Raw genomic sequence first — 132612 nt, 5'->3', positions numbered from 1 at the left:
GGGTGGTGGTGGAGGTGGGGAGGGTTGAGGTGCTCCACAATTTGCACTGACACATGTGATCTCTTTTTAATTTTCCCGGCAGTGTGAAATATGGGAGATGACTTGATTAAATTTCTGCCTCGGCTGGATTCAGATGCAAAGCGGCACTCAGAGACTGACTGACTGCACACAAACCGCCGCTGCATTTGGAAGTTCCAGTGCGTTAAAGGGAGAAAGTGCTCCTTCAGACTGTTTTTATTGCATCGATTTGTGGCTTTTGCAGGAATGGCTTGTAGCCGTTCTGGTTTCACGGCTCAGTTTGGTGGTTGTATCAGTCTGACGGCTGGTTCCCCGCTTTATCCTGGACTCTGTGATTTGTTTAATGGTCGGGACCTTTTGACTTTGCCTACAGCAGCACAATGAGGTTGATGTTTTTGGAATAATTCCCTCTCCGGTCATTGATCAATCATTAAATCCTTTAAAAAAAAAATCTCTGTGCATCAAAATTGAAGGTTAGCTGTAAATTCTCTACCTTGGTGCCATTTTTTCCCTAATTTTCTATTGTTTTTAAAGAATTTTATAAAGTTTTATGTTGTTGCACAGCCTCAAGAACAGTCACTTTCACTGCATTTACTGTATGAGCATGTGACGAAAATTCTTCAATCAAGGTTACATATTGAAGCATTTCTTATTTTTTTGTGAAAATAATCTCTTCTTGCTTGAAAATGGCTTCCATTGAGCTCTAGTGTTGTTTTTGTTACAATATGCAGCTCTGCCTCTCTTACATCATAGAATATGTCAATTTGCACTCTCAAGTGAATAATTTACACATTTTTGTACACTATAAGAACTTCTCTAGTAATTAAAATGCAATAGATTTGCCACACTCACTGTTTATTAGACTTTCAACCACTGTTCCCTCTAAGCTGCACGCGTGCGCAATTGCGCACTGCTGACGGTCTCCGCGCACAGAAAATCTGCGCTACGCACAAAAAAACCCTAAATTGTAAATAAAATAAACACGTAACAATTCATTCTGTGCTATTTTTCAATGTGAGACAGTGAGTGACCGGTGACTGGCTGCTGCAGCCAATGATGCGATTCACATACGTATTTACCATAGACTGTATATAATGGTATTTACGCAGCTAATTAACGTCAGGCGTCCTTATGTGCAGCCACTGTTGTTCTCATAGATATGAATGAGTAGATAGGACACGCCCCTTTGAGCTGCGTGCTACAGCGAGGCTAAGCTAGTGGGAGCAAAGTTTCAGTGCATTCCATGTAGACAGCGTGAAAACGGAAACAAGTATGCCGGCTCACTGTGCTGCATACAGTTACACACTGCGTCGTACGATTGAGACAAGGAAACTTGGAATGACTTTTCATAGGTAAGAATAGTTTTTGGCTCTTTTTTCATTATGAAATCTTGTTGAGAGCTTCCAGTCTATGAGAGCTAACTAGTTAGCCACTAGCAAAACGCTAAGGCGAGCTAGCAGCTTGACAAGCAAATACCAGACGATTAATAGTAGCTGTAGTATAGTTGTACAAGCAGTAGTAGTAATACTAAAAGTACAAGCAGCAGTAGTAGTATAAACAGCTGTTAGAGTCGTAGAAGTAGTATCAGCATTTGTAATAGTATTACAAGTTGTAGTAGCAGTGCCAGTATCAGCAGGAGTAGTGTGTACTACCACTACTACTAGTAGTAGTCAGATTGCTATTACTACCACCAATACTACCAATAGTAGTTATAAAGCCTAACTCATGTATATCCAGATTACCATCTATGTTCTTCCTCCAAACCCATTTTATGATTGGGATTACAGGCAGCTCTTTAGGACTGCTCTCAAATAATTGAAATGTTACTAAACAAGGTTATACTTATCAAATTAAATAGCTCTGGTCTCCAGTATATTGGCGAATTCGGTTATTTGTACTTAATTTATTAGCATGATTTCTTTTTAATATGTTGTGTACAGACTTAATCTCTGTCTACTTTTCTTACTCCATGCAGGTTTCCCAGAGACTATGGGTTGAGGAGGAAATGGAAGTTTGTCGGCTTAGACCTGGTGTCATTCCATCAGTGTTAAACTTCCCGGCTCATCTTGGAAGAGTACGTGCCAGAAAGACCACGACCAAGCAGCCTTGAGATCTTAGGCAGCGTCTCCCTCAGGTGGGTGTCGACGGTGTTCACAGTCAGGTCTGTGGTAATCCCGTCAAAAAACAAAACAGAAAAAAATCTAGATTATAAATCAACATGTAACCAAAGCACTCTGTGTATAACGCCATAGTATTGGATGTAGTTCAGAAAATGTCAAAGTATAGTATACTTTACTCAAGAATAACATAGTATGGCCTGTAGTTCATAGTATAACATGTTGGCAAGAAAAACCCATAGATTATTATGTGGTTCAAAAAGCGCAAAATGATAGGATGTTGCCTAAAATTGTCATGTATGATATGTGGTTCAAAAAATGTCATAGTGCAATATATTGTCAAAATAGTATCTAATTGAAGAAAACATCCATCCATCCATTATCTATACACCGCTTAATCCTCACTAGGGTCGCAGGGGGGCTGGAGTCTATCCCAGCTGACTCAGGTGAAGGCAGGGGACACCCTAGACAGGTCACCAGTCTGTCACAGGGCTACATATAGAGACAAACAATCACTCTCACATTCACCCCTACGGGCAATTTAGAATGATCAATTAACCTCAGCATATTTTTGGACTGTGGGAGGAAGCCGGAGTACCCGGAGAAAACCCACGCATGCACAGGGAGAACATGCAAACTCCATGCAGAAAGATCCCGGGAAAGCCGGGACGCGAACCAGGGATCTTCTCGCTGCAAGGCGAAAGTGCTAACCACTACACCACTGTGCAGCCCTTGAAGAAAACATCAGTGTATAATATGTCGTCTAAAAAATGTCATAGAATAATAATTTCATTGCACAAGTAAAAGTATAGTAACTTTTAAAACTGTTCAAATTCTTATATGTTGCTAAAAAAAACAAAACTAAAACAAAAAAAACGTCACAGTAATATGTCAATTAAAAAAGCCTATAGTATAGTGTGTCATCCAACAAACATCATAGTATAGCATGTCGCTCTAAAAACGTCACAGTAGAGCCTTTAGTCCACAGCTGTCAGTAGGTGAGGAGCAACACAAAAACAGTCCAAACGCTGGTTTCCAGAGGGTTAGACGAGAATTTATTTGAAAGAGTAAGTTTACAACAACACAACATGTGAGGGGGTTAAAAGCAAATGGGTATTAGTAAAATAAAAATAAATCAACAGAACTAAAAGTGAACTTCATGTTGACATTGATGGGCATTCCAACCAGGAACAAAGTAAAAGATCATCAATACTAAAAAAACTCTTCCTGTTCACCTCTTAAAACCCAAAAACACACCGCAGTAGCACCCTAAACTAAAACTACCAATGGGTTCCCTGTTTTCCTTTCTGAACAATTCAAAGGTCCCTCTCTATCTCCCCACACATCCACCAACCACTGGAACACATCTCCAAAGTTCTGCAGGGCCAGCTCAGCTTCCCCTCAGAAGAAGTGCTGCCACCTGCCAGATGAAGGAGCCTTTTGAGAGGCAGCTGGCATCGTGATTGGACTGTACTTTGGTCTGTTCCAATCCAGCTTCAGCTCCAGAGACGGCAGGCGGGACGAGTCAACGGAGGCCTGGTGGATGAAGACATGCAGCTGAGTACAATCCAGAAAACAACAGAGGAGGAGTGCAGTGACTCAGAGCCAGAATAAACAGAGAAGCATCATATGTCTCTTAGAAAACATCATAGTATAGCCTTTGGTATGAAAAAACGCCATCATATACATTGTATATTGTACAAATAACAAGTCAAAGGAAAGAGACATACATTGTAGAATTGTAGTAATTGTGGGCTGACTGATTTACTGATTATCAGTATTTTATTTTTTACTGATTTACGGTAATAAATACATTTAAAAATGGCGCTACTTTGGCTCTGAACCTTTATCTACCTGTGGTCGCTCTGTCTTCTGGAGTGATTTGATTGGTTACATCACGAATAAAACTCCTTTAACTTAACATCTGTAAACAAAACAAAAACATAACAACGTTTTCTTGGAGTTTGTGTTCTTCTAAGTTTAACTCAAGATTTTAAATACTTTCATTTACTGCAAATGAATATCTACTCCAAATGTCTCACTAATAATCATTATCAGCCTTAAAAACCCACAAAACACCCCTCTACACTCCACCACACTTAGTACAGTCCGGTTCCCCCTTCTATCAATCTGCTTGGAATCTTCCACTTCCTGTTTGTCAAAGTGGCCTTCTACCTGGACAGGTTTTGTTGGAGCTCATGCATCAAACATTTTGGGTAACTGCACTTTAATATGGATGGATGAAACTGAATTAGAGCCTGTTTTAATGAGACTGAGTTGAGATGTGTAGCTCTGTCATTAAATAGGAAATTATTTCTCAGAATTCACAGAGAAAAGTCTGAAATGTTTGCTAGGTTAGCGTCCCACATGTTCTTTGGCTCAGCTAAAGCTAACTCTCTCCAACTTCTGGATCTCTTGAGTTGCTTGTTGTTAAAATATCTTGCTGTAGGTGCTGAAGCTCAGAAAGTCTGAGATGTTTGTTCAAAATAAGCTCATTCTCAAGTCTTATCTGAACTGTCCTCTTTTGTTTGAACTTTCCCTAAACTTAGGAGTTAATGACAGAGCAGCACATCCAGACTCAGTCTCATTAATGTAGAGATTAAACTTCGGTGTCATTCATTGATGTTAAAGTGCAGTTTTTCAAATGTTTGTTGCACATGCTCCTGACCAAACCAGTCCAGGTGGAAGACGATGTGAAGAGAAAGCTCCAGAGGATGAATATCACACATTTACGTTGGAAATAAATGTCCTTTAATTAGTCATTGTCATGCAAAAGTTGGATTTCCCTTTAATGATGTTCAAATCTTTGTTGAGTGTTTTGTTGATGTTTGTTTCTAAATGTTTTTTGACACTCGGCCCCAAAGATTAAAACCTTTTATTGCTCACAAGCTGCAACAATTCACACATTATCAACTATCTTTCTGACTAAACTAAGATAAAAAGTGAAAAACTGCCTAATTCCTGCATCATGAATGTAAATCTTTTTGGCTTTTATGACGGTAAACTGAACATATTTGGGTTTGACATTTTATAAACCAAAACAAGAAATGAATTACTGGAGAAAACGATCAACAGATTAATGGACAAAGAAAATGTGTTTTCTAACATATATGGCTGAATTACTCCAACATTACAAGATACATACAATTTTAATTCAATTTTATTTATATAATGCCAATTACAGGTCAAATTGTCTCAAGATGCTTTATTTTTATATTTTTTTTGTCATATTTAAAATATGACAAAGTAAGAAATTTAAACCTCTTGACTAATCCAGTTTATTATTTTGTTTTTAAGAGACTAATTGACAATTCAAACTTTCTCCACTAAAACTAATAAACATGAGGTCAAATAGAAGGAACAGTTTTAAATACTGCAGTCCCACGACGACAAGAATAAAGTTTCTCAACAAAAACTAAATCTGCTGGTGGATTCCATTAAAGTCCTAATAAAGGATAATAAAGTGTGATACTAAAGGATTGTGGTGCTAAAAATGTCAAAGTAAAGATATCAAGTTGAACATCTGGATGGAGGTTGATAAAAGTTGACCTCCCTTCATTTCTCTGGAGTCGACTCCATGGATTTTATGGATGGTGGTTAAAGACCTGCTCTTCTAGTGGTCTTCCTTCTGGTCGCTGTAAAAAGTCAGTCCATCCTGGCCGACTTCAACACCTCTTCATGACAACTTGTTCTGCCTCCGACCTGGTGGAAACTCAAGAAACTCGGGAAAACCCGTGGAGACTTGAAGAACTCATCAAGACTCGAAGAACTCGTTGGGCGGGGGAAGGTGTGGTGGTTGGTGGGGGAGTAGAGGGGGGAGGCCGCCACCCACCTCCCCGCCTACTCTCCGCCCTGACTCCACCTAGACTCCGCCTTGGCCCTGCCCATGTGGTCACTTCAGGAACTACGATGACAAAGGGACGACGAAATCATTTCTTTTTATCTGATCTGTAGCTCAGTGAGTTAAGGATTTGCCTGTGGAGCTGCAGGTCGCTGGTTCAAGACCAGACACTTCTTAAATTTTATCAAAATCCTGACAAAGACAAAGAAAGAAAAGGGCCAGTGGTGGGTCTTGAACCTGCGACCTTCCACTTGGTAGTCCTTTTCTTATCCTCCTGAGCTACTCACTCAGATACTAAATCTTCTTTTTTTTGCGCATTTATCATCTATTTTTTGTCGTGTTTGAGGTTTTTTTTTAACTCGAGTCTCGACTCGACCGTTTGTCTCAGGAGGTTGGACTTCAGCCTTTGTTCTGGAGGGTGGAACCCTCACTACCAAGACTTTCCAAAGCCTCCACACCTCCCAAGTCCTCAGGACCTGAGCTTTCACACAGTCTGAGGGCTGAAATTTTCTAAGTCCCACAGTAGTTCTCTGTTGGATTGAGCTTTCACACAGTCCAAGGACTGATATCTTCCAAGTTCCTCAGTAGTTCTCTGTTAGTTTGAACCTTCAGACAGTCTGATGACTGAAAGCGTAAAAGTTTCTCAGTACGCCTCTGTTAGTTTGAACCTTCAGACAGTCTGAGGACTGAAATCTTAAAAGTTCTTGAGTAGTTCTCTGTTAGTTTGAACCTTCAGGCAGTCTGAGGACTGATATCTTCTCAGTTCCTGAGTAGTTCTCTTTTAGTTTGAACCTTTCGACAGTCTGAGGACTGAAATCGTAAAAGTTTCTCAGTACTTCTCTGTTAGTTTGAACTTTCTGGTTAACAGAAGCCTTAAAACTTGTGACCATGAGTCTTGATTTCACATTTAGACCATCCATCTGAGTTCTTCTCAGACCTTCATCTTTGGGTTTTTTAGAAATCCTCAATAAACTTTGATTCTCTTCATTGAACAGTAAAGTTTGTGGAGATCAGAAGGTAACATTAGTTTGATCGATGCCTTCAACTACTAGTAGACTTTATCTGGAAAGCAGTTTTCTGAAATGAGTTCTTAGTAAATCTGTCCACAATCAAACCAAGAACATAGAAAGAGGAAATGTTTGAAGAAACAACTTGATGTTTTCATTTCAGACTAGAAAACACTTTCAGGCCTTTATCTGTTTTTGCTCTTTTGATCATTTTATTGTTTCTTCTGTTTAATTTGATCTTCTAAAGTTTAACTGGTGTCTTTTCAAATGTTTTGTCTTTAGTTTGATTCTTCTTAAATGTTTAGATTTGCTCATTTCTCACCTTTTATTCTGTTCTAATATCTGATCTGATTTCAAAATGTTTTGTCTTTTTACTGTTAATTGTTGTTTTTTCAAATGTTTTATCGGCTTGTTTGAAAAATTTCCTTTTCTTTCCCAATGTTTAATTTTTCGATTAAATCTTTGTTAAGGTTTTTCTTTTTAAATGTTTTACCATATTTTAATGGTTAATTTTCTTTTTTAATGCTTCATTGTATTTTCTGTTTAATTCCTATTTAGAGTTTTATTGTCTTTAATATTTAATTTTCTAATTAATCATTTAATTTTTAATTAAATGTTTTGACTTTTAAAGGTTTAATAATCTAATTAAATGTTTTGTATTTTTCTAAATGTGTAATATTCTTGTTTAATTGTATTTTTTAAATGTTGAATTATCTAAAATATTTCATCTTTAATGTTTAATATTTTTGTTTAAAAATTTTTATTTAATTTCATAATTACATGCTTTGTATCTTCCGTTTATCTAATTAAATATTTTGTCTAATATAATTTAATTGTATTTAATGTTTAATTTTCTTTTTAAAAGTTTTATTATATTAAATGTTTTTTCCTTTGATTTAATTGCTTTTTTACTGTAGTTTATTTCTTTAATCTTTTTTTCTGTCAAGATTTTAACCCCAACCTTACAAATGAAACAAACCCTTAAATCACAATGAAAATACTTCTGTTGTCACAATCATGAGTTAATCAATTATTCAGTTTATCAATTGAACTTTATTTGTTTTGCACCTTTCACACAGATTACAAAACTAAACAAGCAAAGAGAAAAAACTATGCTAAAACTATGATTAAAACTCAAAAACAAACAAAAAAAAAAGATTTAACATGGTAGTAAAATATGTTGTGTTCAGGGGATGGAGGGAGTTTATTGAAGTCTTCTTGGGCTCACATGGGAAATCATTTAAAATATAAACTTGATATTCAGTCTAAGGAAACTGCAGAGCGACAGAAGAACCAACAATATCTCCTGTTTTCTCCTTTAATGAGTCGATTCTTCTTGTGCTTTCAGACCAAAGAACTACAGACTCTTCACAACCTGCTCAAACTCTTGGTACAGGACCTCACCACACGGGTCAAGAAGGTTTCCATCTCATTTCTACTCTGAAGCTCACCTTCTCCTGCTCAAACTGCTGACAAATGTTTCTGCTGCTCTAAAGTCTGGTCTCCAGAACTTCCTAAAAACTCTCAAAGTCTCTTCTGCTGCAGGTTGCTTTGTAGAACTGTTCCAGAAAACCTCACTAAACCACATGGAGGGGCCTCAAGATAGTCGTCCAAATGAAACCATACAAAAACCAAACTAGTACAACCCAAACACTAAAGTCTCCTGCAGCCTACCAGAGAACCTCTGAGAACAGAGAATCAGGACAGGAACTCTTACCTTCTGGACAACCAACGCTGGTTCACAAACAAGAATACAGAATGTGTCTGACCAAAAACCTCTGAAGACTCACTACAGCCAAGATAAAGACACAACTCAGCTGCACCAAATCCACTAATCACTGCACACATTAGCACCATGTGCTAACTGTGGCTAAAGAACCACATTTACCAAGACAACTATCCAGTACAAAGCCCTAAAACACACCAAGAAACACATTAAAGACGATTTTACTGCTGGAAGCTGCAAACCAACGCCTAAAAAACAAACTAAAGCAACAGAACCAAACCCAGTTCAGTGGTGAAGAGAAGCAGAGGAAATGTTTGGCTGGAGCTAAATAAAGCAGGAAGACACTGAGCTGCTCAGGTGTTCCTGATAACACCAAGCTGCTCAGGTGTTCCTGATAACACCAAGCAGCCACCTGGACAGCCAATAGGAACACAGCTTACTGGAAGTCCAGAGGGCTGGGTTAGTGAAGGAAATTTAGTTTAAAGTTGAGGCAGAAAGTTAACAAAGAAAGTTGAAAACCACCTTCTGATACCTGAAATCTCTGAGTTTTCACACAAAGAACACCTGAACATGTCAAACTGGTTTCATAGTAGAACCATCATTGTAAAAACGTCATAGTATGGTGTGTTGCTCAAAAAACATTAGGACCCGGCTGTCAGGGGACAAACATGTAAGAAACATGAGAACAGAGAGAACCCAACCAGTAGGTCACAGTTTATCATCCCCCAGTCATCTCCTGAAGTCCATATGGTGAGAGACATCAGTATCTGGTTGTTCATTTACCAGAGGATGCTTATAATCATGCTGATGTGGTCTGTACTCTACAGTATTTTAGTGACTCAATAAATGCCTAAGTTGTTTTTTTTTTTTTAATGCTTTTTAGTTTTTAATAAACATTTAAGAGCCTATATGTAATCAATAAATGGCCTTTGCCTATCTTAAGAAAAATTCACTCAGAACTCTGATATGTTAACAGTACTAAATAAATCAATAAATACATGCATACACACAAAAATAAGTTAATACATTAACTGTGTTAAGATAAGATTTAGATTTTTTTTAAAAAAGTTGTTTATGTTTTTGCAGAATCCAGTATTGCTCACTGGTTGGTCATTACATTTTGTTAATTTGATTTCACTGTTTAAAATGATGCCACCTCTTTTCAGACAGAACCTGTGATAATAAAACAATACAAAATTTTTAGTTCCGTGTTAATAAAGCACTTAAAGCTTTTTTCAAAATTAAATATATCACTCCTTAGGTGGTAGTGGCCCCAAGTTCAGTAAAGTTGGAAAGATATTCACAGATTCAGACTTCCAGCATCAATAACTCATTAGATATAGGTTGTCAAAACATAAACGGTGCCTCTTTCCCATTGTTGCAAGGCAGACAATGTGCTACAAGCCCAGTTTTATCAAAAGTAGCTGTCTGTCAAGCTACAGGAATAACATTGGTGTCTATGGAGTGAACAGGGTCCGTCTGCAATTTGCAAAACTGCTGCAACAGTAAAGAGAGACAAATATTCAATAACTTCACTCTTATACATTGTAGTGTCACTAAAATCACTGCAGCCTTCAACTGGCTCCTGTTGACAAAGTGTTTTAACAGAAATGTAAATGCTGTAATTTGATTCTTTTAATGAACCATGTAACTTGAATGGATGTGATGCTGGTGTGACCACAGTGCACACGTCTGATGTTGCTCACAGTGGTCCAAGGGACGCTCAGGGAGTTTGTGTGTTTGCTCAGACTCATGGAAAATTAGAGGGAACATTGCTTTCAACACTTTTTTAAGCTTTTTTTTGTCCATCTTCGAAGAGTTCTCTACTTGTCTCTAGCCTTGATAAAACTGATTCTCTGAAGACTCTGCTCAAACTACTCTAAGCAACACAGTGGTAAGTTGTAATATTGGAGTATTTCAGCCAGACGTATTGGAACCGGAAGTCGATTTGAAGAAAGAATAATGATATGATTGGTTCTTTAGATTTGTTACATGTTAAACCATGGAAGTCTGAATCTGCGTTTTTAAGACTGCCATCAGTTCGCTGCGGTTTCAGGGTAGAAATGCTCCACCATGGTGTTGACGGCATATTTCACTCATGATGTGTCTACCAGCATATGAAAAACACCCTATGGACATGTCAACAAGATAAAACAATAATGATTTTATGTGCAGGTGCAGTTTGTTACAGATGTTCGTGGTGATTCCCAGAGGTTTGCTCCAGTGTCATAATCAGGTCAAAGTGGTCACTCAACCTATTAACCCATTAAATATCTCCCAGAGGATAAATTCTAATCACTTTGAGAGGTCTTTTGATCTTTCCTCTGGAACCACCATATGATTGACATTTATGATCTGGATTGTCATATTGTTAATTTTTACTAATTCAATGTCAGTTTGGTCTTTTTTTAGTCATATTGGACACATTTTAAGTCATTTGGTGTCAGTTTGGTCTTTTGGTCATACTGGACCATTTTTAAGTCATTTCAGACAAACTTTATGTCAGTTTGGTCTTTTTTTGGTCATATTAGACAAATTTTAAGTTAAATTTTTATGTGAACAAAGTAAATATTACACCGTAATAAAATCAGCATATTAACATCGTCAGCATGTTGTAATGCTTAAAAATTATTACTGTTCATTGGTCCAATCCCACAGAGACAATATCATGGCTGTAGACTCTGATTCTGCCTTTGTAAAATGCATACAGTTACATGTGTGTCACATTTTGCGGAGCAAAATCACCTGTTTGTGTGAACTTGTCAACTCAAACAGGTGATTTGACTTCTTCCACTGTGCAGAAGGTTTTGGATCAGAATGTCAGATCAGAAATAAGATAAATACATACATAAATCATGCTGGTTTGCATACTTCAAAATAAGATCAGATGTAGTGGGACATGCTGGTATTTCTGGCATACTGTATTTGACTAAATCCTTTTCTGCCATATTATATATTATAGTAGTGTCATTATTGGGAAACACTCTTAATGTTGTTGAACTAATTTAGACCGAGCAGGTGGAAACAGTGGATCATTCAGCAGGTTAAAAGTCAGATATTTTCCTCAGGAGTTGGGGAAGACAAAGATGAATATTGTAGTTTTACTGTGTATTCGTCAGGTGGACACACACAAGTCTGAATGAATGCTGATGTGCTCTTCTTTTGATGGATGTCTAAATAAGCAACACTTTGGCTCCGCATCATCTCTGTACAGTAAAAATCATCAGTCAGTGTTGTGTCTGCAAAGCACTCATGTACATTTAAAAATATAACGCTTCACTGAAGCTTTTTTGTAAAAATGAGGCACTGGGTGTGTTCTGTGTTATTTATAGCTTGTTAGTCACTCAGACATATTTGGTATTAGAGGCTTTGACATTTGGACTAGAATTTCAGATGAAGTTCTGTGGGCTAAAGGAGGTTTGTCTAGACTGCATGTGTTTGCAGAGACTGACCCCTGGTGGGATAAAGAGGTGAAATCAAATACAACCAAGTGCATGGAGCCACAGAAACTGATTGATACCAGATTCAGATACTAGAATTTCTGTCTAAAATGATTTCCAAGCTCACTTACTGTTTAATTTGTTTGTCTAATTTGTTCCTATAAAATGACCAGTAGAACTGAACTCCGTAACAAATTTGAGAGTGATCTCTGGCAATACTTTTTACTAATAAAAGCATAGATTTGTGAGATTTGAGCCAGCTTCTTTCAGCTTTATGCTCTTTGCAAAGGTCGAGGGTTTTCTCTCCTTCGCTGACTTTGAGAATTTACACCTTCATCTCATGTCGGCTCGACTCTTGCAGTCGTGTTTATTCAGGTGTCAGCAGATCTCTGCTTTCTCTTCTGCAGCTGGTCCAAAATGCTGCCGCTCAGCTCCTAACAGATGATATTTCACTTGTATCAGCTTCTCTGCATTGGCTCCCAGTTAGTTTTGGATTCCATTATTAGGATTTTTGTGTTTGTTTTTAAGTGGTTAAAAGAATTAGTGGCGAATTACCGCTGTGCTCTTTTAATTTTACACAATCCCTCGAGATCACTGAGGTTTGCCGACCAGATGCTGCTCGTCGTCTTGAGGCTCAGATTAAAGCTGAGAAGAGATCCAGACTTTACAGTATCAGAAGCTCACATCAGGAAAACCCATTTTTATTCTTTCAAACCAGACTGAGTTTGTGTTGGGTTTTTTTTTTTAGTTATGCTGTTCTGTTTTCTACTCAGCTTATACATCTCTGTCACCAGTATGTGTCTCAATATGTAATTTAGCATCTTCTAATATACAGCTTGTAGTAGTTTAAAGATAAGAACAATGCTACATGTAAACAAGTGGATATGTCTAACTGCATGCTTCTAGTTGATACATTTAAGTGTTTAAATTGTGGTTTTTTCATTCAAATGTGTTTAATTATAGTTCCTTCAGTATGTCTTATCAATGTAATGAACATTCAGAGACTAGGACCTTATCATCCATCACCTTTCACTCAAAGGTCATCACATAATGAGGTAGAAAGTTTAACTCCAGTTCAGCCCCAATTTCAGTTTGTTCTGTTGTATGCAGAAGTTTGGGTAGTCCTGTGTAAATACCATATTTACTTGACTTTTAAAGTGAACAGAAGTAATTATTACCCCTGCAGCAAATAGAATCATTTCTGAAAATGTTAATGCACTGCACTGGGTTTATTTTATGGACTTAAAGAGTAGAAAAACATTAAAAGTGTTGGCGTTTGTGCAAAAGTTCATGCACTCTTACGTTTATAAAGTTTTGTCAGCAATTAGTTGACTCATTATGACTTCTAAGGCACGCCAAACTCCAAAACTTGATAAATTCTCTGACCCTTCATGCCTGGTGGAAGCACTCAACAATCATCGGTTCAACTCAGAAAGTGTCTGAGATCTGATAATGAACCTAACTGATGCCTATGAAGCAAAAAAGGCTATAAAATACGAAAGTGCTTCAAATTTGCAGTTAGGAGGAACTGTGGAGGTTGAACTGATACAGGACTGGTGGTACATTATTTATTTCAGCAGTTTTGATGCACAAACGGGGTTGATAACCAGGAAACTTTACATATATGCCTACAAAAGTCATGTTGAAATCTGCAAAAGATCTGGAAAAGTCAGAGAGGTTTAGAAAACAAGAGCTATGGACAAACCTGGTTAAAATAGAGCTTTCTGTTCAAAATCACCAAGATGTGTTTGGAGAAAAAAGCAGTATCATATAATGAATAAAATCTTTGCTAACAAGTATTAATTGTGAAATTCTGAAGGCATGAATATTCTGCTTTGGGGTTGATTTACAGCCGGTGACTGAGGAAACATCTTATAGATAGAAGGAGGAATGTATTCCCCTAAATATCTGCAAATTCTGGATGCAAATGTCACAAGTCAGTAAAGAAAGTGAGAGTAAAAATAAGCTGACCTCTAAGGAACACAAGCCGAGTCTCCTCCCGCCTGATCAATACTGGAAATTAATGGAAAAAATCTAAATATATGTCAGAATTTGAAGTGATCTGCAAAAAAGAGTGACTGGAAAAATCATAAATCAAGAATAAAAAGGCTCTTAGTCTTAAAAACTAAAAGTTGGGAGCTTAAAAGTCTTCAGTGAAGCTTGAGGAGCAACACCACACTCACATGATCACAGCACAGACGAGCTTCTTCTCTTACAAAGCTGAAAACTCACCTTAATTAAAATCAAAGCCTGCTGATTAATTTATTCAAGAGGAGGAACCGTGGTACTGGTAGAGTGAAACCTTCTTCATTAAAGGATTGTGGTGCCACCTGCTGGAAGTTTGCAGAAGTGTCAGATGATGTGGATGTTTTTTCTGCAGACACTTAAAGGAGCAAACCAGAAATATTTCACGTATTCAGTGATTATTAAAAATTTTGAATGCATTACTGGTGAATGTTTTCCAAAGAACGGTGCTTTAGACTTCCTGGTGTATTTTTTACTTTTTTACAGGCAGCTGCTGATTTCCATTTGTTTTGATGATGCAAATAAACAACCACTAAGTTGATGGCTGCAAATAGTGATTTCTTGTCAGTGAACCTGAAAACTGTGACAAAAGTACATCATAACTTCCCAGACCCCAAGACAAAACATATCTGCACATGACAACACCTGTAGCACAAACTGGCTTTCTAATTTTATGAAAAAAAAAATGCCACAAAAAGTCCAAAATACACCACAATAAACCCTTTTTAAACTTTACATCTTTTAGAAGAAGAAAGAGTTCTCCCACTCTGTCCTTGTACCTGCATTAAACCTTAAAAAAATGGTTCTTTGACCTTTATCTGGTGAAACTGAGGAACAAATAAAATGTGAGGCAACACTTCCACAGGTGAGAACAATCAGGTACTATGAGCTGTCAAGTCATGAGTCTCTCAGGCTGTGAGCATTTAGTTAATTAGGAGGCACAGGATAACAGATATTGGTAGAATTTTAGTTGAAATATTGCTTCTGTATACCACTTTAGAGCCAAAAATGTGCAGTTAAGTTAAATGTTGCTATATGAACCATTATGGAATATGTGGACTTAAGCAGAGCATCGTTATTTGCAGCAGTAACAGAATCAAGAATTCAGCCACTGCATTGTGGTAAACATGCATCAGCTGCAACACTTGGGACCTGGTGCTCACAAACTCTTCCTATCATATATGAGACATTTATTAAAACTGAATGTTGTTGAATGTGCCTTTCTGTATTTTGGGGGGTTCTTGCATTGTGCATACTAAGTTAATCGACTGCAAGTTCACAGAAAAAAAGGTTAGGTGCTGTATGTGGTCCAGATCTGGAATGAAGATGGGGTTGTAAATGCTCACAGGGTTTAGGAATCAGACTAATTCCTGGGTAGGCTTTCTGTGGGTCAGACGAGGAAGAATCTAGGTTGCCAATGAAATCACAATGTGAGGGATAACCTCCTTAAACAGTGTTCATTTTTGACAGTTTGTTCAATATTATTGCAATACTTCTGTCACTGAAAGAGGAAACGCTCTTTAAGATGCATTTTTACATAGTTTTTTTTTCTGCACAAACTTACTTTTGTAATGTTGAATACAATCTTTTTTTCCCTTGCTTGTTGTCTTCTACACAAGATAAAAATGTTAATTAGATGTGGATGTGACATGCATGTAAAATCTACAGCATGCAGACTACAAAAAGACAAGCTAATGAACCTTTTTCTTTTTAATAATTCTAAAGCAGGGAAAGTTCAGAGTTTAGATCAGTGTAGGTGTTTCTTTATCACACTGTGGATAAGTACTGCTTTGCACTGACAGCATCTTTGTGCACTTGGCTTTGGTTAGCATTCAGTCTTTACAGTCACTTTCATGACTCCAGTGTCTAGACACCTTAAAACATCATGCAAAAAAGTGAGCCAAAACTTAAAATAGAAGTGAATTTATTTGAGAAAATTAGTGAAAAACTTTGTGCTCAACCAAACACAAACAACAAGGTTCACACAACAAAATCAGCAGATGTTTACTTTTATTTCGTCCAATTCATAGACTGTGTAAAAATATGAACTACATGTCATCAGAAGTGAAGCCAAAACCAGAGTCTGTTGTACAGACCGTACATGTGGTTTCATCTCCATCTTTAGTTTTACAGCACTGTAGATATTCAGTCAAATGGACAAAAGGCAACTATGTGCAAACAAATGGTAACAGAGTAAGAACGCATGTGAAATCTGAAAATATTTTACTCTGTTCATAGTCAACAGCTAGATCCTGGCCGTACTATAGAATCATTTCATGGTGAAAACAGTAATCGTCTTGTGTTGCAGCTCTCCCTGCATCGGGCCTGGTGACGCTGCTGGTGCTGATTGAAAACATGCCTCCTCTTTGATTTCAGATGCCACATTAGATTTGCTACCAGGCTCCTCTGCTCAGGAAATGAGAGATCCAATCTCCACATTACAAAAACTCTCCTCCACATGGTGCACATTGTCCTGCTGCCTCTGTTTAAACCTCTTTATAACTTATTTTCTCAGGCTTGGAGCAGTTTTGGATCAGTGAAGTACTGTCACATTTGCTGCCACCTAGAGGACACTGAGCTGCTGTACATGCTGCTAACAGGAACTGAATAATAACAGTAAAAGCTCCTGTGCTCCTCCTTCTTCATAAATCCAAAAATAAGTTGTCAGTTTAATCGGTGAACACAGTATCCCTGCTTGATGAATTTGCTAAAGTTGTTGGCTGTAAATCTAAAAATCAACATCAGTTAAAGAGAAAACAACTGCAGCTGACAGAACTGTAAGGACAACTTCATCTAATTTAGTTTGTAGGAGCAGCAATGATTTCACTGATCAGCTGTGCCTTTATGTGATGAAGCAGTAGAATAAAGTCAGTTCCACATGCTGCAGGATGATTAAGATGATGATGTTAGATATGAACTAAACGAATCAACATGTCTTCAGATGATTTATTCTCCCTCCTCTCTGCAGATGGTTCTCTCATATCTAATCAGGCACTCAGGCGTCACACCTAAAAATGTTTGTCTGTGTCTTCAATGTCTTGTGTTTCTCTGCCTCCGGCTGCTGCTCTCAACTCACAAAACCTGAGGATTGTTGGTTGAACTACCGGCTGAAATGTAAATGAAACAAACTTTGTTAAAGTTACATCAACAATCCCAATAAACCCGACAGATAATATCAGTGTCTGTTTTGATGTTTTTAGTTACACCTGTGCTCTTCCTGATAGGACAAACCAGCATATCTGCTGTATAAAAGTCTATTAAACACCTATATTTCTCACCCGGCTGGCCTCCATTAGTAGCATGATTGTGAACATTGCACAGATTTAGGCAGTTAAAGGGAAGTTAGCAGGCCAGCAGCTCATTTCAACAGGTCAATCCAGTCAAAGAAGAGTCGATTCAATGCTGTGGTCATTTTTGAAGCCACAATTTGTGGTATTTCTAAAATGCAGTGGATTATCAAAAAAAAACAAACACTAAACTGTTCATCTTTGGGAGACCAAAAAGCTCAACAAATTTGCAAAAATGGTGATGATTCTCTAGGGTTGAACTGAAAAATTACAGTGTTTTTTATGGGGTCTTTGTGGTTGTTTGACTATTTATTAAATGCTCCTCTAAAAGCATATAACTAGTTATAGCACTGAAGTCATGGGAGGCAGGTCAAGCTTCTGGATTTCTCAACATGTTGAAGAAGTGTGTCTGCAGCTGCTTTAAGAGTACATGCTGTACAAGCTAAGTAGTTTTAGCAAGTGGTGCCAACACAACACAAAAACAAATGCTTAAAGCTGTTAGAATCAATATTTTATTCAAAAAAAGTCCTTCACAGCTGGATCTACGGCTCCACTCAGCTTTTCAAAGCTGCTAAGTCCAATGAGTGGATCAAATGAGCTCAATTTAAACTGGTTCAGAGGAGTCACCAGCTGTAGTCAATCGTAATCACTTACAAGAAGTTAAACGGTCATGTCACTAAGAAAATGTGATCAACTCAACTGTCTTCATCACCTAAACTGGTCATTTACAATTCTACTATTCTACAATTTCATTTTGCAGACACTTTAGTCTAAAGTGACGTACATCTGAGAGTAGATGCAACACAAGCAGGGATCTAGTCAGGAGAAAACAACCTGGATAAGACCCATAAAACAAGCATTTCATTTATCTTGCTGCTGTATATTTTTGTCCCAGCAGATTTTGTCAGCCTAAATTTCCAACAGCCAAAAGTCAAAGCATTTCATTGTGAGTAAGCTTTAGTTTTCAGAGTCATTTTAATTTAAATGGTTCAAAGGAGTCATCAGCTGTAGTCAATCATAATCACTTACAAGAAGTTAAATGGTCATGTCACTAAGAAAATTTGATCAACTCAACTGTCTACATCACCTAAACTGACCATTTATCTTGCTGTGTATGTTTTGACCCAGCAGATTTTGTCAACTTTAATTTCCAACAGCCAATTAACAGCCAAAGGTCAAAGCATTTCAGTTTGAGTTAGCTTTAGTTTTCAGAGTTATCTTAGCTGAAGCAACTAATGACTATTTCATGGATTAGGAAAATCCTAATCCACCAATTACTGTGTCTGTAGCAGAAAAAGGTGAGAACTTGCCTGTTTTAATAGTACAAAAACTAAAGATAGTCACTTCACTGTTAGATATGACAAAGGAAAGCAACAAATCAACACATTTGTTTTTATAGTGCTTTGAAATGTCCCTAATTTTTCTTAATTTATTTTTACTGCTTATGCTAATTTTGTACCTTCTCATGTGAACATGTGTGCTGGTGTTACAATAAAGAACCTTGAATGTGAGAAGCTGAAGCCACAAAATGTTTTGAAATGTTTTATTGAAAAACGACCAATTGATTGATTATCCCAATGACGTCATTCAGTTTCTGGCGGATCATCGAATCTACTCATTCCTGCAGCTCTATATTAACATTTCACTCACTTTGTCACTTATGTTGCATCATTTGTTTCTAGAACTTGTGAACATGTTGTTGTTGTCGGCAGTGATCACGTCAGTCTCCAGGTCGTTTCCCCTTTAAAAGAATTTAGGGGACCGCTGAGGAGGAGGAGGAGGAGGAGGAGGAAGGGTGAGGAAGGGTGAGGAGGGGGGAGACGTGCATCCACAGCCAGGAGCCTCTGCGGAGCGGACACGCGTGTTTTTCATCATGTAGGAGCAGAAAGACGAACAAACTGCAGCTTCAGCTCCGAACTTCAGCATGAAGCTTCTCTGACACAAACAGCGGCTGACGCACTCGGATTTTTTTTTTCTTTTCTGCAGAGGATTAGAATAAAAACGCAGGTAAGCTCGTCTCGGGCTCCTCTGGAGGTGACTGGATCTGATTTCCTCCCTGCATCAATGTTTCACGCGCGACCCGGAGTCCAGGTTTGTTTTCAGGGATGAACTTTGGTGTGACTGCGTCAGATTACAGCGGTGATGTTTGGTGCATAGCGAGATTAAAGTCTGTCTGTCTGTCTGTGTCTGACCGCTGGAGACAGACAGACGGACAGACAGACAGACAGAAGGACGTGCGGCTGCTGCCTTCAGCACCAAGGACAGATCCGGAGGCTCCGGACGCTGCTGCGCACTTAGAAAGCGGAGGATGAGCCTCACCGCTGCTGCTGTGAATTAAACATAGACTCAGTTCATCAATGTGCACAGATGAGTTGTCAGATTGTTCATACAGCAGCTTCCTTCTGTTTCCTGCTTTCTCAGACACTACAGGGCTTCCTGACAGACACAAACCGGGTTAACTCCTCAACTAGAGCCAGTCTGAATCAAAATGCTGCTTTTTAAAGGGACACGTCAGACCAGGTACAAAAATGAAGAATCCTCGGGCGGGATCCTTCTTCCAGGACAGACAGACATGCAGAAACTGAATGTTATACATTCAAGGTTCTTTATTGTCATACCAGCACAGGTATAGATAAGAGATGGTGCAAAATTAGTGCTTGGTCCTGGTTGGTAAGAAAAATTGAAAAGTAAGGGAAATTAGAAAGCACGATGAAAACATTCTGATTTACTGCTTTCCTTTGTCATATCTAACAGTGAACTGGATATCTTTAGTTTTTGTACTACTAAAACAGAGAAGTTCTGACCTTTGGCTGTTACAGTCAGAATAACTTCTCCTAATGGTGAAACAGTATTAGTTGCTTCAATTAAAATGATTCTGAAAACTAAAACTAACTCAAACTGAAATGCTGGGTTGACAAATATACAGCAGCAAGATAAATTAGGTGCTTGTTTTACGGCTCTTATCCAGGTTGTTTTCTCCTGACTAGATTGCTGCTTGTGTTCTATCTACTCTCACATGTACGTCACTGTGGATAAAAGCGTCTGCTTAGTGAAATAGTAGAATTGTAAATGACCAGTTTAGGTGATGAAGAGAGTTGAGTTGATCAAATTTTCTTTGCGACATGATTGTTTAACTTCTCATAAGGGATTATGATTGACGACTCGATGTTTTGTATTATATTGTGGCTACATCAATCCTATAATTTGCAAGATTGCTTCTAAAATAATCCTTCAAAATCAAAAAGACCTGACGTTAGCAGTTATTCTCCTCTGTCTGTATAAACTGAGAGAGGAGATTGCACTTTGAGGTTATAAATACCATCAGGACTGTATTATTCCCTAAACAACACTGTCGGCAGCCTCTGTTTGGTGTTTTCTTTTTAACTTTTGAAGTAGCTACTCTACTATAATAATGAATCACTAAATGTGTTAAATACATTAGGTTTGATCCCATCTTTGACTGATGGATTGTGACTCTGTTTTACAGGAGCAGAAAATGGCAACCGCAGAGTTCTTCTTCTTCACTTTGTGGATTGCCGCCGTCCTCACCCCTGGACTCAGCTGCCCGGAGCTCTGCACATGCTCAGATAAATACAGCCGCCATTTTGCTGAATGCTCCAACAAAGACTTGGTTGAAGTCCCGGACGGTTTGCCTCCAAATGTTACAACTTTGAGCCTCTCCGCTAATAAGATCAGTTTGATCCCACTGGGGAGCTTCGATAACATCACCCGAGTGACCTCCCTGTGGATGGCCCACAACGAGATCGTCTCCATCGAACACGGGACCCTCTCGCCTTTGGTTCACCTGCGCAACTTTGACATCAGCCACAATAAACTCATAGACTTCCCCTGGGAGGACCTGCAGAACCTCACGGCTCTGGATATGCTGAAGATGAACCACAACGAGATGGTCCACCTGCCGAGGGACGCCTTCGTCAACCTCAATGACCTGAGATCCCTCCGACTCAACAACAACAGGTTCGTGACCATAGTTGAGGGGACGTTTGACAGTTTGGTGGCTTTGTCGTATCTGCAGATTTACAGCAACCCCTTCTCCTGCACCTGCTCCCTGGACTGGTTCAGAGTCTGGATCTCTACAACCACCATCACAGTGCCGGAGCAGAATTTGATCATCTGCGCAACTCCTGACAAACTCAAAGGCAAAGCGATTGGGAATCTGCCGGAGTCAAAGTGTACGAGCCCGAATGTCGTAATACGATCTGAGCCAAACACAAAACTCCACGAGGACAGTAAACTGGTTTTGACTTGTGAGTTCAAAGGAAACCCAAAGCCGCTGGTGATCTGGAACATTCAGAGCAGAAGCCTGAAACAGGAGGTGCCTTTGTTGTTCACTGAGGATGACTCTGCAGAGTCTAAAGAGGAATCCTTAACGTCCCACGATTCTGTTAAAGTCTTCAATAATGGGACTCTTCTCATTTCAAAGCTCAGAAAGGAAGATGGTGGCAACTATAGCTGCTCTGCTACGAATGAGTTCGGCAAAGACGAGGATTTGGTGTTAGTTGAGGTTGTGGCATTGCTAAAACCGACACCTGTTGAAGAAACAACCACAGCAGTGACTTACACTCAAACAAACCCACCTATACTTGAAACAATGGGCAAAATATCCATCTTTGATTCTGTGCGTCTCCCTGATTTAAAGACAAAAGACATCGTGAACGTCGTACCAACTTCTCCTCCGACCCTAGATGTCGAGACCTACGAGGACGTGACAAGATATCCGCCACGTTCGAGCAAATGCAGCTTGACGCCGAACACGAGATACGCTTCAAGCCATGTCTTCAACGGCAGCCTGGACGACATCAAGCAGTACACATTCGACTTTGGTGTCATTGCATTAGGGGTGTCAGAAACTGAGGCGACAGTGCGGCTCAATCCTCTACTCATACCCAGAGACAAGAGCACCAACCAGGCCGCCTCATCTGAGAGCTTCGAGGCTGACAGTGAGGAGGACGACGGCCTCTCAGATGCCTCCGAAGAAATCCATTCAAACGGCTTGTATTTGTGCATCACTGCTGACCGCAAACACTCAGCGGTGCAGTGGTCGAGGATCGAGGAGGGCGTCAACATGTACCTGTTCACTGATTTGCGTCCAGGCACCAACTACTCGCTGTGTCTGACCTACCGAGGGGAAGACTGTGAGGTCCAGGTGCTGTTCACCACCAGGAGGAAGGTGCCCAACCTGCTCATCATCATCTCGGTCAGCATCTGCCTCCTGACCGTCTCCACCGTGCCGCTGCTCGGCGCCACCTGCTTCCACCTGGTGTACAAGTACCGCAGCAAGACCTACAAGCTGATCCTGAAGGCCAAAGACCAGTACCACATGGAGAGGAACCTCGCCGCCAACTTTAACCTCCACGCTCCGCATACCGAGTCCCAGAGGAAGATCAACGGCAGCCAGCTGGACGAGGAGGAGGGCGAGACGGAGAGCGCAGACGAGGAGAAAGAGGCCGATACCGAGGAGAGTGTGGTGACGGAGTCTTTTTCTTTGTCTCAGTGCAGGAATCTAGACGACTGCGAGATGGGATCAGAGTACAGCGACCGGCTGCCTCTGGGAGCTGAAGCAGTGAATATTATAAGCAACTACAAATATCCAAATCAGTAACTGGTGACACATTGTGCAGCTTTTATTTATTTTTTATTTTTTCGCATTTAGTCATAACCAGTATTTTCTTCTGCTTGTGCCAACTCGTTAGGTTCTGTTTAGCTTTGCTGAAATACAGTGATCAGACCAACTATATGTATTCACTTTGAACCACAAGTCGAGCTACAACATTGAGTGACTGAGCTGCAGTCAGCTGTCAGGCGCTATTGATTGTGAGTGGAAATTTTCCAGACAAACAATGTAGTGAGAGCTGAACTAGGCCTTGTTTAAGTCCATATGTTGTTATAGCTGGAAATAATCCAGCTTGATTTCTTCCTTCAAAACGTTTCTTTGTCATTCTTGCTTGTACCATTGGGAAAACAAGCTCACAGAAACTGCACATAAAAGCAAATAAGACAAGACGTGTTTGTTCCAGAGAGAAACTGCATGACCCACCATGAAAGCAGTTAATGTCTGTGCAGCTTCTTGTGTTTTAATAATAGTTTTCTATTTTGGGAAATGTGCTTATTTGATTTCTTGACAAGTAAGAACATCTGCACCATTTTTACTCAGCCACCCCCAGGAGACCATTAGCTTAGCCTAGCAAAGGTAAACAGTCACCTTTTTATTCATCTAGTTGGTTTACTGAAAACATAGAGAGAGCATGCTCTTCTTTTAATAACAGATAATACTACAAATCTTTAAATGTGCATCTGGATCCAGATTTGCATTAAAATACACCTAGTGATAGACAATCAAGGGATGCATGTATCAGATATTTTAAATTGTAACAGAGCAGGGAATTTTTTTCTTCTCATTGTCGCCAAAGTGCTTGCTCAAAGGGAATCTTTTGGATTTGTTGGGTTTCTCTCAACAATATAAGTTCTTAACGTTACTATGTGAAGTGCCCTGAGATGTCAACTGCAATATAGAAATAAAATTGAATTGTATTGAATAAGAAACAAAATCTAACTACATGTTGTAAAAAAAAATCTTGGATCCGGCTGTGCTTTTTGGTCCATGCACCTGCTCAGCAAAATTAGGTTTCAAAATACAGACAAGTGACAAATTAAAGGAAAAGCCAATATAAAATGTCTTGGTCAGGTATTCCCTCATTTGGTGTTTTGATGATGGTGGTAAGGAGTTCTGTCCAACACATTGGATCAAAATCTTCTATATGTGTTCAGTTGGGTTGAGATCTGTTGCCAGTGAAGGTTATAGCATCTAATTCATATCTTTTTCATCAAAGTGACCTCCTGTGTTCTATACATGGAGACATTGTCATTCTGGAAAACACTAGAAATCTGTTTTCACAAGACCCAAGTGATCACTGAGAACAACTTTAAATTGATTTGCAGTGACCCTTTCCTCTAAAGGAACCAAATGGACCCAAACCATGCCAGAAAAATGCCCACAGCAACACCGTAGGGGTCCAAGGTTCTGGTTTTTCCTTTAATTTATCAGCTATGTTTCTCAGCTGATAGAAATAAAGAAAAAGGGGGAAGATATAACTTCTCCAACAAGGCAGTTAACAAGATAATCGTTAGTTTGGGAATCCTTTATACAGTAAAGCAGCAAAATATAGCAACAGCAACAATTTGAAGGCACTCATTGACTCACCAGTACTTCTTTCCTTAAAAAATAGAATAGGTCCTATTTAATTGTTAACATTTTTATTTGAGTCTCACTAGTACTGTTCCTTTCATCAGCACAGATGCCCAGAGGAATAGCTGGAAGTCGATTGCAGAAAATAATTCCAAACTTAATTATCGGCTTCATGTTTAGTTCTTCAGAGCATCTTGTTCGATCTGTCTGAAATATACCTCTCGGAGGTGAAGAGAAGATGAGAGCAAACAGCTAATCGATTGTTTCTGTCTTCTGGCGTCAGGAGAAGAAGAGCAGCTGCAATTGAGTGTTTGAAAACAAAAGGAGTATGTGTTAAAATAAAGGCAGCAAAGCTTGTGTCATGTATGAAATGCAAAAGTGATTAGGAAAATGTCAACTAGATGTAGTCGGCAAATGATAAGACCAATATTCTGCTTCAGTCTATTCAATTTGTGCTGTTGTATTAGAAGTGCTGTAGCTTATGAATACAGAAAAGAAGTTTAAATGTTAATAATAAAAAAAGCTGTGTTGTTTCAAAGGAAAAATAAAATCACTTTGTCCCGCAGCTAAGAACTCGTTGTCCAGTTTTACTGTGAACATTTCCTTTGGAAATCTAAACAAGCGGCTGTTTTAAATGAAATTTATCGTGAAATGTGATTAGTTCACTAACAGTACAAGCTCTTACCAGTGTGTCTATGGAGCTGTTGCTCTGTTGTATCTGGGTCATGTTGTCCAACCTGCTGTATTTCCCAGAGTGTTAGAAGACCTGCATGCTGCCTGTCGTTGTGAGTCGCAGTATGCCACGTCCTAAATATTCAAATAACAACTTCGGGTCTGTGTCTGTTGTTGTATTTTTTTCAGTTTTATAACCCTGTAACAAAGATAATAGTATGTTTTTACCAAAGTGTTTAACTCTCCTAATCCTATGTGCCTCAATAAAGTTTGAACATAAGAAAAAAGGAAGTGTTCATCTGCTCATTAGTTTTTATGTCCAACATTGCACCATATAACACTTTTAATAAACAAACCAATGCATTTATGAATTCAGGAGTTTAGAGGGTGTAAACAATGTGTTAATTGACTACTTGAGTCCTTGGTACAGTATCACTAAAAAGTCAAATGACTCTCAACTGCACCACCTCTCAATTTCTGCATTTCTAAGTTGACATGTAAAGGACTTCCTCTTATGAGCAATCAAAAACAAATACATTAGACAGATTGTATTGAAATTCTGGCCCCACAGTAGAAACTCAGTGCAACAAAACTGAGGATATCTGCAATTTCACATCATTCCAGCAGCATGAACATAATTAGAAAATGGCCTTTCTCAGCTTTAAACCTATGAGCTGTGTCTACCTGCATGTCTACTTCATGGCTCCACATGAATAGGAATTACCAAAGTAACTGCAAAATCTAACTGTGAGACTTCACAAAGATGGAAAAGGATACAGAAAGATCAGTGGCAGAATAAAAAAAAAGAATAATCACAACCAAGTTGCAGCAATAATCAGGAGGCAAACAGAACTACATCATCTGCATATAATAGCATGCAAAAAGTCTGATCATCAACTTCCAAGTTAGAGGCCTTAATCTGAATAGCTAAATCATTGACATAAATTGAAAATAAAATTTAAGCAAAACACAGAGATAACTGTGTACACAGTTATGATCAGGAACATTGCCATTAGCTTTATTTGGAGGTTTAATGCTACTCCAGAGAAGGACAGATTTTGTTTGCTGTGTAATTTAGGGGAAGTTGAGAATAAGGTTCATTTTATGATTTACTGTCCTGTATATGAAGATGTAATTGAGGTACTTTTCAGTAAGATGTCCTCTGTTTATTTTGATTTCTTTTGGTTGGATGACCATGAAAAACTCGGGTTATGTTTTAGAAGGGGAACCCAGAATTTCTTTGCTAGGCCTGGGATAAAAGGTAACATACTTTGTTTGAGAAGTGAGCTGGAGAATAATGTGTGTTTTGGATGTATTGCTGCAATGCTAATATATTGATGTCTTGCAAGGCCATGAGGGTTGGGCAAGAAATCAATCAATCATAATCAGGAGATATAGAAGGAGCCACGGTGCCACTAATCAGAGCTGAGGTAGCTGTCCTACTAAAATGATAATGCCATAGTCAGTCTGCTATTTGCACAATCTAGCTCTGAATGCAGATGGCAGCTGCTTCTGACTTGGTACAGGGGTTATCAATGGAAACCAGTTAATGTGAAGCTTAGGCAGTGTGAATAATGGTTCACAACATCAACCTCTATGAAGTAGAAAACACCCTTGCTTTCTGTTCGGTACAAAAACCCAAGAATAATCTTCTCTAAAGAACACAAAGAGTTTTTGTTCATATGAGACCAAGATATATTTGTTGATCTCAGATGGAGCCCAAAATGTTTAGTGTGAACTTAATCTCGACACACTGGAAGCATAATCCTGACAGTGAAGAACGCAAGTAAGAGTGCGCTGATACAAGGCTGGATGATATGGTAGGATCATTTAAAATCATAACTAAAACAACATATAATAGCAGACTTTCTAATTAGGTCTTTTATTTTTCTTTAGCAGTCACTTGTCACATTTTAGAAAAAAAGTTTATTTGTAAATCCATTAAAACAGCATAAAGGAAATAAATGTAACAGAAAACTGCAATTTGTCATCTAAATATGTAGTAATATGCAATGCCATGTGTATTTAGTCCTTTAAATTATTAGTAATTATCATAAAGCTGAAATACAAGAATAATTTAATCCACATACAAACGTCTAACAGCAGATATTAAGACATCATATTGCAATTTATAGCATCGCAACCAAAGTTTATTCTGCTGTAAGTATGAAATTCTTGCAGCTCCAATTTCAGAGATTTTCGTGTTTTACTATTTATTTATTCTACCAGCTGTTATATTTTTTTAAAAAATCCTCCCAGTATCAGAGCACTGAGAGCAGAGAACATATGAGAATGTGCTGACAGGGCCGCATTAACCCGGGACAAAAATAAACTATGACCTCCAATCGATCTTCTACTCCAGTTCTGATGCTGACATTGATCAGCACCGTCAGTCTGTGCATTGTGAATGTCAGTATGAAAGCCTCTAGACTACTGCACAGCCAGTAACAGACACCAATCTGTGGTTTCTGCTGGAGCCCCAGTCGGCTCTCATTTGTATTTAGATTTGTTAAATGTCAGTGTTTGTTTATGGATGATGCAGGGTTTAGACAAGCAAATTGTAATGGAGGACAAATACATCAGGAACAGATACAAGGGCAACAATCTGTGGCAGATAAAAATCGATGTCTTTACTTTAAATGTTCATGCACCTATCAGAAGGCAATAAATCACATTCAGAGCACAGTTAAAGCCTAAAAAAGTAAGCTTCTTCATCACCATGTACAGTAGTAAAAAAGCACTGGTAAAGATTGTGTATATCATAGCAGTCTTGAGTTTCCAGTGGCTCCTATAATTCTTCATTTTCTATGATGAACACATTGAAACACATGCATCTTTGTCACAATAAACAATTATGAATTTTTAGTCGTTGAAAGATTTATTATGGGCCTTCTGGAAATTTTTTAACTGCTGCGTCAAATACATACATACGGGAACTTAAATTATTGGTTTTGGTGATGTAGAAAGCTGTGGTAATCAAATTTTCTTAGTGGCGTACCTCTTAACGCCTTGTGACTGATTACAATTGACTACAGCTGCTGACTCTTCTTTAAATAAAACTCATTTGATCCAGTCCACTACAAACACCATAGTGGGAAAGTCTGAGTAGTTCAGCAAAGATCTGAAAAAGCACATCATTGACTTGAACAAGTGAAGAAAGTCACTTGCAGCCATTTCAAAGCAGCGGCAGATCCCAAATTCATCTTTGCAAACAAAAAGAAAACACAAACTATCACCTGCTGCTGAGAGACCATTGGTCAGGATGGTCAGACCAAGAATCACCAAAAAGCAGCCCTGGAATGAATTAGAAGCTGCTGGAACACAGCTGTCAGTATCCACAGTGTCTTACATCAACATGAGCTGAGACGCTCAATGAAAAAGGAAGTCCTTCCTCCAAAAACAGCACCTTAAAGCTCTACTGAAGTTTGCTGCTGATCACATGGACAAAGAAAAAGAGCTTCTGGAGAAAGTCCTGTGGTCAGATTTAACAAAAATTTTGCTTTTTGGCCACAATAACCCAAAATATTATGTTTGGAGAAGAGAAGGTGAGGCCTTTAACCCCAAGAACACCAAACCTACCATCAAGCATGGTGGTGGCAGTATAATGCTCTGGGGCTGTTTTGGTGACAGTGGAGCTGATGCTTTACACAAGTAAATGGAATAAAGAAGAAGGAGGATTACCTCCACATTCTTCAGGAAAATCTATAAAGATCATTCAGAAAGTTGGATCTTGGACAGAGTTGGATGTTCCCACAAGATGATGACCCCAAACACACATCAAAATTGGTATAGGAATGTCAGAGTAAGTCCTGACTTAAACTCCATCAATTATCTGTGGACTGTGATGAAGCAACAAGTCTGTGTCAGAAAGCCAACTAATTTAGCTGAACTGCATCACTTCTGCCAATAGAAGTGTTCAAATATACAACCAGAAGCTTGTAGATGGCCACCATAAGTGCTCAGTTGAGGTGAAAATGGCCAAAGGACATTGAACCAAATATTAGCATTTCTGCACATATAGTTTTGAACCAGCAGATTTTGTAATTTTTCCAGAAGACCTTTAACAAATCCATACAGGAACCCAATAACTTCTATAACTTAGTCAAAGTTATGGAAGTTATTGGAAACTCAAGACCGCCATGACATACATGGACTTTATAAGTGTATGTAAACTGTTGCTCCTGACTGTATCTGATATGCCCTTCATTAAAGCTTCTTTGGATAAACCCTAACTGACATTTTAGATTATTCAGGGGCCAACAACACTCCAACCAAGATCACACTGGATCTCACTCAGTTTTTTCCGGGCTTGCTGGGGTCTCGGTGGACTGATGCGGTTCTGCTGCCACCTTGTCGGCATCCTTTTTGCTGCCTTTCTTGGAGCTTCGGTTGGGGGTTCCGTTCAGGACGCTCTCGGAGCTCTGCAGTGTCTGGAAATGCTTCCTGGAGCCCAGCAGTGACGGGTTGTTGACCAGAGTGTAGAGCAGCTGCCAGCGACAGCGAATCCTCCGGCTGCTGGTCGTCTTGCTGGGCCTGTTCTCCTGAATCCCTGAAAGCATGAAGGAGGAGCAGGCTGAGGGCAGAATGAGACAGCAGACTGAGGGTCCATGACATCTATGTTTGTTGTTTGTTTTTTGTTGTGATTCTCCTATCCTTAATACACTGCCCGTCCAAAAAAAAAGCCGCACACTCTAGTATTTCGTTGGACCACCTTTAGCTTTGAAAACGGCACACATTCCCCGTGGCATCATTTCAGCAAACGTCCGCAATGTCATAGCATTTATTTCTGTCCAGAGATGCATTCATTTTCTGCCAAGATCTTATATTGATGATGGGAGAATCGGAGAGTCGCTGCGCAGATTCTTTTCCAACACATCCTGAAGATTCTCAGTTGGGCTGAGGTCTGGACTCTGTGGAGGCCAATCCATGTGTGAAAATAATGCCTCATGCTCCCTGATCCACTCATTCTCAGTGTGAGCCTCATGAATCCTGGCATCGTCATCTTGGAACGTGATCATCAGGGAAGAAAAACTCCACTGATAGAAAGACCTGGTCATTCAGTATATTCAGGTAGTCAGCTGACCTCATTCTTTGGGAACATAACGTTGCTGAACCTGACCAACCCCAGATCATAACCCAAACCCCCACAGGCTGGTAGGAACTAGACATGATGAGTGAATCACTTCATCCGCCTCTCTTCTTACCTTGATACGCCCATCACTTTGGAACAGGGTAAATCTGGACATGCCTGACCACATTTGTTCCTGGAAGATGATGGTTCTCCACTATCCTTCAGGTTTTAATAATGCATTGGACAGTTCTGAACCCGATTTTAGTAGTTTCAGAAATCTCCTTATTTGTTTTCTTTGCTTGATAGAGGCCAATAATTGGACCTTTCTGAGACAGATTAGCATCCGTTCTATGACTACAGGCTATGCTTTCTAACATGGCTGTTTAAGAAATGAGAAACTCCTCACTGCATCAGCCAGGGTTAAGTAAGTTGTTGCAGCTGAAACATATTCATCACTCCAATAAAAGACTCTTACCTATTTAACTACCTGCTTAGTTAAATCCAGATGGCAACGTTTTTTTTGACAGGCAGTGTATCATCTTATTCATGTCCTTTATTCTACTTAATGAACATGTTTTCTTCCTACTACACATTTTTTTTAATGTTAATCGTGCCGTCCTTAACCCTTTGGTAATGTTAAATTGATAGTTAGGCCCAAAAAAAGCATGCTAAGCTTTTCTAAACTTGGAAATATTTTATTGTCATATGACACAAAGATAAATTTGTTCATGTCAGATAGGGTCCAGCATGCTTGGTGTGAACTAGACCCAGACTACCACAGTGAATGCATAGTTCTGACAGTGAAGCACAGAAGTGTGATGGTATGGAGCTACATGAGTGTAAAAAGTAATGCTTTCCTTAAAGGATCTTAAAATTGCTCCCACTCTGCTCATTACTCCATTGATAGATTTACTATCAGTCCAACAGACTGTCACTTTGAGCTTTTCATAATTACAATTTTTCCTGTATATAAACTGCATGTTTTCTGATGTCTGTTTGTTTCCTGAAACCTAAAAGAAACTTTGCAAATCTGAGTAAAACTCCACTTTTGTACATGTTTTTTTCTTCATTATTTTTCATTTTTGGGCCCCTAAATGTCAGTTGTGACATTAGAGATTGAATCCTTAAAAATTTTCCAATCCATTAACTCTCCATATGTAGCAGGAAACTACACTGCTTGTTTTTTTTACCTCTGTTTGCTCCCTGAAACCTAAAAGAAACTGTGCAAATTTAAGTAGAATTCCACTTTTGCATATGGATTTTTTTTCATTATTTTGTGTTTTTTGGTCTCTAAATATCAATTGTGACATAAGAGACTGAATCCTAAAGAATTTTGCAATCTTTTGACTCTTTATCTAGCAGGAAAACTAACAATAAGAACATTTTCACTGACATTCGACTGACAATCGACATGAATGATTTCAACATATTTGACACACATTTTAGCGCTAGTGGCTTCAGGGAGAAAAGGCTGCAGTGGTTCTTTGGATCAGGATCTAAAAATGTCCACCTCTTTTTACCTTTCACCTATGTTTTGCTGGGTTTACATGAGCATTAAAGTGACTATAGATGTTTTGCTCATTGATATTCAGCAACCCCTAATGTTCAGCTACATGTGTGTCTGGATGTTAAAACTTGGTGTATTTGCAGTTTTGGGTTTCTACCTTCTTCTGCGTCTCGTATTTTCTGTCCAGCTCGTCCACCTTCCACCATCATGTCCAGCAGCAGCCCACAGAAAGCCTTCATCACCGGGTGGGACTGACTGACCTCCACCTTCAGGAAGTGGGTGTAGTATTTGTAGGCTGGATGGAGTCAAAGGTCACAGAAATAAAGTCAGACTCTTGGTATCAAATCACTCCAGAGCTACCAATTAAGTCACCTTCCTAACAAATGTATGCACCTAAACCTCCATCTAATGTATTCCTTCATGCTATTGGACTCCGTTTTGGTCCAGATCCTGAGATAACGTTACCTGGATCGTAGGACTCTGCAGTTCGGTGCAGCAGACTGATGTCGATTCGACCCAGATGGACGATGTTGAACAAAGCTGTTATCACCATCCTCCAGATCGCAACAATCAGCCCGACCACAGTGTTGATCAGGAACAGCAGATAGGTCAGGAGGAACAGAGACTCTCTGAAAGTCACCATGGAGAAGGAAGTTCTTACAGGAGACTTTAAAGTGAGATTGTAAAGAATCATTTCTTTAGTGGTGCTGGAGGAGTTTTCTAATCCGTGACTCTGGATGGAATTGGATACCTGATGTTTTTAAATAAAAGACTGATCAAACTGTGGGGGTAAAATTTAAAAAATGCAGGAAAGGAGGCTCTAAGAAAAGATTTTGAGCTGCATTATGAGAAGAATGTTTATCCTTTTTGTGCTTTGTCTGTTTTATCTGCCTTTTCTAACTATTAGAACCTGTATTACTAAATTACGGGGATACTCCTTTAGCTGTTCAATTCTAAACTCTGTAAATGTTATATTCTAGCGAGGTTTGTTTTAGAGCATTTTCTAAACTCGTAACTGAATTTGAATAAAAATTTTTAAGGGAAAATACTGATTTATTTAACATTAATACATTTCAGTATTAATTTGTTGGTCCTAAAGACTTAAAAATATATATTTATACTGAGTCCAGAAATAATAGTTGTAAATTATTTTCTAGTTTTTGAATGCTGTTATATATTACTTTAAAAAAAGAAGATTGTTATTATTCTAAATAATAGCAAAACTTATTATAGATATTTATTACAAGTAATGAAGAAGCAAACTTTTACTTGTATTTTTTTGAAGAACTTGCTGTTTTGTTGAATTACAGTTATCTATTAAAAATCACAGACAAAAATGCATAAATTTTGCCAAACATAAAAAATAAAAACAGGCAAGGATTTAAATGTCCATATTATGAATCTGTATTTTTTATAAATGGCAATTTGTTCTTTTATAGTGCTTTACAGTAAAATTACGATTTTTATTGTTTTTAAATCATAAAAAATATATATTTTTCATATATTTGTCATTATTATTATTATTATTATTATTATTATTATTATTATTATTATTAGCATTAGCATTATTAGCATTATTATTATTAGCATTATTGAGTTATATGTGACTTAAAAAAATTAAAAAGTCACAAATAATGCAGAGATCAGAAATCTTTATATATTTCTTATTATTTCTTTTACAACGTGAATATTAAAATTACACAATTTTGTTGTATTTAAATCAGCTAAAATATTATTATTTGACAAATATTTGCCATTATTTTGATCACTCAGTGTTTTAAAATATGAGTGTTTTTCAAGGTATTTTTTCTGACATCTTTGCTGACAGATTTTTACTTTTTTTTTTTTTTAACAGAATTAGTTCTTTACAGTGTAACTAATGCACGGTGTTTTCTCTTGAGGATTACGTAGTATTAATGTAATTAGCAGCAAATAGAACATCCAGTTACAGGGATTATTCCACTAATAATTAACAGCCTAATCAACACATCATTACATTAAACTCCATTTCTATAAATAAGCTCAAATAAACGAGCATACCTGTTGTTTAAGTCTCTGGTACCAGCTTCCTTCTTGATGAAGGCAAACTTAGCAGCGATGTGCTGCAGGGCTGTGACCAGAATCAGAGTGACCCAAGCCGGCCTGAGACAACACAAACACAGAATATAAAAATATAATCTCTGTTTGGATCAGTAAATAAAACATATGAAAAACTGCTGACTCACCAGGCCTGTCCTGCAAGTTCAAAGACAATAAAGTTCCGGCCGTAAAAAATGGGCACGATGATGAGAAACACCAGAAACAAGAAGCAGATGAAAAACATGACGGTCTGAATCGCCATTCCTGTAAAGACAGAACAGAAACACTTTCATCTTCAATTTAAACACATTTACAAAAGGAATCAGACTCTTTGTTCACAGTATTTTTTATTCTGAGAGAGCAGAACATTAAAAATACTTTGTGATGTGACAAAAAGAATTAATACTAATGATTTATCACATGCTCAACAAGTACAGCAGCAAAATGAAAAGTGACTGTTCAACAAGGCAATGACAAGAAGACATGAAAACATTCCTTAAAAATACAGGAAAAAGTCATAAATAATGAAGAGTAAAGAGATTGTGTGTTATGTTCATGCATCTGAGCATCTGTGCTTACATCTAGATGTTATTTACACGACCGTTCAAAAGTCTGGAGTCACTTAGAAATGTCTTTATTTTTGAAAGAAAAGCATTTTTTCAATGAAGACAACATGAATTTAATCAGAAATACAGTCTAGACATTGTTAATGTGGTAAATGACTATTATAGAATATCTCCATAGGGGTACAGAGGAACATTTCCAGCAACCATCACTCCTGTGTTCTAATTAGAGGTCGACTGATATATCGGCCGGCCAATATTTTGGGCCGATATATGGACTTTTTTCAATATCGGTCATCGGCCGATATTTACAAATAAAAAGCCGATTTGTGATCAGGCACCCGTACGGGCAGCTGCCGCGACCGCTTTTCCCTTAGAAGGACCCCCGGCACTCAGAGAGCGGAGCATGAGCGGAGCGAGTGAGCCAGGCAACAACAAGCCTCGCTCCACACCTGCTTATTTGGTAAAAAAAACAGGTAAGAGATTTGTTTCTTGGTAAGAGAGAAAATGCAGTGTATTTAATTTGTAATATATACATGTATATACTTTTAGTGTTTAAATTGCCTTTTGTAATCAATGTGCTTTAAAAAAAAAAAGGATATCGGCCTTAAAAATCGGCTTCTACAATCGGCTTTAGATATCGGCCATCGGCTGAAAATTTTTTTAAAAAAGCTATCAGCATCGGCCTTTGAAAATCCCGTATCGGTCGACCTCTAGTTCTAATGCTACATTGTGTTAGCTAATGGTGTTGAAAGGCTAACGGATGATTAGAAAACCCTTGTGCAGTTATGTTAGCACATGAATAAAAGTGTGAGTTTTTATGGAAAACATGAAACTGCCTGGGTGACCCCAAACTCTCGAATGGTAGTGTATATATTCACATCATTACATATTTACCATGTGCTGTAACATGAAGATGAGGTGCTATGATTAATATTAATTAAATGAATGAAAACAGCAACTTCAACATCATGTTATTTTGATCTCTTTTCCATCAGCTCTCTGGTTGTAAATCTTTCAAAATTACTCACAAATCAAGTTTTCTGTAAGTTGCACACCTCAAATAGTGCATTTGCAGCTGTGGATTCATTTACAGTAGCTTCTTTACATAAAACACAGTGTATGTGTTTATGCTAATAACAGAACAGTGCTAACAGTATTTGTGCATCAATGGAGCTCTATTACTCAGAAAACTCACATATTTCAGGCTTTGATAAATGATTTCTGTTGTTAATAATGATGAAGAGTTGGTTTTAGTCTTCTCAAACTATAGCAGCCTGTGTCACACTTTAAAATATCTGAATTCATCGATGGTTTTTTAAAGTTTATTTAAAGTTTACCGAGGCAGACGATTGCAGCCTGATAGCCAGTCAGGCCCATCCAACAGACAACTCCAGCTCTGGATGGACGGATCGTCTTCTGGCTGTTATAAACATTGTAAATATCCCCTTTGTACAGTCCTTTCAGGTTGGATCTGAAATAAATCAAAACAGTAATGAATTAGGTTCAGTCTTCTCTATGTCACCAGAACGAATCAATAGAACAGAACAGAACAGAAGCAATATTGAGCTTATAATTAAAACTAAAATGTTAATCTAATTTTTCATAAAGAAAAGCTATTTTGTGTGAACAGAGACTCGTACCTGTGGAGAACCATGGACCTCATGAGCATAATCAGACTGACCAGACAGGACAGAGTCATGGCACACAGGTAGCACACTGACAAACAACAGGAAACAAAAGGAACAACAAATTAGTTGTTTGTTCGTTAATTTGCAGACAGGAAGGTGACTCTGCACAAACCTTCCAGCAACCAAGTGTAGAAAGTGACGATTCTGACGACCTCCATCCTGTCGTCTGATAGGACGATTCCAAAGCCCAGCAAGAGGAAGGCGATGTTCTCATCGATACCAGCTCGAACTATGTGGAGGGTAGGAACCACCAGGACGACTAGTAACAGGGCCGTCTGAGGAGGGAAACACAGAAACAACATCATATATACATAGTACACCAAAGCAAACAGATTTACATTTATTAAAACTGGGTTAAAAGGTGAAATCTTACATGATAAATGGCCACACAGGTGACAAACACTGACACTGCCAGCTTTAGAGGAAAACGGAACACTGAAAAACAAAATGAATCATTATTACTGCCTCACTTTAAAGCTTTAACTGTCAAAAGATAAAGAGTGTTATTCAATGAAAATATACATATATATCTGTATGAGGACTCTCACCTTTCTCAGGTAAATAAATATAACTCTTAGGCACCTCCAATATTCTCTGAAGCAGCGTCGGCTTGTCTGTAGCTGAAGAACTGCAGTAAATAAACACAGTAGTAAGAAAACAGAAATATTTAAACACAGAATAAGATCTGAGGATACTGAGGTCATGAGTCAAAATTCACCAAATTATCTAAGATATTATGGACTAAGCGTCAACCAAACACTGACCCTTATACTTTTCATTTATCAGTTTGAATTAACTTGTTGTAAGAGTTCGTCTTTTGAAGTTTACTCCACAACAGTTGAGGTTATTTTAACTTATGGGAAATGCATGCTCTGAATCTAAGGTTATTTTAGAAATATAATGGAAACCAAGTAAAACAAAAAAAGACTAGTGTCACAAATTTAGGATCAGATCAATCCTAAATATCAATTATGCTCACAATCTCGCCTTTGTTTCTGAGTCAGAGTGTTGAATAAAGATCAGTGAAATGAATATTATGATATCAAAGTAAAACTGACCTTTGAGTTTTCACATATAAAATGTCATCACTTCATTATATTTGCCTTATTAGATATTTCTGTGACATTTTGTCATAATTACGTTATGAATTTTTGAAAATTTATCATCAAAAACATTTTTTCTGGCCTTCTGACCACCAAAATCCAATCGATTCATCCCCAAGTCTGTGAGTCTTTGTGCCAAATTGTAAGAAACTAGCTCAAGGTGACTTGTCGCCTTCACAAGACTGGGATGGATGTGAATTCTAATTAGTTCCTCCTTTAGTTCAAGTTTGAGCCAAATTTGAAGAAATTCCCTGAAGGTGCTCTTGAGAACTGGGACATAATACGCTTTCACTGGTGCACAGACATAAAAAAACAAAAGAGTAAGTAGAAGAAAAAGCACAGATACTCCAGTTGTACACCTATGTTCTAAAACTGCTGTGGAATTTCAGCGAGGTTGAGAGAGGATGAGGAGGCAGACAGAGAGACACACTGGAGACTCAGATGACTTACACTACCATTCAAAAGTTTCAGATCACTTAGAAATGTCCTCATTTTTGAAAGAAAACCTTCTTTTCCAATGAAGATAACATTAAATGAATGATAAATCCAGTCTAGACATTGTTAATATGGTAAATGACTATTCTAGCTGGAAACAGCTGATTTTTAATGGAATATCTCCATAGGGGTACAGAGGAACATTTCCAGCAACCATCACTCCTGTGTTCTAATGCTACATTGTGTTAGCTAATGGTGTTGAAAGGCTCATTGATGATTAGAAAACCCTTGACAACCTTTGAACGGTAGTGTATATTTTGGAAAGTATTTGATATATTAGTCTAAAAAGAGAGTAATTTTTCCTTCACAAAAACTACAAATAGTAGTTTTAAAGCTATGTCCTTTTTAAAAGGAGATTCTGGGACAGATGTGACTGATAATAAAAAATAATCATCACATTTCAAATGGTTTAAGATCAATGGTGATGGACAACAATAATACATGTTTCTCCTTATTTTAACCATCGATACATTTAGTAGGTTGTGTAAATGAATTTCCTGTTGCTCTTGCGTCATGATGATCTTTTACTGAGTACATTAATGTAAATCTTTGTTTTATCTCCACCCACCTGGCAGCTGATGACTTCTTCTTGAGAAGTGACTTCACATAGTTGGTGTAGTAGCTGCTGTCCAGGTCCTGAGGGCAAAAATAGTTAAAAATGTGTCACTTTGTGAGCTTCAATTTCCAAAATGACTACATTATTTCAACCTGCACTTCAATAAATTACTGTCAAAATGCAGCCAAACTCTAACAGTAGTGTTCTGTTGTTGTTTGTCCAAAAATACAGCTACATAATGTAAAATCTGATGGCTTTTGCAGTCAAAAACAAGAATTATCATTAACAGCAGGCTACTGTAAAAAAATGACAGTGTTAAATGCATGAAACATTTTTGCACAACAGTTTATGTGTTACATTACTGATAACTTTCTGTGACACCTACGGATGGTAGGCCACGTTTTACTTTTTTACCATTACATTAAATTATCTTTTCTTAGTTTGTAGAATATATTTAAAAGACTACAATTTGTCAACCATTGCTACCATTTGAATAAATGCCTCAGATCCATAAAATTTAACTTGCATTCTTCTTTATCCTTAATTGTTTTAGATGTTTCAGCGATCTACACATGTTTAAATGTTGGCAAAATCTAAATTTTAGATCACAAATGTGAAAACACGCTGTTATTTATAGTAAATATCTGCAATTCAAAGTAATGTTTATGCATTTTCAAAGGGGAAAGTAATGTGATTTACAGGTAAATGCAGTTAAAATGAATGTTGATTTCAGCATTGTTCTGTTATTCTGTCTATGTCTAGTGAATTATTACTGCACATTCCTGAAAATGACAGTAATTCTCAATGGACGAGCAAAAACTATTATTTTTAAACAAGAAGCTGAAGTTGAAAAGATTAGTGAGTAAATTAGTCCCGCTTTATCTGTTAAGTTCTTTATTTATTGTGACCAAAAAAAGACCAAATCTGTAGACAGATTAAACCTGCTGTAGAAACAAGCTCTCTGCTGTATTAATACGTTAGAAAAAGGGGAAAAAATATCACCTCTCTCATCATAATCTGCTCAGAGACGCTGAGTTAAAGCCGTTCTGCTTGACAAGCTGCTTACTCTAATCACGGTTGTTTTACATAGTTCAAATTCACGTTTCACTTCTTCAGCTGCAGCACAGACGGACGGAGATCAGTTTAAATGCTGCTATTTACACATGAAAAACATGTTGAACTGTGTGTCATCATGAGACAAATTACAGATTTGTAGCTTTCTGCATGTTAGTGTGTGTATTCTGACTCTTTTGTCCTCACCTCGTCATTCGTTGGTCCTTTAACGAACAGTAAAGGAAACTGGACGCAGAGATAAGCGAGGCAGCACAGCTGAGGCAGGCTGGCGAGCAGAGCATAGAACTTATAGAGCTGTGAAGATCAAAGAAATAAACAATATTGAAAATGATCAATTCAGCCAAACTGTTCAGTTTTATGTACTCGGGGTTTGTGTTTTTATGGAGCTTTGCTGTTAAAACATAAAACAAATAATGAAGAAAACAGTTTTTGCTATTTTCTGCCAAAGATCAAAGCTGCAATAATGAAAACTTTCATACAAACTGTGGATTTAATTACTATTATTGAAGTAGAATGGTTTAATAATAGTGACAAATCTAGATGTTTATCACCAGGCAATGATGCCTCACAAGAAAATGTGTCGGTCCACAGCACATAAATGCATCAGTTCCACAATAAATGCAGTAAAATTATGGGATGTTTGTATTCTTTACCATTGGTCTGCATCCCTATCATATGACTTATGAGTTTTATGTCACATGAGCCTTGAATTTCTTTCATTTTGCAAGTCTTTCACAAAGAAGACCAAGGTTTGTGTTCTGTAGGCGACCAATGCTTTGTGGCGTTTTTACTCACTGTTTACTTTCATTTTCAGTCAGTGGACAACTAAGTTGTTAAATTTAAGCACTATAACTGCTTGGTTAGGCTGAGGATGAGATCACGGTTTGAGTTAAAATCCACCCATACAAACATTAAACACAACCAAACCCAAAGACATTCCCCAAAAACATTTAGACATTTCACGATTTTACAGCCTTTTACATGAAAAATCATTCATTTTGCACTGAAAACCACTAGCATTTTTTGGTTGTGTTTTGTGAGACTGGACTTCACCAGACTTTGCAGTTTTCATCTTGTTTTAGTTTTATTATTATTAATTCAGCTTTAGCGTTTAGTTGGGAGGCAGTTTAGAAAAAGCAGGAACGAGCTTCATGAAAAAAAACAACTGTGTACAACAAAACAGACAAAGTGAGCAACAAGCTGGTACAATTTAATTAAATTCAAAATGATTTCACCAATTCACAACATATTTCATTTCAAAATACTTCAAAAGTTGTAACCCTAACCCCGCATTTTGTGTTTTGTACTTTGTATTCTTCTTTTTTCTTTCTTTCTATTTAATTATTAACCTCTCTGTAATTGTGTATATTTCACAAACCTTTGTTTATTGTACTCTGGCGAAACTGTTTCATCCAGGATGAATAAAATTGATCTTATCTTGTCTTGTCTTATCGAGGTAAGGTGAAAACCTTACAAATTTATACAGAGAACTCAATAAAACCAAATTTCTCTTCGGGAGATATCTTCGGAAAATTGGCGACAGTGAGAAAGAAAACAAAACAAAACTTGCATTGAATATTGAAAGACCCAAAAAAGCTGAAAGGAAAATTTATCTTAAATTCACTTTCAACAGGAGGATGCAGGTCTGTGTGTGCTTGGATTTATACAGTGATAAAATATCAGTACTAAGCTCCACTGTTTCCAAAAAATCTGATATTACAGCTTAAAAATTGACCATCAGATGGCACAAAGTCAAACATTTTCAAATTCTGGATGCATCCTTTAATGTAAAATCTGATGTAGAACAGTGGGAGACTATCAGACAATGTAAATTTGCCAACTGTCAGATGTATTTGTTAAACAGTTTGACAGCTATTTACCAGTTTTAGTCCATTTTGTGCAGTGTCTCAAATCAACAAGCAAAGCTTTTTTGCAGCAAAATCAGAATTTTATATGATTTCTTTACATTAATGTGAAGATTTCAGGTATTATTTCACCGGTTTAGCTGAAACTCCAGCGTAGTACCACAAAATATTTTAATATTGTGATTCAAAAAAGGATTTTGCTGATATCATCCCCTCTGAATATTAACATAATGTTGTTTTCTCACCTCTGGAGTCTTTGGACAGTCGAACTTCTGCCAAACAAGAACCCCAAAGTGACTGAAGGAGAGAATCGTCCCGAACACGTAACCGGCTTTGTGCTGCAGAGTCCCACAAACCAACAGAGGGTAGTACAGCAGCGGATAGTAGAAAATAGCAATAATCTTCATGTACTCTGGCAAATGAGAGATAAAAAATGAGAAACTTATGCTTCATGCTCTAACATTTAACCTCAAATTTGCAGTAGTGACAAAACAGAAACAGAAAGCTGCTCTAAAAAGCTTCTCAGAGGGTGTTTTGATCATTTTCTGAAACCAAAGTGCCTTAAAATAGTTAATTTCATGCCTCAGTTTACTCTCCTTTTACAAGTTTAAAGGTACTAAAACTTCAATAACAGCCACTTTGAGTTTATAGTGTTGCCAATTTATAGTTTTGGGGTTTTTTTATATGACCTTTGAGGGAGATAAAATGTTAAAATGTTGTGCATGTATTTAGCATTTATGGCTTCAGTTTGTTCTGTGAGTGATTAAATTCAGCTTTTAAGGCAAAATTTAAGAGATACTGCATTCAAAAATCACCACCACTCCAATCAAACCATGATAATACATATAATTACAGCTAAAATTCAAGAGAAAAATGAACTGTAGACACACTAATGATGAATAAATATGCAGATATCCACCTTTAATCTCAGCCGGAGTGTGTTTGCAGAAAGGCAGAGGGTCTGGACTGATCACCAGCATCACCAGCTTACTGAACACAAGTCCAAAAACCGCCATGACCAGCCCTTTTTTCTGAGTCTGGTCCAGAAAGTTGGCTGGACTGAAGAGCAAACAGGAACATTTATATCACCTGAGACTAAAAATACAGTTTATTATTCTTTAGACTTCCCAAATAAGATAAGCTTTTATTAATCCCACAGAGGGGAAATTTGCAGAGTTTTATGTAGGAAACATCAGTCAAAAGTGAAACTAAACAGAAAATATACATAATAATTGTTAATATTGGACAGATCCTTTCATATGTGGACATTCTGATTTTGCACAGATTCCTGTAGATGTTTGAAATAACAATATTGCACATATCTATATATTGGAAAACTAAAATATTCACCTGAAGATGCTGGAGGATCCTCGCGTGAATCCCTGACAGAACTTGTTCTTCCTGGTGAGAACCGCCAGGATTAACATGATCACCAGCTGCAAAGAAAGAAGAAAGTAATCAGGCCTAAAATCTTAAAGCTTTTCCACTTTTCAGTTTTCAATTTATTCATACAGTACAGTTTTACATACCACACATCAGAAAAAATGGATTTAAGCCTCAATTCAATCCTCCAGAAAGGTTTCAGGCATTTGTTTCTGTCATATCAAGGACAAAAACTGTAATATATGGTTTAACGCTCTGATTCAGAAGCTAGTACGTATGCTTTGAGTTAGAAAGTTTTATTTTACCAAAGTAGATTCTAATCTAGATGTGTTTCATCACTTTAATTTACTGCAAATTCAGTTTTTGTTGGAAACATGTTGGTTTTTGCATTGAAATCTTGAGGGACAATAAACGTAATTATGTTTTTTATGTGCAAAACACAACAAAAAGCACATTTTCTCAACTAACTAGTCATGCATTTAATTAAGTCTTGACTATTTATGCTATTAATAGTGTTTTCAGTTACAGTAGCTCCGAAAGACTTGCAACTTCATGAAAAAGTGCAGCGTTTTAGATAGAACTCAAAGGGATCTGTATGCCAGGAAAACCTGGTTTTGCAGAAAACATTGTTCAGACTACAGTTCCTCGTTACGTCTGATGAGCTGCAGTGATCCGGCTGCCACAGTTTATTTCACTTTATCAACTGAACAAAGAAACTGGGCCACGTCCACTCTGTGTGCTGCATGAGGATAGTCCTGAGTTTTCTTCTCTTGTAAGTGGGTTGAAGGCAAAATGAGAGTAAACATCATTAAAGTGAGTTTCTGCCTGAAGCATAAAAAATGGAGGGATTTGAAAGAAAAAAAATCGTTATATTTAACTTATGTTCTACTTGGAAGGAGTTTAGTTAAATTGTTAAAGCTGCTCCTGCTGTTCAGAAGTTAAGCGTGTTATAATGCAGATGTTTACTGAGTGTATGTTCACACATCAGCACCACACAACCAGCAGAAATCAGCTGTTACTAAATACGAACTCAGATTGTTACATAATAAGCTTTTTTCCATTTCAGGAGCTTGTGGGTTCTTAACAACCTTTAGAACCTCTTTCAGGGCAGAAAAACATTCCTTCTGATGTATAATTACTTCTGAAAGGCCCTGATAAACTGCTGTGTGGGTCTTGATTCAAATAAGTTAAATTAGAGGAGAACAATATTTATTTTTTTACTCTGCCTTCTTAATCTCCTAATCAAATCACAGTCTTATTTGCTCTAATAGCAGCATAATTCCTCGAGCTTCAATAAAATTCAACTGGATTTCTCTTTTGGGTTCTTGAGGACGTTTCATCCTCAACCAAGAAGCTTCTTTAGTGAACTTTAAAGTGCTCAAGAACCTAAAAAATAAGTCCAGTTGCTTTATAGTTCCTAAAATTAACAAAACGTGGATGACTGAGAAGCTACACAACAAACCTTCATTTTTGTATTTCCTGTGTTCTCATAGAAGTGGAGTTAGGTCCAGTTATTACTATTTATTATTGTTTTGTTGTTAAAGTTGTGGTCAAAGCCTAAAATAACTGCATGGAGGCGTCACCAAGATGGTTGCCAAGAGGATAGATTTGCCTGTAACAGTTTCAGACTGTCTCTGACATTCCTTAAGATCCAACCCAACTTAGAAAGGTATTTATCTGGAACTAACTACTTAAGAACTTCACAAACTAGAGCTGTGCCAGAAATGACTCCCTATTTACTATCTAGTGTGGTACACTTAGTGTCCCAACATAAAATCATGTCTTTTTTTCCTTTTAATTAATAGACTTTCTTGTCATTAAGCCAGTAGAACCAACTTTCCAATAGTCTTATCTGAACAAATCCTCCAAATGAAGCAAACTGACACCTACAAGCTTTTTCTAACTGAACCCCACATCAGCAGGACGACATTTCTGTTTCTGCAGCATCCAAAACCACAACAAATCTGTTTTTTGACAATGCTGCTGCTTAGATTTGATTAGGTTTAGGACTGGAACAGCTTCATAAGAAATAACAGTTTGGGGTTGAGGTGCTTTTTTTTTATATGATTAAAAACAAGAAAACAAACCATCGTATCCCATGTTTAGTGCTTGATATGTGGTTGTTAATTCCTCTTTTTGCACTCAACAATACTGAACCTGTTAGATGAACAAGGTTGAATTGAAATGATGTGGGGACCGTTTATCTTCATCTATACCTAACCAATACTTCTTTATAGTTCACATGCACAGTCATTTTTACTGACTTGAAAATACTTACAGATATTGATAGCATACATATGTGGAAGAGTCTGTCATCTGCGGTCGGGCCACATGGTAAAATAACTCTGTGGCAATAAGAAAATGACATTTACAGAACATAACAGGACAACAATCTGGCAAGAATGGTTGGAAAAAATGGAAACTTTATGATTTTTAGAGACTGATAAATGAAGAATTATGATTAATTCTTAATTGAATGAAACCTGATTTCAAAATTTGACTCTCAGGTGGTGCAAATTAAACAAAATCACTGATCAAAACAATAAAAATCCGCACTTTTACACCATTATCAAAGCACCAGCAGCCTACTTGTACAACTAATCAATACTTTAAAAAGCTGAAAACATAATATTTCAGAAAAAGAATCAAGACTTTACAGACTTTTGACCTGATCTGACATCTTTACTGTCTTTATACTCACTCTTTGGGTGGTTTTGTCGGCTCTGCGTTGTACCAGTCTGAATAATCATAGTAGGAATATTCAAAAGGCTCAAATTCAACCTTGCTGTGATTCATCGCAGCGGTTCAGTCGAGTCAGACGGGTAAAAGCGGGACTGATCCAGATCCAGAGGATCCTCCAGAGCCTCCTGCAGTCGATCAGGTAGCTTCAATCAGAGGTCTGCTGGTTCTGCAACGTGTCGGACAGTTTAGCCCAAACACCTCGAAACATTCCAGCCCGACTAAGAGCTCAATGCTACAGATTAACATTGAGGGAGGGAGGAGAGCAGGTTCAACAGCACAGGAAAGAAGAAAAGAACTGTCTGAAATACTGCCTCTTATTCAAGATATTCAAATGTCACTTATTAGAAGAAAACGTTCTTGAAGACAAGGACTCATAAGTGCACTCAGTTACTTAAAAATGTCATGTTACGGAAATAAAAATGCATGCACAAGTGTCAAAATTGCTTGCTTCAATACTGTCATAGTTTTTGGTGGTTTAAAATAATACTAAATCCAGTTGTTCTTTATCTGTCCATCCCATTCAAACATTTTCTTCCACTTATCCAGAGTCGCAGGCAGCAGGTGTTCCTCTCGACAGCAACGTTTTCCAGTTCTTCCAGAGGAATTATCAGTTTTATTGTAAATGTTTGCTCAAAGATGGAACTTTTCCATATTTGTTTGACCTATTTATCCGATATTACAGATTCTTAGTTAACAACATGATGAGAAATAATAGTGAAAATTTCAGGATTTTATCTTTAATAGTGTCTGAGTTACTGTCATTCAAAAAGCCACAAACTTCAATGTGTGAAAAACCTGCTGGAAATGGGCCAATGGACAATTAAAAAACAATATACACTACTATTCAAAAGTTTGAGGTCACTTAGAAATATCCTTTTTTTTTTAAAGAAAAGCATTATTTTCAATGAAGATAACATTAAATGAATGATAAATCCAGTGTAGACATTGTTAATGTGGTAAATGACTATTCTAGCTGGAAACTGCTGATTTTTAATGGAATATCTCCATAGGGATACAGAGGAACATTTCCAGCAACCATCACTCCTGTGTTCTAATGCTGCATTGTGTTAGCTAATGGTGTTGAAAGGCTCATTGATGATTAGAAAACCCTTGTGCAGTTATGTTAGCACATGAATAAAAGTGTGAGTTTTCATGGAAAACATGAAATTGTCTGGGTGACCCCAAACCTTTGAACGGTAGTGTATATTTTGGAAAGTATTTGATATATTAGTCTAAAATTCCATAGATTTTAAGTGTGCAGAGTTAACAATTAAAAAACGTTTCAAGCAAATCAGAGATAGTTGAGCAGGAGACCCCTGATGATTTATGGAAAAACACATTGGAGAGAATCCAAGACACAAAGCTGGGTTTGTACTTCCTATCTATTATTGAATGGTTCCTTTCGTCCCCCAAGTGAAACACTGAAAGTTCAACCTGTCATGTCCTGAAGGGAGTTGAATTTAAAAGACCATCTGACCGGCACTCAAACCCCAGTCACTGCTCATCACCTGCTAACACCATCCTACAGTGAAACGTAGTGGAGATCAAGTTGTGATGAAGGGCTGTTTCTAAGCAAGGGAGGCTGTTCTAAATGAGGTTCTAAACCTGCTTCAGAGTGCAGCAGATGAAGACTGGAGTGACTGCTCACCTTTCACAATGACAGTGAACCAAAACAGCACTGGAGTGGATTCAGGACAAACCTCTGACTGACAGACTTACACTGAATGCAACATCTGTAAAAAGATCTGACAGATTCTTCCCATCCAGTCTGAGAAAACCTGAATGAAGTAATCTGAACTTTCTGTAGCTGCTACAAACTTGAAACTTGTGAATTTAGTTTTTAAGAATATTAGAAGCTGCTTGATTTGTGTATTTGTTACAGCTCTGGGTCAATGCTCTCCTTCACCCCTTTGCTCTGTTTTAATGTCTAACACACCGCAATGTCTTGAGGTTTTCGTATTCCTGCACCACTGTGTTTTGTAATGTCATTTTTTTGCGCTGCAACGTGGCGTTAACCTGTTTGCCTCCCTCTGCCTGTTACTTAAGAGGCTAATCTCATAATAAGATGAAAATCTCTCATTTGAACAGAGGCTACCTTTGTGTGAAACGAGCTTAGCGAAGGTCAGAATGTCGACACGTGAGGAAAGGCCTCGGTTCAGGACCACTTTTCATAATGTGGAAACAAAACGAGAACAAACAGAGCGAGGAGCATCCAGAGCTGAGGATGAACACAGGCTGCAGAGCTTCAGCTTCACTAAACTGGAGCTTAAAGTGCTCGTTTTGTGCATCATAAATGCTATTTAAAGGTGCATTTTCAGCCTCTGTGGACTTTCAAAGCAGCTCTCTGCTGCAGATGAATCTCCTCTGGGAGTTCAAAGTTTCACAATCTGGATCGGTGAGCTCCCTCATATGACAGATCTGATCCCAGGATTTTTCTGAAGTCCGAAGGCCAAACACGAGACCCACACTTTCTGCATAAAAAAGCCCCAGTTAATGCGTTGGATGCTATTCCTGTCTCCCCCAAGAATTACAGCTCAGATTTAGTCCTTAGAATAATAAATAACCTGATTAAAATCAAAGCCGTTCGCTTCCTTTTCTCCCTCTTTTAATCATCTTTTACACTTTGAGTAGCAGCTCTGGATTACGAGGCTGAAGAGTGTGTTTGATGTGTCCATTGGAAGCAGCAGGAGTCCACTTCTTCTCCTCTGTTGTGTCTCTCTGACACCTTCAGCGTGTTTGAATCAAAAGCTAAAGTAAAGCTGAGTGACGTCTCTTATCCAGCTGACATTTAGTTCACATGCAGCAGCTCTCCATTCAACCACAAACATCTGATTTCACATTTCATTTCAAAGCAGAAAGCAATTCATTTCAATCATACTGTAATAAATTAACTGCGCAGGTGTCAGTGTAAAGATAAGAGGTAAGAATGAGCTACTGAAGTGTGCATTTTGTTAAATTAATGCTAATTTTCAAGACATTTACAATAAACAAAATAGAGCATGAAGAGTTGTATACTTTTATCTGAGATTTATGGGCAGAAACTGAGAAGTTCAGCTGTGTTTGTTGTGGAAGAACATCACAAAGCTCCTGTTTCAGGCGGCAAAGAAAACCAGATTTACCTCCAGTTTCCTTTTTATTTCTGCCCTAAGATATATCTAAAAAAAAAAAAGTATTCCTTCACCTTAGAATCCACCTTAATTGTTTTTTAAAAATTTAATCACTGTTAATACAATTTGCTGTTTTTGACTAGAATTTACCAAAAAAAAAGACTTTCTTGCCAAAATGAAGACAGATTTCTTATTCACCCTAATTTTTGCTGTTGTTTTAAATACACTGCGTGAACAGACTTGATTCTGCATTTAGCACAGATTTAAAAGCATCAATAGGAAGTACATTTGGAATTAGTTCTTTAGAATCAAAGCACAAAATCCTTTACAGAACAATAATATAGGAGGGAAACTCATTTTAGAAGGGAAAAGTCTCGACAACAGAAAGAAATAGACTCTGAATCTAACAAAGATTTGGCTTCTCTTTAAGGCAGGGCTACTCAGCTAGCCATTGCTCATGGGCCACATAGAAAAATATCTCTGTTTGTGTGGGCCGCAACCTAAAAGTACTAATTTAATATGTCTGAATTATGTAAAAGATTTAAATAATCAAGGTAATATTCAGTAACAAAATATTTTAAATGCACTACAATAGAAAGACAATTTCATTAGGCTTTTGTAAAAGTAAAATAAGATTTTGTTGAAAATATATTATACTTGGCTTTATAGATCTATTTGTGGCTGTTTTCTGCATTTCCAGCAAAAGCAAAAAGGCCAAATGTCATGACAAAAAAAATTGTCATATATATCAAATTACAAAATGGGGCTTTATTCACAAAATATGAACAAAATACATACTTACTGCATATTAGCACTTTTTTTGTAACAAACAAAAGTACTGTTTCAAAGTTTTAAAATATTTTTCAAGCAATGCTTTTTTGAGAAATTAACTAAATTACATCAAAAAACTAAGTAGGTTTTATTCCAAAAAAAAGTGAATAAATTAAGATATTGCTTATAAAAAATTAATTGGCCTACTACTCCGAAAAATAAAGTAAAAATTAAATCTTGCACATCACAAAAAAGTTCATCTGTGGCCAAAAACCAACCATTGTAAAACATACGAACATAGCTCTTTAGGTGACCTACTTTTTTTTTGCAATGAGGTATTACTAAATGAAATAAAAAACATATAGGTGTGCATTATTCACAGAAACTGTGCATCAATAGGCAGCCCTGACAGAAGAGGTCAAAGCTAAAACAATTACACAGTTTAAATCAGGACATTGTACCACATTTCTTAGCATAGAGAAGCAAAGTCAAATTCACGCAGGATTTAAAATAAGAAAAAAAAAACTTTCTGAAGTGTCTCAGTAACAAAATAGTGGCGGTGTAGATGTTGCCACTGGCAAGTTCACCCAACTACTGAACACAGATAGCAGGTTTAAATAAGACACTGACAACTGACTGACCTGTGAACGTAGGTTTGGGAAGTGTGTGAAGTCATTGTCACCATGGTCTTGATAAAGAGAGAGTTTCTCCATGAATGCAGAAACATCATTCACTAAGGCAGGCAGCAATTTGTTGTTTCCCTGGAGCTTCAAATTTAGGGAGTTCAGGTGCTTGGTTGTGTCCACCAGAAAAGTTGCTTCCAGTGCAAACATCTCATCGTTGACATGATACAGATCGGTATGCTTTCTATGTGCAATGATCGAATCACCATCAGTAAATCCACCAACTTCTCCAGTACAATGCTTCTGCTCAACCATCGCACTGCGGCGTGCAGCGTCAGGTCTTCATATTGTGTCGTATTCTTCTACTAAGGTGCGGAACTGTCTGTGCTTAAGAGCATGGCCTCTAATGTAGTTAACAACTTTCACCACCTTACCCATCGTTGTTTTCACTTCACCACCTTTGAGTTTGCAGCAGAGCTGTTCTTGGTGAAGAATACAGTGGTAGGCAAAAAAAAGTCTGGAAATGCGTCTTCTTTTCTCATTAATGCAACAAGTCCTCTTTCTTTTCCAACCATCGACGGTGCACCATCGGTGGTAATTGACACCAATTTCCCCAAATCAATCTCTCTCCCTGGTCCCTGGAAAAAGTCAGTGAGTGGCAAACAAATGTCCTCTCCTCTTGTTTGGCCAGTCAGTGGCAAAAGAGCAAACATTTCCTCCATGAATGTGTCACCATTAAAAAACTGAGCCCATAAAAAAGGGATTCACTGCAGTCCAGAAAACACTTTTTATCAGCTCTCCCTCAGTGAAAGGCCGCTGACTCCTTGCTACATTCTACGCTACTTTGAATGATGCCTCCGTGATTCTGTCACTTTCTTTACAGCTGAATCTCAAAACAGTTTGTTGACCACGAAGATTTCCAATGAGACTGCATATTCTGTCTTTTCTTATATTACTGCCTGGTGGAAAGTCAGCTTTGAAGTCTTTGTGACAGTCTTTGTGTCGTGGTGGCGCTGGAGATTCGTTCGTTTTGGAATGGACTGTTTCTGGCAAAGAAGACACACTGTTAGGCTTGTTATTTACCTCCACAGAAGCAAATTCTTCCTCCCATGACTGTTGAAATGTCCTGTGTTCATCACATAACTAGCGTCTAACTTTACCGGCGGCAGCCATGAATTCCACTTCCATTAGTCTTCTTTTGAGTCTTTTTGGCGGTTAGCAAACAGCCTATTGCTGCATTACCGCCACCAACTGGTACAGTCCCACAATTGCAACACTTACCTGCCTGTTGTCAGTAGGTCAAACATATTGCCCTCTGGCGTCAGCATATCAGAAACTCTTTTGTCCTCATTGAAAGTAGAAAAAAATATATTTACTGCTTACAGTAAGCCGTGGGCCGCACCATTGCAGCGTGCGGGCCGCATGCGGCCCGCGGGCCGCGGGTTGAGTGCCGCAGCTTTAAGGGTTGTTAATAAAAAGGCTGTCTGAGGAGTGAGCAATGCAAAGTAGTAAAATTTCAATCACAAGTTGAACATGAGTAAGTCCACAGATTAATATGATTAAATGGCATGAATACATTAATGCTTATGTTGGAGGTTGATGTTTATGTAGTGATGTTTATTAGACAGTATGTGACCTAAAAGGTAAAAGATTTCCCCTTTTATTGCTTTCCAACATTGAATCATTGTCAAAATAATTCAGCTTTTTTGATGAGAATTTAGGAAAACAAAGATTCTTTCATGTCAAAGTGAAAACATTTCTTGATAGCCTCTTTTGTGACACCAATAATCTTTGAACATTAGAATAAAAGTTTTTTTCAAACATTATCAGAACTCGTAGGAAATGCTAGCTGATGTTGTAGGAGTAAATATTTCAATTTTATTTGCTTTATTTCTTTATTATATGTAATATTACTTTAGAAGACTATGTATTTCTCTATTCTAGACTTAGTTTAAGTTGCTTATTCTTATTTTTCAATGATGTATCATAGTTACATCTATTGGTGTTCGATTAGGCACTATATTTCTCATGCTATGTAATTTGGTTTATTATTGTTATTATTATTATTATTATTATTATTATTATTATTAGTAGTAGTAGTAGTAGTAGTAGTAGTAGTAGTAGTAGTAGTATTACTACAAAATAATTCCCACCAAAAATCTGTTTTCAGTTTGACAAAAAAGAGTGTTTTTGGTAAATTCTTGTTAAAAAAAAGTCAAATCATATTGACAATAACAACAATAATTACTATTTTTATAACTATTATTATTATTATGTATATGTACATATAATATTATGTACATATACATACATAACTATTATTATGTATATGTACATACGTATTATTATTGCTATTATTACTATTATTGTTGTTATTATTGTTATTATTATTGGCATTATTATTATCATCATCATAAAGTACTTTCCACAAAAAAATTATATTGTTAATAATTGTTATATTGTTTCTTTGACAAGAAAGAGTCTTTTTTGGTAAATTCTTGTTAAATAATACTGACAATAATACTACTACTAATAATAGTACTACTACTACTACTATTACTAGTAGTAGTAGTACTACTAATACTACTACTAATAATAATAACAATGATAATAATAATAATAATAATAATAATAATGGGATAATAAAATTTCATTTTATGAGAACAGATTAAACTTGTTCATTGGAACTGACTGTTGTATTTAATCTTTGCAAACCAGTTTTATATTGCTATTTTTTATTTTACTAATTAAACTCATATTTTAGTCAAGTTTAGGCATCAAAGTTACATAGTTAAGGTTACAGTTAGGAAACCAAAGTGGAAAACAGATGCAGAAAACAGATGTTTCTTATTAAAACTTCCTCATCGTCTTCTATAAACGTCCATCCCTTAACAAGATGTCAGCAGAGCATCGACGGACGAGTTTATTATCTGAAGACATGACTCCAGTTTGATCTAGAAATCTCTTTAACAGGCTCTTAACTCAGCATAATTGGAATAAATCAGTCATCCAAACTGCACCTATTGTTTCTAACAAAGCAAAGAAGAAAACTTACATTGAAAGGACTCAACTTGTAGCTATATTTAATTCTAAAAATGTCGTTTAGAGGTCATGCTGAGGATGCATTTTTGGAGTTAAACCAGACAGAAGAGGGCGCTGCTTTATGGATCCTCTGCAGAACTGAAAGTCTACGTCTCTGAAAACCCCTTTTGATTTTATGTAATGAAATATTTCACACAGAATCTAAAGCTGTTGGAGCATTTTTTTTACTTCATCAAGGCAAGACAACATGAATACAACAGTCACATGAATGACAGCAGGTTATACAGTTCATCTATCACCAAACAAATAAAGATCTGCATGTAGTTTTAAGAAAAAATAACACAAAAATAAAGAAAATCTAAAGGATGAAATGTGATCGAGAGTCTATATATGATACAAATAGACAGCAAGCATGATGACGAGAACTGAACTGCATCTTTTCTTATCTCAGAATGACCTGATGTGGAAACAACAAACAAACAATAATAAAGTGGCCTTTACAAAAATAACAGCACACAGAATCTCTGATATGTATGCAGTAATACAAAGCTAATATCTGTCAGGTTTTTAATCCCATCAGGCTCTGGATGACTGCAGGAGTTTTTTTTGTTTTAGTTTTTGAACATGTCGCAGAGCAGCTTCTCCATGGGAGTGTTTCCGATGGTCCTGTGGAAGAACAGCAGCTCTATTCGCTCCGAGTTCACAAAACGCAGCGACGGGAGGAGGAGAAGCAGCTTTCCGAACCTGAACGCAAACAACAAAACAAGATTAAATCAGCTGCTGGACGCAAAAAGAAAATGATGAAGGACAAAACACTATCAAACTGTTCAAAAAGCTGTTTTGTGTGGTATTTGAATAACTGACCAATAAATAAAATATTGTCAAGAAACTGGAATTTAATTTGTCGTGTAAAACAAATTAAGATGCAACAACAATAATCACCTACAATGAGATTAAAATAATTGAAAACGGTTCATAAACGAATGATTTAAGTCCAAACAAAATACATCATTTACTTTGATCAACTCTAATGGAAAATAAACAGAACTGAGCGTGTTGTTGGCGCCCTCTGCTGGCTGTAATAGCAATTACATCAGATTTTGCATTTCGTTTGAACTTTAAAGCATCGACAAGAAAAAATTTGGGCATTAGTCCTTTATATTTAAAGCACAGGACCCTAAAAATGACATTCATACAACAGTGGAACTCATTTTAGAGGAAAAAAACACCAATTTTAGACATAAACAGAATCTGAACTAACCAAATATGAGGCTCTTTTTTAAGTTTTGTTAGTAAAAACAAATATTCTGGCCACATTCTCTGAAGAAATAATCAAGTCTTAATCCAACTAATGGTGTCTTAGAGGTGGATTATTGCTCTTCTTTGCGGTGATGGGGCTGTTTATTACCTGGCTGGTTGACTTGGATAATGTGAGCGGATGTGTTGACCCAACATGACCTGACTCTGATCCTGCAGGTTCTCCACCTGTTCTGGATCTTTCAAACCACGAGTCTCTGTGGAGGAAAGGAAACTGTGTGAGCCACACAAATACTGCTGTAAACATCTGTAATCTAATATTACACACACGATTACACTCATTCATACTGACAGCTTAAGTATTTATTAAAATGGGCCTTAAATTCATTTGACTGTCAATGATTTGCTGTTCATTTGTGAGTGTTGGAACATGTTTTATGTAAGGTAAAATACATCAGCTTTTTTATTTCTGACTAAATTTCTATGAGAAAGGGCTGACTAAATGTGTTTTATGTTCATTTAAAAATCTGAATGGTTGAAGCAGAAGCAAAAATGTGATTAACAAATATCACAACAACCACATATATTGTTCCAGTGTGAATTTTTGTCATTAATTCTTGCAAATGTTTCATGAATTAGGGTTCATTTCATGTGTAATATGGGAGCCCATTCATGCAAGAATGATGGATAAAACACTGCTGTTAAAAAGTGTAATCAACTAAATATGACCGAAAAACACAAAATTATGGCTAGTTTGCTGAAGTGGGGGATGAATAAAGAATTTGATTTGATGGATGTGCCACAATATACTAGATAACTAAAATAAATATAGACTACACACATACACACACATAAAAATGGAAATTGTGCATTTTTGATTTTTTTTTACTTTGTAGCTATTTTGCCAAAACTATGACACATCATTAGATGATACTTTTAAGAATATGTATTTTCTGTTTTTTTTTTTTTTTTTTTTAATTTAGTGCTCTGACGTGTAACAAATATTTTGAACTGTTCTAATGTGGGGGTTTTTTTGGTGAGGACAGCCCAGACATTTCTAGTATTAATGCTTTTTTTTTTTAACCATTATAGTTCATTTACAACTCGCAAGTTCAAATACAAGTATTACCAATATCAAGGTTTTTGATTATTTCTGTTTTTTGGGTTTTTTTGTATATGCATTGAAGTTTAGTTTTAAATTTTTTAAAAAATGGGGGCATTTTGGCCTCTGGGTGGCGCTAGAGGAGAATGTAAAAGGCTCATCCTCTGAGGAGAATGACTGAGGCCAGTGCAGGTTTAATGATAATCTGTTGACTGACTGACCAGCAGATTATTTCTTCCGTTCCTCACCTGGCTTGAAGAGCACGATGGCCTTGAGGCAGGCGAACTCGGTGGGATCGACGGCGAGCGCCTTGAAGCGGCTGAACACCTCCTGCAGCAGGCGGAGGTCCAGGCTGGTGTAGCTGGTTTTCCCCTGCATGCCGGGACACAGATCAGGCAGAGACAGCAGAGGACAGCTGTCCAGAGGAAGAGACCACTGGATGGCACAGAGCAGGAAGAGCTCACTCCAGGCTTCCTCCAGCAGGATCACCTGGAAAACACAGGAAAAAAGAAAGAAGGTGAAAATCTGATACAGCTGAGACAGAAAGACTTGCTTTTCGATGTTTTAACTGAATATATGGATGCTTGTGTTCAATATTTATGTACCTATTTAATATTGTTTTGTGTATTGACTGTTTAATGTGATGTTGTTGGCACTTGCCATGAATTGAGGTAGAAATAAAAAAATAAAAAATACATTTGATTGATTTGATTGATTGATTCAAAAATTATTAGGGATTTTTGAATTATATTTTCTCGTCAGTGAGAAATTTTTTTATTTGTTATGTGTATATACAGTCCTGGCAGTGGAATGCAAAGTGACTGTTACACAATGTTCAAAATCAGCAAAGCAAATTTAAAAAACATCATTTAAAAGAGAAAAAAAAAAATTTGTCAAAAAATAATCAGTAAGAAAAAAGTAAAACATATGACATATTACAAGTTTATATTGAAAAATGTATGTTTTAAAATATATTATTTTAAAAAACACTTAACAGTATAATATATTGTATTTCCAATGGCCTATGTTGTGCTTGAAGTTATTACTATATAATTATGTAAGTTCATTTAATACTTTGATGATTATATACGTATTGCCAATATCAAGGTTTTTGATTATTTTCTTGTAATTAAATTGCAGAGGGCTGCATTATTATGCAGCAGCACATGATGCTCCTGTGGTGTTTTTGTCTGTGTCTGATGTTTAAATTTCAATATATCATTATCACAATTGAAGTGCATTGAATGTTTAAACAAATCAAACACACAGGTTAGAAAAATAACAGTCTCTTGCAGGTAAACTTAAACTTAAACATCTGCTACAGTACAATAGTGACACCATAATGACCTGAACCTCTAAACCAAGCTGAGCTAAAGTCTCACCTGGTCTCTGAAGGGCAGGTTGGAAAACACCGGCAGGTTCTTGGCCCATTTCACCGACATGAAGAGCAGCCGGGCCGAAGTCTCGTAGACGTTCTCGGAGCTGGATGGGTAAAGAGCCATGTGGTACTCCGAGGACGCTCGCTCCGGCTCGTTGCTCGTCACGTCGATGTTTTCGTCAACTGAAACAGAAAAGATCCAATTAGAATCAAAATGCACAGATAGTTTATGTCTGCTAACAGATCAAACTCAAACTCAGGCTGTTTTTGTTGCGTTTGGGTTTGGTTTGGTGATTCTAAATCTTAAAAACAATTCAGAAGTGTTTAGAAATTTGAACCCTGTTTCTTTCTGACTCATCAAATCGCCTTTCTCTATGCATGTCATTAGCTATAAGTATATTTATGGGATTCCTGATGAAAAGAGCGGGAAAAAAAGAGCGGGATAAAAGAGCTGGATCAAAGTGTGGGAAAAAAAGCCCAACCATTGCATTAGCCTACAGTGCTAATGGTCAGTAATGGATGATATAAAAACCTATATAAAAACTATAAAATCAAACATTAAAAATAAAAAACAAGGGGGTTACTGGAGAGAACATAAACTTTGGCATAGTTTAAATTGAACTACATACAATGTAGAATCACATCAATATAAGGGTGGCAGCTAATGTGTGAAACAGGATTCTAACAGGAGTACAGCGGTCGACTGTTTGTCTGATTATAAGAAACATGATTCCGGTTCCGTCCTGAAAACAGCGTCATCGTGACCTCATTCTGCACCAATAAGGCTGAGCTCAGACTGCAGAAGTTTCAGGCCAATTTAACCCCATTTCACCTCCAGACAATCAGAGGAGAAATCTGGACTGAGATCTTTGGGGGTGAAATAGGGGTAAAGTCCTGTAGTGTCAGTCCAGCTCTAAGAAGAGATAAAACCATCACAGATTTTCAGTTAACTCCACCTCTTTGTCCCTCTAACACTGTCAATTTTGTAAATTTTTTAACAGTTTAAACACTAATTTATTTTAAACAATGTATCATTAATATAATACCATTTTAGATTTTCTTTGTTTTGTTAAATTACAGATAACTCCTAAAAACACACAAAAAGCCCAACCTCAAAAAAATGTCTAATCAATCAAAAATCAGTTTTTTATTGAAATAGTAATTTGTTCATTTACAACATTTCACCTTGACTTTATTATGAAATTACCTAAATTTTTAACTGTATTTAAACAAGTTAGTAATATTTTTATTTTGTAGAAATTTGTTGTCATATGAAAGAAAAAATTTGTATAGCAAGAATTTAAAAATGGTAAATAATTCTGTAAAATGTTATTTTACAAATTGTACCTGTGTCGTTATATTGCAGATAATATGTAGTAAAATCACAGTATTAATTTGCATGTTGACTGTAAAAAAAATACAGGTATTAAATAATAATAAACTATAAATAATTTCCCAATGAAAAATATGTATTTTTATAAATAGTAATTTGTTCTTTTATGTTTGACTGCAAAATTCTTCTATTTTATTTTGTTGATTTAAATCAGCAAAAAAAATTTTAAAAAATAATTATCATTATCTAAAAGAAAAAAATGCTTATATTAAGTAATTAATAATGGTGAATAATGTTTTGAACACTTGTTTTGCATATTTTCCCTATTTTGTTTAATTTACTGACAATATACATAAATGAAATCACAGATTTTTTTAATGTTATGCATAATAATTAATTTCCATGTTGCAGCAAAAAAGTAAAAAAAGACCATAAATTGTAAATATTGTCCACATTATAGTAATTCATTCTTTTACAATGCATGACTGCAAAGTTACACTGTTTAACTGTATACATATCAGCTGAAAATATCTTTATTTTGCAGATATTTTCTAGCATTTTCACAGTTTTTACTTCTTTTTACTTTACATTAAAACTGTTTTTGAATGTATTTTTACTCGCACTCTTACTACCAGGACATTGTTGGGTTTTTTTTACAGATTTTTTTTTTTACAGTGCATCCAACAACGTTGCCTCACTACAATTTTTCTGCACAATGGCACTGTCTAAAGACAAGCCTTCTCAAATATTAACCATTACACTTTTATAATTCTGCTGTGTCCCTGCATGTTTGGATAACACATCTGCTGGGAATGACACATGATGAAGCTCCACATTAAATTCCCAGCAGAACTCTTTGCTCCTCACCGTCTTCGGGCTCCAGCTTGGCGCAGGTCTCGGCCGTCATGAGGCTGGCCATGAAGCGGTGGTTGTTCTGGGGGCTGACGCAGCGCTGGGGGGCCACGGAGGAGGTGATGGACATGGAGGAGGTGATGTGGGGCCATGTGATGACGGAGCCGCTGGAGGAGGAGGATGAGGAGGAGGAGGAAGATGAGGAGGAGGAGGAGGTGGGCTCCCTGGTGGTGGCCAGGTGCTCCTTCTCAGGGTCCACGTCGATGGAGTCCAGACGGACCTGAGCTGTGCTGCGAGGCTGCCGCTCATTCTGCACGGCTGCAAGCAGGACGAGACACGTGAAATAACCCGGATTTTAGATTTCGACCTCACACAGCTTCACGTTCGAATCTCTGAAGCTGAGACTGAATGTTTAACAAACGATCTGAAGCTGTGAAATTCACTCACCGTCTTTGTTCATGCCCGCCTGCAGACACTTCTTCAGCCGACACGCCTGGCACTGGTTCCGATGAGCTTTATCCACTGGACACATGCCAGTACCGGCCTGACACCTGGAGGCCCAGAGTGAAGCTTTTAAAGGGAGAATCCACCCAAAACTAACACATATTTCATCTGTCATCTACATTATATTGAAAAACAGCAAGAGCTTGTAGATAATAACAGAAATATAAATTCCCTGAACATACAGTACTGTTTAAAAGTTTGGGGTCACTTAGAAATGTCCTCATTTTTGAAAAAAAAGCATTTTTTTTCAATAAAGATAACATTAAATGAATCAGAAATTCATTCTAGACATTGTTAATGTGGTAAATGACTATTGTAGCTGGAAACAGCTGATTTTTAATGGAATATCTCCATAGAGGTACAGAGGAACATTTCCAGCAACCATCACTCCTGTGTTCTAATGCTACATTGTGTTAGCTAATGGTGTTGAAAGGCTCATTGATGATTAGAAAACCCTTGTGCAGTTATGTTAGCACATGGATAAAAGTGTGAGTTTTCATGGAAACAGGAAAAGGTCTTGGTGACCCCAAACTTTTGAACGGTAGTGTAGGTTGTGAATAAGGTTTACTGATATCAGATAGAAGTGACACCAACAGAGCAGCAGTACATGCAAGCAATGCCAGCATCAGTTCTGAGGATGCTCTCTGATCTTCGTGTATATATTCAGATTTTGGGCGACCCCAAACTTTTGAACAGTAATGTACATGATTGATTCTGCAATATATGAATGAATCAGTATGAAGAAACTCCTAAACATTAGCATAAAGTTTACAAAAATAACCACATTAAATGCAGATCTTGTGATCTAAGTGAACACAAATAAGAAACGCCATCATGAAAAGTAATAAGACAAGGAATTAGAACCTGATTTTTAACTGAATACCAAGTTTTTGATCATAGAAATCAAATAATGACTAATTATTTGTTGAAATTATTTAATTTCTGGTGCACTGAAATGTTTGTTTTTAATATTATTGTTAATATATGAATGATATTTTCAGTTATTATCAACTGACAAATTCTGTATTTGTATTCATTCAGTATATTGGAAAAAATTCTAGGAAAAATTATAATTTGTGCACTTTAAGGTCCAATTCGTATTTTTTCAGCATTAAACATTGCAGCTATATTCACATATCATCTTAAAAGTGGAAATATAAGTGCAAATTTTTACTGTTTTTTATTATCTCCTAAAGAAAAATAACTTTACATGACCTTTTATGATACCTCTATAAGGACCAGAAACCATAAAAACGTGTAGATTTAGTGTTTAGTGGTAGTTTACTATACTATGAGACATCAGTTAATTTGAGAGCAATGGCAGCTTGAACTTCAGTCAAATTTGGATCATGGATTTTGCATTTAAATTGTCTCAGTCATTTAACTGCACAAGCACAACTTAATACTATTGGTAAACATACATTATCATTTATTACACAATGTTTTTGCAAAATTTGTGTGCTTTAAAAGATAAAACTGACCTAATGTCTGAGAAAATGCACTGGATGAAATCTTTGCCTTCATTTCCCATAATGCAGCTCTTTTACTAACTACATGCTGGATGTTTGAACAGGTGAGTTTCTCTGTGTCACCTGTAGATGAGCCTCCTCCTGACGCTGCGTTTGAAGAAGCCGCTGCAGCCGTTGCAGGCGTAGATGCCGTAGTGTTTCCCGCTGCTGGTGTCTCCACAGACTTTGCAGACCAGAGCAGGACTCAGAGCTTTTCCTGGAGCCGGACTCTTGGCTGCGAGTCAAACAGGGGGACAACAGAGGGGCGGGTCGGTCGGTTAGTTATTGTTTCATGCATGTGCCTGCCATCTGCAGCGGCGGCTCGGCCTGCACGGAGCTCCACGCTCTCGCAAAAGCACACGAGCCAATACTGCAGCAGACGTTCAGGCCTGAAAATCTCATTTAGTGGATGATTATGACATTAAAACAATAAAAAAATAGCTGGAGGCAGATTAAGAGTTAAAATAAACATGGCAGGGTGCTGAAATGAATCCAAATAAACCTATTAATTATAAATAAATTCAACTTGCATGACTTAGAGTTGCATATAAACATAATTTTGACCGTTTTCTGCTTTAATTGAGTGTATTTGTGTGTAAAAATTATAGTTTGGTGAGCCTGGAGCTATTATTTCTTTGCATATTCACAGTTTTGTCATGAACAGATGAGTTTTGTCTCAAATAATCCCTAAAACATAAACCTCTGCATCAGTATTTTCATTGGAAAGCCAAGTTTTAGTCTTCTACTCTCCGGTATCTGCATTTAAAGGGTGTATTTGTGTTTAATAAATGAATGTTGGAGAGCTTGAAAGTACAGTTTCTTTGCATATTCACGATTTTTGTCAGATAGCTCTCAGTTTAAAAAGGCCTCAAACATAAACCTCCATTTATCTTTTTTCATTATAAGGCCAAGTTTTAGTCTTTTCCTCTTCCATATCTCCAAATAAATGGTATATTTGTGTGCAAGAATTGTAATTCTTGAGCATGGAGCTATTGTTTCCTTGTATATTCATGATCTTTTCATTAAACACATCAGTTATGAGTTAAATAAAGCCTCAAACTTGAACCTCCATTTCACTTTTTTGTATTATAAAGCCAAGTTTTAGTCTTCTTCTCTTCAGTAAGTGCATTTAAACTGTATTTTTGTATGTCAGAATTGCAGATGGTAGCTTGGAGCTATTGTTTCCTTGCATATTCATGATTTTTCCCATTGAACTGATGACTTTTTCAGTTAAATAAACCCTCAGACATAAACCTCCAAGTCATTTTTTTTATCATAAAGTCAAATTTTAGTTTTCTTCTCTTCAGTAACTACATTTAAAGGGTATGTTTGTGTGTACATTCATGATCTTTTTATTGAACAGATGCGTTTTGAGTTTTTAAAAAAAGCCTCAAACATGAATTTCCATATGAATTTTTTATTGTAAGGTGAAGTTTTAGTCTCCTTCTCTTCAGTAACTACATTTAAAGGGTATGTTTGTGTGTATATTCATGGTCTTTTCATTGAACAGATGAGTTCTGAGTTAAAAAAAACAAACAAACATGAACCTGCATGCAGTTTTTTTCATTCTAAGGCCAAACTGCTGCTCGTCTTACCTCCTCTGCTGTCATCAGTCCCTCCACTGCCAGACGATTCGGTGGGTGAAGAAGATGGCATCATGGGGATCTTCGACAGGTGATCCTCCATCATTTTTTTTTCTTCCACAAAAAGCCTCCTTGAATGACTGAAGATTGCAGAAGATAAACTTTGCTGTAAAGTATTCGTCCCCTTCTTTGGGTCCAAAATCAACACAAAAATGTTCCTTTTGTGTTTGCTGCAGGGCCTCCTGGTCCCCCGCTGGACAGATGGCAGGTTTCTACTGTACTGAGGGGATGCAGATGGGCTGAGGTCCTGCCATGAGCTGGGAGCTGACACTTGTTGCACTCGGACAGGTTGTTTGGTGTCGTCCTCCCTCCGGTCCGTCACTGTCTGTGGGTCCTTCTGGGCAGCAGGTCCTCAAAAGGGAGGCCTGGGGGGTGGAGGGGGAGGATTAGCCCCAAGCGCTGTGTAAGCAGCATGCTTATTTGTCATCCTCTTAATCTTTACTGTTCATCTACTGGATCAATCAGTCACATTGACAGAACATTGGTCAGATCTTCGCTAAGTCTGCGAAACACAAACGAACGAGGAAAAAAAGAGCAGCGGCGGCTCCTAAAGCTCCTGAAACTCCTGTAACTTTAGACCCATCCAGCTCCTCGTGTCTCCTCCACATCAGCCAACGCTCTTCTTCAGTGTCTGCATTTGAAGGGATGATTACATGAGGCACACATTATTATATTTACCAGCCCTCTTCAATTTGTATTTCCCCTCCTTTTCTATATATATTCTTTTTTTACCTCTGAATTCCAGCTCCATTTCTCCCTGCTGTATATTTGATCTGTGCGATTGCCTCCCATTCATAATGACTCCCAGTGTTTGCTGAGGATCTGCCTATTAACTCCCATTTCCCTCTTTTCTTTTTTTTTTGACTAACTCGAGATCATCCTCATCCCCCCCAGCTGCCAGGAAGAAAAAAAAAAAGGTCACAGAGGGAATAATAGAGTTTTGAATGACTGATGTTTTGGGCGGCACTAATTTAGCTCATTCATGAGGGTCCGACATTTATTATTGAGGAGCTTGAATTATCATACATGTGGCATTTACACAGGCAGAACTGCAGATGAAAACTTAGGGAGAGAAATAAAACTTGCAGCTTTATGAATAAATTAATTAAAATTTTGGACAATTTGAGGTAGAATGAAACCCTGTGTGCATTACTGCTGTGATTAAAACAAGAAAGGGCTGAAAACTAAGTCATAAAAATACTTTTTTCTGTCAATCTTTTAAAAAATCAAGCTGAAAAACAGGCACTGAAGATTCCTGCTAAACATAAAATGTTGTACAATCAACTGTAAAATTCATTTCAGCTGTTAACAACATCATTATTGGTCCAACCTTTACGCAGTTTTCTGCTCATTTCAGCGTTTGTTTCTTGACACAGCTGAGTGGTTGACGATGTGAAAAGGACGTGAGCTGCCATGTTTCTGACATCTGTGCGCTGTGCGGCATCTGCACTGACTCGTTGTTGTTTGTGTATCTGTTTGCTGTTTGTTCTGTGTTTGAAAAGCTGCATTAATTGATTTTTTATGCCACTCTGGAGCAGATGAATGAGCAGAAACCATCTGACATGAAGTTGATCCACATTAATGTTCATATGGAGCCTGCTTTGTCTGTTGCCAGCTGATAAATGTAACGTTGTTCATTCTTTTGGTCGAGTACAAAATGTTCCAGCGTCTTTAACAGCTAGACGCTAAATTTGTCTGCCTTTTGGTGCTGGGCAGGTCATCAACAGTTGGCTTACAGCTGCCTTCTCCAACTAAAAACAAATCATCTAATGAAAACAGATAAACATCTGCAGATTTGATGAGTGATAAGCAGAGTAATGGCCACTGCTAGAGACACAGAGAACATGTTTTTGCTTTTGTTTCTGGGAATTAGTGGGATTTAACAACCTAAAGACAACTTTGCATTCTTCAATTACACTAAAATTTAAACAGTTGCATAAACTATTACTTTAAATGAACGCAAAGATGTGAATAAAGTACAATGTTTAGAGTTTTTGGAGACTTTTTCTGTTGATAAACTGATGTTTTTTGGGGGTAGCTTGAGCTTGTGACTTCAGTATTTCTAAAACTTGAACTAACCTTTTTTATTCCACCTGTGAACACAATAGTAACAAATTATCATCTTACTTTGACTGAAAACTAATTAGAAAGAACAGCCAGCCATTAGAAAGCAACACTAATATTCAATTTGGGTCTAATATTAACTCTCTTGTAGCTCTGGTTTTGGTCTCATCCAGATACTGTTTTTACTCCAGTTATGTACACAATATTAATATAATTTCACCTTTAAATTTAACATATAAATTAATTAGCAAGAACAGCCGGTCATTGGAGAGCAACACTGGCATTTATTTGGATCCACTTTTCACTCTGTTTTAGTTCTCATTTTGGTCTCCAACAAGTACTATGCTTTTTACTCTAGTCATGATCACAGCATTAACATATCCTCACCTATTACTTTAATATAGAGCTTATTAGCAAGAAGTTCCAGCTATTAGAGAGCAACACTGGCATTTATTTGGATCCATCTGATGCTTTTCAGTCCAATTTTTGCTCTCCTTGAGCTCCAGTTTTAGTCTCCACCAAGTACATTTTTTTTATCCAGTTATGAACACAACAGTGGCATAAAGTCACCTTTAAATTCAGCATAAAAACTCATTAGCAAGAACATTCACATGTTATACAGCAATGCTGACGTTTACTTGGATCCATCTGATGAATTCAATATTTTCTTTCTTTCAGCTTCACTTTTGGTCTCATCCAACTGGTATTTTTTTTACTTCAGTTATGATCAAAACGTTGACATATTCTCATCTATTACTTTAATATAGAATTTATTAGCAAGAAGCTCCAGCTGGTAGAAATCAACATTAACCTTCATTTGGATCCATCGGATGCTTCAAAGTCCAACATTTACTCTCTTTGAGATCCGGTTTTGGTCTCCACCAACTACAATTTTCTTTTTAGTCCAGTTATGAACACAGCACCTCTTTAAATTTAACATAAAACTCATTCACAAGAACATCCAACTGTTAGAGAACAACACTGACATTCATCTGGATCCACCTGTTGCCTCTAAGTCCAATATTTACATTCTTTTTGCTCTGGTTTTGGTCTCAATCATCTACTATTTTCTGCTCCAATTAAAAGCACAACCATGACATATCATCACATTTAAATTTAGCATAAATCTTATTAGCAAGATTTCCAGCTGTTAGCGAGCAACACTGACGCTGTTTTGTCAGAAGCTAAGTCTAACATTTTCTTTCTTTTAGCACTGGTTTTGGTCTCAACCATCTACTGAAGGAATATTTGTCTTTTTAGCTCCACTATGTTCATCAGCTAGCTTCTTAGTGTGTCCATTAGCTGTTTGATGCTGAGAAGGTGAATTTTTAGAGCTTTTTGTTCTGAAGACCATGGACGTGACAATGTCTTATTTGTTGTTCAAAAAACATGGCTAATCGCTGCTGCTACTATTTAACTGTATAATCTGTGAAATGCTGGAACACCTGCCCTCTATGCTCTGTTTGCTTCATGTTCGTTAAACTCCAAGTAGAAAATTTGCTTAGAGAGCAAAATTAATGTCGGTGTCAGCATGTTTCGGCAGTACAACAACAAGGCCCAGGCATAATTGGAAAAACAAAGTGGAAAGCAGTTAAGCAGATTAGAGTTGGACCACATTTTGTCTGCCGGGGCACCGGTCTCAGTCACCACAAGACTGGTGGAGGGGGGCCACACAATTAGCTCAAAAGATTAAAAGAGCAGTGAAGACACACTTCTTGTGGGCATCTTTAGCCATATGGTGGCTACTCTCTTCATCCTTGGCCAGCGCACTTGACCTTTGTAAGATTTACCAGTTAATTAGTCGTATGAGGTCAGCGGTCTGCAGGATTTCTGGATAAGTTCACCCAATTACACGCTGATTACTGATGTGGATTCTGACTCATTTATGTTGTACACCGACTTGATTTATGCTAGTTATGTGTACCTGTGCCAGTAAAAATAATGAAAAAAACAAGTTACTCTTGCTAGAAATGGAGATTTTAAGGTTTTTTTTGTTGTAATCCTATCTTGATCTTCTTTCTTATGGGGTGGTGGGGATCTTGACTCATGTATGCAGGTTACTGATTGGGATCATATGATGCTTTCTTGGAAAGGATTTGTCAGAATCTTCATCAGCACATAATGTGATGGTTTTGCTCTCTTAAATGATGCTTTTTCCCCAAAAATCTTTGTTAGGAAATGTTGTAATATACCAGAGTTGTGCTGAATTAAATATTGCTTTTCCATCCTCATATTCACATAAAAGCAGGTGACAGAAAACATTCACTGATTTATATCATATTTTGCAGAAATTTACCTAAAACTTGCACAAAAGATTGTAAATGTTTTAGAATTTTCTGTATTTCTGCATGAATATAACCTAAAACGTCATCATAGTTTCAATCATGTCCTAAAAGTAGATAAAGAGGACCCAGTTACACAAATTAGACCATTCCTTTGTACAGAACAGCTTAGCTCCGGGGTTATTGGTGGGTTTCCTCATGTGAACCATTTAGCTCAGGTCCCTCTTCAACTTTTCTATTGGATTAAGGTCAGGATTTTGACTTTAACTTTGACTATTCTTCTGTGTTCATTCTTTGTAACGTTCTCTCATGAGATTCAACATTTTTCTCTAAACTTTACTTGTATAATTCAGAATTCACTGTTCTGCCAGTGATGAAGAGCTGTTCTAGATTAGACGCAGCAAAACAGGCCCAAACCATGATACTGCCACCACCATGCTTTGCAGGTGAGATAATGTTCTTATCCCGGAGTGCAGAGTTTTCTTTACATCTCAACCAAAAGGTTCTGTTATGGACTAATCAGTCCAGAAAGCATTATTGCAGGAGTCGTCTGGGTTGTAAACATGAAACATGATCTTGAATTAGCATTAACGATCACATGGACTTGTCCATTAAAAAAAAGTAAGAATTTATATATATTTTTTATATATATATATATATATATATATATATATATATATATATATACACACACACACACACACAACTCTTTGCATATGATAAACATATAGCAATGATAATACTTTGAACTAAAACAAACTACAGTCCCATCAGACTGACTGTACTTAGATAGCTTATGAAATTTCTCCTGGTCAAGAGTTGAAAAGCCTCAAAAGCAGCATTTAGACCAGCTGACGTTTTAGACCAAAGTCAACTAACCGACTCATGTTTGATTTGCCTCAACCTCATATATTATGCAGCTTTAATTTACTTATAATGTGCTGCCGGTTCCTTTAAATATCTTATGAGCAAAGAAGCTCATGAGTGATTGCATTATTGCTTTATTATTTATTGAAATCAGTGTGTGCTGTGCACGAAGGTTAGGATTGGCAAAGTTATTATGAACCCCAGTTATAATCACTAGAAACTGGTTAATGGTTGATGGATCTAAACATCTCGAAATATGTGTGCTTCTAAAATGCTCTTTTGCTGATTGTTTTCTCTTGCCTATCTTAGATGGATGAAGCAATTTCCAACCTTCAGCTGCATCAGAAAACGTTAGTGTCTCTGTCACATACCGTATGTGAAGGAAAGTTGCACCCAGTGTTTATTATTTCTAATACAAATCACCTAAAGGGTACACGCAGGACTTCTGCTAAGTTTGCAGATCTTTCTGATTTCATAATCAGAATTTTCTTGCTGTTCTTTAGCCAGAGAAAGATTTTTATAGGCATCACGGTGGTTTAGGGGTCTAAGATGTTAACACCTCCATTTATTTGGGCCCAGCTGGGATTCATTGATGCCATTTCTCCAACAGGTTTCCACTTATTTCATAACATCCTACAATAAACCACCAGTAAAAGACTGAGGTGCTTTCTTAGGCAACGCCATAAAGCTAAACAAACAGATCGGCTCAGTTGTTAGAGTGTTTCTGAGAGAATATTAATTATTTTCTATGAGAGATCAGCAGGTTATCATGCCTGTTTTATTTCATTCAGACTAGACTACTGAAACTCCTGTGCAGGTTTTCATGTGTTATCTATTTCTTGTCTGCAACTGGTTCAGAATCCTGTAAGCAAGTTCTGCTATTTTTGCTGCACTTCACTGGTTTCCTGTTAGTTTCAGAGCTAAATATAAGGTTTCGCTATTTGTTTTAAGTGTTTAAATGGTGTAACTCCAACATATATTAGTCCTGCAGACTTAGGTCCTCTGATTAGATGCTACTGGTGCTTCCAAAAATCCAGGTTCATCTCCATATGTATAGTTATCAAGTCATTTTTAATATTTCTTCATTATTATATGTTATTTTTTTAGCCTTATTGTACTTTTATATGTCTTGTTGTGATTATTTTGTGTCTCATTTGTGTCCAACTGCTGTAACATGTAATACAGTGAGGGATTGATAAAGTTTATCTAATTTTAACTTATTTTAAGCTTATTGCGTATGATTATACTAAAAGCAACCAGGAATAGCACAGTTTCAGTTGCTACACCTAAACTTGGAACACTTCACATCAGATCTGCCCCAATGCTGGCTACTTGTATATCCTTGCTAAAGTCATATTGCTTTGACTTTGCATTCAATCCATCCAGAGTACGGAGACTGATTTAATATTTTCTATTGGTTTATTTCATTCAAATAGTCTGATTGTGTAGTAGATTGTGTAGTGTAGGTTTTTGTTCTTTAAACGTTGGACAGCACTTTGGTCAACATTTGTCGTTTTAAAATGTGCTTTTCAAATAAACTTTGACTTGACTTGGCCCCTGTGACACCCATATGTCATTAAAATTGCCAGTAGAGTTGCATCAAGTGCTGAATAACCATAAAAATACATAAACCTGTAGATTTTTTGTAATTCAAGTAAGCGTTGTGTGGTTCATGCATATATGTAAATACAAAGCCCTGTCTTGTGATAATATAAAATGCTAAATAATACTCCTGGATCTTAAAAAAAACACATTAATTGTTCCTTTGTGCATAGCTTTCCAAAGTAAACTGGTATGTGTTGAAAATTTCTGCCTTATTAATAATCAAAGAACAAGCAGAAAGTACAGAAAATGTTTTTTGTTGTTGTTGTTTTTTAAGACAGAGGAATTAATCCATCAAAGAAACAAAGAGTTACAACATCTTCTGCTGGTCTGTCTGGTAAATAAGATGTTGAGCTGCAGATCACATCTTGTCGCTGTATTTAGAAGAAGACTGTCACAGAGATGACTGGCTGCTGGCCCGGCCAATCGCAGCCTTATAGCAGTTTACATAATGACAATAAGCTGCAGTGACACCATCAAGTTTTAGGTGAAGACTTGCTTACATTAGCAGGTTATAGATTATGCCAAGACAAATAGATTAGCATGGGCGCAGTCTAATATTAGGATTCAAAGAATGATTAGAGGAGCTGTTATGTAATGACATTAATGAGTCTCTGCTTCATGTGAAGACAAGTCTATGAGACAGCATGAATCTCCGTCAACAGACTTCTGTCTGTCTGTAAACTGCAGCTTCCTTATGTTTGTTTATGTTCTGGCTTTAAAGTTTGATTGTCCAGATGTTCACCATCAGTATTCAGTTCATTATGTAGAAACTGCAAATGACAAACACACCAAAATCTGTGAATTTTGTCAAATCAGTCATCAAAACTGTGTTTTATTTTTTGTTTGTAGAATTTTTGACATATCTAACCAATAAACAAGATGCATCCATTGGTTTAAAAGATCAGAAATGCTAATATTAGCTCATTTTTATGTTGTATTTTACATGTAAAATATTTCTTAGGCGAGTTAGCACATTAGAAATCCAATAATGTGCAAATTGTCCATATTTTTTTTGAATTTTTAGACTAAACTAATATTTAATTAAACTTAGATCTCAGTAGATTAATCTTGAAAACTACTTTTCATTTGCAATCATAAACTGATGAAAATCCTGTTGTGCCTCCTCCTGCCAGCTACAAAACATGACTTGCATGAGTTGCAGTCATCTACTTTACAGATCTGACACTTAAACATAAAGAAATAGAATTGAATAGAATAGAATTAAAATGAATAGAATAGAATAGAATAGAATAGAATAGAATAGAATAGAATAGAATAGAATAGAATAGAATAGAATAGAATAGAATAGAATAGAATAGAATAGAATCATTTAATTAATAAATGAAGGGGAATTTGGTTGTTATAGCAGGAAGAGTACAGTTCCTACCACAAAAAATACAGATATATAAGCAAAAAAGAAAACTGTATGAATCCATTACTTCTCACTTTTCCTGAAAATTCTATATTTGAGAACTTGCCCATACTTAAATGAATATTTTCCTTCCAAATTAAAAAATTCAGGGGACCTGTTGCTTCCACTCAACTACATGCACGGCTGCAAGAAAAATTCAAATCTGTTTATTTAGATCAACTTTTAAGTTGCAAACTTTGGTTTTATAAGTTGTGTTTACATGATTATGTTGGTAACTTAATATTATGAGTATTTTAAAGTAAAATGTCTGCATTATTTGATGTAAAACAGCATTTAAGTTGAAGTAAATTAGTTAAATTGGGTTAAAAACATATTTTTTTTCTCCACCTTTGGTTCAGGATTTCAAGTCAAACTAATTACTTCGTAATTACTTAGTAAAAACTAAGTAATTGGTGATTTAAATCAGCATTGATAAAGGAAAGACGAGTTTCCCTAATTCAATAACTGGTTTGTTGAACATAATTGATTAGAAGCTGTTACAACTCAAAAAGCCTATTTGTTTTTTGAGCCGTTCTTCAGCTGAATTTATTTTGTGGCATATAATCGACACCCCAGTACATTTTCAGAGGTTTTAATAAAACTTTGTCTCTGCTGTCGGGTGATTGGTTGATTGAAAAAAGTAGATTTTTTTATTTTTATTTTTATCATACACCTGTCGACCATCTTTGAGAAACAATCTCCGCTTATCACACCTGCTGTTCACACATTACAGCACACACCTGATTACATCACCTCACTAACACTCAGTAACCTCAGTGGCCTGAACAAACCACACATATGAAAGAGGATAACACATACATACACACACACACACACACACACACACACACACACACACACACACACACACACACAGAGGGGTGTAACGAAGGATCACGAAGGAAACTCAAGGAGGCGTGTGGAGATTCAGGGGGTTTAAATCTGATCTGAGCAGTGCTGACGATGGCAGTGTGGCTGCGTCCTCACATCAGGCCTCATCGGTGTGTGTGTGTGTGTGTCTGCATGTGTGTGTGTGTGTGTGTGTGTGTTATATAACAGTGTGATAAAGCTGCCTTTGGGATCTGATTGTGGCGCCTGAGCCTCTTACCTGTGTGTCAGGTGGAAAGCTCTGGCAGCAGATCTTCATCTTCCATCACTCGTCTCGGTGGATGTGGAGTTAAACACACATTAGTCTGTCAACACACAGAGGTACTGATGAGAGAAGTTAAGATTAGTTAAGATTCCTGGCTTGATAAGTAAAAGTAACTAATATTTTTGATTTGTGATAGTCACTCTGACCAACACTTCAGTTCGCAGGTCACATTTGACAATCTACATTGTGCTGAAGTCCTGAAGGAGTGAACCATATAATCATGATTTTCCCAGTTTATTGCCCTATTTTTCTTGTTAGTCTTGATTTACTTTTGCAGGCATTTGATCAAAAACTGATAAATTAGACAAATTAAATTGTGGCTTTAGATGGAAAATGAAGGTCTCACTAGAGGTGGTACAATTCATCCTAAGCAGGAAGAGTGATGTGTTTCAGATTTCATTTAAATCCACCCAAAATTGGTTTAAAACCACAAACATCAAGTTGTTAAGTCTAACTCTGAAAAACCTGTTAGAGGATCTGTAAGTTAAAAAAAAAAAGTACATTTTAATGTGATCTTTTCAATGGCAATATGGTCTATGCTGAAATGTGCAATTACAGTTCAAAATACATTTTTAAAAAAGTAAATTGCTCAACAATTTTTGAATGAATTCATTTTTTAGACGTTACTACATGAATAAAAACTGCAGCAGAAAATCTAACTTTAATTTCAAAATGGTTGTCGATTTAAAACTTTTTCTGCCTACTTGCACACCATCCACACAGTTTTTAGTTTAGTGTATATACATTCTGTATATGATTAGTTCTTTATATATTGTATATCTCTATATCTCCTGTGTGCTCTGCTTTTATCCTTTATTTCTGCATATTCTGTATGTTTAATAAGCTGTTGGTGTCTTGAATTTCAATCAAATCAGGATCAATAAAGTACCTACCTACCTGCCAACATAACTATAACAGTAATAATGTAGGAAGCTTAGAAATTGTTTTTAAATATTGTGGGAAAACTTGTTGTAACTAGCATATTTTTAACAACTAAAAAACTTCTGTTTATAGTGCAAATGAATAGGTCAATGCTATTAAAAATATCTAGTTTTAAGGAAACTGACTCAGTATAGTTCATTGGTTGAATTTAAATTCAGTAAAAGTTTCCAAAATGATTGATTAATTAATTTTCTCTTAATTGAGGCCAAACATTTCTATTTAGAGTGCAGAAAGGTCAAGATCCGACAGTGATGTCAGGAGGAACTCAACAGTTTCCCATCATGTAACCACATGAGGCTCAGCCAGCAGTAAAGTCTGTTTCCTCCCTGTCATGCATCAGGCTTCAGTCCAGCTCCAGGCCTCCATGTTCATCAGTGTAGCTTCCAGCTGCACCGAGGTCCAGCAGTCTGTGTAAACTGTCAGCAGGAGTCCAGCTCTTTCTGTCCATCCTGACCTAGATCTCTGACAGTAAACAGCTGCTTCCTAAAGCGACGTCGTGCTGCCATCAGCAGAACGGCCGCGAGAGATAAACGTCAGATTGGAGCTCGGCTGAGCCTCTTGATGCAGCTCAGAGTCCTGCAGTTTGTTTAGGAGATCCACAGACACTTAGGGCCAACTGCTGCTGCTGCTTTCTGTTGTTTTTTTTAATTGTAATTAACACTGTTTGAATTCAGGCCAGACAATAGACAAAAAACCCTTCACGCTGCCTAAACACTGGGGCCTCATGTCTGATTCAGTGAGCATCAGAAGCTGCTACGTTTACACCTGGACTGTAAATATTCTATTCATATTCTAATTAAGCAGCTCAAATGGGGACACATATTTTATTATATGAAGTAAACACTGTCCAAAAATGAAACATATGTAGCAGCAGTGATGTTAACCTCCAGTGTTATCTGGGGTTGTTACTGTAATTTCAGTTGTTTCTTTCCAACAGCCTTCTAATTTAAAGCGTAACACACATTGTTTGTGCCTCCAGAGGGATGTATGTAGGTGTTTCTGATCAAAAACTGCTACAGGGCAGCACTTTTGGGGGGTATTTTCAATCCAGTTACAACAAAGATGGTTCACTTCACCACAACTGTAACACCTCTGGTTTTAGCTCTGTCATGTGCAAAAGTCCAAGTGCAATCCATTAGTGTAAATATTCTTAAATTTGTGTTTTTAGTATCCTTGTATTCTTCTATTTTTATTTTTTATATTGTATTTATAGTATGTATACCTCAACCTCTTTAATTTGTAGTTGTGTTTTCTTGCTTTTCTTACTTTATTCTATTCTAAAAAAAATACAGCTTTGCTGCAAAAACCAATGAGTTGCTGCTGTTCCCGCCCCCTTCAGGAAGAAAAGTATGTCTGCAGCAGTTTATGCTGAATTACTATTGGTTAGTTAAGTGTCGCATAGCACCTAGAGTTGACTTGCTATTGGCTTGTAAACGTTGGAAAGCTAAGTAGTATGTGGGGGAGCTCCAGGAATGGCAGAGGTGAATGTCCAAGTTGTAAGGATGTGGTGTAAGCAGAATTTACACCTCAATCACAAAACACAACTAGAAAAGCACTCAGAGCACAGTACTCCGCCAAGGCTGCTCAGCTGTATCATTTCCGACGGATGAAATCTCTAAACATTTGTGTCAGTAATCACGGCACTATAGAATGTGTCCATTTAATATTTATGTACCCACAAACAAAATAACCTTGTGCTGAGTATAGGCGTGTGTTATGCATGTGTATGTTATATACAGATACCGAATCACATGACCTAAATATGTAGCGGGCGACGGGAATTGATGGGACTCGGAAATGTCCTGATAAGTCCACAAAGGTGGATTTGTTGTAGGATCACAATCATGTGATCGTCAGCAGGCAGCTGACGTAGTGTTCACTTGTTGCCATGGTTACAGTGACGCCGTGCTGCTATCTCACAATGATGCAGAAATCTTTAACAATCCGTGGATCCACACTATAAGCTGCATCACTGCCAAAATCTAATCACTTGGTCCTTGTGTCATTTCTGACCTTCCCTGAAAATTTCATGCAAATCTGTTCGTCTGTTTTTCAGTAATGTTGCTAACAGACAGACAGACAGACAGACAGACAGACAGACAGACAGACAGACAAACCAACGGCAATCGTCACATAACTCTGCCGCGTTCCGATATGGTTTGACGATTATGTGGGTCATAGTTTAAAGAAATCAGCATTGACCGTCATCCAGAAACACAAAACAAGTAGCAGTGTTTAACTAAGGTTTTGCTGAGTCCTTCATCTACCCCAACCTCCTCATTCTTCAGTCTATTACTTAACATCACACTGCTTTCCTCTATTGTTCCTGTCAGACAAGACTTCCAATTACTCAGACTTCTAAAGGTCTTTGTTCTTTTACTGTAAATAAATCTTGTTTGGGCTGAAACAACTGATGCTTCTTGCCGCTTTGGGACGACAGTTTGACCACATTTGAGCAACTCGCAAGCTGTTTTCTCTCAAACACTCTGACTCATTGAGGTAATGAATGGATGAATTAATACTGTATCACTGAGTCATGTACAGAAACACAACCAGCTTGCATCTGTTTAACAGCTTTTATCTGTATAATTTAGGATCTATGTGATCTGTTAAACGATTTGGCACCATAATTCAGTTAATTATGTCTTTATATGATTATTTAATTGAGTTTTTTTTAGCCAAGGCAGGTTATTAGACAACCATATAAATTAATAAATTGACTCTGAGTGGACAGATATTGTCTTTGATATCACAGACATTTAAATCCACAGAACTCTTCTGTGGTGAATCAACTTAAGAAGATTGGAATAATCCTTTTCAATGTCAGCTATTGTCAAAGAGTAGGATTACAAGTTCCAGGTATTCTGTTATTAACTATGAGTGCAACAGGTAATAAAGTATCACACACTGACTTTTATTTAACATTTACCGGCCAATAAAATATAATTCAGAAGGAAATACAATCACAAAAAAGGTCGAAGTTAGATAAGCTGACCTTAATTCACCTTTTCATATAACAAATTCGATCAATAATGTTCGAATTTTTAAAGTTATTTTCAGTTTAACTGCTACTAACGTAAAAGCAACCAGCTATTAATTAAATTATAATAAGTAAATGTAACTAATCTGTGTATTTGACTTGACTTTTATGATTTTGGATGTCAGCAGTGATTTGTCTTTGATGTGCACCTTTAATTTAAGCGTCTTCTCACCTGTCTGAGTTTCATTTTTGCATCAGACGAGTAAAACACACTAATTAGACGCATGTCTGGCAGATGGCTATCAGTCAAAGACCTAATTTACCTCGACCACTGCTGCCACTGCTGCCGCTGCTCCGGATTAGGTCAGATGACTTTAGATGAGATTAGGGCCCCTGTGGAAACGCAGAGGAGGCAAGAAGATTACAGCAAATGAGGTAACTGAAATGACCATTGTTTCATTTGTGAGAGCTGCAACACAGTGACACTGCTTTGTTTTAACAGATGGAAGAGTGTTGTACTTTCAAAATGTAAAAAATGTGAACAAAGCATTCCATTTCTAGGAAGTTTAGGATCCTAAAAAAATACATTTTTGTCACCTGTTGCACAGATATAGGCATAATCACCTGATACAGCACCTCTGTAGTTAAATTATGCAGCAAATGTGGGAGGAACTTAAAATTTTGACAAAAATGTCACTTTTATAAATTTATGTTAATCCAATGTCACTGTAAGCAGAAGATTTGAGGCTTTATGGGACAAAATAATCATTTTTAGGTCAGTTTAAGCTCTGTTAACAATTTTAATTGGAATATTTTACACTAAATGACCATTATTACACAATGTAATGATTAGCGTTTCATTTGTGAGAGCTACAACACGGTGACACTGCTTTGTTTTAACAGATGGAGGAGTGTTGTGCTTTCTAAATTCAAAAGATTTGAATGAAACATTCCATTTTTGGGAAGTTTGGGGCCATAAAAGATTGACTTTTGTCACCTGTTGCACAGATACTGGTATAATAGGTTACTACAGCATCTCTGTAGATAAATTATGCTGTAAATGTGGGAGGAACTTCATAAAACTTTGATATAAATGTCATCTTTATGAATTCATGTTAATCCAATGTCACTGTAAGCAGAACATTTGGGGTTTTTTGTGACAAAATAATCAATTTTCTGTCAGTTTAAGCTCTGTTTTTTCTATATTTTCCACAAAATGACTACCATGTCATGTAATGACCATTGTTTTTAGCTCATTTGTGTGATACAACACAGTACCACTGCTTTGGTTTAACAGATTTAGGAGCATTGTACTTTCTAAATCTGAGAAATTTGAACAAAACAGAATATATCCTAAAAATATCAGACGTGGGAAGCACAGTTTTCCTTTGTAGGGAGTTTGGGACATAGAACAAAATTTGTAAAACTTCCATAAAATGCAGATCTTGTGAATTCCTGTAAGTACTGCAGAAAATTTGTGGGGTTTTTTTGACAAAATAAGCAATTTTTAGGTCAGTTTAAACTCTGTGAACAGTTTTAATAGGAATTACATTAGAGCCTTGGTGGAAACACAGAGGAGGCATGAAAATTCCATCAAATCAAGGAATTAAAATTATTATTATTAATTTTTTGAGCTGCAAAGCAGTATCACTGCTCTGCTTTAATAGATTTGGGAGCATTGCACTTTCCAAATTTAAGAAGTTTGAACAAAATGGAAAATATAAAAAAAATATCAGTTGTGTGAAAAGCAGTTATTAATTTTTGGGTCACTGAAAGATTGATTACAGAAGTAATTGGTTCCTAAAGTGCCTCTGTTGTTATACGATGCAGCAAATGTGGGGTGAACTTTGTAAATCTTACACAAAAATACAAATCTTGTACATTTTTGTAAGAATTGCAGAGCATTTAGGGATTGTTTTTGGACAAAATAATAAATTTTTACATCAGTTTAAGCTCTACTAACAATTTTAATTGGAATATTTTCCACAATATCTTCCATGAAATTAGGGCTTCTGTGAAAATGCGGAACAAAATTGAAATCATCCTAAAAATATGACCCGTGTGTGAAATAGAGATTTCATTTTCAGGGGCATCGACAGATAGATTTTTGTTACACACAGAGCAATCAGTTCCTATAGCATTTCTGTCGTCGTATGATGCAGAAAATTTGGGGTCAACGTTGGAAAACTTTCATAAAAATGCAAATACTGTAAATTCTTGTTAAATTTGCAGAACATTTGGGGGATTTTTTATTACAAAATAATCAATCTTTAGGTCATATAAGCTCTAGTAGCTATTTTAATTAGGACATTTTCCACAAAATCCCCCATGTGCACTTAGAAAAATACAAAAATAAACCTTCCCATTTTGTGTACAAAACCTTGTGCATTGTGTTTGGCTGTAGCACACTGTAACAGTAGCTGCTCTGTTTACAGTGGATTCCCTCATTAACAACAGAGCCCACTTAGCTGCGGTGGGGCTCTAATACCCCTCCTCACCCGTCCATCCCCCTCCTCGCCATCATGTGGCTCATCTACTGACTGCTGACACAGCCATTGCTCACAGTGTAAAGCAGCTCTTTGGCCTGCAGCTCGTTAGGGGTTTGATTAAGGGGGTGTCGGTGCTGGTTTGGGAGGAGGTGGGTGGAGTGCGCAGGGTCAGGCCAATGGGCAGCTGGGATTAGCGGCGGCCCACCATCTGCCACCCAAATGTTGCAATAATCAGGGTGAGGAAATCAATTGCCTGAGTAAATATCATAGACACGTAAGCTCATTTAACCCGCTAAATTAAAGTATCGGCCACTCCTGAGAGTGTTTCACTGCTGCACAGAAACAACGATTCTCATCCTGGTTATTAACTGGTCTTTGGTTCACTTTCTAACATGTAAATACAACTCAAATATGATCAATGACTTATCTCAGTGTCCCTACATATTTGTGTGTATCTATACGGTAAAAAATTAAATGTTTTTAAACATTTTTCACTGAATAATTTACATTATTTTACAGATCTTCCCTCTTTTGTTAAATTACAGATAATATCAAGTAAAATCACAGGAAAACTGCTTTAATTTACATAGCAACTGTAAAAACAAACAAAAAACCCTGACATTTTTGTTTATCAAATGGTCAGAAAAAGCAGAAAAAGGCACAGACTTCTGTTAATAATAATGTAACACAGACTCATTGCCTTTACTATATGTGGACCGATCATAATTATGCATAGTCGCCTCTTAAAGGCATATTCTACACCAGAAAAAAACTCTGCCTTTGGTACACAAACCTGTGTTTTTATATTCCACATACCAATTTGCAGCTGTATGCAGATGACACAATCATCTATACATCTGCTTCTTCTGCAGTGCAGGCGATAAAAGAACTTCAGACTGCATTTCAATTATTACAAAGAGCTTTAAAGGATCTAAAATTGGTTAAATGCCAAGAAAACAAAGCTTTGACAATCTATGAATTTTTACTACATATCACTAATTTAGTTAAGAAACTTAAACTGAAGATTGGTTTTTATTTTAAAAATAAAACATACTTCACATTCTCTGCAAAGAAAAGCCTTGTGGAAACCAGCTTTCTATGTGTGTTTGATTATGGTGATCTACTGTGCAGCCCTGCAGCCTCCTCCACCTTAAAGAGACTTGATTCAGTGGATCTTGCTTCACGGCGTTTCAATTCAAATGTAAAATCTCTCACTCACCACTGTATTCTCTATGATCTGGTTGGCTGGACATCACTAAGCATTTGAAGACAACAAAACTGGAACATGTTCATCTATAAAGCTCTGCTGAACAAACTCCCAGAACACCTCAGCACCTTCTCACTTTCAGTTCTAGTAGTTACCATCTGTGTGCCTCCAAGTGGTTGCTGTTGAATGTTCTCTGGACTCTAATAGACCTAATAGACTCTGGCAAAACAGCGTTCTCTTATCATACACCATGATCATGGAATAATCTTCAAAACACAATAATTTCCACTAATGAGTTTAAGAGTATCGTAAAGAATACAGTGAAGGAGGAATGTCAGTGCTTTTCTTGAGAGGTCATTGTCCTTGAATAGCTGTCAACCTGTTTTATTGTTAGTTGTTTATTTATGTATCATGTATCTGTTTTATATAGCTTTTTACATTTTGTAAGGTGGCTACCTTGGCCAGGTCTCCCTTGTAAAAGAGATCTCTAATCTTAATGGGAGTTCCTAGTTAAAGAAAGCTAAATAAATATATTTTATCTGATTACACTGACTGATTCATTGTTTTGATGTGAACTTAGTGTCACATATGTCCTGTTAGAGCAGGGAACGTTACACCTTTGTTATTCTCATGCTTCAACCAAAAACACCACATAGCTGTGCAGGATGTTTAAAATCTGAAGTCAGTAATATATTTCCAGACTGCAATTGTTTAATTTAGAGCTGAAGCCCAAATACTTTCTTGAAGATACATGTTAAAGTCTCAGTAAAACATGTGCTGCTTTTAGCCCAAAGAGTTACAGCTGCTGGTTCCACAAATACTTTTAACCAAGTGTAGTTCTTGCCTAAAAAGGTTCTTTTAAAAAAGAGTAAAATGCATGTTTTTGATATATAAGTGTCATCTCTGATTTGACTGAAATTTTCATAGCAAAAAATAGGGATATTTATAAAGATCTATTGGAAATTTTAGCTTAATATATGAAATAATTTCTGAGATTAACAACAACAAATATTTTTAATAACTGTCCATAATTTGAAGCTGTGTTTGAACCACAATATCTCAGAAACTACTTCAGATAAAATCATTAAGTTTATACTGTACCTAATCATGGCATTGATCCAGAATCTTTAATATTGGACAAGCAGATGAAATAATTTCTGATTTAGGGTGAATTAAAATACAAAATAAATCTCTCATGAAAAATACCTTATTTGTGCACAAATTCATTAAAAAATGGATAATGTTGAAGTCAACTAGTTATATTTTCTGAACCATATGGAACTGAACGTCACAATGATACAAAAAACATACAGAAGACTTTATAATATGAAAAATATGTCATGAAAATAAAAAACGTGTCCATGTTGTTAAATTGTAAATCCATAATTCTGTTCTACTTGACTTAACATATCTAGAATTACTCAGTAAGTTTTTCTTACTAATTTCTAGAAAATGCCTCGTGTGCTGGAAACCAGTGGAATTAACATAACACCAGAATAAAGTTAGAAAGTTTTCAATCTAAACTGGCTCTGTGACGTCCTCGTAAAGGTCTTTTTGTTCTTAAATTGAATACTATTACGTAGATCACAGTTTTGGCAGATCAAAGCTTTAATATCTCCAACTGACATCCAGATGCTGCAGATCCCTGATCCATAATCCAGCTCAAACTCGTTTTTAATTGATTGTATGAATAACTCAGGTTGCGTCACACGTGGTGACCAATAATCTGCTCAATATGACCAATAATGGTGAGATTTATGTTTGAAGAAGAACACAGATGCTGCTGCATATGAGTCATGCTAACAACATGCAGGGCTTAATGCAAACAGATGCCTCGCCTGGCACACTTTTCCCGCCTTCAACTAAAGCATCATATTGTTATCTAATCGGCTCAGGCGTAATTAAACTGATATATCCACATCCTGTCTTTTACACCATATTACCTTCAAACATCTAAATCGCCAACTGCCTTAATCCTAAAGAAAACAATTAATTTCCATGCAGCAGCATGTACACGATAAAGGAGCCTCCCCTGGTATGTTACTGGATAATCCGCTAACATGCAGCAGCTAACTGGGTGCTATAGAAAACCAATATGGCGCTCTGCAGGGGGAAGAGGTAGATCCCAGCGAGAGCCGGCTGCCCTCTAAGGTCAGCGCAGTGGTCACTTATTGTTGTGCTGTCGAGGCCGATGCCGCAGAGACGCGTCAGTGGAGGATTAGCGAGCGGCGGCACATGTCAGGCAGCGAGAGTGTGGACCGGAGCGTGCCGGACTCCCCGAGCGTCATCACACTCAGAGCTGCTGACGCTCAGGAGGAAGCAGAGATCTGCTCAGCACACAACCTGAACTTTATCCACACGTGATTCTCACCTGCACACTAATGACAGAATGAATGACACATCATACACACTGGGAATAGAGCGATTAGCGGCCTGGCAGATTACCGTTTGCCATTTTCACTAAGACCTGTATCTGTATTTTTACCTCCTTTAGTCTCCCCTCTATGTCTTTAGTCACAGAAAAGTCTCTCAATCAGAAACACAAACCAGGAAGTTAGTTTCTCTCACAGTAGCTAAGGCTACGCTATCAGCTAGTGGCTAACTTAGAAGGCAGCCACAGATTCATCTGACACAGAGTCTGGAAAACAATAATTAATAATGCTTTAAGATCTGGACCTAAGTGGAAAATAAAAGTGATAGAACACTAAATTATGTATCATTCCATCTGCACTTTATTTGACAATGTTGGTTAACCAGAGGGCTGCACAGTGGTGTAGTGGTTAGCACTTTCACCTTGCAGCTAGAAGATCCCTGGTTCGCGTCCCGGCTTTCCCGGGATCTTTCTGCATGGAGTTTGCATGTTCTCCCTGTGCATGCGTGGGTTTTCTCCGGGTACTCCGGCTTCCTCCCACAGTCCAAAAATATGCTGAGGTTAATTGATTATTCTAAATTGCCCGTAGGTGTGAATGTGAGAGTGATTGTTTGTCTCTGTATGTAGCCCTGTGACAGACTGGCGACCTGTCTAGGGTGTCCCCTGCCTTCACCCGAGTCAGCTGGGATAGACTCCAGCCCCCCCATGACCCTAGTGAGGATTAAGTGGTGTATAGATAATGGATGGATGGATGGATGGATATATATATATATATATATATATATATATATATATATATATATATATATATATATATATATATATATATATATATATATATATATATATATATATATATATATATATAAAAAAGTTACTTGCTGTGTGGTGACCTGTGTTAAGTGGCAGTACTGGCCTTAGTAAAGTTGTCTTATTAGAGTAAGATTAAAAAAGTATTTTATTTTTTAAATATCCGGTTGCCTTGTACATATTGTACACATACAGAAGGTATCAGTGATTCACGTCAAAAGGGTTTTTACAATAGAATCCAGTTAAGTGCAACTAAAACTTGATAATATGCTACCACACAGAGTTAAATGACCAGAAATAACATGTTTTAGATGTAATATTTAAAGCTTAAAGGACCAACAGAGCTAAATGAAACCTTTCTCTTCTTTTCTCATCTTGGAATCGTGCAGCCGAAGTCTTCGGCAGGTTTGCGAGCTGCCATGTAATCAGGACGGGAACTCGAGCTGTCCCTCAGCAGGTCGCTGTGGCCCCACTCATTATCTTATCTCCCATTGTGACCCGCTGTAATTCCCCCTCTCATGATTGATGATGTCGCTGTCTGATTACACCAAGACAAAACCCCCCTAAGATCACCTTTCGTTCCCGTGGCCAACTCCACGAGCTCCACGAGCTCTGCTGGAGGGAGGACGAGCTGCTGTCACATGCACGTCAGGTTTCTATTGTTCCTGAGCAAGAATCAGCACCGTGTTGTAAAATGGTTTATGGAAAAAAATAACTGATGTAACACAGAAAAAAACACCAGTAGAAGAAGTCACACTTCTAACAACAATCATAGCCCAAATAAATGTAAAAAGAAAGATTGAATTCAACATTGCAAAATGCATTTTAACAGAGCATTTCCCATTTGAGTGACAGACGTTTTGTACAAACATCGACCAAACTGTTTAAGGAGGTTATCCCTCACTTTGTGATTTCATGGGCAAATTTACACCTGAAATGTACCATTGAATAAGATAACAAACCATTTCTAAATTGGATAGTAAACTTATTTTCATTTTCTTTGCTTTTGCAAAACTCCACTGTTTTGCCATAAAATCTCTCCTTAAAACAACAGCCTCTGACCCCCTTTCCTTTTATTTTGCACTGAAAATAAAGAAATATGTTGATTTTAATGCAGTTTTAAACATTTAATCGTCACGTTCTCCTGTTTGTGTGGCTTCTTCCATGAGAATTTTCATTAGAAATCACACCAGTGACATGCTGAAGGTGCAGCCTGGTCCATAATAACTCTCAACTGCTGGGATAAGATCGTACTTATCTGGGATTGCTGAATGTAATGTTTTGGAAACAATGGAGAACAATGAAAAACACCTCCTGCAGATTTTTTGACGTCACTTCATTGTATGTAAATTTAATATCGTTTACAAAATGGAGAATGAAAGTACAGTTGCGGTTGGGAAGAAACCTCACTCCACTCTCAAAGCGAACTCTTTTCCAACCTTATGGTGCAGATTTCCAAACCATATAAGAAGTCCACCTTTCCAGAGATGAAAAGCTTCTCAGCGGTGTCAACATATCTTCTCTGCTTGGCCTCAAACTTTAACCTTTTGACCTTTTCTTCAACATTTAAGCTTAGCTACATGAAAGTTACTCTACTTACATGAAAACTGTTCCCCAACAACAAATGAACAAATGCTCTCTTGGGGTAAAAGTAGTTAAGTTTTGGTGCTAGTTGCTCATGTCTGATTGATTGTAATTTGCTAGATGCACCAACAAGACACTGAGGGAAGCATATCTGATGAGCAGCGCCGTGTGGTGCAGCACAGACAGAAATAAGAAAGCCGCGGTATAAAACATTTAGACTGGAGGCTCCTCTGCTTCAGATCATGTCCCTGGCCTGCCGTGGACAAATCAGATAGGTAACCTGTGCTCTTTTTAAGCGAGACAGTGAGCCTCATCTCTCCATGCGGCAGGTGGAGACAGATGCCTCATTATCCATGCCACAGGGGACAAAACAAGCCCGGGACCCGATGCCCCCCCGCCGGCGTTTAGTTTCCAACGCGCCGACACAAGGCGGCCTTGGACCGCCGCCGGGCCGAGCTCATCTCTGACCTCAGCGAGCGCAGGTCGCTGGCAGAGTCACATTAAAGATTCAGAGGACCCAAAGGTCCCCGTCAGGAGTGTTAACAGCAGCATTGTCCCGGCTCCCCCTGACTCAAAGGGCCAAGTGTAACAGGGCACCCCCTCCAGTGGTCAGGACCGCCCCCCCGGGTCCACAGATACAGTGACACCCTTCAAATCCATCTGCAGCTCCTTTAGAGAGTCTGCGAGTCGGACCGGGAGGCAGAGATACAAGATTCAGCAGCAGATGTGCGTTCTGGAGGACGCTGGTTCTGTCGGCTCAGACGGCAGCGTAGTGTAGGATCAGACTCAGATGATGGGATTCACCACTGAGACGGCTGATCACATTAAAGGTGCAGTCCACCTATTACAGGCTGTTACACGCTGCCAACTAAGACTCACTAAATATATCTTTGCGGTCTTCGTACTTTGACTTGCACATTATGCTTGTATCACACTCTACTCTTAGTATTCTGTACTCTCATAACGCTCCAATTTGCTCCTTAAATTACTAACAATTTGTGCACTTTTCTTGTCAATACCAGCATTTTTAGGCATGTTATTGCTGTTTCTTTGACCAGCTCTTTTGTATATTGTTCCTCTATCCATCCATCCATCTATCTATTGAAATCTGTACTGAACAATAGAGAATTTATCTCGTCTAGCTCAACCCTTTGTCTGTTTGACAGGTTTTAGAATCTGAAGTTTTATCCAAGGCTGCACCTTAACAATTGGTTTGGTAGCAGATTTATTTGCTGATTATTCATTAGTTGTTTGGTCTATAAAATATCAGAAAATGCTTTAAAATATGCAGATCAGTGTTACCAAAAGCCCAACAAAACATCCTTAAATGTCTTGTTTTTCATTCTGCAATCCAAAGATATTGAGTCAAAGGTGCAGCTGCCAACTCAGACTCACTAAATATGTCTTTCCTGTCTTCTTACTATGATTTTTTAGATTTTTTAAATTAAACCAACACTTGAAATCTGTGCAAAACAACAGTTTCTCAGCAGAACCTGAGTTTAGAGAATAAGTTACTGTAGCAAATTCCTTGTGTTTGATAGGCTTTTAGATTTTCTGTTGATTATTTTCTCAATTATTTGATCATCCGGATTCTTGACTTGACTGATTGTCCTTGGAGTTTCTGTATAACACAACTTGACTGGTCTTTTAAGTTACCTAAATTTAATTTGAATTGAAAATTACCTGCATAAAAGAGAAGTCCAGCTGCTTTTTGCTGAAACTCCTAGAAATATATTGGCCTGAATGATTGAGAATCTACACAAACAGATGAACTGATTAGTTATTTGGTGTATAAAAAGTCAGAAAATTGCAAAAAATATTCAAATTTTAAGAGTTAAAACAGAGAATTTAGACTTTAATTTTCCTAAAATCTTATGCAGATACCCAGAATAATCAAAATAGTTGTTGATTAGCTCAATAGTTGCACTAAATATGTATTTTCTGTCTTCTTACTATGACTTCTAGGCTTTTTCTTAAATGAACACCTGAAATCTGTGAAGAACTACAGTTTCTTGGCAGAAACTCTGTTTAGAAAATGGATTTACTCTAGCAGATTCCTTTGGCTGTTCGAAAATAATAATTTTTATTGTTGATTTATCTGCTGATTATTCATTAGTTTTTTGATCAATAAAATATCATAAAGTGATAAAAAAAAAAAGTGCATCTGTGTTATCAAAAGCCCAAAAACACATCCTTTAATCATCTTTTTTTGTCTGAAAACCAGAGATAATCAATTTACTGTCATCCAGGTGGAAAGGAAACAGAAAATATTCACATTGAAGAAGCTGGAATCAAAGATTTTTTGGGATGTTTTTGTAGAAAAAATGCTCAAACTGTTTAAGTGATCATCAAAACTGTTGGCTATTAATTTTGTTATTGGCAACTAATTGAATATTAATTGCAGCTCTACTAGACGGAGTTTACTGTCATAGAGGAGGAAAGAAACCTGAAAATATTTAAGTTAATAAAATCATGAATTTAGACTTATATTTTCTTAAAATATTACCCAGACCTTTCAATATATTATCAAAATAGTTGCTGATCAACTTAATTGTTTCATGATCAGTAATGTCTCTGCAACCTAAATTTGTGTAAACCTATTTTAATATTATTTGGAATTGCTTTATTTCAAAATGTCACCCAAAAATAACAACCTCTAACCCCCTTTCCTTTTATTTAGCACTAAAAACAGAGAAATATGTCAATTTTAATGCCGTTTTAAACATGTAATAGTCATAGTTTCCTGTTTGTGTTGCTTCCTTCATTAGATTTTTCATTAGAAATCACACCAGTGACATGTGTGGAAGGTGCAGCCTGGTCCATAATAACTCTCACCCCCTGCCGCTGAGATAAGATCGTACTTATCTGGGATTGCTGGATGTAATATTTCAGAAACGGTGGAAAACAATGAAAACACCTGCTGCAGATTTTGTGACATCACTTCAACATGCTGCAGCTTGGCAGAAAACTGTACACACAAGTAAATAAATATAGCAGAGAATAACTGTGATTAACATGAGGGATTTGTTCATCCTCCTCAGAGTGCGTCATTTGTTTTTCTGCACCACTGATTTTATATTTGGTCATATAAATACTAATATTTTTTTTTGGGGGGGGGGGGGGGGGGCTTGTATTGCCTTCATTTAGTAGCAGGGAATATAGGAGAGAACCCAGGCTACTAACATGCTGTCAAACTCGCTGTAACCACTCTGCTGTCTGGTCGCCCTCTTTGGTCATTGATTAAACCTCTAAAAACTCCATTTTGTGTATTAAAGTTACACATTTCATGAAAATAATCACTTTTTGCATTAAAATGTCTCTAGAAAGCATAGATCTATGAAGTCCCCGCCTCTCTCGCTGCAGCTCAGCACACCAGCTCACCTACATCTCTGCTCAAACACTGTAAAACTGCTCTACACAATGGCAAGTTGTAATATTGGAATAACTCAGCCACACACGTTGAAGCCAGAAGCTAATTTTGAAGAATGATTCAGAAAGCTCTTTTTTTAAGCTCGTGTCTTAGGTTTGTAACATCAATCCATGTTTTTGAGATTGTCTGTAAAATTTCAGTTTTAATATGGAAATGTTTAGTCATAGTGTTGACTGAGCTCACAATCTTCTAGCATATATAAAAAACAATGTATGGGCATGAAAATAAGATTAGAAAAAAGAGATTTTTACTAGAGTTGAAGTAAAAGTACCAACTGCATATTATAATTCCTGTATTCAAAGGTCTATCAGTGAAAGTACACAAAGATCAGTCACAAAGCTTACTTTAAGTATCACAAAAATACATTGGTGGAAAAAAGTTTTCAGACACCTAAAATTCTCTATATCTCAAATATTATCATGAAATATTTGTGGGAAAATCTTTTTTGTGTTTCAAAAGGTGTGGCTGCATTAGACAGACATAAACAAAAACAAATTACTTTTTGTTGTTTATTGTTTACAAGAAAAACTAGAAAAATTAAATTCTACCAAAATGGCCCAATACTCAAAATTTCTTATTTTTATGGAACCAATCAATTTTAATTTTTCAATGGCTTTTTCTTTTTTTTTTTTTTTAAGGATTTGCTTAGTATTATGGCTGTGATTGTACTAAAAGAAATTACACTTGAAGAGTGCACCTAAGAGTGATTCTTAATGTAATATTTCCCAAATGTATGGGGTGTCCAGAAACTTTTTTCCACCACTGTACATAGACCCTGTTATTAGATCCATCATTAGACTGGTATGTATCAATGCTTGTAGTGTTTAATGTTGTAGCTGGATTTTTTTCTAATCTTTGTTCATATCAAATATTCTACTTCTTTGGGCCAACAAAAATGAAAACAACAATTAAAACCATGTCAGAAAAGTAAATGGGAATTCCCTCTTAAGACATCTGCTAACAACTTAGACATCTGAAACACGACAAGGAGCATCAGCTGGACACTGTAAGGAATTACAAAGATTAAGAACTGGAAAAAATAAGACCGTTTTTATAGGGGTGTCTAGGCTGAGACCATAACTCACTTCAAAGTGGCAGAGAAACTGAAGTATCATCATTTTTTTCTGTATTGTAAATCACTGTAGGTCAAATACTCTTGAATTTTAGTCTCTCACCTGTAATTAAGGCATACATTACTGTTCAAAAGTTTGGGATCATCAAGACAATTCCATGTTTTCCATGAGAACTCACTTTTATTCATGTGCTAACATAACTGCACAAAGGTTTTCTAATCACCAATTAGCCTTTCAACACCATTAGCTAACACAATGTAGCATTAGAACACAGGAGTGATGGTTGCTGGAAATGTTCCTCTGTACTCCTATGGAGATATTCCATTAAAAATCAGCTGTTTCCAACTAGAATAGTCATTTACCACATTAACAATGTCTAGACTGGATTTCTGATTCATTTAATGCTATCTTCATTGAAAAAAAATTGCTATTCTTTCAAAAATAAGGACATTTCTAAGTGACATTTGAACGGTAGTGTATGTGGGTAAGAGTGTAGAATCTGTGAAAAAACTCTAATTAAATCCACAACTAAACTTGAATCATACACACTTTAACTCATAAAACGTGTAAAGATCATTTATTTACATATACAAAATAGATGCATTTTTATAGTGTGTATATATATTTATCAGTGGAAATAATACAAAAGATTTGAATTGCTACAAAATCAGTGTAAACGTTTGCTGGTTGGTCAGAACTACTGAGTTACAGGCGGTTGAAAGGGCGGACGGTCCACTGTTAAAATGACTTTATAGAAATGGTTCCATTAAAAACTTCTCCAGTTCTATGGGTACAATCTCCCACCATCCTTTTTGCTCTTCTCCTGAAAACAGCTGCTTCATTTTTAACGAAATGCTGTAGTTTATAAGGCCATCATGTGTTTTAGCATCATTGTAGATGATTAGAATATTGAGTAAACGCATGGACGGATAATCGCATAAGAATCTCTTGCAAATGATTTGGCTTTTTTAAGGACCACACTGGCATCATAGTGGCAGAAACGTTCTAAAAATAACTTTGATATTTATATTCTCACCATTCACTTGTCCATTTCTGCCACAGATTCATTTGTATGAGAGATAAATGCCTTTAAAAGAGCATTTAAATGCTAAAATTTTTCAGTTCGGTGCACCGTCTCAATGCTAAAACAGGTCTGGAATATGATAATGCATTTAACGGAATTCAGAAACAAAAATACAATTATTTTTAACAATAACTCATTAGAAAATAAACCTTGATTACAAATTTTAGTTATCTCTACATATAACTGTCTTCAAGTAGGGATGCTGTTGACTGGAGCAGTGTTTATTTGAGAAAATTTAAGTGCTGTGAAGGATATAAAGGAGGGTTTGCTGCCATCTAGTGGTTTGTTCCTGAATCTCCACCACAACTTCAACTACAGAACACAAACCCTGAATACTAACAACCTGGAATGATTTGGCCTGATCTCATTACTTTAAAAATGGAACGGATAAAACATATGACTACATAAAATTGCAAAAAACAGATTGTTCCTATAATCAAACACCGTTTTCTGTCCTATCTTGTGTTTTTGTAAAGTTTTTTGGATAACTAGGAGATGAAAACAAGACTGAGAGGTGTCATTCCCGCCGCTCGCCGGACTTGTTTCGATGTTGCTGCAGCATGTAAAGGAACACACCAATATTGGCAAAAAACTGGATTAGTCCTATAGAAATGATGCCGTAGCTCACATAAAGGAAGCCGCCAAGAGTTGGTCCGACTGTGCGAAGCAGAGATTGAACAGATGCACAGAGTCCCAGCATTGTGCCTGCGAGAACAGAGTGGGTTCAATAAAAAAAAAAAAAAAAAAACTTTAACTCTCTGATATGAAGTTGTCAGATTGAGAATTTGTTGATTTTCTTCATCTTACATAAACGTAAACCAAAATTATTAAGGTTTATAAGGTGTTTCAGCGTCTTTGAGTTTTTGGAAAAGCGCTTTATAAATGAAATTTATTATTATTATTAAGTGTATGCTTCTTACAATGAGTGATTTTTTTTTACACCTGACACCAAAACATCACAGATTTTCATTTTCTAAGTTTAGAATTAGATACAGTCACACATGAAGTGGTCAGCTTTGTAAGATTCAGTCCTGTGACAGAGTTTCTGCTGTTCATGTTATTGTGAATGTGTGTGGGGATGAGCTCACCTGTGTCGGCGGATGGTACGCTATTGGTGAGGATGCTGTCTGTGATGACGGTAAACATACTGAGAGAAAACATCATTGGGACGACGATAATGCAAAACTGGACCACAGTCTGCATGTAGGCCTGCACAAAGAGGAAGAAATGTGTGGGGGTGAAATGAAGGATTATTTTCATTAAAGGGCTATCATAGTTAGATCTCTTCAGAAAATATTCTTGAAGATGCTAAAAGATTTAAAATATTTATTTACACTGAAAGATTTGAGAAGACATAACCTACAGAATAACTGCTATACTCTAGATATAAACTACAATAAATACACAATAATGTACACTAGAACAAATGTTAAATATGTCCTTTTATGAACCCTGTTGATGGATCTACCTGTTATTTCCTGTTTACTTTAAGTTTATTTCTATTTGTTAAGGAAAACATACACTACCATTCAAAAATTTGGGGTCACCTAGACAATTCCATGTTTTCCATGAAAACTCACACTTTTATTCATGTACTAACATAATTGCGCAAAGGTTTTCTAATCATCAATGAGCCTTTCAACACCATTAGCTAACATAATGTAGCATTAGAACACAGGAGTGATGGTTGCTGGTAATGTTCCTCTGTACCCCTATGGAGATATTCCATTAAAAATCAGCTGTTTCCAGCTACAATAGTCATTTACCACATTAACTATGTCTAGAATGGATTGATGATTCATTTAATGTTATTTTCATTGAAAAAAAACTGCTTTTCTTTCAAAAATGAGGACATTTCTAAGTGACCTCAAACTTTTGAACAGTAGTATAAGTTATCCCAGGTATACACTTGCTTGTGCCCATTATGCAAAGATATAAACTACAGACCACAACAAAAATTCAATTTATCAGTAGTGTCAAGAGGCTAATTCCAATACTCTGATAACATTCTGCTGTGACAGAATATTATTCCATCTTATAGCAGCTTGTTTTAACACTTGGAGGTCATTAACCCTCAGAGAAGACTTTGCCATGGTGCTCCTCGACTAGCTAAACTCCCACAATGCTCTCTGTTTGCCCACCTAACAGTAAGAATGGTGCAAGCAGATAATACAGCTAGTCCACAATGCTTGAAATGTGTGTTATCTAGGAAAATGGTATTGGCACATAGAAAATTGTAAATTATTTGGATCATATTGGGAGCAAAAAAACATAAATAAAAACTTGATCAGTACATCCAGCTATGGTATGTGTGTGTTTTTGTGTACCTGACCAAGTCCCACAACAGAAGCAACTCCGACTGACACAAGCAGCATGGAATTCTCAGAGTATCTCTCTGTGAGGCGACCGATCACTCCTCCCTGAAGAACCTGAACAAACATCTGGGTTTTACTCTCTTTGTCATACAGTCTGGTATCATATGAGCCAAAGCACATCAAGCAATGACATTCCAATCAGACTGTGTTTCTGTTTTACCATTTGAACGATGCCAAAATAGGCCATGAGGTAGCCGTTCTGCTCAGGCTCCAGCTTGAAGAATTCCAGCGCAATGATGGAGAACATCACCTGAAAAATGCCTTCAGAAACAGGAGCAGTGTATCTGTTAGATTTCCACATTTCTGTCCTCTAACATTTACAATGGCTTTGTTTCTCATTTCTATTGGAGATCAAACATGACTGCATTTCAAAATACAGTAAGTTTGAATAAAAGTTTACAAATACTTGTTAAGACCATGCATATTACAGCAGTCTAGAGTTTCCATTGACTCCTAATGTTTTTATGATGGCGTCACTGAAAACGTGTCTTAGTCACAACAGACAATCATACATTTTGGTTCTTTCATAGATTTATTATAGGTCTTCTGGAGATATGACAAAATCTGCTGGGTCAAAAATATACATACAGCAGTGCATACAGATGCAGTTGGGTATTCTAAGAAGACAATGACCCCAAACACACATCAAAAATGGTAAAGAAATGGCTAAACCAGGCTAGAATTAAGGTTTTAACTTCCATTCCCAAAGTCCTGACTTAAACCTCATCAAGAACTTGTGGACTGATGAAGAAACAAATCTGTGTCAGAAAGCCGACAAATTTAGTTGAACTGCGCCAATTCTGTCAACAGGAGGGTCAAAGATACAACCAGAAGCTTGTGGATGGAAACCAAAAGAGTCTAGCGGAGGTGAAAATGGCCAAAAGAACATTTAACTGAATAGTACCACTGCTGGATGTATATTTTTGACCCAGCAGATGTTTCAGATTTCCAGAAAGATCTTTAATAAATCTATGCCAGAACCAAAATGCATGACTGTTTTTTGTGAGGAAAGTGCACGATCATCCCATCACAGAAAATTAACAGTTATTGGAAATCATTGGAAACTCAAGATTGCCATAATATTCAAGGTCTTTACATGTGTAGGTAAACTTTTGTTCACAACTGTATGCTGAGAGTAATTTGCTTTACCTTACCAGCTCTTGGAGACATCCCAAGTAGTTTTTACTTCTTGCAAGTAAAGTTCCAAATGGCTAAGCTGAACCCAGATGGAACAGACTATTGCACATGTCCTTCTAATTGACATTTTCCAGTCAAATATGTGCAGGTGATCTCCAAAAAGCAGCAAAAATGTGGAAAATCTAGAATTATCACCTTACTGTTGGAAGCCTCTGTCAAACAGTGAAGCTACAGTTTACATCCATGAAGCCTTTTAAGGACTTTAATAGGTGAGCACTCAAGATTAGCGTCACAAAATCAATATCTCACCAAATTTGAATTATAGTCGCAATTTCCTCTTCTGTTCCTGAGTTTTTGCAGAGCACTATGTTGACCTTTTGGATATTAAATCCATCGCATTATCATTATGTCACATTTATTTATTCCTTTTTTTAATCTATTCTTGACTGCCTGATGTGGGCTTGAGAGAATGATATTTAACCTTTGTTTTGTTTGCACAGATGCATGGGGAAATGACATAATGAAATTCTTAAATCTTGAATTAGTGTATGTATTCTTCAGTTATGGCAAAAGCATGTTGTGAGGCCACAGTGACCTTCAACCATCCAAATCTAATCAGTTCGTCCTTGAGTTCAGGTGAATGTTTGTACAAGATTAAAAGAAATTCTCACAAGTAGTTCAAAAGATACTGCATTCACATGAAAAGGATGGATGTACAATCAAAAGCATACTGGTAGAGGTATAAAAATACGTAATTTCAATGCTATCTGTTGCAAAGCAGAAGGATTGACTAGGATAAAAAATTTACTGCAGTAAATACAGTTTGCAGGAAAAATGCTGGAGTAAGAATGAAACAAATGTCTTGACCTAAAGCTTTGCTCACATTAACTCTCACCTGATGGCAAACCTGCGAAGATCTTGATGAGAAAAGTTCGCATCACTCTTGGATACTTCATCAGTCTGGTGATCTCTCCCACGTTGAATACCGACTTGTTTTTGTTGTCATCGGCTGCAAAATCAAAAAGAACAAAAGAGATTTAAACCCAGACAGCAAGCTATGAGCGAGCCACTATAATGTCACAAAAACGTTATGTTTTTAGAAAATCAGCTAACTGTTCAGATTTTCAAAAACTAAATAAGATCAAATTAATTTTCAGGCATGTTTCTTGCTAGTTGTTGTATTTTGTGGTTGTTGGGTTGAGTATACAGCAAGTTATAGCTTGTATCAGTCACTTTGGAGGGTTTTGCTGGCTATGAATTCAGTTTTATCTGCTTGAGACTGACTGACATCCAGGTTTAATTAATGTTTATTAAAATAATGATTAAATGAACCTGTTTTGTAAAACTGGACTTACAGTTCATGTATAGAATAACTATGAGGGAAATTACATTTGTGAAGTTAAATTCTTATGTTCAGACAGAACAGAATGGGTTGTAAAAACAGTTCAGGAGCAGTTTCACACTCTTTTGTTCCAGCCTCAGGATATAGACTTATATTTTGGCTAATAAGAAATGACACAAATGTAATTTTATAAAACTCTGCCTGCAGAACAGTTCACTTGTTAGACGTTGTGTCTCGTGCTTGCACAAATCAAAGGTCTTTCACTGCAGCAGTTTTACTATGTGCACTGATTTAATTTCTTGCCTTGTATGAGGGAGTTGTTAATGTACACAAAAATAATACAACAGCAAATTCAATATTAATTAAATGCAGCATTTTATTCAACCGAAGGCTTGACTTACTCTTCTCTTGATGAAGCTTTTTAAAGTTAATGTCACTTCCCCTCTAAAACAATGTGCACAAATGTTGATTAAAAATGTGGTTTTTTTTTAACCTCGACTACAGAACAACCAGTTCTACTATAATTAAATGTTAATCAATAACTTTTGTTTGCTTTACCTGCCGGATTAAATAATATCTAACAGGCCACCGCAACAGAATACAGCACGAGACTTTAGTAAACACACAGAAACAAGTTTAGTTCTAGCAAAATCAAATCACATACGGTGTTTTTTGAAATTTAAATTCAAGCAAGACCCTTTATTCCTGCAGATTCTCCCACAGAATCCCAGATTGATAATATATAAGTGGAACTAGAGCTGCACTACACAAATACTTTGGCCAAAAGAGCTCACAACAGAATGAATAAAGAATAAAAAAAAATGCTAACAGTCAAACTCCTCCTTAACTTTGTGTTTGGGTGCTTTTTTTTCAATGAATTACAATCCAAATTTTTGATTTGAAAAATACTTTCATGTGAGTATACCTACAGATAACGGAGGAGCTGCTATTACATCTAGTCAATTTATCACCATTTTTAGGGCTATTTTTCTCTCACAACTCCTCTGTCAAAGAAAGATAACATCCTACTTTTAATCCTGCCATCAAAGCTCTCATTGCCTCAGTAGGTCCAACACCGAAAAAACTATTTATAGTAGTCTATCCCTGCAAATAATACACTGGTGTTGATTTTTAAACACCGAACTGTGTTATCGTCTTTTAAATACTAATGATTTTTATGGGTTTTCTGTTTTATTTTGCTGTCCTTGTGAAAGACTTTGTCACTTGGATATTTAAATTTGCTCTATAAATAAATATTATAAAAATTATTAGAATGCAATAGTTTTAATAAACTCTTATAGGTTTACCCCTGTACTGGATATAAGATTAAAGTGTTAAAAACAATTTTTTTTTTCAAAAAAGATTTCAGATTTGGATATAATAACATGCATGCAACACTGTTACATTAGATCAATGTGAATTTAAAAATGTATTTTTATGATTTGAGTTTAAATGAAGCTCTCAGATTCTATTTTTAATCCTCTAATCTTCAGTGTGGAGTCCATCTGGACCTCTCTGGATGTTGTTGGGACGTTGGACTTGTTTGAGGAGAGCAGTGAGACATTTGACTGGCTGGATTTGACTCCAGACGACAGCTTGATTTTCTTGGTCTTCTTGGCCACCAAGTTCTTCAGCTTCTCAGCGAGTTTCTCCTTCTTGATAGCCGCTAGTTCTTTCCTCATTTTTTCATTGTCACTTCTGTAGGCGTTCCTCTCTGCTGTCATTGCTTTGAACTTTTCCTTTTGGTCTCTGGCTGCTACCCGGCACCGCTGGAACTGGAAAGAAAGCTGCGTGAGTTTTTGTTTGAGCTCCTCACGCAGCTTCTGAGTTCTCGTCAGCTCTTTGGTCTGATCGAGCAGCTGCTTCTGTAAGAACTCGATCTTCTGGTGAGGCCCGTCTTGGCTGGGCTTCTTAACCACTGGAGGTTTTTGTTCGAGCAGATCTGTCCTTTTCACCATCTGATTCTTGAGAAAGTAACACGGTATGCTGTCTCTCAGCTTCTCCCTCTGCATGTAGATCTCCTCCTCACACTTTCGGAGGTGCCGATTGTGCTCCTCTGCTTCTTTTCCCAGGAAGTCTCTCTGCTTTTCCAGTTTGTCTTTCTCCAGCTTGAGCAGATGGATTTGCCTCATCTGCTCCTTACACTGACTGTCCTTCTTGCTCAGGTTTGACTGCCGGGTTGCGATCTTGTCCTGCAGCTCTGAGTTTTCATGTCGACAGTGCAGCCACTTCTCGTTCAGCCCGTCTCTCTCTTTGACCACCTGCTCCAGCTGCTCCCTCAGGTTCTGCTGCTCAGCTCTCTGGGTTACGACCTGCTGCCTCGCCGACTGCAGCTCCTTCTTCATCGACTCCACCTCTTGCTTCAAGACCTCGTTCTGCTGGTGCTCCCTCCTCAGCTCCGTCTTCTGGATCCTCACCGTCTTCCCCAACACCAACACTTCATTTTTGCATTGCACCAACTGGTTCCTCAGCTGGTCTCTGTTTTTGCTCACGCCGCTGAGTCTTTGCTGCTCCGTCTTTAAATGTTCGCTCTCGGTCGTCAGAACCTTCAGTCTGTTCTTCAGGGTTTCGTTCTCCGTCTTGAGCTTTTTCTTTTCGGTCTGCATGCGGTTGTACTGCAGCTCCACATCAGGAAGGATTGACGATATGACGTACTGCTGATAAGCTGACAGCGGGCGTCTCTCGCGTCGCTGCTTGTCACCAGCTCCAGATGCCACATTTTTAAGGGACTCCATCTTTTTTTATTTGTTGCTTTCTACACCACCACTGGGCTGATTTAGATTTGAATTCTCTTCTTGTTTTCCTCCTGACAGAGCATCATAACATTCCACCAGAATGGAAGAACATCATTCACCCTCCAACTGGAATTCAAGAGACAGACTCAGGGATGGTTTTTAGAATAAGGCAATAGCTCTAATTAATGCAAACCAAGAAAATCTGGTCTTTCTATAATATACACTGTCCTTCAAAAATCTGAGGTCACCCAGGCAATTTCATATTTTCATTTAAAACTCACACTTTTATTCATGTGCTAACATAACTGCACAAGGGTTTTCTAATCATCAGTTAGCCTTTCAACACCATTAGCTAACACAATGTAGCATTAGAACACAGGAGTGATGGTTGCTGGAAATGTTCCTCTGTACCTCTATGGAGATATTCCATTAAAAATCAGCTGTTTCCAGCTACAATAGTCATTTACCACATTAACAATGTCTACACTGGATTTATGATTCATTTAATGTTATCTTCATTGAAAAAACTGCTTTTCTTTCAAAAACGAGGACATTTCTAAGTGACCCCAAACTTTTGAATGGTAGTGTATATAATTAATTTATTGTAATTGATTTTGTTTTACTCTATTGTCTTTATATGTTTGTAACCCTGTATGTTTTTCTTTTATGTTTGGGACAATGGAGGGAAATTAGCCTTGTGTTAAATTGGCTTTATTACGCCAGCGTTGTGTAAACTTCATGAGCTTGTATGTTCATTAATATGAATTGTCCCATCCAAATAAAAAAAGAAATGAAATGAAATGGTCCATCAGTGGGCCATGGGCACTAAAATGTTACACAACCTATTTTCTGCACCTTACAGCTCATTTTATACTGTTGTCACTTTACTGCTTACTATATTATGCACGTTTTATTTTGATAGATGTACATCATGTTTAGATACTATGTACATAACCTTTATTCTTTTGTGATAATTACATTTTGATATGTTTATAATGTTTAACTGCATTTTATGTATATAATGTTTGTTTTTTTGACACCGATGTGGACGAGACTCAAATTTTATTGTATTATTGTAAGATTTATCTTAGACTAGAGCAGGCATTCATTTAATGTGTGCACACAAATAAAACTGACATGTTTCATGTTTTGAGTAACATTTGCTGCTAAATTATGTCACTGTGTTTCACATACAACGCTATTTTTCTTCACTGTCTGTCTGAGGAGGCAAAAATTCAGGATACAGATTTACATTTTGGATGAGAAATTACACAAATGTAATTTTATAAAACTCTGCCTGCAAAATAGTTCACTTGTTAGAAATTGTGTCTCATACTTGCAAAAATCAAAGATCTTTTACTGCAGCTGTTTTACTATGTGCACTGATTTCATTTCCTGTCTTGTATGAGGCAGATTATTAATTTACACAAAATATAATATCACAGCAAATTTAATATTAATGTCAAATCATATAAGGTGCTTTTTCACATCACAAAATAGCAGTTTTTGAAATTCAAACTCAAGCTGCATGCTTTATTCTTGCAGATTCTGCCACAGAACCCCAGATTGATAATATATAAGTGGAACTAGAGCTGCACTACAGAAATACTGTGGCCAAAAGAGCTCACAACAGAATATGTGAGGGTAAAAAAAAATGTCAACTGTCAAATTCCTCTTTAACTGTGTGTTTGTGAAAAAGATTTTCATGTTAGCTTACCTAAAGCTATGTGAGGAGCTGCTATTACATTTAGTCAACTTAATGCCATTTTTGTGGCTAGTTTTCTGTTACAACTCGTCTGTCAAACCAAGATAACATCCTACTATTAATCCATTAAAGCTCTCAGTGCCTCAGCTCTTCTGAGGCAAAAATTCCTTCTCAATTTTCTGACAAACACATCTTGATTTCTCTGAAACTAAGTTGAAATATTGAAATTTGATGGTCGTAATAGAAATTTAAATAATCTTTATATCACCTTGTGGTTCTGTCTTCAGTAACAGCGTGTTAGGAAAAAAAACTAAAATGAAAATGTTTTGATTCCATTTTGCAGGTATTTTAACAGCTAATTAAAGTCTGAACAGTTCACTATTCACCAAGACAGCTACATTTTCTCTTCCTTTTTTCAACAGCTGTAGCCACTAAGCAACAACCAACATCTTCAGGTGGTCATCAGTTTAAGTCCAGCTGTAACGGCAGGTTTTCTGTCTGCCAGAACTTGCAAATCTATATTTTATTTATATTTCATTATTACTGGTTTCAGAATGAGATGTCAGTTGTCTTGTCCTGTATTTTAGCTCCACAAAAAAAGACATTGAACAGGAAAAAGTACAATTACACTGGGATGCCATTTACCACCTCAGCTGCAGCACATTAAACATATCTTTTCTTCACTTCAATAATATAAAAAGTGTCTTACATTTCGTGTTGTTTTCAGGAGCTGCAATTTTAGTGGTTTTTGGGATGAACTGCAAAACCAGCAGAAAACTGAAGAAGCTCCCTGCAGCACCAACGCATGCAGTAAACGTCTCCCTGGAAAACAGAACAGCAAAAGCAGTGTTAGCTGGACAAATAATATGGACATTTGACAGAACACACACATCTGCCACTGTCATTTTCATTGCATTTCTATGCTTAGTTAAAGCTGAAATTATGTCTTGGCCACTCAGGGGCAGCAGAACAAGCTGAAACTTGTTTAATTTTTAAGTTAGTCTTTGTTTTTATCTTAAGCAAACTCTTTAAAAAATATCAAATCTTTATGTATGATCTTACGTATGTTGAGATGAAACCCAGATACATGGAAAGTCTAATCAGCCAATGTGGCTCTAATGCTGTCATTTTACACATTTCTGATGAAGAATTTCATTGTGTGAATTGTTCTTGTTATAATAAATAAAAGTGGAACTCATTGCACAAAATATTGTGATTATATTTTGAGAAATTTAAATCAGATTTTGCATATTTTTGTTCTGAAATAAAACACATGTAAACATTTGATTTCTGATATCTTTTTATAAAGTAGTTGTGGCAAACATGTGAACAAACAGCTGCTTAAATACAAAACCAGCAGACCTTTAACAACATTTTTATTTATTTAGATGTTTATGTTCACCTGATGAATGTTTGTCTAGTTTTTACTTTTCTTTTAGCTCTGGTTTCTTTACAAGCTAGTTGCTAATTATGTGCTAATTCTTTGTGCTGTTTGCTGCAGGACCTTAATGAACTGTGGGTTTATCAGGGATTTGGATCATCAACATTTGGGCAGTTTTTTGCACATTAGGCAACTGATCTTTAATCTGTTGATATCTAGGTTACAGTAACATAGAAAGTATGGTGCAGCTGCATTTTTATTTATCCAGAAACGTTTGTGTGTTAGTTTCTTATTGACTGTAGCAATTAGGGGTGGAATGATGAACATTTTTGTGCAGAATACTCTCTATATTGGCCTTTCAGGTTGGCATGCATGTGTACAAAACGAGTGCACGTTTCTTGTGTGTGTAATTCAATTATTTTGTATTTTAAAAATGCATAAAAACGTCACTTTTTAATTAGTAGGTCACAGCCAGATCAGCAGTTTTGACAGACTTTTTAAAAACAGACACAGCCATAGTCTGCTCAGTAAACTGTTTAATTCAACAAGATGCAGTTTTTTTTCTTTTTTTATTGTACTAAAAACATACCAAACTGTGATTTTTGTGTGTCGTTACCCCTAAGCAGCAAGGATTGAAAGCAAAACTCACAAAGGAATATTAACTGTGCCAATGTTGTAGTATTGTTGTGCTTCATTTTTATATTAAATTTCATCAGAATTTTGCATCAGACTCACCAGCATCACTATCCATTCTTGTCTAATTTTTAATTTTGATTGGATGGAAATATATTTTTCAACTTTTACTGGAGTTTTGAAAATCTTACTCTGGCCTGACTAAGGCAGCCCTGACTGGACTAAGTAGTTTAAGAGCATCGATTTACAGATCCTGACCAGCGACCAGGACACAGAAAAGTGACTGTTTTTCAAAATTCTCCCAACTATTCTTTATCCTTAGAGCCCGCGTTTGTTCCGTTTGGTCTTACACGATGACACAGCTACACAAACAGTAAGACTCACCCGTAGTGCTTGATTAACTGTCCGCCCAGCGTGGAGCCGACTATCATCCCGATGCCGAAACTCAGACCCAGCTTGGCCAAAGCATCGGCCCGCTTGTCAGGTTCTGAAAGGTCGGTGACGACCATCTGAGAGGCTGCAGACGGGAGAAGGACGACAAAACAGAAACCGGTGAAACTGCATCTATTTCAGGACAAGAAAACAAAGAACATGAGGATAAACAGGTATTTAATCAAAGTTTCATAAGGGTAAAACCTTTAACTTTCATGAATATATCAAGGTCACTGCATGTGCCACTTGATATCAACCATATGTTGCAAATAATATTGATTTATTCATGGTAGTAAAGATATTTGATATTTTGATATTTTAAGTATTTGACTGTGATAATATGTCAACAAATACCAGAGGAAAGTGTTCTTAAATGCCCTCTTTTTAATGTTTAACCATGTTTGAACGTAAATACCACAGCAGGGGCAAAGTCTAAAATCCCTACAAAACTCAAATATTCAGCTTACAAAGAAAAATCACATTTTTTATATTTTTTTTTAATATATATATATATATATATATATATATATATATATATATACATATATATATATATAAAATGAGAGATTTTTTGTTTTCTTGCAATTATACATAAGTTCTCATAGCATTTTAGATAAAAAGCAATGAATGATTAATTCATACCTATTGCATAGATAGAATTAATGAAAAAAGGGGCTAAATCTAAATAAGACAATAGTTACAATTAATTCGAAAAAGATAATCTGTGGAAGTTTTGTAAAATGATGAAAAGTAACAAAAAGTCAGTAGTTTTAAATTGTAAAAACTAGGTCAATCCAGGGATTCTGCAAAATCATAGGATATAAAAATAGGTAGCTTTAATAAAATTCAGTAATAAATACTAATAGATACCCAGAAAAATAATAAAATTAAATTAAATCTTGTACTGGTTCAGTTTATACTTCAGCATCGTGACCTTTCTGTCTGATAAAAGCTACAATTTTGGATTCAGGACGTATTTTTATATCAGAATCTTCTGCTTTCCGGAGCACAGATGTTTCAAATAAAGACTGAAGGTAGTGATTTTCTTTTTCGTTGCAAAATTCAGACTTTAACTGTGCTGACAGGGTACAATACTTGCATTCCGTGCTGAATTATACTCTTCAAAATCATTTAATAAATCATAAACACAAGTTCCCTACAGAGTATGTTCTGCATTTTAGAGTAGAGGCTTTCAACATACCATGTAGATGCAAGACATTCATACGAAGGAGGCTGATTTATGGGATTTTTTTTAGTTTTGAGGTTTAAGCTACTCACCAGGGAGGACGTGCATAAAGATTGTGGGCAGCTTATGGATGAACAGCATGGCAGGATGGTTTGCTACGGCCAGCAGCAGGAAGAAGATGGTGGTTGCAGAGCAGGCCAGAGACAAAGCTGCTCGAGCCCCGAACAGATCTCCAAACCTGCCGACAAAACCAAACCCTGCGGTCACATTATTCTGCCAGATTAGATCAGTGAGCGTTGCAATCGTTGGCAGAAAATCTGAAAGTAAAAGAAGCTGTAACAGAAACTTATTGGTGTTACCTTCCAAACAGAGGACCTCCAAGCAGCTGAATCACTCCGACCGTGGTTTGCAAGTAGCCAAACCACAAGGTGTCGAAGCCGAGTTTCTTTGCCAAATACTATAGAGAGACAAAACGTAAACGCTCACATTAAAATACAAGTAATAATATACAAAACCAGTCACATTCAAGGATTTTTATTTATCATTTTTATGGTGCAGAACAAAACAAGCATTAAACCTACAAAAGAGCATTTTAAACAACAAACTGAGTTTCAAAAGTAAAGATTTCTTCACTGTTTGACTTGATGACAGCTTTACACAGTGATAGTAACATGTTAACCAGCTTCATGAGGTTTGTTAACTGGAAGAGTTTCTAGCTAACAAAGTTAATGTCTGACAGCTGCTCACCTGTTAACTGGAATAGTTCCTAATTAACAGCCTTGTCAAAAGTTAACTAGTGGAATTTCTTGCCTTCTTAACCTTCTGAATCTCAGGCAGTTTCTGGGCTTTTTTCTTTTGCTTCTGTCACATTTTTCACTGCAATTTAAACCTCTATGGAAACAGAACAACCTTGACTAGAAGAAGAAAAAACTCAAACTTAGCTTTTGTGTGGTACAACACAGGTATCATTTTAAAAATAACAGACAAAATTTTTCCAGGTGCCCACAGGTACGACTAATACTGGGGAATAAATGGGGGCTCCACATACTATAGATATTTACAATTTAGATTTTTGATTTGCTTCCATACTTTACTTTTATTACTCCGCAAAGAAAGGCGGCAGAGTTGTGTGACGATCGGCGTACGTTTGTCCGTCTGTTAGTCTGTCTGTTAGCAACATTACTCAAAAACAGACCAATGGATTTGGATGAAATTTCCAGGGAAGGTCAGAAATGACACAAGGACCAAGTGATTAGATTTTGGCAGTGATGCGACTTATAGTCTGGATCCACGGATTTGTTCAAGATTTCTGTATCACTGCGAGATAGCAGCACAGTGTTACTGTAACTATGACAACCAGGGAACACTACGTCAGCTGCTTGCAGATGATCGCATGATTGCGATCCTATTACAAATCGAATGCTGTGATTGGGACTTATCCGTCAGAAATTATACAACGACTGAGCAGCCTTGGCGGAGTACTGCACTCTCTGAGTGCCTTTCTTGTTTGTTATGTGTAAACACTGCCTGCAGTTCAACCAAAAGGTCTCTGAAGTGAACTGAGCCACTGTTAGGTTCTTGGTTGTGCTGGAAAACACAGATTTTTCTGGTTGATTTTTACAGGATCTGGTACAAACTGTTTCTTTGTAGCTTTTCTTTTTAAAATGAGACCAGCAAAATAAAGTAAGTTTAAAGAAATGTTACAATTTTGAGCTTAGATTTAGTTCATTTTCCCAATGAAGCAGCACATCAAAGTTGAAAATCTGGTGATTTTTGTCTTGTTTTTATGCTACGTTCCTGTCATAACATGTGGGATTAGAAATGCTAACTGGAAAGATTCCATATCTATGTTCAGGAGGTGATGAAAATGTGAAGCTGCCACGTGACGTAAAAGCGGCATTAAAGTGTTTGCTTTTAATGAATGAGAGCATCAGTCATGTTTGAGAAAGGCGTTGGTTTTGGTGATAGTGTTAGAAGTATAAATTAATCTGCTGCTGCACTTCTTTGTTTAATGAATGACTGAGTTTTATATGAACATGGAGGTCAGAGTTGAAGACAGATTATATTTGACATCTTATACAGTATAGAGCAGCTTTAAAGTCTGGTACATGTTCACTGCAGCTACAGGAAATTTTGTTTTTATTTGACACCAAACACATGCCCTCCCTTTGCTAAACAAAAAGACAAATAAAAGTGTCATGTGCAATCAATATAGAAAATATTAAAATTCAGAAACTGTCCCCATACCAGGATATTTCATTATTTTGTGTTTTATGATGATTTGTACTGTGATGATAAATGGTTTAATGTTTTAATCGATCCGTTGTCAACATTTACATTATATGCTAAAACTATTTTGATAATCGATGAATCAGTTTGACTAATTTGTTGAGAAAAAGAGTCTAAATTCACTGATTCCAGCTCTTTAAAATCAAATATTTTGTTTTCTGTCCTCATCTATGACAGTAAAATGAAATTCTTCAGGTTGTGGACAAAAAAAGACATTTGTCATCTTGGGCTTTGGGAAACACTGATCGAAAATTTAGACCATTTTCTGACATTTTTTAGACCAAAAAAGCTAATTAATTAACTGTGAAAATAATTTGCAATTATTTGATAATGGTAATCGTGGTTAATTGCAATCCTACTGCTAAGTGACAGTAGGTGATATCTGCTTTTAACTTAAATATAAAGCTACATAAAACTTAAATACTGAAGTAAAGCACCTGGAAATTGCATTTGAGGGTAATATTCGAGTAAGTAAATGTACTTAGTTACTTTCCACCAGTACTTTAAAATGTATTTTAAATGCAGAACTTCATTAAGTGAAGCATTTTACTTTTGCAGTATAAAAGGATATAAATACTGGTTGCACCACTGCTTACAATGAGCAGCTATAATAAAGGTAGGAACATCTACTATTGTACAGCATAATAAAAGCTACAGACCAACTGTCATCACAGAAAACACAAGAAATTTTAGATTTTTGATGAGTTATTGAGCGTAGTTTTCGATCATGTGATATTTTCTGTATATTTCTGAATTGTGTTGCTACCCTGTATTATGCATTATTGTGTTGTTTTCTTATTCTGACCTGTTAAGGGCCTGTATAAGTAAATTATCTTACAGCTATGATCTTCTAAAGTGAATCAACTGTTTACATTTTCGCTCAGCTGCAGCTTTATGATAACTAAATACATTTCCACCATGACGCCTTCACTGGAATCACGGAAACTTGGGGTTTCACACAACAGATACTCACAGGGGTGACAGCAAACTGCAAAAACATCCATGTGATGTCCAAAGCAGCGATGATATACGTGACATAAATGATTTTCATCCTCTGTCGGTGGTCTAATGCGACGTTAGAAGGCGAGGAAGCCGAAGCTGCGGACGTTTTCTCGGCGGTTTCACCTCTTCGACTCATTTTCGGACGCTTCTTTAAAAACACCTTGACAGCAAATGTGGTCTCCCCGAAAAAAAATTAATAAACAGTAAGTAGACCAGCGTGCAGTAACCGAAATGAGATGCCGTCCAGCCGGTAAAACGTCCTTCGAACCGGCGAACTCTCACCTGAGTTGTTAGCTAACAGCCAGTTGTACTTTGAAACAGGCTACAAGGAGGCGTTACCGGCGGAGATGGTGGCTAGTTTCTACAAAATATCATCCAAAATGGGGAAAAAATAAGATTCTGGTTTATACATTGTCCACTGGCTCAGCTGAGTTTAGTTCCTGTTGGGAAACGCCGTGATAACGAGCGAGAGACCATGAACGCCTCTCCGGTTAAAATCCTTCCGAGAATGTGGAAGTTTAGTACGTTGATGCGTTCAAGGACGCCAGGTTCAATCGTACTTTAAACGTTTTAGGAGATGTCGTCATCGTTCATGTTTTATGGTTATGGGTGAAAGAGTTTTATTTAGTTTACCTAATTGTATTTAGTCAGGTGAATTTGAATATTATGCAATCTGGTAGGATTTAAATCTCAATATTTTCCAATTCATGTACAATACTTCATGTGCAATTTTTTAATACCCATGTGCATTGTTGTAATTTATTTTATATATTATATAAATATAACGCCACTGTTTTTGTAGCACATCCTATTATAGTGTAAATTCCGTTTTTATTTATTTACCTTATCTATCTCTTCCTTAGCATATCTAGATTTTTAGATTGTTACATTTATTAGGTCTTCAGATTTAGATTTTATATTTATATAGTGAGAGATTTTATATTTATTACTTACTAACCTTGTTGCTATGTTGTTGTCTTACTAACCTTTCGTGAGTGTCAGTTACCAAAACAAATTCCTTGTGTGTGCAAGCTAGCTCACTTGGCAATAAAGCTTTTTTTTTTTTCAAAATCAGATTCTGATATTTAAACTAGTCAAGCAAATTTTCAGAATTAATAATCTTGTAGGATCCTAACCTTGATATTTAAAAAAGTCTGGTAAACTTGCATAATTAATAATATTCTAAGATCTTACGCTCATTATGTGGGTAGATTGAGGTGGATTTGTATTTTATGTAATATTGTAGGATCTTAGCTGGAGTATTTAATTAAATTTGCACAAGAAAGGCTACTGTGGGGTCTTAATATTTTAATTTGTTAAGTAAATTCCTAACACCAATGCTATTTATTTAATGGAAAGCGCTGTGGCTCAACATGTGTTTTATGTTGTGTTGTGTTTTAGATGTGCTTTATCCAAAAAACAACAGTGACTTACTTGGTTTGACTTGACTGTTAAAGTTTTATTGCTTAAATTGATGCATTGTATAGTGGACTTTTTGTGTCTGCACTCTTTTTGTTTTAACTTTATCTTGATTAAGGTTATAATGTCTTCTGAGTCTCTTGCTTTCATGATGTCTGTGTGATATAGTTCAGATTAACATTACAGGTGTATGAAAAATAGCAAGTATAAATGTTTTCAGCTCAATGTCACAATGCAGTTTGTTCAACCTTCACAGTCGCTTGTAGTCCTTCAGAGTCTTTATCAAATTCACTTTAGCACATATTTAATGCAGAGGTAGTGGTGGCCTGTAGCTCGCTGCATTCAGATTAGATTAGATTAAATCTAGCTTTGTCATTGCTCAGAGTGCAAGACGACAAAATACAGCTGAGCATCTAAGCAGAAGTGTAAAGGAAACAATAAAAGTGTAGCACAATGCGAAATGTATACATGAAACAACTTTAACCTTTAAATGCATAAATGGGTTAAAAATGACCCACTGACATCATTTTCTTGCAATGTCATTGTAATGAAAAGTTTCTATCATTTCATATTCCAACAATTCCTCAAAACACATTTTCAATATCACACTATTTAAATGTTTAGGCTACCTTGTATATTTTTTTAAGAAATTGTAATATTTCTATTACTGCCTCAAGCTCTTTATCACTAATAATATCCGACAAAAGGTGATGAAGTGCACAAACTTGGAGGGACGGAGAGCAGCAACAGCTGGAGGAAAAGAGTGGAAAAATGTCAACAAAATAGATGCTGACATTCTCCTGTTGCTGTTCTGTGTAATATTCTTCTTTTTCAATGATCAAAATATGTGAAAGTTTCATTTTACATGTTGTGATCAATTATTAAGCCAAGCAGAAGACTTTTCAGACCAGAAAAAATACTTTTAATGTTTTTTTTTTCACTTTAAAATGGGTCAGTTTGACCTGCAGCGTAACAGGAGGGTTAATCCGGGAGTTAATCAGTCTCAGCACAAGGGACAACAGAGCACATCAGCAAAACAAACATCATGTTTATAGTTAACCAGAGTGTGAAATATTTTAATATTAAAGACTTTCAGCCTCCATTGATCAGCTAAAGCCACCAGCATCATCCATCAGGAATCTTTGCGTCTCTGAGATGGGAAACAACAGGAGTCGTGTGATCTGGAATATCAGGACAATCAGTCTGTCCAATAATCAGCGGTACAGAGGGAGAGGTTGTTGTGTGTGCTATGAGGTTCTCTTAACCAGTGCTGCAGATGTTTGAATGCTTTTCTGTATCTGCTTTATCTTTTGCCTCCACGCATTTCAACTTTCCAACTGACTTAAACTGAAACTTGCCTTTTTCTGAGAACCACATTTCAAACCATTTATCAAACTGGTTCATTTTTCTCAGTCATTATTACTCTGCCAAGGAACGCTGTGGAGTTATGTGATGATCTGCATACGTTTGTCAGTCTGTCTGTCTGTCTGTCTGTCCGTCCGTCCGTCCGTCCGTCCGTCCATCCGTCTGTCTGTTCGCAATATTACTCAAAAACAGATTAACAGATTTGGATGAAATTTTCAGGAAGGTCAGAAATGACACAAGGACCAAGTGATTAGATTTTGGCAGTGATGCAGCTTATAGTCTGGATACACAGATTTGTTAAGGATTTCTGTATCATTGCGAGATAGTGTCACGGCGTCATTGTAACTATGACAACAAGTGAACACTATGTCAGCTGCCTGCTGACGATCACATGATTGTAATTCTACTATAAACTGAACTTCGCGGACTTATCGAGACTTATCCTTCGGAAATCATACAACGACTGAGCAGCCTTGGCAGATTACTGCTCTCTGAGTGCTTTTCTAGTTTTAGTTATGGTGGTGTTGCCTTTGGGACCGGTTTCTACATCACGCATCTCTTCACTCTGCTTATCTGCTCACTATTTACTCGTGATTACAGGTGAATCACTTACCTTAAAAAGCAGTTTATAAAATATGATTAATTGTTATAGACTGAACTAACAACTCCTTTACCAACCAATTATATTATTAAAACTTTGTCATAAAAAAAGGACAAAATTACAAATTTGTATGTATATAAAATACTACTGCTAATACTAATGCTACTACTACTACTACTAATAATAGTAACAATAGAACACTACAAATAATACATAAAATACTAATACGCCTGTGTTAATTAAAGATTAAATATCAATCGTGCAGATTCACCTGAATAGTTTAAATATTTTGGTGAAGACCAAATAATGTTATCACTTACACAAATTTATATGACTAATTTAAATATTAAGGTTATGGCCCTATAATATGGTAAAAATATGCTCAAAGGCAGCTCAAAAATGACAAATGACTACATGTTTGTCTGTATCCCTATATACTCTTTGCTTATATTCTGTGTTATGAAACATTTAAACGGTGCTGCTACATTCATGAGATGCTCTACAAATACAGACTGATGTCATTTTCACATGGGGCATGGTGCAAATAAAGATTTTATGGATTATTATGGATTTTGGCAAAGTATGTCTTGGGGTTTATTGGTAAAGAGGTCAGTAAAGAAGGTGTCCTTATGTAACTGGTTATGAGGTTTTATTGAGAAATAATTTATCAACAGTTTTGGGACCACTGTTCCCTCTAAGCTGCGCGCGATACTTTTTTTTTTTTTTTTGCGCATTTATCATCTATTTTTTTTTTGCCATTTTCGAGTTTTTTTAAACTCGAGTCTCGACTCGATCGTTTTTCTCAGGAGGTTGGACTTTAGCCTTTGTGCTGGAGGGTGGAACCCTCAGTTCCAAGACTTTCAAAGCCTCCAGACCTCCTGAGTCCTCAGGACCTGAGCTTTCACACAGTCTGAGGGCTGAAATTTTCTGTCCCACAGTAGTTCTCTGTTAGATTGAACTTCCAGACAGTCCAAGGACTGATACTTTCTAAGTTCCTGAGTACTTCTCTGTTAGTTTGAACCTTCACACAGTCTGTTAATGTTTCGATTAAATCTTTAAGGTTTTTCTTTTTAAATGTTTTACCACCTTTTAATGTTTAATTTTCTTTTTAAATCCTTCATTGTATTTTCAGTGTAATTCCTATTTGAACTTTTATTGTCTTTAAGATATAATTTTCTAATTAAACATTTAATTTTTTAATTAAATGTTTTGTCTTTTATTGGATAGGTGTAGTGAGAGACAAACAGAAAACGGGGGAGAAAAGTCGGGAGAAGACTTGCAGCAAAGGGCCACTAGCGGGACTCGAACCCGGGACGCTGCGTCAGGGACCAGCCTCTGTACATGGATCACCCGCTTAACCTGTTGAGCTATATGGGCACCCGTGTTTTGTCTTTTTAAGGTTCTAATAATCTGATTAAATGTTTTGCATTTTTAAAAATGTTTAACATTCTTCTTGTTTAATTGTATTTTTTAAATGTTTAATGATGGAAAATACTTTATCTGTAATTTCTAATATTTGTATTTTAAAAATTTTGTTTAATTTCATAATGACATGTATTGTATCTTGTTGAATGATCTCATTCCATATTTTTGTCTGTTTAATATAATTTAATGTAATTTAATGTTTAACTCTATTAAACAGACAAAAATATGGAATGAGATCATTCAACAAGATACAATACATGTCATTATGAAATTAAACAAAATTTTTAAAATACAAATATTAGAAATTACAGATAAAGTATTTTCCATCATTAAACATTTAAAAAATACAATTAAACAAGAAGAATGTTAAACATTTTTAAAAATGCAAAACATTTAATCAGATTATTAAACTCTTAAAAAGACAAAACATTTAATTAAAAAATTAAATGTTTAATTAGAAAATTACATCATAAAGACAATAAAACTTCAAATAGGAATTAAACAGAAAATACAATGAAGCATTTAAAAAGAAAACTAAACATTAAAAGGTGGTATATGTACATATAATTTAATTGTATTTAATGTTTAACTCTATTAAACAGACAAAATATTGAATTAGATAATTCAACAGGATACAATACATATTATGAAATTAAACAAAATTTTAAAAATACAAATATTAAAAATTACAGATAAAATATTTTCCATAATTAAACATTTAAAAAATAAAATTAAACAAGAATATTAAACATTTAAAAATTGCAAAACATTTAATTAGATTATTAAACCTTTAAAAAGACAAAATATTTAATTAAAAATTTAAATGTTTAATTAGAAAATTACATCTTAAATTTCTTAAATTTGGTTAACAATAAAACTTTTTAAAAGTTTTATTGTATATTTTTTTTTGTTTGATTTAATTGCTTTTTGTTATGTAGTTTATTTCTTTAATCTTCTTTTTCTGTCAAGATTTTAACCCCAACCTTAAAAATGAAATAAACCCTTAAATCACAATGAAAATACTTCTGTTGTCACAATCATGAGTTAGTCAGTTATGCAGTTTATCAATTCAACTTTATTTGTTTAGCACCTTTTACACAGATGACAAAACTAAACAAGCAAAGAGAAAAAACTATGATTAAAACTCAAAAACATTAAAAAAAAAACAACAACAAAAAAAGATTTAACATGGTAATAAAATATGTTGTGTCCAGGGGATGGAGGGAGTTTATTGAAGTCTTCTTGGGCTCACATGGGAAATCATTTAAAATATAAACTTGATATTCAGTCTAAGGAAACTGCAGAGTGACAGAAGAACCAACAATATCTCCTGTTTTCTCCTTTAATGAGTCGATTCTTCTTGTGCTTTCAGACCAAAGAACTACAGACTCTTCACAACCTGCTCAAACTCTTGGTACAGGACCTCACCACACGGGTCAAGAAGGTTTCCTTCTCCTCATTTCTACTCTGAAGCTCACCTTCTCCTGCTCAAACTGCTGACAAATGTTTCTGCTGCTCTAAAGTCTGGTCTCCAGAACTTCCTAAAAACTCTCAAAGTCTCTTCTGCTGCAGGTTGCTTTGTAGAACTGTTGCAGAAAACCTCACTAAACCACATGGAGGAGCCTCAAGATAGTCGTCCAAATGAAACCGTACAAAAACCAAACTAGCACAACCCAAACACTAAAGTCTCCTGCAGCCTACCAGAGAACCTCTGAGAACAGAGAATCAGGACAGGAACTCTTACCTTCTGGATAACCAACGTTGGTTCTCAAACCAGAATACAGAATGTGTCTGACCAAAAACCTCTGAAGACTCACTACAGCCAAGATAAAGACACAACTCAGCTGCATCAAATCCTCTAATCACTGCACACATTAGCACCATGTGCTAACTGTGGCTAAAGAACCACATTTACCAAGACAACTATCCAGTACAAAGCCCTAAAACACAGCAAGAAACACATTAAAGACGATTTTACTGCTGGAAGCTGCAAGCCAACGCCTAAAGAACAAACTGAAGCAACGGAACCAAACCCAGTTCACTGGTGAAGAGAAGCAGAGGAAATGTTTGTCTGCAGCTAAATAAAGCAGGAAGACACTGAGCTGCTCAGGTGTTCCTGATAACACCAAGCTGCTCAGGTGTTCCTGATAACACCAAGCAGCCACCTGGACAGCCAATAGGAACACAGCTTACTGGGAGTCCAGAGGGCTGGGTTAGTGAAGGAAATTTAGTTTAAAGTTGAAGCAGAAAGTTAACAAAGAAAGTTGAAAACCACCTTCTGATACCTGAAATCTCTGAGTTTTCACACAAAGATCACTTGAACATGTCAAACTGGTTCCATAGTAGAACCATCACTGTAAAAACGTCATAGTATGGTGTGTTGCTCAAAAAACATTAGGACCCGGCTGTCAGGGGACAAACATGTAAGAAACATGAGAACAGAGAGAACCCAACCAGTAGGTCACAGTTTATCATCCCCCAGTCATCTCCTGAAGTCCATATGGTGAGAGACATCAGTATCTGGTTGTTCATTTACCAGAGGATGCTTATAATCATGCTGATGTGGTCTGTACTCTACAGTATTTTAGTGACTCAATAAATGCCTAAGTTGTTTTTTTTTTAAAATGCTTTTTAGTTTTTAATAAACATTTAAGAGCCTGTATGTAATCAATAAATGGTCTTTGTCTATCTTAAGAAAAACTCACTCAGAACTCTGATATGTTAACAGTACTAAATAAATCAATAAATACATGCATACACACAAAAATAAGTTAATACATTAACTGTGTTAAGATAAGATTTAGATTTTAAAAAAGTTGTTTATGTTTTTGCAGAATCCAGTATTGCTCACTGGTTGGTCATTACATTTTATTAGTTTGATTTCACTGTTTAAAATGATGCCACCTCTTTTCAGACAGAACCTGTGATAATAAAACAATACAAAATGTTTAGTTCCGTGTTAATAAAGCACTTAAAGCTTTAAGTATGGCTAAATGCTTTTTTCAAAATTAAATACATCACTCCTTAGGTGGTAGTGGCCCCAAGTTCAGTAAAGTTGGAAAGATATTCACAGATTCAGACTTCCAGCATCAATAACTCATTAGATATAGGTTGTCAAAACATAAACGGTGCCTCTTTCCCATTGTTGCAAGGCAGACAATGTGCTACAAGCCCAGTTTTATCAAAAGTAGCTGGTAGGAATAACATTGGTGTCTATGGAGTGAACAGGGTCCGTATGCAATTTGCAAAACCGCTGCAACAGTAAAGAGAGACAAATATTCAATAACTTCACTCTTATACATTGTAGTGTCACTAAAATCACTGCAGCCTTCAACTGGCTCCTGTTGACAAAGTGTTTTAACAGAAATGTAAATGCTGTAATATGATTCTTTTAATGAACCATGTAACTTGAATGGATGTGATGCTGGTGTGACCACAGTGCACACGTCTGATGTTGCTCACAGTGGTCCAAGGGACGCTCAGGGAGTTTGTGTGTTTGCTCAGACTCATGAAAAATTACAGGGAACATTGTTTGGGACTCAAGCAGTTCCTTCTTTTACTCACTATCTCCCCAGCCTTAGAAAAAAAAAACCTGTTCACACAGCACAGATGAGGCTGAGGTACACAGGAAATGTTTGGCTCCATTGTACAAGTTTGGGTAAACGGTTTTGTGGGTTGCCCAGTAAGCCAGTGGGTCTGCCGTTCTTTCTACAATTGCATTCGCTGTGGCGCTTTGCATTTGCCAGGCTCTACTTGCGTCTTCGTCTAATAGGCTCCACAGTTGAACTGAAAAATATTGAAGATCATCATCATCATCACCAGAAATGTCAGTCATTCCCTATTCAGAAGAGAAAAAGAATACCTGTGGAAGGTGCTGCTGGTGGTGGAGGACGAGGCTGTGGTGGTGCTTGTGAGGTAGATGACTGCTGCTTGGTATTCTTTATGTTAATTGTTGTGCATTCTGTTATTAAACGTTCTTTCACACTGGCTGCCACTCTGATTGGTGAATCCAAAAGTTTTGAACTGCAGAGCCACAAGTGTAGCAACAGTCAGTGAACTGTTTTCTTTGGTTTGTAGTCTGTCAGCTAAGCACCTGACAAGGTTCTGTGCCAGGTGTTGTGGCATGGGGGTGGTGAGTTGGGAATATATGTATATATATATATATATATATATATATATATATATATATATATATATATATATATATATATATATATATATATATATATATATATATATATATATATATATATATATATATAAATAAAAAAAATATATATATATATATATATAAAAAAAAATATATATATATATATATTAAAAAAAAAATCTATCTATCTATCTATCTATCTATCTATCTATCTATCTATCTATTCTCTACGAAATACGAAATCTGACATACTACTAACTCTCAAAGCAAAAACATCAGCAAAAAAAACAATCTATTCTGCGAAAAACAATTCAAATGAACAACACTAAATAGGGATCTCCTATCCCGGAACACTCGATCCCGCTGAGTGATTCACATAACAAACCGAACCAATCAGGTGATTCGAAGCAGTTGAGTGCTTCAAACGTCACTGAAGTGATTCAAACGTCACGAGTCACGTGACCAAACCACGCCTCGGCACAGTGGCTCGATACGTTTACTTCATGAGCTACAGCGCATGTGTCGAAGCCTCGGGTATCAGAGGACCATCACTAGCTGTCAGACTGTCAGATGAGGACTCTTGTTCATTAGTTTGAGCAACATTTCCCACGTATTTTTTGGCATGTAGATGTGAGAAAAACACGGAGCCAAAATGCAGATCCTGACCCCTCATGTCTACTGGGCGCAGCGGCACGGAGAGATCTTCCTCCGGGTGGAACTGAGCGACGCCAAGGTAGGACAGACCTCCACCTCCAGCTGGCTGCTTTCTGACTCAACTTACACAGAGTTTCTCATTTAACTGTTGCTCACATAATTCATTAAAGCGCGCTTAAACTTTAATTTCCTTGATGCTGAAGGTGTACCGTTAGCTAGCTGTTTTTGTCTCCGCTGCTAATAGCAGTTAGCCTAACTGTTAGCTAAGTGATGCTGCAGCTAGTTACACTTGTAAGATGGATAAATTGACCTCTAACGATTATTTGTGGTGCCCAAATAGACGGAAAACATAGCGAATATTTTACATACACTCGCCCTATGTTCAGTAAATTGTGTGTTATAGTTTTTGAGCAGACTAAATGACATAATTTTGTTAGTATCGTTAGCCGTTTATTGTTTGACGTCGAGGTCAAACACTAACGGTTTTTTAAAAATGCTAATAATTTTGCTATATTAGCTTAATATAATAAATGCTAACTGCAGCAGTGTTTTTGAATTACTCCAGAATAACAACTGAAAATGACACCTTTAGTGTGACTTCCTTGTTTTGTAGATGTTCTCTATACTGCTGTCAGTCTCATTTAGAAGTTTCTATAATTAAATGAATGAGCTGCAATTTTTAGACTATTCCTATTCTTATTCTGCTATTCGTTATGTCTGAAAAGTCAGAGAATAGAATGAAAGAATACTATAAATAACAGCCTGCTATGATATTAATTGATAATTAATTAATTAATTAATATTAATTATAATTACCAAACTGACTTATTTTACTGTCTTGTTGTACAAGCGTATCACAAATATTCACTTCACTATCATATATAACACACGAGGAAATCTTAACATCTGAATTTTAATTTTTCCCCACATAATCACTGTGGTTTGATAAACTAACTGCAGCAGTGACTTTTCAATTACTTGTAACATCTGAAAATGACAGCTTTACAGTGTGACTTCCTTGTTTTGTTGCTGCTCACTCAGCAACTAAGAGCTGCAAATACCAGTATTTTCTAATTATTAAGTATTTGGTTGGTCTATGAAAAGACAGAAAATAGTAAATAAATAAATAACAGCCTGCTGTAATGTTCTGTATCCCAAAATCACTTCTTTTGATCTCTTGTTGTTGGATATTCTATTCTGTTCTAACAGATGTATCTCAAAGATTATTCACTTTGCCAGCATACATAACAAAGAAACCGCAAATCTTAACATCTGAGTTTCAGTTTTTTCTCACATAATCATGAAAACAGTTGTTTATTTGACAAAATGTCTGCCATTATTATCAGTCAAACTAATCTAGTAGCTCTAAAGCAAAAAGATTAACATCTAATTCAATAGAAAACTTTGAAGTTTCTTTAAAGCTGGTTACAGTAGTTTTTTGTCTTAACTAACATAACAATAAATGCTAAACTGCAGCATTAACTTTTGAATTACTTGAGAATACCAGCTGAAAATGACAGCTTCCTTGTTTTGTTGCTGCTCATTCCACAGTTATCAACCCCAATTACAGATTTCTTGGAAGAGGTACATCTAGTGGTTATTTTTTTTTATTATCAATCAAGTATTATGTCTATAAAAAGTGAGAAAATAGTGAAAATTGCCAGCTATAATAGCCCACTTAGTAAAGTTACTTCTTAAGATGTTTTGTTGAAAGGCCAAAACAATGATAAATGACTTTACTATCATATACGAGCAAATAAAATTGCAAATCTTAACAACTGAGTTTCAGTTTTTCTCTCACAAAATCACTAACAGTTGTTATCCAATATTTTATGTAAGCCGACTTAGTAATTGATTGACTAATCTCGTGGCTATAAAACATACTTTAATATCAAATTTAGAAGAAAATGTTAGTTTCTTTGAACATCTTGCAAATAAAAAATACTAACTGCATCTGTGATTTCTGAATACCAGCTGAAAATGACAGCTTTATAGTGTGACTTCCTTCACTACACACAAAATTCAAACAGAAAAGGGTTTAAACCATACTTGAAAAGAACTGAGAGTTAAAGTATACGTAACATTTTTTGGGAACTGACTGCTGCTTCTCCATGTTAAGTCTTCACTAAGGCAGATACTATGTTTTATTACTCCCCCGACCCACTTAAACAAAGGCTTAATCATAAAAGTAGTCAGCAGGTTTTAATAGTTTGTGTCCGCAAATCAAAACAAGCATCAAAAATGTGACTTTCCTGAGTTTTGTCACCAGCTCCTCACCAAGCCTGTCGCTCACTTCCTTAATTCCATGCTGCTGGCTGATTGTTTGCATTGGTAACATGAAATACAGGTTATCCTCCTCCCTATCGTTTGCAGGTTAAGACTTCCTCGCCCTGCATCTGTCGGACAAATGTCTTATGAAAGATGCATGATGTTTAATGGCACTGCTGGATCTTGTTTAGCCTCTTAGGAGAATGGATTAATGGTAACTGAAACAGGCCGAGAGAAGAGCACCTGTCAAGTTAAACATATAAGTCCCATTTAAGACAAACTGTGACAGGAAACTCCTCTCAGTGTAATGGAATATAGTTCACTGATACCACCACACTGTTGTATTCGACTGGATTACTTTTAATTAGGTGTCAGGAAAAGTCAGGTGATATTCTAGATTTTTCTCTTTCTTGAACACATCTCACCATTGCTATCGATTAATTAATCTAGTTGTGTAATCAAAACCTGATATTTTTTCATCTGTTTTGACTTAGAGCTTCTTTGTTTTCTAAAAACGTGTCAGTAAGCCAAACTGTTGCACTGAGATACACATTCCTTCATTACCATGAACACATTGCCAGACCAACCTGCTACTTTCTCCTCCCTCAGTAATACTTTCTAAAACAATGACCAGCTGTTGTTGGAAATTAATTCTTTTTTTTCTGACTCAGAATGATTCTTTGGGGGGATTATGCACGATAGTAAGCTTGATTGGTCTGTATACTGTAAAGGCAATGAGTCTGTGCTCATGTTGTGGACAGAAATCTATGAACCTCACAAGTTATTTCAGACCCTGTGCACCACAGGCAGTTTATGGGCATTTTTTTTAACTCCTGTCACATTTTTTACTCATTAAGGACTTATTTTTCACTGCGATATAAAGTCCTACACCGCTATAGAAACAATGATTTTGTGCACTATAAATATAAGTTAGAATGCCATACAGAAGATATTTTTATACTTACATTTTTCATTTGTTTCCATACTTGTCTTGTATCTGCTCTGTGTAAACACAGCCTGCAGTTCAGTCCAGTTCAGCCGAAAAGTCCTTGAATTTTTGGCTGCATGATTTCACTCAGCAACCAAGAATTTATAGTTGTTTTTTTTTTTTTTTTTAAGTACCTGGTTGGTGTATTTTTAGTGAATCTTCATATAAGACATGTAGAATAAAGTGATTTTGATTAAGTCTCACAATTTTAAGCTTAGATTTAGTTTTGTTTTCTTACTGAAAAGCATGACATGGGTGAACAGTTTAAAGACCACTGGAAAGTTGAAAAGAATTCCTGTACTTGTTTGTAATCCGATTTTAAAGATTTACATCTTCATTCAGAGCCAGTGGGGTTGAGCGCACCAGCCAGAGTGGAGAATGGAATATCACTTTACTTTCATTTCTTCCTCAACTTTTTGTCCTTTTGTGTGGGTTGTGATTTTTGCCTTTGTGTTTTCCAGAATCTCAATATTAGCCTGCAAGAAAACAACACACTTCAGTTCAGAGGTTGGTGCTATAATTCACGCAAGAAAGAAAAAAGAAAATAACAATTACATGAGAGCCTCATAAGAGAAATTTCTCTGTAGCAGAATTATTATTTCAACAAATACTTCACAAACTCTCTTTCTGTGTTAAGGAGAAGTCTCATGTAACACCATAAACTGTATTATTGTTCCCACAGCACAGGGCCATGGAGCTAAAGGAGACAATGAATATGAGTTCAGTCTGGAGTTCCTGGAACCCGTTCAACCTGAGGTAACGGTCCTTTATTATTACAATTTGCCATTTATTGCTTTATTGTTTTTGTGATACCATTTACATTGTCTTGAATAGGAATACAAATGAAATGAATAACTAGAGTTCAAAATGGCATGTTTTCATTGTCCTACTGTGTCTGATATTAACTTTTTGATGTGCTTGCAGTTGCACTTGCTATTATCTCTTACTATGTTGCAAATATTAGTGGTGTTACTTGTATGATGAGTTATTTTAGACCCTGCTAAATTGCAGATGAAAGTGTAGTCAGTCCACAACATGCATCTATACTGAGGGACAACTAGACATAAATATCCAAAACTAAAACTGCAGTAATGATCTACTAGATTATTATTTGGCTTTATTTAACATATTGTCTCAATACAAACTCAAGCTTTCAGCACAGTAGCACATAACATGTTCTTCTCTTGCTGTTCTGAGGAAATAATCCACGGTTTTATCATGACTGGAATACTTGCATGATAATGCGTCATGGTGCTGATTGAATGAACACAGCAGCTAGAAATCGCTGTAATCATGTCAAGGTGAACGCTGATTGAAAAACGCCGTCATGCTGAAGTGGGGATTGATTAGCTGATTCATCTCTGCCTGGGATGTTCAGTCATGTTGCTCCAATTTAAATTATTTCTGAGACAAAGAGCTGCAGATTTCAGCCTTCAACTAAGATGCAGTTTTTGGCTTGGCAGATTGATTTAAAATAAGTGTGACCTGTGATGTCTCCTATTTTTCAGAATGACCTTCAACCCTTCAGAGTTATTAATATTCAGCAGCCAACCACTTCCAAACAGTCTTATTTTTAAAGAGAAATTCACAACAGCTGCTTCACTGCTTTGTCTTAAGAAACGTCGTCTAATTTTCTAATACCGTGTTTTCAGATCAACCATAAGTCCACCCAGCGACAGGTGGACATCAAAATCAAGAAACAGGAGGAGCGCTGGTGGGACCGGCTGACGCTGCAGGAGAAGAAGCCTCTGTTTCTGGCTCCGGATTTCGACCGCTGGCTGGACGAGTCGGATGCTGAGATGGAGCTTCAGGCGAAGGTGAGAACTTAAACAGTTCTAGCCGCTGTGAATAAAGAACTCTCAGTGGATGCCTTCCAGTCTAAAGTTTGTGCACTAATAACTGCACTTGCAAAACTTCACAAGTGCTAACTGCTGCTTTGATTATTTTAATTGGCCTATTTTGTGTTTTTGTTGTTCAGGGTTTGTCCGTAAATAGAGGATTTTTTAGTGGCTCCTGAAAACCTTTCAGTCAGCACCAAAAGAAAACAATTAACGCCATGATGGGAATAAAATCAGCATTTCATTTTTTTAAAAATCTGTTTTGTTTACTGAAGTTTCACTTACTCAAGCATAATAGATGCTTTTATCGGTCAAATGGTCAAAAATAACAAGAAACTGACGGATTTATTGCCTTTGCTGTTAGCAGATTGATCATGCTTATTATCATATGTAATCATCCCTCAAAAGCCCATTCTGAGCCAGGAACACAATCCTGTTCATAGTTTTTGTTTAACAACTGTGTCTTTGGTTCTCCAAACTTACTTTGATTATTTTGTAGATCTTCGTCTCAAAATTAATTAAATTTCCTGTTGTGCATTTATCTTGAGTTAGCAGTCAGATACAAAACCATTACTGTTGGTATGTAGGTAGTTATACTGTTAACATACAGCTTGTTGCTGTAAAAACTGCAGTAGCCTTTTACTCTGCCAATGAAACGACAAGGACAACTTTTCCGATTCATTACTTTTAAATACACCAAGTAAAACAAATTAGTCTGTTAACTGCTTATGTGTTGTTCTTTCAGGAGGAGAAGATAAACAAGATAAGCATCGAGTCAAGAGTTCGTAAAGATCGTGAGTCGCATTCAGCTGTTCTCATGCATTGCTTATTATTGCTGCTTTATTAATTTTTTTGTCATAGACTGAAATTGCAGTGATGTCATTGGCGTTAGATGAATTTAGTCCTTTTTCTCTGTTTCCTCAGCCTACCTCGGGCTGAAGAAAGGCTACTTGTTCATGTACAACCTGGTGCAGTTCCTGGGATTTTCCTGGATCTTTGTCAACATGACGGTTCGACTCTTCATTCTTGGTCAAGGTTTGTGCAAAAATGCTGTCAGTTTATGTAATAAAGTTTTATGGGTGAGTGATAGAAGAATAATTTTCATTGACCAAGCAAAAGAAAAGGTTTATTGTAGGTTCACAGATCATAAGTGCCACATCAAGTCAAGGGTGCCAGACAATTATGCTGTTGCTCTAAATACACAGTATCTTCATTATTTATCTTCAGTATCTTCCTATTGGCATTCATTTGATATTGAATGTGCCAGAATTTCTACCAGATCAACAATTTGCAACCTTAGATTTTGGCAACATTTGGCTAGTTTTCTGTACAAACTACAGATAGTTGATGGATATTTTTCTGCATGGTGCATGTGTAAAAATAAAGGGAATTACCTTGGTTGAAATCCTTTAAAGGATTATTATAGCATGATAGCGTTATTCTCACCAAGTTAATTTTAGTAGTAGTTTATTATTTTAACCTTGTTATTTGGAAGTGAAGGATAAAGTTTGCATACCTGAAATGTCAGTACTTCACTGGAAAATAATATGTGCACAGCTATAGTACAGTAGATCAAAGTTGAAGCTATAAACTGTGATGTTTACTGAGGTTTAAAACAGACAGTCGGGCTTGTTTACACTCTGTAGATCATCTGGCTGCTCGTGTCATTTTTACTGAGGTCTCTGTAACTGTAGTTTTGTGAGTTTTAGTCTGAAATGGAGATTATGTACACTTAGCATCATATAGTTATATATTAATTTTAGAAGCATGCAGTACAGGGTTCATTTCTTCCATTTTCTGTTAGTTTATCTATGTTAACAGTCTCTTTGCAAGGAAATGAAACCTGCATGAGATGAGCAACTCGTTTTATATTTAGTCAACCTGTTGTCAGCCTCATTGTTCTTGTGCTTTATTCAGAACATCACACAAACCCAGATAAAAGCGAAACAAAGAGTTGAGTAAAAGCAGAATTGGCAGACAGTAGAGGGTCAGGCTAAATATAGATAAGAACATAAATTAAAACTGAAACGATCCTACTCCTAAATAGCTTTTTTATATTCTGAACAAAATAATAAATTACTGGACAACAGCTTTTTTAGTGGGTGTTTATGGAACACAGAAACTGAAACGAGCCAAACACAATTAGCAGCACAGTGCAGTAAAATAAAACAAACAGGAGGTCCAGAAAACACACTGAGAGAGGTCTGTGTTTTTGTTAGTGGGCAGCTATTCACAGATGAGCTCATTTGAATAGAAACAGGAGGACAACTACGCAGCAGGGATCTGTTTTGCAAATGATGATGGTTATGGACAGTGGCTCGTGCAGTGCGCTGCTTAATCATGTCTATTTATTCCTCTGTCTCTGCCTCCACAGACTCGTTCTATGATACCTTCCACACCACGGCCGACATGATGTATTTCTGTCAGATGATGGCCGTGCTCGAGGTTGTTAATCCCTTGTTGGGTCTGGTTAAGACTGGATTTTTTCCTGCTATGATACAGGTAATACAAGGAATTCAGCTCTGATTTGCTGTAATTGTTATCCTGTTCTGAAACAAAGTGAACAACTGCAGCAATATTACAAAAATAAATCACATATGTAATACATTTTACACTGCAGACAATGAATATTTGGACACTATTTATAGTTCAGCGCTAGATTTTTACTTTACACGTTATTGCCACCACAGCAACACTAGATGAAACATTATCAGGACAGGTTGTGTATTCATTATACATCTGAAGTATTAACGCTGACATTATTACATTGAGCTTCTGACAGTGAGGGATGATTGTGGTGGGCAAATGGAATTGCAAAATCTCAGAATATGAGTCGAGTTCCTGAAAAGGATAAACTTACTTTTACAACTTGTTCATGTTTAAATATCTCCACCAGCCTCAGATCAGAGTTTTTGAGGAGGATTTCACACATTTATTCACAGAGATGTTAGGCAGTACTTGTATGTGTAAAAAAAAAAAAAAAAAGTTGTATAAAGACTTTTGTGGCTCCATAAGAAGTGGTGTGTGTGCAAACACGGGCTGTAATAAACCAGAGAAAATCTTGGACTGAAATCATACCTAGTCTTCAACTAATTGATTGGTCACGGAAAAAATCTGCATGTTATTTGTAGATGAACTCAGTTCACAGCACAACTAGAGCACATCGAGGGCACTCTACCTGCCAGCCTTTTCAGATTTATTGAATTATAAATAAACATAAAACAGTAATGTTTGCAGCATATTAAATCATTTTAACCTGTTCATTTTACACTATCTGATAACAAGAGACTCGTAGCAAACCACCTGCTCATGACCATGATTTCTGAAAATCAGCTGGTGATTCCAGCATAAGAACTGTTGAGGAATAAAACACAGATAAATTAGCTGCTGTTTTAGATGATCTGCCATATTGGTTGTTGAGCTGTGATATTACAAACTGCTCCTTAACCTTGTATTTTATGGGAATTGCAGTTACACCAACGATCCCTCCGACACTGTGTCAGTTAGTTTGGAGCTGACTCAGAATACAGGGAAAATCAGAGTCTCTGGTCAAGTGCAAAGGTGTGTTTGCAGGTAGTCTGCTCCTCCCACTGCCAAAAATAATGGCATAATCCTGGAAGTCTGTTGATGTAGCACATTTTTCCTTATTGAAGTAGCACTGGAGATTGTCCTACCAGGGAGAATTTGGTAGGATAAGAGTACATCGGCCTGGTGGCTGAAACAGATTTCTGCAAGAAATAAAAAGAACATTATCTCTGGTTTGTCTACCCATGTGTGCTGATTTTGATCTGCTTCTTTTCATCACGTTTTTGAGGCAGTATGTGAGCTTTATCAATCAGCACAGCAAAGCCACAGACTATGTGTTAAGACACACAAATTCAGCTTTACTGTTGTTTGTTGGGAGTAAGTCTGTATTTGATCCACAGTCAGGGAAGGTTCCTCAGGGAGGAGGCACCACAGCTGATGAAAGGGGAGCTCTGTACAATAGTTTATAAGTGCAAAAAGGTCCCTTGCTAAGCTCTAATCTGCAGTTTTCTCTCTGTGATGTCAGTCTAAGATCCTGTTTATTCTGCTCTGTGATGCTCCAGGTGGCAGGAAGGAACGTCATTTTGTTCGTCATCTTCGGCAGCGTGGAGGAGATGCAGAACAAACCTGTTGTCTTCTTCGTGTTCTACTTGTGGAGCACCATCGAGATCTTCAGGTCAGCTCAGATCACCTTCCTCCACTCTCCTGATGAACTTGAGTTGTTGTCTGTTTTAACATGGGCTCCTCTCTCTCTACATCAGATATCCATTCTATATGCTGGCCTGCATCAACACAGAGTGGAAGCTGTTGACGTGGCTGAGATACAGCCTCTGGATTCCTCTGTACCCTCTGGGGGTTATAGCTGAAGGTTGGTGACCCTTTGGTTAGTGATGAGTTAATTAGTTAATTTTTATTTCATTCATTGACAAAAACAAATAAAATAACTATTCAGTACAATACAAAAACAAAAGTTTCCAACCTTCTGAATGGAAAGGAGCAGAAAGAAGAATAAACTTATGTAATCTGTCCCTTTATAACAATCAGTTTACAATGAGCACTAGAAACAAACAATAAACAAAATGACTATAAAGTCTGAGAGGCCTACACGGCCCCTCTCACTCATTAGTTTTCTCTCATAACAAACACTATGATACTCTCAATTCATTTCTTTGTATTTTAATAATATGCTGGTTTTAATTACATTTTTAAAACATGTGTGATTTAGATTCTTTTGATTCCTCGTCTAGATTGTTTCATAAATTGACCTCTTTTACCGAAATGCAATGTTCCATTAATTTGGTCCTTAATTTTGGTTTTATGAAGATCTCTGTTCCTTTTAGGTGATACTTACTTTCTCTTTTTGAATATCTGTTGTGGACATTGACTGGTAGAGTTTATTGATGAGCTTTATACATCATTTGCAGAATGCTATAATCTACTATGTTGTATAATTTCAAAAATTTTAACTAGAGGAATAAAGAAAAGTTGGTTGTAGGGTTAGCTGTGGCTAGATGTTTCTGACAGTATATTGATCTGTACTTGTTTCCAGCGGTGGCTGTGATCCAGTCTCTGCCCATCTTTGATGAGACCCGTCTGTTCAGCCTCCCACTGCCTGCGATGCTGGGCCACTCTTTAAGCTTCTCCTTCAGTCTACAGCTCTACCTGGTCCTCATGTTTCTGGGTGAGATGTCCACTTTGATTCAACTGAGTTCTTAAGTTTAGCAGAAATTATTAGTCCCTTTGTCAAAGTACATGTTCCCAGTGGACATTTTGTGTCATTGTAGGCTGATTAATGCAAAGAAGGAGAATCGTTTTTCATTTTTATCATTTAGTTTGTATTTGTGTAATATATTTTGTCATAGTTTTAGTTTCCAGAGGCTGGTATTGGTATTTGTTTCAGGTTTTCATTGTGGTAAGAGATAACGATAGAATATCCGTATGTGATCGTTTTCTTTCAAGAAATTCACACTGCACTAAAATAATATTACCTAAAGAGGTAAGCTGATTCACAGGGTGTCCATAAAGTCTCTTTACAATTTTATGAATTTATTACGAAGGCAGCTGATCAGATATCTTAACCAGATTTGTTTTGTTGTAATCAGTGGCTGTCAAAGTTGTTTCTACCTCATTTAATACACCTCTATATGGGCGCCATTAGTTGAACGAAGCACATCAAGACGGTACTCGATTTCTTGTCATGTTCCCTGTAGCACAGCCTCATCAATGGTGGCAATAGCATCAGAAATCTTTTGCTTCAAGGCAGTAATGTCCTGTACCTCTGGCAGCAGTACGGATGGACTTTGTGGGAGAACAAGCAAAGGATTGTCTTACACAGTTGAATCGCCCACTCCTCCCTTTATCCAACACTGTGTCTGTCTCCATAAATTTCTTGTGCCAGGCACAAATTGAAGGACGTGATGGTGGATCTCTTCCATACTTAGTTCTGTAGTTTCGCTGAGTCTGCACATCTGATTTTGTCTCAATAAATCATGATACACATTGTACCTTCTCTTGAGGAGTAGCCATTTTTTAGGGTTTCATTTAACAGTACAGGATACCTGAAACACACAATTTTCAGCAACACGTACAACAATTTTTCATGTTCTCACAAGTGAAAAAAATAGTGTTGGTACAGATATAAAATATCTATGAAACATAGATATTTAGATTATTAATTTATTTCCCTACTTTTCTCCTCTCTTCTCTGTGTAAACAAACTGCAGTTCAACCAAAAGCATTTATAGTTGTGCAAAGGAGGCAGAATTTTTAGTTTTTTAAAAGAATCTGGTCAGTGCAGATTGTTTATTTTTTGAATAATTTTGATAAAATATCACAATTTTAGGCTCACATTTAGTTAAATTTCCTGACTAAAAGCACATTGAACTAGAGTAGTCCAAGTCTGTTTTATCAGTTTCTGCTTCTGACAAATGGTGTAACTTTGATGATTTTTGTAAAGACATCCTGCCTTTCAAACCCACAGGCAGGTTTCAGGGATCAGAGGATTAATATTATTTATCTTGTGAGAATCTTACCGCTGCAGTTTGAAATTTTATGTATTGTTGTGCAACGAGTAAAATCTACCAAGAAACATTTAAAGATTGTAACATTTTTACATGTTGAAAAAGTCAAATCTGTTTTTATTAGTTTTATTCTTTCATTTTGCTAATACTGTTTAAAGTGAACACTGATTTGATAGATAAAAGGAAACTGCAGTTAACACGTTTTTGTCAGCAGTTGCAGTGTAACAAGGACCTGCACTTGTAGAAGAATTAAAGAACTACTAAAGGCATCTTTAGAGCAGTGCTGTGCAGACAGGTCTTCTAGTTTGCTCGTCTGCAGAGACAGTTCGGTCCTTCAGCCACTCAGTCAGAGAAACAGGACAATAAGTTAATGAGCTGGATACTGACAGAAGTTCTGTCTCCTCAGGACTCTTCATCAACTTCCGACATCTGTACAAGCAGAGAAGGAGACGATTCCGCTCGAGGAAAAGGAAAGTCCACTAACTGATGGCCGCTCTTACGTTGCACACCCTGCAGCTGTTTCCTTTTCCTCTTATTTCCCTTTTCATCTTCCTAAACACCCACTGAGCTGATGATGGAGTCACATTTTTCCTCCACTGGGTGAACTGTATTCTCTCCTATACCAGCTCTAAACATCTCCTGGGACGCTGTACACTTTGATCCGGTACTTTACTGATGTGAGTTTGAGTTGTTACCAAGTGTATTCTTTTGAAAATGACCATATTTATTAAGATTTCCACATAAGGGGTGTCATTCTCCGGTCACCGTTTACGGTTGTGCACACTTTTTGTTTCATTTTTCTGGTTTGGGTTCATGGGAAAAGTGTTTTTAGTTTTAAGAAGGATAAAAAGGAATTTTGAAACCTGCTGTCAATAATGACAATTTTATTATCATGCATCATAAAAATGAAGAAGTAATTTAGTTCATCATTGGAAACACAAAAGTTATTGTTAATGCGTCATAGGAGTTTATGATCTGTTCTGTGTACAAAGATACTCCAACAGGTGAGTTATTTCCATTTTATTTATGAATTTCACATTATTTGTACGATCTGTTTCAAAATATCTCTTTACAGCATGTTTGCTGGTGTTGTATGATCTTTTAATCCATTTATTACAAAACACAAACCTTCAGACAGACGTATAATTGTCTTCATATTATATTTATATTTGCGTGTTAATGCACTTGGAAGCCGATACAGTTTTAATGCTCTCTTGGTGTGTTCAAAGATGCTTCACTGTCTCAAAATTTAGGATTTTATCAGTTACTTTAAATACAAGATACAAGTAAACACATCTAAGGATTTCCCTGATGTAGTTTGCTTGTTTTCTTCTGACTTTATTTTCTGTAAACGGTTCAATAACTCTGCTTTCACTTTCCATTAGCCCAGTATCAATTACAGGAAGTACATAAATAGACCACAAGAGTTTGAAAATGATTGTTGATCCACGGAATGAAGTGCAGCATTTCTGACTGTTTACATGCACAGTAATTCTCCACTTTTATTCTGCAACAATATATTTGTCACATTCATTGGAATATGTATAACAAAAATAAACAAAATAACTAAATGAAAATATTAGCAGACTCTTAATTTCATCGGCCATTTAAACAGTTTAGTAGAAATATTGTCTTTTTCAAAATAAGTACAAGAACTGTAATATTTTGTGCATGTAAACATAGTTTTTCAACATACACTTGAAAAAAAAGAAATGTTCTCTGTGATGGATCATCTATCTCATGTTAAGTGGTTAACTCTGAAAAGGGGGTCTGCAGTGATTTACATTTTTGTGCAAGTTAATAAGCTAAAACACCACTTTTAGGGTTTTTAAATTAACTTACATGTTACATCGGATGCCTTTACATGAGATATATCTTGTTGGTTTCAGAAGTGAATTCTGAGCACTGAGCCTTGGATGAAGCTGTGAGTCATTCAGTGCTTTGAATATTAACAAAACATGCAAATTGCTCTGGGGAAATATTTTAATTCCTGACAGAATTCCCAATCCTGTATACAGGACTGTACAGTTAGTTTATTTGTAAACTACAACAGGAGCTTGTGATTACACCTCATGAACCAAAAATGTTTTTTTTTGTTCTCTAGATTCATAATATGTCTTGTTTAAAGCTGCAAAATGCACGACTGAGAATGATGGGATGTAAACTGTGAAGGAAAACCTCATTCTAATCCTGAAGTCCTGTAATGTGACAATTAGAAAAACACTTGTTGGATCAGTCAGTGCTACTGTACACCACAGGATAGAAAAAATAAATGAAACGGGAAGAAGAGTTAAAGAGAATTACAACATCAAAATGTATTGCAGTGCTTGTTTTAAGCTGAAATCATGTCCCACCACAACAGCAGCTCTGATCACTGTGGTGGAGTGCAGGTATGAGCTTTGCTGCACCTGTAACCAGGATGTCACCGAGTCCTGGACTCCACCTGCACATCACATATCAAAGCCAGATACTCTGGGGGCGTTCAGTTACACTTTAATGTTGGCGAAGGAGAACGCACATCACAGTTCAGAGCTCCATCAGTCGTTCTGTGATGCAAACAGATTTCAGTCCCTTCAGGTGCAGCAGTTTGAGAAAGTGGCAGGTATCAAGGTATTGATCGCTGCTGTTTCATGATGTTTTGTTTGTGTATGTTGAAATCAGAAAAGGAGAAAGACAGGAATGGAAGGTGTTGACAAAATGATCATTTTTAAAGTGAATTTTCTTGCTTTGTAGCTTGCTTGTTAATAATGCTACAATATGATTAATAATGTCATTGATTATATTATTCTAATATAATTAAGAATATTCCCTGTCCTTTATTCCCTGTGTGAGTGAATTTCTCCCAGATAAAGACTGACTGCAGCCCCAGTTGTTCGCTGCAATGTGTATGACAGCATGTGTAGAATTTAAAGACCTACTTTCCTACAGTGATAGTATTAAATAAATGATTGCATGCCTCCATCCACTGACCCGTAAATCTGACCAAAGGAAAGCCATTTTTGTTTCCACAAACTTTGCCAACAACAAGGCGACTTATTGAATAATTAGTGAATTTTACAGTTTGTTTGTCCACCAAAGAGCCAGTTACCAAGTTTAGTTTTCATCTGTCAAATGTCCCCCTAAATACATACGGTGTCCTCTAAAAGTATGTCCACAGCAGAGTGAAACTGATGCTGTCGCTGCTTATAGGCATTTTAAATTTAGATCAAAACAACAAAAAATTAGTTTTCTATGAAAAAAGAATGCTATACATGCACAAAGGTAGTTTTAATAGTAGATTGCAATTTCACTGTAGTGTTAACTTACTTTTGAAATTTTATATTTACTTTTTTAGAGTCTGTTGTTTTTAAAAAATATTTTATGATACTTACATATAAATAACATCATTTTGACAAATTTTTAAGTCAACTTCAAATGTTTAACATGGCTAACACCTTAGTTTCTCTCTAGTGTTAACATACTTTTGGGGCACACTGTGTCTTGGGCACAGTCATTTTTTTTTAATTGCCCCCTGGGGACAAGTACAGTTTTCTGAATCTGGATTATTTAAATGAACCAGATTTAACAGATCCTTACCAAAATGTTTGCCCAGTTTAAGAGTTTATAGTAAAAAGTTGATGTTTTACAGACATGTTTTCTTTTTCTCACATATTAACTTTTGTGTTTGTGTCAGAAACCTACTATTAGGGGACTTATAATTTGTTTTATAATAAATTTCTTCCCTTTGAACAGTAACATGTTGCTCTCTTGGACAGTTTGTAATGAAGATTTAAGGAGTAGATTTAAGCTGCACTTCTGGTGGTGAATGATGCCACATTCCAGGGGAGTCTTGAGTACATAGATGGATTTAACTTGAAAAACTTAGCAGTCTATCATAATAAATATTGTGTTGTTTTCATTTGTAAAGTTTCCTAACTTTTGTCATTTTAATCCTTGATTTGATCTTTTGTTTCATTTGGAGTCCTGAAGTCCAAACTGGAAAGATGGAAAACATTTGTGAAAGTTTAGTTACATTAAAATGAAGGCTGTCACTGCATGTACTTGGGATTCAGCAATTAATCAATAATTGTTTTAGATCCTTATGAGCCGTCCACCATGTTTTTATTATTTATGTTACTGATTGTAAATTGAGAGTTAAACTGAACGAGTTGTTGTTGTTGTACTTTTTATTTCCTCTCCAGTTTTTCACTGTTTTAACTACCTGTTCACCATTTTAAAGCCTTTGTCTCTCTTATATTTCTTTATGTTTGCTGAAATTGTTGCATTTATTTAGTTTCATTCTGTGTCTTTTGGGGAGAGATCTGTTTTGGACACAGCTGAGCTTTTAAATATCCATTTACTGCATCTTTAATGTTTTTTCTGCAGGCATAAAAGTCACAGATTTGGCTTCTTTTAACATGTTCCTTCAAAAAAAATAAACATTTCTCTTTTAGATGTGGGATATCTCTTCTCCTTTTGTGATGCTGTTTTGTGTTCAGCAGGTTCTTTACAGTGGAGACTTCAGACGTGGCGGTAGGAGAGGCCAGGATCAAAGTAGTTGTTCTGCAGTTAGCTGCTGTTCATCTTAACCACCAGGAGGTACGTCAGTGCAGAATAGATAAGAGGAACAAACTCCACTCTCATTAATCAGATGCAATGGTTCAATTTTATTTTCTGTAGATATTTAAGCACATCATCATCTTCAGGACATGCTAAAATTTGTTATAGAGCAGTCAAATGATCTCAAAAAACACCTTTCTTATCCTGAGATATTTAGAACAGAACACATTTCTGAATAACGAGAGACCTTTAAAGGATAGTTTCGCTTTTTTCAGTTCTCTATGAACACTGCCCATGAAACTGCCTATTAGGAGATCCATTTGTAATATGACAAATACACAATCTGTATTTTATGCACAAATACTGTATAGTCCAAAGAATACGCTGTTGCTGTGTTGTACATACAGACACTTTGAAATTGGTTTTAGTCTTTATGTTTGATGTAAACACAAATATATGTTGGTTTTTATACGTTTTATTCAACTTGCTGTGCTGAAAACCAAAGTTAAAGTAAAAATTAATTAATTATCGTAATGAAGGTTGTAACCCAGGATCTGGGTACCTTTAATGCTCTTGCAGATTTTAACAATAATTTAAATTTATCAGTGTAGTCTTATATATAATTGCCACGTTAGGGGTTGATGTAGCTACAGTAATCAGCT

At 36.6% G+C, this 132612-nt stretch overlaps 6 protein-coding genes across 10 annotated transcripts; 2 read left to right on the top strand and 4 right to left on the bottom strand.

Annotated features, from left to right (window-relative positions):
- Nucleotides 1-19260: 19260 nt before the first annotated feature.
- On the top strand, nucleotides 19261-25627 carry LOC111576513 (immunoglobulin superfamily containing leucine-rich repeat protein 2-like). 2 transcript variants are annotated; one of them, XM_023282226.3, is made up of 2 exons: nucleotides 19261-19468; nucleotides 20949-25627. In XM_023282226.3, the coding sequence occupies exon 2, from the start codon at nucleotides 20958-20960 to the stop codon at nucleotides 23082-23084; it is 2127 nt and encodes a 708-aa protein (XP_023137994.1). In that variant the 5' UTR covers nucleotides 19261-19468; nucleotides 20949-20957; the 3' UTR covers nucleotides 23085-25627. The 2 variants fall into 2 exon arrangements, with proteins under 2 accessions (XP_023137994.1, XP_035809604.1); XM_035953711.2 differs by having other exon boundaries at nucleotides 19261-19552.
- Nucleotides 25628-27948: 2321 nt separating this feature from the next.
- On the bottom strand, nucleotides 27949-45676 carry LOC111575101 (receptor for retinol uptake stra6-like). Of its 2 annotated transcripts, none has more exons than XM_055011401.1 (17): nucleotides 45429-45676; nucleotides 45006-45072; nucleotides 42695-42780; nucleotides 42264-42403; nucleotides 41590-41756; nucleotides 39666-39773; nucleotides 38418-38485; nucleotides 36800-36879; nucleotides 36625-36686; nucleotides 36364-36526; nucleotides 36204-36279; nucleotides 35901-36034; nucleotides 34144-34261; nucleotides 33959-34060; nucleotides 32384-32547; nucleotides 32076-32213; nucleotides 27949-29913 (listed from the first exon to the last, which is right to left on the bottom strand). In XM_055011401.1, exons 1-17 carry the CDS (start codon nucleotides 45521-45523, stop codon nucleotides 29630-29632), a joined length of 2052 nt encoding a protein of 683 aa, XP_054867376.1. In that variant the 5' UTR covers nucleotides 45524-45676; the 3' UTR covers nucleotides 27949-29629. The 2 variants fall into 2 exon arrangements, with proteins under 2 accessions (XP_054867376.1, XP_054867378.1); XM_055011403.1 differs by having other exon boundaries at nucleotides 27949-29889; nucleotides 45429-45673.
- Nucleotides 45677-53214: 7538 nt separating this feature from the next.
- LOC111575112 (photoreceptor-specific nuclear receptor-like) lies at nucleotides 53215-76311 on the bottom strand. 3 transcript variants are annotated; one of them, XM_035952723.2, is made up of 10 exons: nucleotides 76217-76309; nucleotides 71927-72011; nucleotides 62542-63220; nucleotides 61031-61181; nucleotides 59382-59485; nucleotides 58950-59252; nucleotides 56754-56932; nucleotides 55620-55860; nucleotides 54421-54526; nucleotides 53215-53756 (listed from the first exon to the last, which is right to left on the bottom strand). In XM_035952723.2, the coding sequence occupies exons 3-10, from the start codon at nucleotides 62633-62635 to the stop codon at nucleotides 53624-53626; spliced, it is 1311 nt and encodes a 436-aa protein (XP_035808616.2). In that variant the 5' UTR covers nucleotides 62636-63220; nucleotides 71927-72011; nucleotides 76217-76309; the 3' UTR covers nucleotides 53215-53623. The 3 variants fall into 3 exon arrangements, with proteins under 3 accessions (XP_035808616.2, XP_035808618.2, XP_054867147.1); XM_035952725.2 differs by having other exon boundaries at nucleotides 62542-62954; XM_055011172.1 differs by lacking the exon at nucleotides 53215-53756 and having other exon boundaries at nucleotides 54417-54526; nucleotides 76217-76311.
- Nucleotides 76312-89417: 13106 nt separating this feature from the next.
- On the bottom strand, nucleotides 89418-106688 carry slc22a18 (solute carrier family 22 member 18). Its single transcript, XM_023280038.3, has 10 exons — nucleotides 106130-106688; nucleotides 103227-103324; nucleotides 102960-103105; nucleotides 101634-101766; nucleotides 99945-100057; nucleotides 94349-94462; nucleotides 92477-92577; nucleotides 92269-92370; nucleotides 91030-91150; nucleotides 89418-90646 (listed from the first exon to the last, which is right to left on the bottom strand). Exons 1-10 carry the CDS (start codon nucleotides 106292-106294, stop codon nucleotides 90459-90461), a joined length of 1281 nt encoding a protein of 426 aa, XP_023135806.2. The 5' UTR covers nucleotides 106295-106688; the 3' UTR covers nucleotides 89418-90458.
- On the bottom strand, nucleotides 94470-98317 carry LOC118470972 (chromosome partition protein Smc-like). The gene has a single exon (XM_035952726.2). It carries the CDS (start codon nucleotides 97528-97530, stop codon nucleotides 96244-96246), a length of 1287 nt encoding a protein of 428 aa, XP_035808619.2. The 5' UTR covers nucleotides 97531-98317; the 3' UTR covers nucleotides 94470-96243.
- Nucleotides 106689-115614: 8926 nt separating the features above from the next.
- On the top strand, nucleotides 115615-131845 carry LOC111575115 (very-long-chain (3R)-3-hydroxyacyl-CoA dehydratase-like). The gene is made up of 11 exons (XM_023280047.3): nucleotides 115615-115851; nucleotides 119490-119535; nucleotides 119711-119784; nucleotides 120681-120845; nucleotides 121612-121660; nucleotides 121791-121901; nucleotides 123241-123368; nucleotides 124955-125067; nucleotides 125153-125259; nucleotides 125941-126072; nucleotides 127818-131845. Exons 1-11 carry the CDS (start codon nucleotides 115771-115773, stop codon nucleotides 127892-127894), a joined length of 1083 nt encoding a protein of 360 aa, XP_023135815.2. The 5' UTR covers nucleotides 115615-115770; the 3' UTR covers nucleotides 127895-131845.
- Nucleotides 131846-132612: the final 767 nt, after the last annotated feature.

The sequence above is a fragment of the Amphiprion ocellaris genome, chromosome 1 (genome assembly GCF_022539595.1).
Source record: "Amphiprion ocellaris isolate individual 3 ecotype Okinawa chromosome 1, ASM2253959v1, whole genome shotgun sequence".
Lineage (NCBI taxonomy): Eukaryota > Metazoa > Chordata > Actinopteri > Pomacentridae > Amphiprion > Amphiprion ocellaris.
Note: the sequence above shows the minus strand (reverse complement) of the source record. Positions and strands in the feature narration are given on the sequence as shown.

Coding starts and splice junctions, on each gene's coding strand:
- LOC111576513 (XM_035953711.2), top strand. CDS start 19,526: ATGTTTCACGCGCGACCCGGAGTCCAG. Junction 19,553..20,948: donor ACGCGCGACCCGGAGTCCAG/GTTTGTTTTCAG, acceptor TCTGTTTTACAG/GAGCAGAAAATGGCAACCGC.
- LOC111575101 (XM_055011401.1), bottom strand. CDS start 45,523: ATGAATCACAGCAAGGTTGAATTTGAGCCTTTTGAATATTCCTACTAT. Junction 42,404..42,694: donor GGATCCTCCAGCATCTTCAG/GTGAATATTTTA, acceptor TTTGCTCTTCAG/TCCAGCCAACTTTCTGGACC. Junction 38,486..39,665: donor AAGGACCAACGAATGACGAG/GTGAGGACAAAA, acceptor TTTTGCCCTCAG/GACCTGGACAGCAGCTACTA.
- LOC111575112 (XM_035952723.2), bottom strand. CDS start 62,635: ATGATGGAGGATCACCTGTCGAAGATCCCCATGATGCCATCTTCTTCA. Junction 59,253..59,381: donor GGCGGGCATGAACAAAGACG/GTGAGTGAATTT, acceptor TCCTGCTTGCAG/CCGTGCAGAATGAGCGGCAG. Junction 53,757..54,420: donor TATCCAAGTCAACCAGCCAG/GTAATAAACAGC, acceptor GTTTGCGTTCAG/GTTCGGAAAGCTGCTTCTCC.
- LOC118470972 (XM_035952726.2), bottom strand. CDS start 97,530: ATGGAGTCCCTTAAAAATGTGGCATCTGGAGCTGGTGACAAGCAGCGA.
- slc22a18 (XM_023280038.3), bottom strand. CDS start 106,294: ATGAGTCGAAGAGGTGAAACCGCCGAGAAAACGTCCGCAGCTTCGGCT. Junction 103,325..106,129: donor TGCAGTTTGCTGTCACCCCT/GTGAGTATCTGT, acceptor GTCTCTCTATAG/TATTTGGCAAAGAAACTCGG. Junction 92,578..94,348: donor CTTCGCAGGTTTGCCATCAG/GTGAGAGTTAAT, acceptor CTGTTTCTGAAG/GCATTTTTCAGGTGATGTTC.
- LOC111575115 (XM_023280047.3), top strand. CDS start 115,771: ATGCAGATCCTGACCCCTCATGTCTACTGGGCGCAGCGGCACGGAGAG. Junction 121,661..121,790: donor GTCAAGAGTTCGTAAAGATC/GTGAGTCGCATT, acceptor CTGTTTCCTCAG/CCTACCTCGGGCTGAAGAAA. Junction 126,073..127,817: donor CCTGGTCCTCATGTTTCTGG/GTGAGATGTCCA, acceptor CTGTCTCCTCAG/GACTCTTCATCAACTTCCGA.